The sequence below is a fragment of the Notolepis coatsorum genome (assembly GCF_963971535.1).
Source record: "Notolepis coatsorum genome assembly, chromosome: 2".
Taxonomy (NCBI): domain Eukaryota; kingdom Metazoa; phylum Chordata; class Actinopteri; order Aulopiformes; family Paralepididae; genus Notolepis; species Notolepis coatsorum.
This window is the reverse complement of record NC_140166.1, coordinates 223,807,819-223,933,416: the sequence shown is the minus strand read 5'-3', so window position 1 is coordinate 223,933,416 and position 125,598 is coordinate 223,807,819. Positions and strand designations below refer to the sequence as shown.

The 125,598-nt window shown below is 42.0% G+C and overlaps 6 protein-coding genes across 6 annotated transcripts; all 6 read right to left on the bottom strand.

Moving 5' to 3' along the window:
- Positions 1-8,495: 8,495 nt before the first annotated feature.
- Positions 8,496-60,651, bottom strand: LOC311223811 (uncharacterized protein; the record flags this gene model as incomplete). The annotated part of the gene is given in 6 exon segments (XM_084308577.1): positions 8,496-10,269; positions 38,803-38,822; positions 39,365-40,869; positions 40,872-41,042; positions 54,566-54,685; positions 59,032-60,651. Coding segments are annotated over 6 exon segments (5,151 nt in total). The 3' UTR covers positions 8,496-8,554.
- On the bottom strand, positions 12,743-23,320 carry LOC311224071 (cyclin-dependent kinase 2-interacting protein-like). The gene is made up of 5 exons (XM_084308885.1): positions 23,188-23,320; positions 19,202-19,385; positions 18,563-18,692; positions 15,188-15,317; positions 12,743-12,970 (listed from the first exon to the last, which is right to left on the bottom strand). Exons 1-5 carry the CDS (start codon positions 23,192-23,194, stop codon positions 12,768-12,770), a joined length of 654 nt encoding a protein of 217 aa, XP_084165011.1. The 5' UTR covers positions 23,195-23,320; the 3' UTR covers positions 12,743-12,767.
- LOC311224066 (tripartite motif-containing protein 16-like) lies at positions 26,690-28,778 on the bottom strand (the record flags this gene model as incomplete). Its single annotated transcript, XM_084308881.1, has 1 exon — positions 26,690-28,778. The coding sequence occupies one exon, from the start codon at positions 28,776-28,778 to the stop codon at positions 27,093-27,095; it is 1,686 nt and encodes a 561-aa protein (XP_084165007.1). The 3' UTR covers positions 26,690-27,092.
- Positions 60,652-75,175: 14,524 nt separating the features above from the next.
- LOC311223810 (uncharacterized protein) lies at positions 75,176-93,406 on the bottom strand (the record flags this gene model as incomplete). Its single annotated transcript, XM_084308576.1, has 3 exons — positions 75,176-76,878; positions 87,173-88,383; positions 92,946-93,406. The coding sequence occupies 3 exons, from the start codon at positions 93,404-93,406 to the stop codon at positions 75,176-75,178; spliced, it is 3,375 nt and encodes a 1,124-aa protein (XP_084164702.1).
- A 6,810-nt stretch (positions 93,407-100,216) lies between these two features.
- LOC311223809 (tripartite motif-containing protein 16-like) lies at positions 100,217-101,956 on the bottom strand (the record flags this gene model as incomplete). Its single annotated transcript, XM_084308575.1, has 1 exon — positions 100,217-101,956. The coding sequence occupies one exon, from the start codon at positions 101,954-101,956 to the stop codon at positions 100,217-100,219; it is 1,740 nt and encodes a 579-aa protein (XP_084164701.1).
- Positions 101,957-119,511: 17,555 nt separating this feature from the next.
- Positions 119,512-120,932, bottom strand: LOC311223808 (tripartite motif-containing protein 16-like; the record flags this gene model as incomplete). Its single annotated transcript, XM_084308574.1, has 2 exons — positions 119,512-119,611; positions 119,698-120,932. The coding sequence occupies 2 exons, from the start codon at positions 120,930-120,932 to the stop codon at positions 119,512-119,514; spliced, it is 1,335 nt and encodes a 444-aa protein (XP_084164700.1).
- Between the last annotated feature and the right edge of the window lie 4,666 nt (positions 120,933-125,598).

Here is a 125,598-nt window from a genome sequence, read left to right as displayed (position 1 = left end):
GTGTCCATGATAATCTGCCACCAGTTTATACTGTAAATCAGTGAGAGTTGCCAAGTGTTACAAAGGCCCGTCCAGATATCTTGTCATTGTATTGACTATAGAGCTAAAACCACTACACCTTGTATTCAAGATCCTTATATTTAATGGTTATCGTGATCGTGTGCAGTATCACAATTAATACAACAATAACACACCATTTGCCAGGCCAGTATACAGATTTCAGAACATACATTAAAAACTAAAAATCTATAGAAAATATATTACATTTACAAATCAATGAGCTTCTATAGACAGTAGAACAGATATGCAGCCAGTATGAGCTTCTAGATACAGTAGAAAATATATGCAGCCAGTATGAGCTTCTAGATACAGTAGAAAAGATATGCAGCCTGAGCCAGTATGAGATTGTTGTTAGCATTAGTGCAGAATTTGACTAGAACTGTCTCATAGGGACGAATGCTGGAATGGCATTTTGAATGGCAGGCATAGTTAGACATAAGAAAGCTCTCATCGACAGACAGATTGCTAGTTATTCATAATGGCATTGAAAGACTGTCCAAATTACCGTCTGTGTGTGAATGTGTGAGTGAATGGGTATAATGTGAGGAACAAATTGTAAAGCGCTTTGGATAAAAGTGCTAGTATATAAATGCAGCCATTTACCATTTACCATTTACATGCAGCTCTATGATGGGATCGCGAGGTTGAAGAGGTGGGTTAAAAATGTTAACCCTGGTGTGGTGACGGCCTTTCCAAAATCTGCAGTGAACCATAATGTAACATGTTTCTGTAAATGTTACTACAGGAAGTGATTAAGCAATAGAACACAAGAGTAAATAACATCACATCTAAAGTATTTCCATCATCTCAGCCGCGACTCTATTTACTACAACGCACAGCCTTTAGTGTTCTGTTGCTTTTATACAACAGATTTTATGCAATATCTGATTTCCCATTGTGAATAAAACACTTAGCTATAACGTTTTGATGAAGAGTTAATTCAGCGCAGTATACAATATACACTAAACTAATCCTAGCAGTGTTGCTATAGCAAATAACATACATGACATGTTATATCATTTCAATTTCAAAGTGCTATAATCAGCCTTTGTGTCTGTTTGAAGATTAGTTCTATAGATAATATACAAAATATTGTAATAACTGTAACAGTCTTATTTATTATGGATTATTAATTTCATATGTGGAACAAGATATGGTCCAAGGACAAAGCTGGAAGATTTTGCACAACCTTTGACCTTCATAACATGCTGTTATATTTCGTATGGCATCGCTCCCGCTCTGAGCCTTACGAGATACTCTATATCGCCTGTGATACCTAATGTATCTCCCACGAACAAAAACACATGCACCCCACCTGTATGGGGCCCCGCCCCTTATGGTGGCACCACCCATATAATCATGACTCTGGTCATGACACACCCTTCCTCTATTTTCGTCCCAGCGTACTGGATGCTATGCACCATGCGAGCTAGCGGAATGAAAAGATTAAGGAAGATTAATAATGTTGGAAGCTTACCGGAGGTTGCTGGCCCCTGGCATCTTCGACGCATGTTTTCGGCGACACGACGGGCCTGTGATGTTCCTCGTTTGATGACTGCACATCGAGGTTCAGCTGTACAAGGCTGGCTGTCGGGCCAGCTTGTACTCAGGTAGGCCCTGTGTCTTCAGGCATGGGTATTGGTGTTAGTAATGCTGGTTTGTGTTGTTAACACAACCTTGTTGTGTGTTGGCGCCAGGGGCAAGATGGTTTGGTGAACGTTCTCTGCAGGGAACGGTTTCCAAGCTGTCTTGGGCGTGCTGCTAAAACATCTAAAGCTATGCTAACATGCTATCGCTACTGCCGCATGCTATCACTACTGCTAATTGCTATGCTGTTTTAATGTCTCCGCCGTGAGATGTTGTCACTCTCCCGCCTCTTGCCCGGTTCATCAATGAAGGTCAGTCGGTAGCTGTTGTGGGGTTTTGAGTTCTATTTACCTTTTTCGGGTAAATGGGTTGACAACGGGGTAGGTCGTGGCTAGGTTCTAGCCAGGTATTACCTTGTGTTCCGGCGGGGTTTGTTGAACGGTGTTCCCATCTGGGTTGGCGTCGGGTAGTGGGGCTATGGGTCCAGCCGACATGGTAAACATGTTGCGTGTCTGTGCACAGGCAATTGTTGTCTTGGGTTCCACATTGCCTGGCGTTAGGCTGCAGTAGTGTAAGGGCAGGGCCGCTTGGGAGAAATGTGAGGCCCTGTGCGTTTTTAGACGCGAGGCCCCCCATCTCCTGGGGCGGCCCTGTGTAGGGGGCTATTGTTTCATTTTGTCACTCTGCTATGAGAAGGTCTGTCTTGCTACAGCTTTCTCTCCTCTCAAACCATTCATACTGACGGTCAATCGGTATACTGGGGGAGTAGTGCGGGGGGGGGCTTTGTTTACCTTTTTTGGTAAATGGGCTAAACTAGGGCTGGTGTTCTGTTGTGAATATTTTGAATGAAGACGGGTCTGGTCCGTCTCCCCTTAAACTTTGTGTGTATGGGTTTGCTCATTCTACAGTTTTTGTGGTTTAGCTCTTTTATTCATTTAACCTTTTCATGGTCCACACCACAGTGGAGGGTGCTGTTTGCAATCACCACTGGTGCTCCATGTTAACGTCAGTCCTTTGTTTTTGATATATTGAAACAATGCCCCGCCCGGCCGACACCATGGGTCGGCCTGGCGAGTGGCTGGTGGGCTGTTAAGGCTTGTACCGCCACGGTATGGAATTGGCAACGATTGGAACTGTGTTCGAATTGGTGTTTTTTCTATTACAGAAATGGTGTCTGGTGGAGGGGCCTTGAGGGCCGGCCGACGTCGACACATCGCGCACGGTGTTGGTAAACCACTCCGTCGAGGATGTTGACGTTATTAGCTTTGACCCAGCCGCAAGCTATAACCGCTCAGGGTTCCCCTCTCCGCAGGGGATTTTGGTCTTCTGCTGGAGCGCGGGCGGTATTGTCCTAGGCCCTACACCGCCTCACACCGCGCAGCCAGAAGAAGAGAGAGCACGGCCTCGTCAGCGGCGATGACGGGGCCCTCGACAGGCGGCCATGTTTCCCCCGCCAGTGGTGCCCTGGTTGGAGAATCGACAGGGTATCGCGAGGCCGACAGTCTTGGCGGCCGAGGGATCGGCCATTTTGGGTGATTTCGGTGTTGGTAAACCACTCCGTCGTCATTTTGCCGCGAGCAGCCCGCTCCCCGTTCAATCCTCTCTCTGGTATCCCCAGGAGCGGGGCTCTGAGCGTTCTCCTTTGGCTGCGGGCCGCGAACCTTCATTGAAGCGTATGCGGCCCCATTCTTCGCTTCTCATGGAGACAGGGGCTGACACCCAGTTGATGGCTGAGCCTGGGTCTGTCCGTGAGAATGTTGTGCTGTCAAGCGGCTCCCACACCTTGAACTGTGTTGGTTGAGCCTGGTGTTACGTCTGTCAACTTAAGTGTTGTCAGCAGGGGGGCTCGAAACCTTTTGAGGCACACAGTGCGGGCTTCCCCGGCCTCGCCTTCGCCAGGCCAGGTATCATGTTGGTGCTCCCACTCCTGGAATATTGGCAAGTGGTCGCAGCTCACATGGTTTGGGGTGGTAGTGATATCACTGCAGGGCTACGGTGTGTAGGAACCCATGGGGGCCTTACACCTTGCATGTCCGGCTGCAGAACAACTCCTTCAGCATGTTCTGGAGGGGTGTTCAGTGGGGGGGCTTTTTTGATCGGAAGCCCCCCGTATCAGACAGGCCCTTTTTCTGTCGGGGTTCCCCCTTGGGTGCGATTGCCTCGTGGGTGGTGTCAGGGTCAGGTGTTCCGACACGGAACGCGCTCCTCGCACGATTCCAGGGTTGTCTTCGCACAGCGGGGGGGACCGGGCCAACTATCTACAGTTCCTGGCGGACCTGCGCCACGTGACGGCGGGTGCGTTGGGGGTGTCGTCACATATGGCTACGGCAGTACCATATGTCGAGGTAGATGGAGAGAATGGGAGGCGGGGACTTGTGTTTACACAACCCCACCCGTTTTCAGGTTTGGTACAGACCCTGTTGTCGGGGTCTCCAGCAGGGACAGCTCTGGTCGACGGGATCCAATCTCTGTGGACGAAGCAAGCCATCGTCGTGGCGTTCTCCTCCCGGTGTTCTCTGCCCGAGAAGTCGGGAGGGAGGGGTGTAAGACCCAGGCTGGACCTGTCCCATGGGAAGGTTCAGCATTTTTTGGATCGTCTCCTACCTGTTGAACACTGTCAGGTGGGGGTCTGGTTCTCCTCCATAGACCTGTAGGATGCGTATGCGCATCCCCGATCTTCCATCCTAGGGCTTACCTACGCTTCCTTTGCAGGGTTAGCGTATGAGTACCAGAGGCTGCCGTTCGGTTTTCTCTGGCTCCCCGCATCTTCACCAAGTGCGTGGAGGCCGCACTGGGGCCTCTGCGTCATCCGGGGTTACGGAGTGTTCTGCCCTGATGACGTTCTGGTCCTTCGCGGTCAAGGTGGATCGTCAGGTCTCGTACCAGGCAGGTCTCTACCAGCCTGGGGTTGCTGTAGACTGGATGTAGAGTATTCCTCTTCCCAGTCAACGGTTGGAGGGCTATGGGCATCCATCTCGGAGCGTGTTGTCAACACGCTCGGGAGGTTCCGTCCTAGGACGGTTACGGCGCTGTCTCACGTCGCGTTTTCACCGACGCCTCCCTCGCTGGTGATGCGTCGGGCCAACGCAGTAGGGGGCAGCTGGCAAACCATGCTGCCCGGTCTGCGCTACGTTCAATGTGTTGGTGTTGAAAGCGGTCCTTCTGGTCCACAAATGGTGTTGATCAGGACGGACGATACGACGTCAGTGTCGTGTATCGACAGACAGGGAGGAGTACGCTCCCCCTGTCTGCACCAGGCGGCGGGCGGCTGGCTATGGGCGTCCTCCATCTGCGCGGCCTAAGGGCTCCCCACATCCCCGGCAGGGAGAATGTGGGTGCAGGTGTACTGTCGCGGGGCGGCCCTCATCCTGACGGGTGAGGATTGCGTCTGGACATGGCCAGGCAGGTCTGGGACCGATGCCGTGCCGCCAGGGATTCTTCCCCATACATCTGTTAGGTCAGTTGTTGGGACGGGTACGTTGGGGGCGCAGGTTCTTGATCCTGATGGTGTTACCATCTGGAATGCGCATGCTCCCTCCACTGTCGCGCTTACGCAGGCAGATGACGTATGTTCCAAGTGTGGTGTAAGGCGGGGGGCCGGGACTCAGTCTCCTGCCCCCTGGTTGCTGTCCTTAGTTACCTCCAGTCTCTCCTTGATAGACTGTCGGTTTCGACGGTGAGGGTATATGCAGCAGCTATATCCTCCTATCATGAGGGGTTTGAGGGGATGTCTTGTTCAGCCACCCTCTTGTGAAGCGTTTCCTGCTTGGCGCTCGACGCGTTAAGCCGGTGCGACGCTCCTTGGCTCCGACTTGGGATCTTCAATTGGTCCTCGGTCGGTTGTCCTTGGCCCCGTTTGAGCCGCTCGAGCGGGCGCCGTTGGGACAGCTGTCCTTCAGGACCGCGTTCCTTCTGGCTGTCACTTCCGCTAAAACGCGTAGGTGAGCTCTGTGCTCTCTCGGTACGTCCAGAGTGCCTGTCTTTTCGGACCGATTGCGGTGTCACTCTGCGACCTAATCCTGCTTTCGTGCCTGAGAATATCCGGAGTTCCTTCCGCTCCCGGGATATTGTGGTTCAGGCGTTTCGTCCTCCTCCTCACACTGGTGAGTTAGATGCGGGCCTTCACCTGTCATGTCCGGTCCGTGCTTGGGGATTTACCTCAGCCGTACTCAGGATTTCAGGGTTACCGACCAGCTTTTTGTCTGTTACGGTGGGGCTCGTGCTGGTAAGGCACTGTCGGAGCAGCGCCTGTCCCATTGGTTGTGCGAGGGTGTTACCCTCTGCTACACGCTGGCTGGGCAGGATCCCCCTGGGGGCGTCAGGGCGCACTCCACTCGTGGGGTGGCTGCCTCTGCCGCTCTCCTGGGTGGGGCCTCGGTGGAGGCCATCTGTGCTGCAGCTTCATGGTCCTCCCCGGGCTCCTTTGTAAGGTTTTTCCTCATGGACATGACCGGGGGTTCTGTCTCCCAGGCGGTTCTGGGGTCTGTGGCCTTTCCTGCTTCCCGTCCTTTGGTCGGGTAGCGGGAGTGTATGGGTATGGGCCGCAGTGTGTTGAGTCACACGTGGTTCCGCCTGTACGGTGTGTTCAAGGGGTTCTGGCTCCCTCTTGTTCGCATTCAGGTGGAGTTGACTGCGCCCCCCCTTCGTTAGGAAGGATGGGGTGACAGGGCTCCCCGCACCCCTTGATGTGGGCTTACGGGTCCTCAGGGGGTACATCTGTCGGGTCTCGCACCCGCTCTTCCCCATTATCTCGTAAGGCTCAGAGCGGGAGCGATGCCATACGAAATATAACGATAGGTTATGTAGATAACCTAGTTATATTAGTATTGGCTGAGCTCCCGCTCTGCGCGCCCTGAGTTCCCTCTTGAGGGATCTTTTCCTGGGACGGGTTTTTGGCGAGGAAGGGTGTGTCATGACCAGAGTCATGATTATATGGGTGGTGCCACCATAAGGGGCGGGGCCCCATACAGGTGGGGTGCATGTGTTTTTGTTCGTGGGAGATACATTAGGTATCACAGGCGATATAGAGTATCTCGTAAGGCTCAGAGCGGGAGCTCAGCCAATACTAATATAACTAGGTTATCTACATAACCTATCGTTATTTTGTCAGCAAAGATACGATATCTTCAGTGAACTGAAATAGAGTGCAGGTGTTGCATAACTTGTCTCTCATCATCACTGTACAAATGTTTATGTAAAGTCCTGTTGGATCAATAGATCTTTTGAATAAACTATGAACTTGTGAAAGTGTTGTTATTTTTATATATGTTTTTACACACTATACATTGCCCTTTATATTTTATGGGTAATTATTTTATACTAAATGTTTATATGAAGACAATTGTACAGTCACCTTATACAGTTATTATACAAAGGGAAAAGTGATCATATCCAAATGTGTGCATTTTTTAATTGGCTAGATTGAATTTGTTAAAGGTAATTGATCCAAACATACATGAATGTGTAGCTCCACCACCAGACATAAGAATGGAGCCCTGTTTTCATAGCCTGCTGACTGACACCAGACAACGCTGCTTGTATTTGTTCTGTGGCTGAAACACTTTGGGTATGTTGGCAATGTTTGCAAACATTGTAGTAAAACTGATCTATATTACATTTTACAATAGGTTCAGAAAGTTCCAAATATCTTATATTCCATGTACAGATCAAGGTAGACTTAGTATAGAGTACTGTATATATTGCACAGGATATACTTATATTTATAATTATAGTTACAGTATATATATTGTACCGGGAGTAGACATAACATAGTTAGTTATATTTGTACCAGGGGTAGACTTAGCATAGTTATTTGTATATTTATAACAGGTTGGGCTGTACATGTACACACATATTTGTATTATTGATACTGTAGAGTATAGACTTATGTTTCTATGAACTCTAACTCGTTTAATTTGAACAGTATTGAATTTCAATGGTAATGTTAGATTTAGACTGAAGTTCTCATGTAGCACATCATGGAAATAGTGAGTTCAAGTGAATTCCTTTGCGTTGTGTTCAAAGTTCTATATTGAGGTTCAGTCGGTGAAACGGCAAGTTTCAAGCAAATATCCACTCTGGTCCTTCTGGGTTTAGATATGTCCACGTTTATTTAGTAAGAATACAAGAACAAAAGACAAAATGCACAATATTCAATAAATGGTCATTCTTCCTAAACCAGCTCCTATCTAGGTCTGTCTCCCTCAAAGTCGGCCACCAGAAGAACATCTCTCTCTCTCTCTCCTTGAGCTCTTTTGATAACGCAGATGGGTCTGTTCTAAAACAAAATAGTTGCATTTACGACTGACCCATGCCCCACACATCCTGGCTGTGGGTTCAACAGAAGGCCTTGAAGATACAGTGTCCCGTATGAAGTGTCCCGGCTGCCCAGAGACAAGAGGTGAGGGAGAAGGTTATAGGCTGAATCAACCTCCTCCATGGAGGTCTGGCCCCCACATTGTTACCAACCCCCCCCCTTGGAACAGAGAGAGGAGAGACAGACCCAAATCCCACAGTAATTCAAAATGACCAAAGGTGATCAAACACAAATACAATGGTTGCATATTGTTGTCCAGCCTACCCGGAGTATGAAAATACAGATTTCGACTCCCCTGCATGCAAAGGGACAGAGGTATTGAAGATGGGAATCAAATATGTGAATATGCAAATATCCAATCAAACAAACTTTAGCCCGGTAGGCTAGAAACTAGAAACAAAGCAAAACATAGTGTGTGTGTGTCCCTCAGAACAACATAGTGCATGTCTGTGTGTGTGTCCCTCAGAACAGTGATAAGAGTGACTGTCAGTGAATGTAACGCCTAATTACCTCATCTTTCACAACTCAGCTTCTTCAAGATCAATTTAAATCCAAAACCCTGGGTAGAGGAGCTGTGAATGTCACTGATCTCTACTTCAGCTCACAGAACTCAGCCTCCGCAGAGTATGAGTGAAGCCAAAGTCCAGGATAGAGAGGCTGAGTGAATGTGGTGTTGACTCTGTGCAGGAGGGTCATGGTGTCAGAGACGCTGTAGAAGGACAGAGTCCCTGCCCTGTGATCCAGGTACACTCCTATTCTGGAGGACCGGGGGCCCGGTACTGTTATGCTCTCGTTATTGTGGAGGAAGCTGTAATTACTTGGTGTGCACTCTAAAGCCCAGGATTTGGAATTTAATCCAAATCCACTGTCCACCCCGGTGCCTGTTCTAGTAATGTCTTTGTAGGAGGCTGCTACAGAAACCCTTACACTCCACTCCACCTCCCAGTAACAGCGTCCAGTCAGACCTTCTCTACCCAGAACCTGAAACCTTTCAATAAATCGTTCTGGGTGATCAGGATATAACTGCTTAAACAGCATCCGTGTTGCTTTTCTGTTCCCCTCAGACAAAGACAGATATCTGTTTGTTGTGTTTGGGTCCAGTGTGATCTGAGAGGAATGTTGTAAGAAGTCAGCTCTGGTCTTGGGCTCTGGTGGCAGTAAAACATTAACTGCATTCACTGTTGTTGAGATTCTGGGCCACTGCTCTTTCAGAACGTCCTGTAGTTTGTCTCTCAGCTTAGACACAACCTCAGTCACGTCTGCAAAGTACAGGAGAGGAAGGACACTGATGCTGGGTAAGTCTGTAGACTCACTGGGACCGGAGAGGGAGGGGTAACTCTGTAGAAAGTGGATGTGGTCCTCTGTGTGTGAGAGCTGCTCCAGCTCAGTGTCTCTCCTCCTCAGGTCCGCTATCTCCTGCTCCAGTCTCTTCTGCACTTCTTCAGCCTGAGTCACTGTGGTCCTCTGTTGGGCTCTGATGACCTTCTTCAGCTCAGAGCATCTCGTCTCCAAGGAGCGTATCAGCTCAGTAAAGATTCTCTCACTGTCCCCCACTGCTTTATCAGCAGAGCGATTGAGAGAATCAACAGCCTGTTGGGCCTCTTTGAGTCGCTTCTCTCTCTCCCAGACTCTCTGGTGGATTTTCTGCTGACTCATGCCAAGCTCTTTCTGTCTCTCTGTCCTTTCTGCTGCAGCTGAGACTGTATCATGGCCTTTATGTTCATCCATGGAACACAAATAACAGATACACTGCTGATCAGTACGACAGAAAACATCCAGAATCCTGTCATGACGAGTGCAGGTGTTCTCCTGAAGCCGTGTGGAGGCTATGACCAGCTTATGCTTCTTAAAGGTATCAGACTGATAGTGAGGCTGGAGGTGAGTTTCACAGTAAGAAGCCAGACATACCAGGCAGGACTTGAGGGCTTTCTGCTTTCTCCCAGTGCAGACATCACAGGCCACGTCTCCAGGTCCAGCATAACAGTGATCAGGAGGAGCAGCTTGGAGTCCTGTCTTCATTAGTCGTTCCATCACTTCAGAAATTATATTGTTTTTCTTCAGAGTAGGCCTCGGAGTAATAGTCTCCCTGCACTGGGGACATGTGTAGATCCCCCTCTGATCATCGCGATCCCACCAGTCTTTAATACAGCCCATACAGTAGCTGTGTCCACAGGGAATAGTGACCGGATCCTTCATTAGATCCAGACAGATAGAACAAAAGAACTGGTCCCGGTACAGATCAACTCCTTGCTGCGCCATTTCAAGTTTTGTTTTCTCAGGAAGATCGTGTGGGTGGAAGGTGCTTCCTGGTTGTAGAGTAAACTCGGATTGTGTGTGACGCGTTTTGGTGGGAGGTGCTTCCTGGTTATAGTTGTCCAGGGGAGGAGTCACTTGTTATTCTGTATTTTGTTGTGACAAATAATAAACAAACTTGAACTTGAAAGAAAGTAGAGAACCCAGGGGAGGAAAGAAAGTACTTTTACTCTTGTATTTAAATACAGTTTTTAGGATACTTTACTTGAGTATTTCCAGTTTAGGGATCTCAGATTCAGATTACTTTATTCGCCATGTATGTAAACACAATGGAACGTGCTACGACAGTACAGTGCATACTCTTTTTTAACAAATAAGAATAATAATCACAACAATACATTTTACTATGTACACTTCAAAGGAAGTTTCCTAATTTATTTTCCTCAACCACATTTATGCAAACCCTGCCAGTTACTGTACTTTATTTTAATCCAAAATATGTGATCAGATGGAAAACATAACATTTAATGTTTAAGTCTGTCGATGTCAAAAGGAAGGAATCACAACCAGCATAACTGGATGTACAACCAGTTTGACGTCACACAGAGGTTGATGCATTGAGAATTTAGGAGCTCCCAAGCATTATAATCCTGTAGTACACCATACAGAATGTGTATTTACTTTAGTCACTTACATTCAATATTTACTTTTATGCTATTACTTTAGTAGAATTTTTAATAGAGTCCTTTTACAGGAAAGTTCCTTAGTAGTACTAGTGCGCAAGCCGTAAATCTACTTGCTGGTTTCTGACTTCAGGTCCTTGTTGAGTCCATCCTTTCGGGTCCATCCAGTCCGGTCGAAAATGTAACTGCCACAGAGAGAGAATCGTGGCTATATATAGAGACCCAAACGTTCTAGAATGTTCAGTTATGACATCATCCAGCTACATCACGAATGTTCCAGAACGTTCTATCATGATGTCACTCTAGGGTTCCAGAATGTTCTATGTTCTAGAAAGTACTAGGATGACATCGCCACAAACGTTCCAGAAGGTTCTATGTTCTAGAAAGATCTATTATGACATCACCACAACGCTCTAGAAGGTTCTAGGTTCCAGAAGGCCCTATTATGACAAATACGACGGTTCAATGACTTTATCTAAATCCAATCAATATTAAACCTTCACGTAATACAATAACCGAAATAAATATAGCTTATATATTATATAGACCACCGCAACACTTCCGGGATTCTGAAATCGGGGAGGAGATTGGGGGGGGGGTCAAATGAATGAATGTGGATGAGAGCCTTGACATTAAGTGATTGCAGCTACGGCTGTGGGGGTGCTGGAGACATGATCGAATAGACTTGTATGCGCCTGAGTCTCCTGAACACGGCGCGAGACATTCCTAATCGATCAGAACTAAACTGGCAGCGAAAAAGACCGTTTTTTAAGCATCGATTCCCCATGCACATGCGCAGATTGGCCACAGAGTGTGACGCAACGCACATCCACTGGAATGTTCCATTAGAGGGGCATTAGAGGGGGTGTTGTGTTGTAAGAATGATAAGATAGAATTAAATATACAGTAAAAGGAATACAGTACAAATATACAGAAGTCTACAGTAAGTGTAATATTGCACAGTGTTGTGCATGTATAATCAGTAGCTTAGGCTACATAGTAGGCTAATGACAGCCTATTCTAGTCTAGCAGGTGCTGGTATAGACTAGTAATGTTGAAAAAATTTCATATATGTCATATATTATACCTCTATACCAGCACCAGCACAATCAAGCATTTCGGCGAATGTTAAAATGCCATGTAATAAGGATCAGTAATGAAAGCAGTGTGTGGATGAGTGAAACGTGAAGTGTGGTGTAACCTGTTCCTGGTAGATGGAATAGCACACGAGTGAGTTAACCAGGGACACATATCTGCATGCAGGCAGCTCTCACTGCCCAGGTGAGTCCAATTGGGCTAACGAGCCTCCCACTCCACCGTGTTCCCTGAGAGTCAGCAGACTCACCCATTAACAGGCAGAGTGGGGGGTCGTCATCATATATATATCTATGGTCGTCACACCCTCCCCCTAAAGAAAGGGGTTCCACCCTATACCTAAACATGTTATTTACAAACTAAATCAATCCATTTAACAAAGTAGCAATAATATTTGTCCCCTAAATTTAAATACTAAAGATATATCATACTTTATGTATTCGATACTAAATATATATCATACTTTATATATTCAATACTAAACATATCATACTTTGATATATCTTTAGTATTGAATATATATACTTTATGTATTCAATACTAAATATATATCACTTTATATATTCAATACTAAATATATCATACTTTATATATTCAATACTAAATATATCATACTTTATATATTCAATACTAAATATATATCACTTTATATATTCAATACTAAATATATCATACTTTATATATTCAATACTAAATATATATCATACTTTATTTCGATTTTTCAAAAGTTAGTTTCCCCCCAAAAAGACGATCTGGTGCAGCTTTCTTTTGTCTTAAAGTGTCCTGTGTCCCGTCTCCAGCAGCAGCCCCTCCAGCAGCAGTCTGACGTCCTGGTCTATGTGGGGCTGGTACAGCCAGCAGGACAGGTACACCATGGAGAGGTCAGAGGAGCTGGTGTGGGCTAGTTCCTGGACAATTGTCTGTTTCAGCTTCAGTTCCTGCCTGTAGGTTTCATGCAGCTTACTGGACACCTCCGCTGCGAGGGGAACCAGAGGAGAGTCCCAGTCACAAGGTGAGACGCACACAAACCCTTTATCCACCACCCCAACAACAGCCTGTTCAAGATGCTGCGGTCAGGCAAGCGCCTACGTACACGCGCTACGAGAACAGAGATACTCCGGCTCAGCTTCTTCCCCCAGGCCATCAGAACACTGAACTCTCCACTTTAAATAATGGAAAAGTCACTTTAAATGAAGGAGATATTGTATAGTATAGTTTAGATACATTAAGTATAAAAATGAAGGAGTTAAAATTGTAAATTGTATAGTAGTGTACATAGGAACCAGTTTCTCAGGAACTTAGCATGTCTTTTTTTATCATGCACATCTTGTGTCTTACCTGGGCTATATATATATATATATGTATATATATATATATATATATTTTTTTTTTTAATGTCTATTTTATTATTGCACAATCGATGCAGGCATGACCACCCGCATTTCACTGTATGCCCTGGTATGTATTGATTATGATTATGATATGATTCTAGATGTTGTTTCATCAGCATTGGAATGTCTTTCACAACAATGAATTATCATGGATTCCTCCACGTCAACTTCCTAACTGAAGCCCTACGATGGTGGAACAAACTTCCCATCAGTCAGGACAGCTGACACCCATCGACTAATAACACACTCCTATCAATATCTGAATTTATAAAAAACATTTACAAAAGAAACGTTCTTACCGTCTTCTACTATTATGTACTATGCTTCTATGTCTATACTACTATGTACTATACCTATATTACTACGCTAATATGTCTATACTGCTATCTACTAGGCTACTATACCTATACTACTACCTACTATGCTAGTATGCCTATACTACTATGTACTATATACTATACCTATACTACTACCTACTATGCTAGTATGCCTATACTACTATGTACTATACCTATACTACTACCTACTATGCTAGTATGCCTATACTACTATGTACTATATACTATATACTATACCTATACTACTAGGCTAGTATGTCTATACTACTATGTACTATACCTATACTACTACCTACTATGCTAGTATGTCTATACTACTATGTACTATATACTATATACTATACTACTACGCTAGTATGTCTATACTACTATGTACTATATACTATACTACTACGCTAGTATGTCTATACTACTATGTACTATATACTATACTACTACGCTAGTATGTCTATACTACTATGTACTATATACTATATACTATACTACTACGCTAGTATGTCTATACTACTATGTACTATATACTATATACTATACTACTACGCTAGTATGTCTATACTACTATGCACTCAAGTTCAACACTGCTAGATGAACAACACCACTTACCCTGAGCTGCCAGAGTTGTGCCCTTCCTGCTGACTTGTTGTACACAATTTGTAAGTCGCTTTGGATGAAAGTGTCGGCTAAATGACTAGATGTAAATGAAGAGTGGCAATGTCACCATTTTACTGGCATTAGAGTGTCATTATGTATAAACTCACAGAGATAGGAATGATGATTTCAGTAAGTGCTAGGGCTGTACCGAATGTAATTTTTTAACATTCGAAGGTTCTATTGAAGTATTCAAACGAAGCTTTGAATGTCTGTCATATTTTATGACGTAATCCAATATTTTTTTCTTTTTCTATAAATATCCTCAAACTAAATCCTCAATTTGAATAAAGTGATTAATCTGATTAAATTAGTATTTTTTAATGAAATCAACTTTCTTTAATGAATATAACTCATCAGTTTCGTCAACATAAATAATCCAATAAGGGCACGGTTGGTAGGAAAGTGATGGTGACGTCTTGATGGAGCGCCGAGCGGATGCAGATAGGCTACATCATTTATGATAAATGTTTTATTTAAATTTTTATGACGAGTCATATACTATAATAGTATAATACTATAATATTAGTGTAGCCTAATCTTTATCTGCAACTGTGAAGAAAAACCCCATTGGTTTAAACAGAATGAATATAGACACATACAGAAAAAATATATAAAGAAAATATATAAAACAATTCTAACGTTGATTTAGAATTCGAATGTCAACATTATGAACGAAGCTTCGAACTATTCGGTACAGCCCTAAAAAGCGCTACATCTAAATAGTGGAGATTCCAAACGTATGGGATCAAGTCTGTTCTCCACAGCAGCACATTAATGTGTCGTCGTCGTCGGTCAGCGGGGGAGACGTCTCACCGAAGCGCGTCGTCGGCCAGGTGTGGAAGAGAGGCGTCCGTCTGCCCGCTGTCCCCACCTGGAACGCCTCCAGCTCCACGATACCCCTCTCTGACAACACCACCTTCTCCATCTTAGACACTAGACGAGACTGGGGGGAGGGGAGAGAGAGAGAGACTTACACTTCCTAAGTAACACAATGTGAAAATTACAGAAATATTAGGGAGGAGCTCTTTCCAATTTTTTTTATAATTTCCCCAGAATTCCAAAGTATGACAGAAGTGCAGAAATTGCCATTCCTCCTGGGGGAACAGAAAGAATGTGCAGTCAAAATATGTCAATTCATGTCACAAGAAAAGGGACAACCAGTAGGACACATATACTCAGGGCTCCAGGGTGCGCCCGTTTTGGTCGCATTTTGCAACCAAAACTCAGAGCTGTGCGACTGGATGTTTTCCCTTGTCGCACTGGTGCTCCCAGCTCCCAGCAGGTCTGTCTGTCTGTGTGTATGTGTGTGTGTTTAGCGTCTTTTTCCCCCGTGGCCGCGTTCTAAAAAAAAAAAAAAAATCTCTGCCTTTGATTGGCTATAACACATGCATTATGCAAAGACCAGCCCAGATCTGCCTCTGATCATCACCCTGCCATTATTATTCGCTGAATGACGGGATAAACAAAATAGCCATGTGAGCATTGAAACGATAAAAAAAGCACAGCGTCTCATACTGGTTTCATAATACAACGTTTCCGAATGGACGCACGTTTGGATTAAACAAAGTGTATGCAGTGATGCTTTCCCAGCGGAACACAAGCTGCTTAACGTTACACAGGTATGTTATACACGTTAATTAAGCTATGTAACGTTAGGGCGCAGCCCTTTAGCTTTAGCCAACGTTAAGATAGCAGGAGCCGTCGGCCAACAAAGCTGTTTCAACAAATGTATTCACAAAATGGATTATCATTCAAATGTTATTCAAGCCTCCTGTGACCAGTAAGTAGTTACTACTACTCAGTACTCAACCACAGAGATGTTCGCTATGTGCCTAAACTTTGCTAGTCAAGACTCTACAGTACGCTGGGTTGAGGCGCGGGTGGAAGTGGCCATTTTTCAAAATAAAATACCCGAAAGACTATTAGTATAGGGACGTGTAGTGGTTACTTCCTGGTCTATAGGGAGGTGTAGTGGTTACTTCCTGGTCTATAGGGAGGTGTAGTGGTTACTTCCTGGTCTATAGGGAGGTGTAGTGGTTACTTCCTGGTCTATAGGGAGGTGTAGTGGTTACTTCCTGGTCTATAGGGAGGTGTAGTGGTTACTTCCTGGTCTATAGGGAGGTGTAGTGGTTACTTCCTGGTCTATAGGGAGGTGTAGTGGTTACTTCCTGGTCTATAGGGAGGTGTAGTGGTTACATGATTGCTGTTTCCGGCCGGTCCACCATCTTGAAAACACAATGTATTTGCCCATTGCCCATTTCTAAATCGTCTCGTTTAAAACAAATAAAGCATCAACATTTGCATGGTGTACCTTTCTGTGCATATGCATCCAAAATCTATAGCTCAACATGAAAATATTCGCAATTAATTGTAAAAAAAAATAAGAAATCTCTGAATTTTATTTCAACCAAAAATGCTTAACAAATAATGTTAGTGATAGAAGGGAACTCATTTTGTGCTAAAATGGAAAGCTTTCCAAATGTTCATGAGGTAGAATTGTTACAATAGCCGATAATCCATTTTCCCAACGATAAATCCCTATACGGGTGGACCTCGCAGGCGGTGCAAAGTGACGTCAGACTACACCTCCCTATTTAGGAGCCAATTGTTTGCATGATTAAAAACGATGGTTCGAACATCCGTTCGAAAAACCCTGGCGAATGTTCGAATCCCAAAAACAGGCTTGGGACAGCTCTAATTGGAGCTGAGCTGAATGTGTTAAAATAGACATAAAAAGGTGCACCTAAATGAAAAAGTTAGGCGCATTGGTGCAACCAATGTAAAAAGTTAGTCTGGAGCCCTGTATACTGTATATACATGTACCATGTTTTACTCACCGCACCATCTTCCGTGAGTCTGCCTCAGGGCAGCTCTGGCTGCAATTGTAGCTTACCACCACCGGTATGACTGTGTATCAACGAATAATGGACTCTGTGAAGCGCTCTGGGTCAGTGAAGAGCGCTATATAAATCCAAGTCATTATTATTATTATTATTATTATTATTATTATTATTATTATTATTATTATTATTATTATTATTATTATTATTATTATTATTTTCTTTATTTACTTTAATTTCTTTGATCTTATATTGTTATGTTGTTTATGTCATAATTGTGCTTTGGCAACATTTGTGAAATTTCATGCCAATAAAGCCTTTTGAATTGTGAATTTAATTGAATTGAAAGAGACTGTCAAAGACTGTCTGACGGACTATTTGAGATTGTTTGAATTCAGATCACTCTCATTTACACACCTAAACAGGGTTATTAAAAAAAGATTTTTGGCATGGTTGTCTTTTAAATTAGAATTGTACACGGTCTTTCAATTGAAAGGGAAAGTCCACCCTAAAACAGAATGTATATTGTGATTCTAAAGATCTTCAGACGGTTAAGTCAATATCTATAAACGTGTGTCTCCCTGAGCTGGAAATCCGAGCATCAAAACATGAATCTGTGACGTCATCAAGTGGCGTTGGAAACTCTTTGTGGAGTTGGTCCGTCGACAGACAGTCTCGCCAGGCCTCTCTCCACACTACGTTAGCGCTGTGCCAGTCTCGCCAGGCCTCCCTCCACACTACGTTAGCGCTGTGCCAGTCTCGCCAGGCCTCCCTCCACACTACGTTAGCGCTGTGCCAGGGAGAAGGGTCTGGCTGAACCCATTATCGTTCCACTATAGGGGAAAAACGTTCTCGCTTGTTTCAGAAGAAGTCAAAAGGGGTGGGACTTACGCATAGGGGGCGGGGCAAACCTAGACCAATGGAAGCGGATCTCTCCGCTGAGTCCAATGTCCTCTCCTGTGATTCTCTAAGTCAAATGGTTAAAAATATACAAAAAGGAGTATTTTGCCGAGTCCAAAGACCCTTCTCGCAAGTCTCTATGGCAAACGACAAAAGTGTATGCGTCCCCAATGATACACAAACACATTTGTTTATTTATACATCCATGATAATAAAGCGGAAGAAGAAGAATAAATAATATAGATTACAATAGTCAGTGTGGTGTGACTGGCTCTGCCAGGTCACCCACAGTAATTATAACCGATAGGGCAGACAGACCCTCATCTGCACCTTTGTTTACACAGTTTCTTTTTCTCATTTTGTTATATATACAATTTGATTGCCTATATGTCTTTCTAATGAATTTCAACATGAGTGGGAAAAAGAGGCCGTGAGGAAATGGACCCACCATCTTGTCCACGACGTCCAGCAGCTTACAACATTCCTCCTCCAGCTCCCTGCTGTGTTCTCCTCCGAGCCGGTCGGCGCCGGGGGTAGAGGAGGCATGATCCTCCATCACCATCTCCTCCTTCTGGGAACTAGGGATGGCGGGACATTACGAGAGGCGACAATAAAGCTGACTTTGACTATAGTGGAGCTGGGTGATGTGAAAACAGCATGGTACACAGAAAACATAGTCTGGACAGAGGCATGGCTATGCAAGACTACAGACTTGAGTAACCTTGCACGGCAGCTGGCTCCGTGAGATCAGAGATCACTCAATAATCCATCTTGTCAGGCTTGTGCCCGAACCACTGTGGTTTGGACCAATCGGCGTCCTTTGGAGGAACTACAGGCAGCTGTGGGTGTGGTTTAGATCCAATTATCTGTCACGTCTTTTATTTTTTTGTCCAAAGAGTTTCCAAGGACGACTTCCCAGATGGTTCTGTGTAACGGACTGGTCGGGTCAGGTTACGGACTGGTCAGGTCAGGTTACAGACTGGTCAGGTTACAGACTGGTCAGGTCAGGTTACAGACTGGTCAGGTTACAGACTGGTCAGGTCACAGACTGAGCTCATGGTTGATCAAACACAGATTAGTTCCTCACGCTTTACTGAGTCCCAGGTTCACTATCCTGTTGGCGACACCAGAGCCCTCGTCGTTGAGCTTCTCCCACTTCAGGATGAGGTTGTGCCAGTCGGCCGCGTTGTCCTTGATCTTCCTGGCGCTTCCTGTCACGGCGGTGGACTTCCTGCCTCCTGGCGTCGTCACGGCACCGTCGCTGGGCTGGGCTGAGGGAGAGAGAGATGGAGGGAGGGAGAGCGAGGGAGGAGAGGGGGGGGTCATTAGCAATAGAAGGGAGATCATTTTCCATTAGGCACTGACTGTGGTGGGGGGATACAGAGAGAGGGAGAGAGAGAGAGGGAAGGGTTTGTTAGGATTGTATAAGAACTGACAGACAAAAACACAAAGGTTGGAATACTGTTAAGTCAGAGACCAAATATAAAAAATATATATTATTAAGACATGCAGTCCCAGGCTATTGATTGATTGAACATTTTATTAACAGATTGCAGAATGGGTACAGTACGGCTCAATACACACAATTGTTAAGGGGATGCAGACCAGAGAAAGACTTTCATCTCGTTTACATCAGTGGCGTTGTTAGCCCTGGGCTTCCGGGGCTTTAGCCCCGGATGTTTTTCTCCTAGCCCCGGAGCTTTAAAAAAAGAAATGTTTAAATTTTTTATTTTTTTTGTGGCAGCATCCTCATTGTCTGTGCTGAATGTTTGTTAGTGTTTGGTATTTTTTGTTGGTTTTTAGTACTTTTAAACATCCATTTTAGTAAGTAGTAGTTTTCATTTGATCCTATAATTTTTTCATTCACCGATTTGTGGACTTTTCTTTTTAGTGTCCTGAAAGGCGCCTTATAAATAAAATGCATTTATTATTATTATTATTATCATCCAGGATGGAAAAGAAACTTTGGATAGTAGGGACTGCATCTCTGCCTGTCCTGGCCAGGAAACACTTTGCAACTGTGATCTCCTCTGGCAGTAGTTGGATATTGTAATGGGTGGCGAGGGGTTGCAGCAATTCCACTGAGAGAAACTGGTCTGAGGCTGGATGACATGCCTGTATGCCTCTCATAAGTTGTTCTCCAACTCATGAGAACCTGCTCTCAAGCTCTTGCAGCATTCTGTCGAGGACTGGATAGAACAGTCTCTGTCTCAGCTGATCTCCTGAGCTGAGGCCTGAGCTTGTGCCACAAGATGACTCAACTACATACTCATCCATCCTTTTCTGCTTCCTCCTTTGGCTGGTAGTATGTTCCTCAATCCCAAGGCCATTACATAGGGCCTTTGTCCTGTCATACATGTCCACTGCCATCTCTGAAGTGTGATAACCTTTGAATGTGTCCTGCACTGTGCTTTTAAATAGTACAGATAGGTATTGAAGATGTGCACTTTAACGCAGCAGCACCTGGAGCCATCCATATCCATGTCCAGTGTCCACTGACAAAGACATGCTCATGATACTGTGATAAACTATAATAAGCTTTAATCGAACCCTATTTCCTCGGATAGTCCGGTTGGTTTGGGGTGGTGTGAAAGCTCATTCACTCTTGCAAGTGAACCCTGCTGCGGTTCATTTGAGATGTGAATGCAAAGCGGACCAAAAGCAGGAAAATACCCAAAAATCTAATCTTTTTTTTATGAGAAGACTGAAACATATGTATATAATGAAACACACAATACAGTTTTTTTTTTCCGATTGCTTAAGCACGATTTTGAGAACAGGGCCCAGTGTTTCAAAACACTACACACAATTAGCACAACCACACACAATTTGCTAAATTAAACACTCTTGTCAAAACTATACACTAATTTATAAAAACTACATTTTGTTACCATATGAAACACGTTTCATATGACTTAATTCTGTTTGAACCAGTTACACACTGCTGTGCTTAACCTAAAACACATTTAGCAATTCTACTTCTCATTGATTAGAGTATACTGTAAGTGAAGTACACAGAAAATGTGCCAATATACAATACATTCACCAAACACTACACAAGACCAATGATGTAGACTGATGAAAATATAATTTATTTATCTCCATATACCCAAATCAATGATGCAGACTGATGAAAAAAAAACATTTTCTCTCCATATACCCAAATCAATGATGCAGACTGATACAAATTAAAATGTTCTCTCCATATAACCAAATCAGTCAACATTTCAACATGGAGAATCACAACAAAACATGTCCCAGTTTTCATACTACTACAGTGTGCATAACACTGTAAGCTCAGCAAATATCAGACAAACATAAAATACTGTATCCAGTACAGGTTAAAATTACAGTAAAACAAAAACTTAAATAGAGTACAGAAAATACTAGACATTATCTCTTTGCCTGGATCTGGCAAGAAAATGTTTGTTGTGATTCTCCATGTTGACTGATTTGGGTATATGGAGAGAAAATGTATATTTTCATCAGTCTGCATCATTGGTTGTCTTGTGTAGTGTTTGGTGAATTGTATATTTTCACGTTCTCTGTGTACAGTACTTCACTCTCCTTCCATTTTGGGTGAAGACAGATGAACTCACCTGCTGCATTTTTATAGTGCTTAAACCTGATTGGTGTATCTACAATTAAGCAATGGTGTGTTTGTGCATCTGATGGCTGTGTTTAACCAATTGGCTCATATGTGTGGTAATTTGACATTCTGTGTCTAATGTAATGCAAGTGTGTTTAGTGTTTTGAAAATCACTGTGTATTGTTTTGCAAAAAGTGTGAGGCTGACATTGTGCTTATAGGGGTGCAAATCTGGGCCTATGTTTTGCTCCTTGAGTGTAAGGTTTTGATAATTGTGTAATACTTTTGATTTGAGTGTTTATGCAATCGAAGAAAACTGTAAAGACTAGAGACTGTTTATTTATTTTATACATAGGCTGTGCATATGTATTTATTTTGTTTGTTTATTTGCTTATGTGTATGATTCTTAACTGTGATTTTGTTATTGGTATATGTGTGTATGTATGTATGTATATATATATATATGTATGTATATTTGTACTCCTGTTGCTGTTGGGGCCTCTTGGACCAGATCAATGTTTTATCTGGCTAAAAAAAGGTTAAATATAGGGATGCACCGAATGGGAAATTCTTGGCCGAAACCGATACCAAAAATAGAAAACAGTTGGCCGAAAACCGAAAGGCCGAAAATGATAGAATAGAATTTTTTTTTACCAATGTTGTGGAACATTATGATTATGGAAAAATATATGATTATGGCTAAACTTAACTTAAATAATAAATAATCACTATTATGGGTCCATAAAACATTTATTCAGCACTTCTGAATGCATACAGACGTACATGTCGAAATACTTCCCAAAGGTCAGTGAATACCACGACCACAACACCAGAGGGAGTTCCACAAATCATGTGCAACCCAGATTCGGCACAAACACGGGACTAAACACATTTATGCCACATCAATGTGGAACGCCCTACCCACAACCGTAAAAAAATGCGAATCCCTACCCACATTCAAAACCGCTTAATTAAAGAGCACCTACGGGAGGCTGCAATTCGAAACTGGCCACCGTAAAGGTCCAACCCCCCCCCACCCCCTGTACAGCCTCCTCCCCATCATACAGTATGTATATTCTCTGTTAGGAATTAGGATCTATGGGTAACAACACTAGTACTCTATATTATTTGCATATCGTATATGTCACAAATGTAATGTAACAGTACTATATACCTGTATGCCATAAAAGTCATGTATGTCATGTATGTGTGTGTCATAAACTATGAATTGAAAATGGGGGACCCTGATGTAAACAAGACAAACGTCTTTCTCTGGTCTGCATCCCCTTAACAATTGTGTGTATTGAGCCGTACTGTATTGTACCCATTCTGCAATCTGTTAAATAAAGTTCATTCATTCACCCATTCTGCAATCTGTTAAATAAAGTTCATTCATTCACCCATTCTGCAATCTGTTAATAACATTTTCAATGAATCAATCCCATCATCACATCACTACCTCGTCATTACTGCGCCTTAACTTGCCTTCCATTTCTATAACAGATCCACGACCGGCTTCGTAGGGGCGTTCAAATTAAATTAATGTCATTCTATTCAAACTAAAAGTTATATTATTCAAACACGTTTCTCTCGTCCTAATGAACACTTCCGCGTTCTCCTTCTTCTGTGCCTTGATTTGATCGACTGTTGACGTCTGCATGCGCAATGCCGCCTACTAACGGCCATTATCGGAATCGCAACATCTTATCCTGAATGAAACGATTCTATGAACCACCAGGATGGATGGATAGATAGATAGAATAAAACTAGTATGAACGTACAGAATATATTCTGTTCATGTAAATGTAATCTTACAGATTAAGATTAAGATTGGGGGAGAAATTATAAAAAGAAAAAAAAATGTATTACATTTGTATTGTTTTTATTCTTGTTACTATTACAGACATGGATTGCCGTAGTAGCCTGTTGACCTCATGGGTTAACTATAAAAAAGAGAAGAAAATGTCAAAGACGTTGGTAACGTCCAGATCTCTTGTCATTGTATTGACTATAGAGCTTAAACCACTACACCTTGTATTCAAGATCCTTATATTTAATGGTTATCGTGATCGTGTGCAGTATCACAATTAATACAACAATAACACACCATTTGCCAGGCCAATATACAGATTACAGAACATACATTAAAAACTAAAAATCTATAGAAAATCTATTACATTTACAAACCAATGAGCTTCTATATAGACAGTAGAACAGATATGCAGCCAGTATGAGCTTCTAGATAAGACAGTAGAAAATATATGCAGCCAGTATGAGCTTCTAGATACAGTAGAAAAGATATGCAGCCAGTATGAGCTTCTAGATACAGTAGAAAAGATATGCAGCCAGTATGAGCTTCTAGATAAGACAGTAGAACAGATATGCAGCCAGTATGAGCTTCTAGATAAGACAGTAGAACAGATATGCAGCCAGTATGAGCTTCTAGATAAGACAGTAGAACAGATATGCAGCCAGTATGAGATTGTTGCATATACTCATGTTGGCATTAGTGCAGAATTTGACTAGAACCGTCTCATAGGGACGAATGCTGGAATGGCATTTTGAATGGCAGGCTATAGTTAGACATAAGAAAGCTCTCATCGACAGACAGATTGCTAGTTATTCATAATGGCATTGATGTCCAAATTACCTGAGTTCTGACAACGGTTTACCCCATTATGCGTCTGTCTTCTTTCCATTGACTCCATAGGTAATTCTACCCTTGCTCAGCAGACACACGACAGAGTAGAGCAGTCGTCTGGTAATCCAGAGGTTCACGGTTCGATTCCTGCTCCTCCCGGGCAACGTGTCGAAGTGTCCTTGAGCAAGACACTTAACCCCTAATTGCTCCCGATGAGCAGGTTGGCACCTTGCGTGGTCGCCTCCACCGTCGGTGTGTGAATGTGTGAGTGAATGGGTATAATGTGAGGAACAAATTGTAAAGCGCTTTGGATAAAAGTGCTAGTATATAAATGCAGCCATTTACCATTTACCATTTACATGCAGCTCTATGATGGGATCCCGAGGTTGAAGAGGTGGGTTAGAATGTTAACCCTGGTGACGGCCTTTCCAAATCTGCAGTGAACCATAATGTAACATGTTTCTGTAAATGGTACTACAGGAAGTGACTAAGCAATAGAACACAAGAGTAAATAACATCACATCTAAAGTATTTCCATCATCTCAGCCGCGACTCTATTTACTAGATTTACTACAACGCACAGCCTTTAGTGTTCTGTTGCTTTTATACAACAGATTTTATGCAATATCTGATTTCCCATTGTGAATAAAACACTTAGCTATAACGTTTTGATGAAGAGTTAATTCAGCTCAGTATACAATATACACTAAACTACTCCTAGCAGTGTTGCTATAGCAAACAACATACAGTGACATGTTATATCATTTCAATTTCAAAGTGCAGCCATAATCAGCCTTTGTGTCTGTTTGAATAATCTATAGATAATATACAAAATATTGTTTTGTTGTCCAACTGTAACAGTCCTATTTATTATGGATTATTAATTTCATATGTGGAACAAGATATGGTCCAAGGACAAAGCTGGAAGATTTTGCACAACCTTTGACCTTCACAACATGTTGTTATTTTGTCAGCAAAGATACAATATCTTCAGTGAACTGAAATAGAGTGCGGGTGTGTTGCATAACTCGTCTCTCATCACCACTGTACAAATGTTTATGTAAAGTCCTGTTGGACACTTAAATCAATATATATTTTGAATAAACTATGAACTTGTGAAAGTGTTGTTATTTTTATATATGTTTTTACACACTATACATTGCCCTTTATATTTTATGGGTAATTATTTTATACTAAATGTTTATATGAAGACAATTGTACAGTCACCTTATACAGTTATTATACAAAGGGAAAAGTGATCATATCCAAATGTGTGCATTTTTTAATTGGCTAGATTGAATATGTTAAAAGTAATTGATCCAAACATACATGAATGTGTAGCTCCACCACCAGACATAAGAATGGAGCCCTGTTTTCATAGCCTGCTGACTGACACTAGACAACGCTGCTTGTATTTGTTCTGTGGCTGAAACTCTTTGGGTATGTTGGCAATGTTTGCAAACATTGTAGTAAAACTGATCTATATTACATTTTACAATAGGTTCAGAAAGTTCCAAATAGCTTATATTCCATGTACAGATCAAGGTAGACTTAGTATGGAGTACTATATATACACAGGATATACTTATATTTATAATTATAGTTACAGTATATATATTGTACCGGGAGTAGACATAACATAGTTAGTTATTATTTGTACCAGGGGTAGACTTAGCATAGTTATTTGTATATTTATAACAGGTTGGGCTGTACATGTACACACATATTTGTATTATTGATACTGTAGAGTATAGACTTATGTTTCTATGAACTCTAACTCGTTTCATTTGAACAGTATTGAATTTCAATGGTAATGTTAGATTTCAACTGAATTTCTCATGTAGCACATCATGGAAATAGTGAGTTCAAGTGAATTCCTTCACGTTGTGTTCAAAGTTCTATATTGAGGTTCAGTCGGTGAAACGGCAAGTTTCAAGCAAATATCCACTCGGGTCCTTCTGGGTTTAGATATGTCCACGTTTATTTAGTAAGAATACAAGAACAAAAGACAAAATGCACAATATTCAATAAATGGTCATTCTTCCTAAACCAGCTCCTATCTAGGTCTGTCTCCCTCAAAGTCGGCCACCAGAAGAACATCTCTCTCTCTCTCCCTCTCTCGATAACGCAGATGGGTCTGTTCTAAAACAAAATCGTTGCATTTACGACTGACCCATGCCCCACACATCCTGGCTGTGGGTTCAACAGAAGGCCTTGAAGATAGAGTGTCCCGTATGAAGTGTCCCGGCTGCCCAGAGACAAGAGGTGAGGGAGAAGGTTATAGGCTGTATCAACCTCCCCATGGAGGTCCGGCCCCCACATTGTTACCAACCTCCCCCCCCCCCCTTGGAACAGAGAGAGAAGAGACAGACCCCAAATCCCACAGTATTTCAAAATGACCAAAGGTGATCAACCACAAATACAATGGTTGCATATTGTTGTCCTGTCCAACCTACCCAGAGTATGAAAATACAGATTTCGACTCCCCTGCATGCAAAGGGACAGAGGTATTGAAGATGGGAATCAAATATGTGAATATGTAAATATCCAATCAAACAAACTTTAGCCGGGTAGGCTAGAAACTAGAAACAAAGCTAAACATAGTGTGTGTGTCCGTCCCTCAGAACAGTGATAAGAGTGACTGTCAGTGAATGTAACGCCTAATTACCTCATCTTTCACAACTCAGCTTCTTCAAGATCAATTTAAATCCAAAACCCTGCGTAGAGGAGCTGTGAATGTCACTGATCTCTACTTCAGCTCACAGAACTCAGCCTTCGCAGGGTATGAGTGAAGCCAAAGTCCAGGATAGAGAGGCTGAGTGAATGTGGTGTTGACTCTGTGCAGGAGGGTCATGGTGTTAGAGACGCTGTAGAAGCACAGAGTCCCTGCCCTGTGATCCAGGTACACTCCTATTCTGAAGGACCGGGGGCCCCATATTCTTATTCTCTCGTTATCGTGGCAGAAGAAGTAATGACTTGGTGTGCACTCTAAAGCCCAGGATTTGGAATTGTATCCAAATCCACAGTTCTCCACCCCGGTGCCTGTTCTACTAATGTCTTTGTAGGAGGCTGCTACAGAAACCACTCCAGGTCCACTCCACTCCACCTCCCAGTAACAGCGTCCAGTCAGACCTTCTCTACCCAGAACCTGCCACCTTTCAATAAATCGTTCTGGGTGATTAGGATATGACTGCTCTTGATGCTGCATCAGTGTTGCTTTGTTGTTCCCCTCAGACAAAGACAGACGTGTGTGTGTTGTGTTTGGGTCCAGTGTGATCTGAGAGGAATATTGTAAGAAGTCAGCTCTGGTCTTGGGCTCTGGTGGTGGCAGTAAAACATTAACTGCATTCACTGTTGTTGAGATTCTGGGCCACTGCTCTTTCAGAACGTCCTCTAGTTTGTCTCTCAGCTCAGACACGACCTCAGTCACATCTGCAAAGTACAGGAGAGGAAGGACACTGATGCTGGGTGAGTCTGTAGACTCACTGGGACCGGAGAGGGGGGGGTAACTCTGTAGAAAGTGGATGTGGTCCTCTGTGTGTGAGAGCTGCTCCAGCTCAGTGTCTCTCCTCCTCAGGTCCGCTATCTCCTGCTCCAGTCTCTTCTGCACTTCTTCAGCCTGAGTCACTGTGGTCCTCTGTTGGGCTCTGATGACCTTCTTCAGCTCAGAGCGCCTCGTCTCCAAGGAGCGTATCAGCTCAGTAAAGATTCTCTCACCGTCCTCCACTGCTTTATCAGCAGAGTGATTGAGAGAATCAACAGCCTGTTGGGCCTCTTTGAGTCGCTTCTCTCTCTCCTGGACTCTCTGGTGGACTTTCTGCCGACTCATGCCAAGCTCTTTCTGTCTCCCTGTCCTTTCTGCTGCAGCTGAGACTGTATCATGGCCTTTATGTTCATCCATGGAACACAAATAACAGATACACTGCTGATCAGTATGACAGAAAACATCCAGAATCCTGTCATGACGAGAGCAGGTGTTCTCCTGAAGCCGTGTGGAGGCTATGACCAGCTTATGCTTCTTAAAGGTATCAGATTGATAGTGAGGCTGGAGGTGAGTTTCACAGTAAGAAGCCAGACATACCAGGCAGGACTTGAGGGCTTTCTGCTTTCTCCCAGTGCAGACATCACAGGCCACGTCTCCATGTCCAGCATAACAGTGATCAGGAGGAGCAGCTTGGAGTCCTGTCTTCATTAGTTGTTCCATCACTTCAGCCAGCATGTTGTTTTTCTTCAGAGCAAGCCTCGGAGTAATAGTCTCCCTGCACTGGGGACATGATGTGTAGATCCCCCTCTGATCATCTCGATCCCAGCAGTCTTTAATACAGCCCATACAGTAGCTGTGTCCACAGGGAATAGTTACCGGATCCTTCAGTAGATCCAGACAGATAGAACAGCAGAACTGGTCCCGGTATAGATCAACTCCTTGCTGCGCCATTTCAAGTTTTGTTTTCTCAGGAAGATCGTGTGGGTGGAAGGTGCTTCCTGGTTGTAGAGTAAACTCGGATTGTGTGTGACGCGATTTGGTGGGAGGTGCTTCCTGGTTATAGTTATCCAGGGGAGGAGTCACTTTAAAGAGACAGTGTCTATTTTACTGTGATTCATAGATAGATGTTTTTACATAGTTCAGACTTTCTCTCGCCATCAACTACCTCTAATGTGTTTACTTTGTCAAGGAAACCCCACTAAAACTCATAAGCACAAAGAGAGAAAGAGGTATACATACTCAATACAACACAATACAAAATCTCTTTCCATTTCTCTCTCTCTCTATCTCTCATACACACTCTCACACATCATTTACTGTCACTCTCTCCTCTCTTGCTTTCTTTTTCTCTCACACTTTCTCCTCTCTCTCTCACACACACACACACACACACACACACACACACACTTTCTCCCTCTCTCTCTCTCTCGCATTTACTCTCATTCTCTCCTCTCTTGCTTTCTCTTTCTCTCACACTCACTATTCTCTCTTGCTCTCTCTGTCTCTCGCTCTATCACTGATTTGATTTACTGATTTGTTTGGAGGCTGGTTTTCTACCAGTTTCCTTTATGTCTCAGAAAGAACCCGACTTCATTGCTGGGCATTGGTGTCAAAGTAAATCTGCAGTAGTTCTCATTTCATGAGCAAAGTTAATGTATATATATAATTATGAGACCCATGATTACAGTTGTTAAAAAGATATCTAGAGAATAACTTGATGTTACCAAATATGCACTAGTAGGTACAGTAACTGTATGTAGCACACTCTCAGGGGCTCATACCAGTGGCGGACTGGCCATCGGGACGTTCGGGACGAATCCCGATGGGCCGGAACCAAAGTGGGCTGGTCAAAAAAAAAATAAAAAAAAAATCTTTTTTTTTATACTTTTTTTTTAATTTTTTTTTAATTTTTTTTTTTTTTAACTTTTTTTTGGGGCCAGTGTGTGGGCCACTAATGTGGGCCGGTGTGTGGGCCAGTGTGTGGGCCAGTGTGTGGGCCACTAATGTGGGCCAGTGTGTGGGCCGGTGTGTGAGTCGGTGTGTGGGCCACTAATGTGGGCCAGTGTGTGGGCCGGTGTGTGGGCCAGTATGTGGGACGGTGTGTGGGCCGGTGTGTGGGCCAGTATGTGGGCCAGTCTGTGGGCCGGTGTGTGGGCCAGTGTGTGGGCCGGTGTGTGAGTCGGTGTGTGGGCCACTAATGTGGGCCAGTCTGTGGGCCGGTGTGTGGGCCAGTGTGTGGGCCAGTATGTGGGCCGGTGTGTGGGCCGGTGTGTGGGCCGGTGTGTGGGCCAGTGTGTGGGCCGGTGTGTGGGCCAGTGTGTGGGCCAGTGTGTGGGCCGGTGTAGTGTGTGGGCCGGTGTAGTGTGTGGGCCAGTGTGTGGGCCATATGTGGGCCGGTGTGTGGGCCATTATGTGGGCCGGTGTGTGGGCCAGTGTGTGGGCCGGCAATAAAACAATAAACAAGTTGCATAAACTAAATCAGATTAAAAATGATCACAGTTCTGGTTTGCCTTAAGATGCAGTTTAAGATGGGTCTTGAACATGGAGTATGTAGGGCACTCTCTAATCACAACTGGTAGGCTATTCCAGTAGTTACCACTTTTAACAGAGAACACAGTTTTTGCAATGGTAGTATACCGAAAAGGCACCTTACAGTCCCCTCAACTGATGGCCCTGGTGGTAATGCCAGTGTCTGCTTTCTGTTGGATGAACTCATTCAATGGGGGAGGGGCAAGTCTATGCAGAACCTTGTACATGAAGCAAGTATATTTGAAAACTTGGAAATTCTCGAAACTTAGCATGTTATGTTTTTCTAAAACATTACAGTGATGAAATGAAATTGGTTTCCTATCAAATACTTTTATGGCTTTTTTGTAGAGTAATTCTATTGGTGTAAGAGTAGTGACATATGAAAGAGACCAGTTGATAAAACAGTACTCGATGTGTGATCAACATTGAATGCAGAAACATCCTTGCAGCATTAACTGGCAGGCAGGGCCTGATCTGCCTGAAGTTTTCAATGTTAAACTTGACTGTGTTTGTCACTTTCTTCACATTACTTTTTGAAGGTCAATGTAGAGTCCAATGTGACCCCAAGATACTTGAATTAATGTACAATGTCCAGCTCCGCCTCTCCCAGAAACACATTAGAGTGAGTGACCTCTACTGGGGACTTTGTGAACATCATACACACTGTTTTCTTGGTGTTAAGTGAAAGACATGCTTTTGTTAGCCAGTCTTGAATGAGACATGAGACATCAGTGAATGAGATTCACGTTTCCTCCCAACCGCGAGTAGGCCTAGAAGCGCAGAAATGGAGAATGCAAAAAAAGAAAGGGTGGAGCTGAAAAAGCTAGAATTGCTAGTAAAAGACGCAGAACAATGTTCTAAAATTACAGACATGTTTAGTAGAGGAAGGGCTGGCGTTAGAGTAGCTGCTGCTGCTAATGATGATGAAGTTCAAGTGGAAGGAACCAACAGTAACATGACAGGTGCGTGCAGTAGCCTAGTGCATATTCTACTGTTGGTGTGTGCCGGTTCATGAGGGCTAGCTAGCCTATACTAGTTCTTGCAGTGATTTCAGTCATTCTATTACAAGACAATGTGCTTTCCGTATTCCTGATTCCTTACAGCACGTGGACGTAAATAGTCGTGACTCGTGACGTTTTTTCTCTGACTAAAAGTTTAGTTAGCAATGTTAGGACTAGTGCCCACCACAGCATCAGAAGCTAAAGTGCTAACCTAGAGAGCCAATCAGAACCTAGGACGTGCTGCAAATTAATTGGCTACTAATATTATAATAGTAAATACTCAAATAAAATACTATTATGTTCCCTTTCACATTTTCATGTTGATATAATATTGGTAATCTAATTGATTGAATTGATTAGTTGCCATTTTACATGCTTAAATAAGATGTACCTTAGAATTCCCAACAGTTAGCCATGTTCTCGATTAGTCTCATCTACATGTTTGTAGATAACCACAGCTAACTAGCTTAAGCTAACAACTAGGTCAACTACTACCCCGTAGTTAAACAAATGTGATTGCATATAACAGCTAACTGCTACAGCTAAGTTGGTAGTTAGCCTATTCCATTAATGTTGAATGTATTTATGAAGGTTGTTGATGGTGGTTGGCGCTGAATAGCAGACATGATTCCGTCAGTCTGCCACAGGGAAGCTGTGTTTGCTGATGCTGCTCTCGACCACCAGTAGCGTATGACTGTGTGAGTGTGAATGCTTGATGGTTTCTGTGAAGCGCTTTGTGGAACAATGCTGATATACAGTTAAGAATGAGTAATTCGCTTTTGGTTTTTAAGAAAATGGTTTGTAAAGCTATTTTTGAAAACTACAAGGGTGAATAATACTGTTTTTCTATATTATTACTATTTTCTTTTAGAATACTGTTTTGGAGTCTTAATTTTTTTTATTTTTGTTAAGAATATAGGACAGGCATAGGCTATATAAGCATTGCTTCAGTCTGTACCTTCTCAGTCACTGTAAAATCAAATATTGTTAAATGATGGTGTATATTGTATTGTGTGAGATGATGACTGAATAAACTACTACTACTACTACTACTACTACTACTACTACTACTACTACTACTACTACTACTACTACTACTACTACTACTACTACTACTACTACTTTGGGTGTTTTCAAAAGGCTGAAAAACGCTGTATGAATTCAAGCCATTATTATTGATTGCTGATGTTCTTCTTATGCAGTTGACTCTGAGGAAAGAGAGAGCGCCCAGTCCAGCACAGCTGACCCTGAGGGGAGAGAGAGTGCCCAGTCCAGCACAGCTGACCCTGAGGGGAGAGAGAGAGCCCAGTCCAGACAGACAGACAGACAGACACACAGAGAGAGAAAGAGAGAGAGAGACACAGAGAGAGAGACACAGAGAGAGACACACAGAGAGAGGGAGAGACACAGAGAGAGAGAGACACACACACACACACACACACACACACACACACACACACAGAGAGACACATACACAGAGAGAGAGAGAGAGAGAGAGAGAGAGAGAGAGAGAGAGAGAGAGAGAGAGAGAGAGAGAGAGAGAGAGAGAGAGAGAGAGAGAGAGAGAGAGAGAGAAAACAAGCTCTTGGAATGGGTGTCTGGGAGGAAGTGGGGGGTCTTTCGATGTTGATTAAACGGCAAGCAACTAATGTCATGAGTGCCAAATTAAAGGACAATAAATCCAATCTAACTGAAATTGTGTAGCACAGACCTTTTCTATGGATCAAAACCTCAATATTATTATGGTGTAGTTAATACTTCATGTATCCTTAATCCCTAGGCTAATGAGGCACTAAGATGTTAGTAAAAAAAAAAAACATATGCCAATGACAGGAAGTAACGGTATATGTATGTGTGTGTCTCTGTGTGTGTGTGTGTGTGTGCACTGTGCATGAGTGCACATCTAGGGGCGGTGTGTAGATTTGGTCTCCCTGATGTTGACTCCTTAGCCACAGCCTTGGGTTGTTTAATACTGGACAAGTGTTTCATAACGGCCGTTGTGTGGGCCGGTTTCGGGGCCGGTGCGTGGGCCGGTGTGTGGGCTGGTGCGTCTGAATGTCCCGGGCTGAATTTGTGTCCCAGTCCGCCACTGGCTCATACAGAAACAAACATTTCATTATAAAGTATTCTGTATTTTGTTGTGACAAATAATAAACAAACTTGAACTTGAAAGAAAGTAGAGAACCCAGGGGAGGAAAGAAAGTACTTTTACTCTTGTATTTAAATACAGTTTTTAGGATACTTTACTTGAGTATTTCCAGTTTAGGGATCTCAGATTCAGATTCAGATTACTTTATTCGCCATGTATGTAAACACAATGGAACGTGCTATGACAGTACAGTGCATACTCTTTTTTAACAAATAAGAATAATAATCACAACAATACATTTTACTATGTACACTTCAAAGGAAGTTTCCTAATTTATTTTCCTCTACCACATTTATACAAACCCTGCCAGTTACTGTACTTTATTTTAATCCAAAATATGTGATCAGATGGAAAACATAACATTTAATGTTTAAGTCTGTCGATGTCAAAAGGAAGGAATCACAACCAGCATAACTGGATGTACAACCAGTTTGACGTCACACAGAGGCTGATGCATTGAGAATTTAGGAGCTCCCAAGCATTATAATCCTGTAGTACACCATACAGAATGTGTATTTACTTTAGTCACTTACATTCAATATTTACTTTTATGCTATTACTTTAGTAGAATTTTTAATAGAGTCCTTTTACGTTTATCAGAGTACTATTCTATCAAATGGGGTAAAGTTGGTTTTGATATTGGATATTCACATAATCCATTTCTCTCTTCAGCACCTCTGTCCCTTTGCCTGTGGGGAAGTCCACATCTTTATTTTCATACTCAACAATCAACAACCTTTTTTCATATGTATTCACCTTTTTAATTACTATTGAAATTAAATAGCGTTAGAATCAAACAAGTTAGAGTTCCAAAAGAATGCTGCTTTTAGTCTAGATATATATTACCATTGAAATGAAATAGCGTTACATTTAAATGACTTAGTGTTTGAAATCCAATGCTGGTTTAAGTCTAGATATCCTCCCTCAAATAATTACTTTCTAAATTGATACCATTGAAATTCAATACCGTTACCTATGCTGTTTACTTACTGTTTACTACTTACTGTTTACTATTCCAATATCAATGCTGGTTTAAGTCTAGATATCATCCCTCCAATTATCAGCAATTACCTTGTCAAATATCTGTACCAAATCTTTAAGGAAGAATATGAAACGGTCATGAATTACCATTGAAATTCAATAGCGTTAAATGAAAATGACGAGTTCCAAAAACAATGCTGAAGTGTGCAGGTGGGAGGAGCTCCGAGAGTCTCAGTTCTGAGTCCATTTATGAACCACTTGAGAGAAAAGCTAGAGGTCACACAGGCTTTTAGACAGCTGCCTGGTGTTTATTCTTTTGCTGGTTTATTTCTTTTCTTCTTGATGTTTTTATTAAAAGAAGACTTGCAGAATCTATAATAAATGGTTTATAAAAAAAACATTTGAAACAATAACTTCTATGAGCAAGGCTCAATTATCATTTAATTGAGCTGTGATTAACACAACACAATTGTTCAGTGTCCCCGACGACATTACTGGTTGCCATATTCAAACTAATTTACTCTCAATAGCTGTCAAACTAAATTAATATTTGCAAAACTTTGCACACGTTTTTGGATGTGTGTGAGGTTATTTGTAAAAATAAATTGCACCTGTTTTTTGGTGAAGTGCCCCTTCAGGAGACTCAGGTCCTTCAACGTGTGCAATAGACTGCTGCAGTCATTCTATCAGTCTGTAGTGTCCAGCGCCCTCTTCTATGCTGTGGCATGCTGGGGAGGCTACATCAACTCAAGGGACACCAACAAGCTCAAGAAAGCTCCGTGGTGGCTGGTGGGAGTCGAGCTACCTAGACTAGAGGTGATGGCAGAGAGGGGGATGAGAAGGAAGCTGGCTGCCATCCTGGAGAACCCCTCCCACCCTCTCTACGACGAGCTAGTCAAGATGAGAAGCACGTTCAGCCACAGACTCATACCCCCCGACACTCAACTAACCGCCTCGGACAGTGCTTGTATACCAGCGGCCATCAGGCTCCACAACAGTGGGCAGCGACTGCTGCCAGACATTGACCTAGAACTAATAGGAACCCAAGGAGGACAATAACACTACCTTAGGCATACTGCACCTTATGAGGATACTGTGATACTGTGAATAATGTATATTTCAGTTAGTTAGATAGTCAATTATAACACTACCTTATGCATACTGCACCTTATGTGACACTGTGAATACTGTGAATATATATTTCAGTTAGTTAGATAGTAAATTATATTGACCTAATTGTTTACACTGCTTGTGTTGTTTTTACTACCTGTACCCCCCCCCCTCCCCCATGCTGCTATGATGCCTAAATTTCCCCAAGGGGATCAATAAAGGAATATCTTATCTTAACCTAATCAGATGGCAGCATTCCAGCTAATTTTGCAATGTAAAATACCTGCATCTTGTCATTGTGTCTTTACCAGCACAGCACCAGGTGTACTGGGACCACATTGGAAAGGTGCAAATGAAGGCAAGCTATGTCGAATGATTGTATGGTGAATAGCGCCATCTTGTGTCCATGATCATCTGCCACCAGTTTATACTGTAAATCAGTGAGAGTTGCCAAGTGTTACAAAGGCCTGTCCAGATATCTTGTCATTGTATTGACTATAGAGCTAAAACCACTACACCTTGTATTCAAGATCCTTATATTTAATAGTTATCGTGTGCAGTATCACAATTAACACGACACAACAATAACACACCATTTGCTAGGCCAATATACAGATTACAGAACATACATTAAAAACTAAAAATCTATAGAAAATCTATTACATTTACAAACCAATGAGCTTCTATAGACAGTAGAACAGATATGCAGCCAGTATGAGCTTCTAGATACAGTAGAAAAGATATGCAGCCAGTATGAGCTTCTAGATACAGTAGAAAAGATATGCAGCCAGTATGAGCTTCTATAGACAGTAGAAAAGATATGCAGCCAGTATGAGCTTCTAGATAAGACGGTAGAAAATATATGCAGCCAGTATGAGATTGTTGCATACTCATGTTAGCATTAGTGCAGAATTTTACTAGAACTGTCTCATAGGGACGAATGCTGGAATGGCATTTTGAATGGCGGCCTAGTTAGACATAAGAAAGCTCTCATCGACAGACAGATTGCTAGTTATTCATAATGGCATTGAAAGACTGTCCAAATTACCTGAGCTCTGACAACAGTTTACCCCATTATGCGTCTGTCTTCTTTCCATTGACTCCATAGGTAATTCTACCCTTGCTCAGCAGACACACGACAGAGTAGAGCAGTCGTCTGGTAATCCAGAGGTTCACGGTTCGATTCCCGCTCCTCCCGGGCAACGTGTCGAAGTGTCCTTGAGCAAGACACTTAACCCCTAATTGCTCCCGATGAGCAGGTTGGCACCTTGCATGGTCGCCTCCGCCGTCGGTGTGTGAATGTGTGAGTGAATGGGTAAATGTGAGGAACAAATTGTAAAGCGCTTTGGATAAAAGTGCTAGTATATAAATGCAGCCATTTACCATTTATTATTTACATGCAGCTCTATGATGGGATCCCGAGATTGAAGAGGTGGGTTAGAATGTTAACCCTGGTGACGGCCTTTCCAAATCTGCAGTGAACCATAATGTAACATGTTTCTGTAAATGTTACTACAGGGAGTGATTAAGCAATAGAACACAAGAGTAAATAACATCACATCTAAAGTATTTCCATCATCTCAGCCGCGACTCTATTTACTAGATTTACTACAACGCACAGCCTTTAGTGTTCTGTTGCTTTTATACAACAGATTTTATGCAATATCTTTTTTTCCCATTGTGAATAAAACACTTAGCTATAACGTTTTGATGAAGAGTTAATTCAGCGCAGTATACAATATACACTAAACTACTCCTAGCAGTGTTGCTATAGCAAACAACATACAGTGACATGTTATATCATTTCAATTTCAAAGTGCAGCCATAATCAGCCTTTGTGTCCGTTTGAAGATTAGTTCTATAGATAATATACAAAATATTGTTTTGTTGTCCAACTGTAACAGTCCTATTTATTATGGATTATTAATTTCATATGTGGAACAAGATATGGTCCAAGGACAAAGCTGGAAGATTTTGCACAACCTTTGACCTTCATAACATGCTGTTATTTTGTCAGCAAAGATACGATATCTCCAGTGAACTGAAATAGAGTGCAGGTGTGTTGCATAACTCGTCTCTCATCACCACTGTACAAATGTTTATGTAAAGTCCTGTTGGATCAATATATCTTTTGAATAAACTATGAACTTGTGAAAGTGTTGTTATTTTTATATATGTTTTTTACACACTATACATTGCCCTTTATATTTCATGGGTAATTATTTTATACTAAATGTTTATATGAAGACAATTGTACAGTCACCTTATACAGTTATTATACAAAGGGAAAAGTGATCATATCCAAATGTGTGCATTTTTTAATTGGCTAGATTGAATATGTTAAAGGTAATTGATCCAAACATACATGAATGTGTAGCTCCACCACCAGACATAAGAATGGAGCCCTGTTTTCATAGCCTGCTGACCGACACCAGACAACGCTGCTTGTATTTGTTCTGTGGCTGAAACACTTTGGGTATGTTGGCAATGTTTGCAAACATTGTAGTAAAACTGATCTATATTACATTTTACAATAGGTTCAGAAAGTTCCAAATCTCTTATATTCCATGTACAGATCAAGGTAGACTTAGTATGGAGTACTATATTGCACAGGATATACTTATATTTATAATTATAGTTACAGTATATATTGTACCGGGAGTAGACATAACATAGTTAGTTATATTTGTACCAGGGGTAGACTTAGCATAGTTATTTGTATATTTATAACAGGTTGGGCTGTACATGTACACACATATTTGTATTATTGATACTGTAGAGTATAGACTTATGTTTCTATGAACTCTAACTCGTTTCATTTGAACAGTATTGAATTTCAATGGTAATGTTAGATTTAGACTGAAGTTCTCATGTAGCACATCATGGAAATAGTGAGTTCAAGTGAATTCCTTTGCGTTGTGTTCAAAGTTCTATATTGAGGTTCAGTCTGTGAAACGGCAAGTTTCAAGCAAATATCCACACGGGTCCTTCTGGGTTTAGATATGTCCACGTTTATTTAGTAAGAATACAAGAACAAAAGACAAAATGCACAATATTCAATTAATGGTCATTCTTCCTAAGCCAGCTCCTCTCTAGGTCTGTCTCCCTCAAAGTCGGCCACCAGAAGAACATCTCTCTCTCTCTCCCTCTCTCGATAACGCAGATGGGTCTGTTCTAAAACAAAATCGTTGCATTTACGACTGACCCATGCCCCACACATCCTGGCTGTGGGTTCAACAGAAGGCCTTGAAAATAGAGTGTCCCGTATGAAGTGTCCCGGCTGCCCAGAGACAAGAGGTGAGGGAGAAGGTTATAGGCTGAATCAACCTCCTCCATGGAGGTCCGGCCCCCACATTGTTACCAACCCCCCCCTTGGAACAGAGAGAGGAGACTGACCCAAATCCCACAGTAATTCAAAATGACCAAAGGTGATCAAACACAAATACAACGGTTGCATATTGTTGTCCAGCCTACCCAGAGTATGGAAATAAAGATTTTGACTTCCCCACATGCAAAGGAACAGAGGTATTGAAGATGTGAATCAAATATGTGAATATGTAAATAATCCAATCAAACAAACTTTACCCCGGTAGGCTAGAAACTAGAAACAAAGCTAAACATAGTGTGTGTGTGTCCTTCAGAACAATGATAGAGTGACTGAGTGAATGTAACGCCTAATTACCTAATCTTTCACAACTCAGCTTCTTCAAGATCAATTTAAATCCAAAACCCTGCGTAGAGGAGCTGTGAATGTCACTGATCTCTACTTCAGCTCACAGAACTCAGCCTTCGCAGGGTATGAGTAAAACCTAAGTCCAGGATAGAGAGGCTGAGTGAATGTGGTGTTGACTCTGTGCAGGAGGGTCATGGTGTCAGAGACGCTGTAGAAGGACAGAGTACCTGCCCTGTGATCCAGGTACACTCCTATTCTGGAGGACCGTACTCTTGTACCCTGTACTCTTATTCTCTTGTTATCGTGTCTGAAGTGGTAATGACTTGGTGTGCACTCTAAAGCCCAGGATTTGGAATTTAATCCAAACACACTGTCCTCCCCGATGCCTGTTCTACTAATGTCTTTGTAGGAGGCTGCTACAGAAACCTCTCCAGTCCACTCCACCTCCCAGTAACAGCGTCCAGTCAGACCTTCTCTACCCAGAACCTGAGGCCACCATCCAATAAATCGTTCTGGGTGATCAGGATATGACTGCTCATGCTGCATACGTGTTGCTTTTCTGTTCCCCTCAGACAAAAACAGACGTGTGTATGTTGTGTTTGGGTTCAGTGTGATCGGAGAGGAATATTGTAAGAAGTCAGCTCTGGTCTTGGGCTCCGGTGGCAGTAAAACATTAACTGCATTCACTGTTGTTGAGATTCTGGGCCACTGCTCTTTCAGAACGTCCTGTAGTTTGTCTCTCAGCTTAGACACGACCTCAGTCACATCTGCAAAGTACAGGAGAGGAAGGACACTGATGCTGGGTAAGTCTGTAGACTCACTGGGACCGGAGAGGGGGGGGTAACTCTGTAGAAAGTGGATGTGGTCCTCTGTGTGTGAGAGCTGCTCCAGCTCAGTGTCTCTCCTCCTCAGGTCCGCTATCTCCTGCTCCAGTCTCTTCTGCACTTCTTCAGCCTGAGTCACTGTGGTCCTCTGTTGGGCTCTGATGACCTTCTTCAGCTCAGAGCGCCTCGTCTCCAAGGAGCGTATCAGCTCAGTAAAGATTCTCTCACCGTCCTCCACTGCTTTATCAGCAGAGCGATTGAGAGAATCAACAGCCTGTTGGGCCTCTTTGAGTCGCTTCTCTCTCTCCCAGACTCTCTGGTGGATTTTCTGCTGACTCATGCCAAGCTCTTTCTGTCTCTCCGTCCTTTCTGCTGCAGCTGAGACTGTATCATGGCCTTTATGTTCATCCATGGAACACAAATAACAGATACACTGCTGATCAGTACGACAGAAAACATCCAGAATCCTGTCATGACGAGTGCAGGTGTTCTCCTGAAGCCGTGTGGAGGCTATGACCAGCTTATGCTTCTTAAAGGTATCAGATTGATAGTGAGGCTGGAGGTGAGTTTCACAGTAAGAAGCCAGACATACCAGGCAGGACTTGAGGGCTTTCTGCTTTCTCCCAGTGCAGACATCACAGGCCACGTCTCCAGGTCCAGCATAACAGTGATCAGGAGGAGCAGCTTGGAGTCCTGTCTTCATTAGTTCTTCTATCACTTCAGCCAGCATGTTGTTTTTCTTCAGAGCAGGCCTCGGAGTAATAGTCTCCCTGCACAGTGGGGACATGATGTGTAGATCCCCCTCTGATCATCTCGATCCCAGCAGTCTTTAATACAGCCCATACAGTAGCTGTGTCCACAGGGAATAGTTACCGGATCCTTCAGTAGATCCAGACAGATAGAACAGCAGAACTGGTCCCGGTACAGATCAACTCCTTGCTGCGCCATTTCAAGTTTTGTTTTCTCAGGAAGAGTAAATTTTTTTTCTTTTTTTTTTTTCAAATAGTTTTTCTTTATTTTCCCTTTTCAACATGAAACAAGACAATACAATACAATAACAATACTAATAAACAAGACATCACAGGACAATAACAGTAATAATAATAATAATAATAATAATAACGACAATGACAAGACCATCAGTTAAATCAGAATAATGAAAAATAAAATAGTCATGTATAAAATAAATATATAAATTAATAAGAATATATATATATATATACATATACATACACACATACATATATATACATATATACATGCATATACCCACATGTATGTACCATAAGGCGAGATTACTTGAGCACCCGTCATCTCCAGTATCGACAACCAAGGTCCCTACCCCGTGAGGACCCCAAATCCGGCGCCCCAGCGAGCCAGAGCATCATGCCTCTTTAACACTCCGATTCACCAAGACCTCGAATCAGGGGCCCCCACCAGTCCGAGACCGCGTCTTGTTTTCTTTTCTCATATTTTTATATTCAGAGTTAATGATATTGTTTACACTGTTCATTTTTTCTCATACGTATTTTTAAATAAACAATAATAAATAATAACAACAATGACAACAACAACATCATTGTTATACAACAGACAGGCCTCTTACGCGTCTGTTGTACAACTTCTTCCACTAGGGAAACCCACCTCCAAAAAACACACAACCAGGGATAGACATCCCAAGACCCCCGGCCCCCACCCCTCCCCCAACCAAACAGCAAAACCACCAATCGACACGGCCAGCGACAGCATGCGGATATATTCACATACCGCCACTAGCCGTATCAATCAACAGCCCCTCTGCTCAATCGAGAAAACAGCGGAGACCAAAGGTCCCGGAACATCCACCCCCGGCCGCGCTCCTCCAAGGTCAATCTCTCCAATGGAAGAAGCTGGGATATCTGATCTTGAAACATCTCAAAAGTGGGCGAAGAGTCATTTTTCCAAAACAGGAGAATACATTTCTTGGCAAAGTATGTTATAACAATCAGCAGTCTATATTTTTTTGGATCCATCTGGATCTCTGGTAATTCATTAAGTAAATAGGCACATGGGGACAAGTCAAATTCCGTTTCTAATACAGATTTTGTAAATAAATGAATACAATTCCAGAATCGTTTTAGTTTATCACAGTGCCAAAACATGTGTAGAAATGTTCCTTCGTTAGTTTTACATCTAGGACAGTTTATTGAATTATCTCTAGACATTTTATGCATTTTTATTGGAGTTAAATACAATTTATGGATAAATTTAAAATTTGCTTCTTTGATTTTGTTACTTGTAAATGGAAAGTGTATTCTATCACAAATATTTAGCCATGTATTTTCTGCAAATTTCATGGTTAGGTCTGTCTCCCAGATCCTCAACAAAGGCAAAAAAGATGAGTGACATTCTTTGGAGAAGATGTCATAAAATTCACTAATTTTACCTTTAATTGTGGTCGATGACATTAGTATTTCTTCTATTTCATGTAATTCTAGTCTTAGTTTATTTTCTCTTCTCAGTATGTGTATAATGTTTCTCATTTGTAGATATTTAAAGAAATCAGTATTTGGGATGGCATATTCTGTTCTTAAATCCATAAATGATTTTAACTGCATATTTGTATGAAACAGGTCTTTGAATTGACTTATCCCCAACTGAGCCCATTTGAGTATATTAATTGATCTTAGATGTTTATCTAGATCAGGATTGTGATAGATAGGAGAGTATATGGAGGTACAATTGGTGATACCCAGTTTTTTTGAGCAGTCCTTCCAAGCACATAGTGTGTTAAAAACAGTGAAGCAATTACCTATGTTTCTTATCTTTTTAAATTGTTTTATAAATATGAGAGAGTCCAATGGTAACGGGTCAACAAATTTAGCTTCTAACTGAAACCACTGTGAGTCCCGTCTTCCCAACGACCATGACAGTACATTTCTTAATTGGGCTGACCAAAAATAATGTTGGAGGTTGGGGAGACCGAGACCTCCCATGGATTCTGGTTTCATAAGTGTCAATAACTTTATCCTAGGCATTTTGTTGCACCAAATAAATTTTGAGATGGGTCTATTCATAGATTTGAAAAATTCTGTTGATAAGTAACATGGTAACATTTGAAAAAGGAAATTTAGTCTTGGAAGGACGTTCATTCTTATTACATTTATTCTTCCCAGCAGAGATAATGGGAGCGTGGACCATTTACACAGATCAGTTTTTATCTTTTCTATAAGAGGACAATAGTTTTCCCTGTACAAGTTCTCTAGTTGTGGTGTAATGTTTATTCCCAAATATTTAAACCCTTCTGGAGACCAATTAAAAGGATATGTTTTATACATCGTTTCGGTTGGGGTCATATTCAGGAGACAAGCATTTGATTTATTAAAGTTTAACTTATATCCAGAGTATTTTCCGAATTGTTCTATTTCGTTATATAAGTGTGATAAGGACTGTTCTGGGTCTTTTATGTATAAAATAATGTCATCTGCGTATAAGGATATTTTATGTTCCTCCTTATTCATTTTCAGTCCTTTAATGTGAATATTGTCTCGTACACATGACGCCAGCAATTCAATCACCATCGCGAAGAGTGAACTCGACAGTGGGCATCCTTGTCTTGTCCCTCTCGTTAGTGTAAAAAAATCAGAGGAAGCTCCATTGGTTATGACAGCTGCTTTAGGATTTTTATAGATTGCTTTAATCCAAGCGATAAAGTTTGGTCCCATATTAAGCTTGTCAAGTATAGAAAAAAGAAAGTTCCATTCAACCCTATCGAAGGCCTTCTCTGCGTCCAGTGATAGGAGCAGAGAAGGGCTCCGACTGGTGTCCAAATGGTTTATTACATTTAAAAGTCTCCTTATATTGTCAGCAGAATATCTCCCTTTTATGAAACCTGATTGGTCTGGATTAATCAATTTAGGCAAAATATCTTCTAGTCTTTTTGCTAATAATTTGGTTATAATCTTGTAATCGTGATCTAAAAGACTAATAGGTCTATATGATGAACAATTTAAAGGATCTTTGCCACTTTTGTGCAATACTGTGATATGTGCTAGGTTCATTGATTGAGGGAGTATTCTATTGTGACAGAAATTATACATCATTGCCATAAAAATGGGATGAAGTTCAGTCCAAAATTCTTTATAAAATTCAGCAGAAAAACCATCTGGTCCTGGGCTTTTATTTATGGGCATTAACTTAATTGTGGCCAGAACCTCTTCTTTTGTAAATGATGAGTTAAGGTATTGCTGGTCTAATTCAGACAATTTTGACAATTTCTTATTTTGTAAGTACTGGTCCAGTTGTTCTTGTGAATGAGAACTTTGAGATTTGTAAAGTGTATTGTAGAATTCAAAGAAAGCTTGATTAATCTCTTTAGGTTGATATGTTATATTATCATTGAGATTAATTGCTTTAATAGTTCTTTCAGTTTGTTCTTTCTTTAATTGATGGGCCAGTAATTTACTTGGTTTATTGCCAAATTCGTAATGCTTTTGTCTAACGTAATTCATTTTTGTTGTAATTTCGTTTGAAATATTAAGGTTTAATTTGGCCCTGGCCACAATTAATTGTCTCCAATTGTCCTCTGTAGACGCTGTCTTATGAAGTGCTTCACATCTTATTACTTCTCTCTCAAGTTCTTGTGCTTGTGCTCTTTTTACTCGCTTTTTAAATGAACCATATGAAATTATTAGTCCTCTTAAAGTGGCTTTTGCAGCCTCCCAGATAATGTTAGGGTCAATGAGGGGGTCATTATTTTCCTTTATGTAGTTTGTAATCCATGTTCGCGTTTTTACTTTAAATTCTTCATCTTGGAGTAATGAATTATCAAATTTCCATTGTTTGGTGAACGAGTTGTTCCTATTAAACTGAATAGTCATGCATATTCTGGCATGATCTGATAAAATGATTGGGCTAATTTCACATTCCTTTATCATGTATATATATTTTGAGTAAATAAAGGCATAGTCTATTCTACTATATGAGTTATGTACATTTGAGAAGAAGCTGTAGTCTTTAATGCCTGGATGTAATTCACGCCAGACATCAATTAGGCCACTTTCTGCACATAACCCTTGAAGAACTTTTGAGGATTTGGAGCTATGGTTAGTTTGACTAGACTTATCCAATGCTGTCATTGTCAGATTAAAATCTCCCGCCATCACTCCAAAACCTTTACAGTTTTCATTGAACAGCAACACCATGTCAGACATAAATGTGGGTTCATCGGCATTGGGGGCATAAATGTTCAAAAAAGTAATGGATGTTCCCCAAATGCAGCCTGACACCAAGACAAACCGTCCGTTTGGGTCTGTAATTGTTTTTTCTACTGTAAATGGTATTGTTTTGTTAATCAAAATAGCCGTTCCCCTGCTATGACTTTTATATGATGAGAAATAGACCTGACCTACCCATTCTCTTTTTAACTTTGCATGTTCAGTGTCTGACAAATATGTTTCTTGTAAAAAAGCCACATCTACTTTGTTTTCTTTTAGAAGGGATAACATTTTTTTCCTTTTAATAGGATTTCCCAAGCCTTTAATGTTCCACGAATTTATAATTATATCTGACATGGTAGTTGGTACAATCTTTGAGGAGTATCTATGACTGTATACATTTGCCTCGAAAATATTGCCATTGCTTTTATTAATAAACATGACCAAAAAACAAAAACATAGAACACAAAACATACATAGAATACACATACATAGAATAAAAAACATACATAGAATAAAAAACATACATGAAATACATCAACCCACCCCAGCCATGGTTTTCTGAACCACGACATTTACCCCCTTACTCCTAGTAGGCCATAGAGAAACAATAATGGAAAAAACAAAATAACTGAAAAAGAATTAAATCTTTCTTATATTGGCCCCTGGAGCTCTTGTCTTCAGTGTAATAATTTCCTTTTATTTATTTGTATTTCTCTTTACACCCCCTCCCCTCTTCACTTCCCCTCATGTTGTTAAATATGAGTTGGTCACCTGATATTACTGAATGGTGAGGGGTGTTTCTTATTAGGCAGACTTTTTTTTTTTTTTTTTTTTTTTTTTTTTATTATACTGTTGAGAGTTCTCCTCTCCACATACTTTTTACCATTCAGTCATTGTGACCTTCTAATGTTTGAGAGAAAAATATCAGTGCAAAACAGATGCATGTTAAATTCGTGCCATTCCTTGTACCCCCCTCCCTTCCTTTAGTCATGGTATCGTCCGTATGACGTCACACGTTGTTGCAGGAAGTACCGCTGCCAGACAGTAAATATACACGTTGTGAGGAGAAAAGAAAGAACAGCCGATCGCGACTGTATTGGCAAATCAATACCCCTTCCTCTGGGGTTTCAAAGTCAAGTGATTTGTCTGTATTATAACAGTCATAATGAGGGGGTGCAAACAAACAAAAAAAACACGTAAATGTCATCTTCTTACCTCCACCATGGTTAACGGTTTACGAGGCAAACCTCAGTCCAGCTCGTCGGCGAATGATTCTGCCTCTTTTGGATCGTCAAACAGGACAATTTTGTTTTTATGGAGGATTCGAAGCCGGTGAGGGTATGCAAATCCTCGAAACATGCCCTTTTCGATGAATATCTTGGTCATCCGGTCGAATTCTCTGCGTCTTCGACGTACCTCTGTGGGCAGGTCCTGGCGAATGGTGAGTTTGGCTTCCCCCTCTGTGATTGTAGATTTCTTTGCTGCTTGTAGGATCAGCTCTTTGTCCCCGATTCGTAAAAAGCGGATTAGGACTGGTCTGGGATATTTCCCAGCGTGTGGTTGTGATTGTGGTCGCGCTGGGCGAAACACTTGTTCCAGGTCGAGTGTTTTTTCCAATGAAAGCTTGAGCCAGTTGGGTAGTTTTTGCTGAATGTACTCAGGTAGAGTTTGGTCACCCTCCGATTTCTCTGGAAGCCCCAGCAAAACCAGATTTTTCCTCCTCCCTCTGTTTTCCAACTCATCCGTTTTCATCTCCATTGTTCTCAATGTCTTTTCGGCTCGGTGTAACTCTCGCTGGGTTGTTTGCAGGTTGTCCTCTAGTGCAGAAATCCTCTCTTCCGCCTCATCCAGGCGCTGCTTGTGTTTGTCGACTGCTTTGTTTGTTTTAGTCAGTCCTTCTTTAATCGCCGATACTTGGTTTGTCACCTTTTCCAGACGAGTATCGATACCGTCTAATCGGCCCAATATTGCAATGCGTTGAGATTTTAACTCTGACATAATTTCGACCAGCGTGGGGTCATTGTCTGTTTCAATTGTTTGGTCGTCGACATCTTGTTTGTTTCGCTGGCCTTTCCTTGTTGTTGCCATCTTGCAAATCACCACGTTTTATCAAAAGCCTTTACTTAATTTAAGTTGAAACAAAATTATTGAAATTGTCCTTGAGTGGAGGTAAGAATTGCAAATTTAATCACTGAGACAGTGTAGAGCTCTTAGTTCAGGCAGCCATCTTGTTTCCCAGCAGCCTTTGCTCAGTAAATTCTGATCGTGTGGGTGGAAGGTGCTTCCTGGTTGTAGAGTAAACTCTGATCGTGTGTGACGCGTGTTTGGTGGGAGGTGCTTCCTGGTTATAGTTGTACAGGGGAGGAGTCACTTTAAAGAGACAGTGTCTATTTTACTGTGATTCATAGATAGATGTTTTTACATAGTTCAGACTTTCTCTCGCCATCAACTACCTCTAATGTGTTTGCTTTGTCAAGGAAACCCCACTAAAACTCATAAGCACAAAGAGAGAAAGAGGTATACATGTAACGGTTGTGACAACGTCACCTTAAACTTCGATGCCTCGAGTGGGAGTTGAACCCCGGTCTCCCGCACGGGGGCCGACATCACAAACCGCTGCGCCAAGAAAGGATATGATAATACAACACAATACAATATCTCTTTCTCCTATCTCTCTCTCACACACACACTTTCTCCCTCTCTCTCTCGCATTTACTCTCATTCTCTCCTTTCTTGCTTTCTCTCACACTCACTATTCTCTCTTGCTCTCTCTCTGTCTCTCGCTCTATCACTGATTTGATTTACTGATTTGCACATAGGGCTGACCCACCCCCCCTCCCCCACAACGGAGGGCCTCCAGACACATCTGAGGACAGCAACCAGCCCCCCCCCCCCACGTCGCGGGCTTTCACACCGACCAAAGACACCAGCAGAGGACAAAGGATCATCCCCACCCCCCCTCCAGACACATCTGAGGACAGCAACCAGCCCCCCCCCCCCCCCCCCCACATCGCGGGCTTTCACACCGACCATTGACACCAGCAGAGGACAAAGGATCATCCCCACCCCCCCTCCTAACATCAATGAACACAGGACCCCATCCCCCCCTCCCCACCTACCGCCACAATATCAACCACACACCACAGTGGAAAATCACTTCGAACTAGAAGACATTAATGAAATAACAAACTCAAATGGACTTCACATATTTCAGGCTCGAAAGTCATGGAAAAAATAGTATACGAACAGGTCGAAAAGTACCTTGCGGATAAAAATCTAATCTACGAATTCCAATCTGGCTTCAGAACATCCCACTCCACTGACACATGCCTTCTCTATTTGAACGACCACATCAAGCAAGAGGTGGACGCGGGCAAATACTGCGGCATGGTCATGCTAGACCTACAAAAGGCCTTCGACACTGTCAATCACACCATTCTGATTGACAAGCTAAAAGCAATTGGTTTTGATAGTTTATCAGTGAGCTGGATACAATCCTACCTGGAGGGGAGAGAACAGATGGTGGAGGTAAACGGTACCCTATCCCCCCCCTCACAGTGAACTGTGGTGTTCCACAAGGAAGCATACTAGGACCACTACTGTTCCTAATTTATGCAAATGACATGTCGTCAGCTTGTGACTGCAACTTGTTCCTGTTTGCGGACGACTCAGCCCTGCTGGTCTCTGACAAGAACAAGTTACAGGTTGAAAAAACCCTCAGCTCGGAACTAGGCAAAATCTGCATATGGCTCGCCGACAACAAACTATCATTACACATGGGCAAAACAGAGTCCATTCTCTTCGGTTCAAATAACAAACTCAGCAAGACCGACGGCTTCTCAGTTACAGTGGGTGACAATATTGTCACAAGGAAAGATGAAATTACCTACCTGGGTTCCATCCTAGAGGCTAATCTTTCCTGTGACAAAATGGCATCCAATGTAATAAAAAAAAGTCAATCAACAAACTCGATTCTTGTACCGGATCTCCTCCCTGGTAAACAAGAATACCCTGAAGACTCTGGCAGGAGCACTCATTCAAGGGTACTATGACTATGCTTGCACCTCATGGTACCAAAGCACCTCAAAGGCACTAAAAACCAAATTACAAACATCTCAAAACAAACTAGTCAGACTACTGCTTGACCTGACTCCTAGAACCCACGTACCTCACCCCTGCACACTTTGCCAACCTAGGATGGCTTAGAGTAGACGACAGAGTACAGCAACTTGCAATGGGCCTGGTCTACAAGATACACTACACGACCAAGGTACCCATGTACATGTCAAAATACTTCCCAAAGGTCAGTGAATACCACGATCACAACACCAGAGGGAGCTCCACAAATCATGTAAAACCCAGATTCGGCTCAAACAAGGGACTAAACACGTTTCGCAATTATGCCACAACAATGTGGAACGCCCTACCCAAAGCTGTAAAGGAATGTGAATCACTACCCACCTTCAAAAACACTCTCAAAGAACACCTACGGGAGACTGCAATTCAAAACTGGCCCCTACAAATGTCCTAACCCAGTTGTACAATAAAGACCAAGCATGGCTTTGTCAGTATTCCAATGTACAGCCCCACCCAACCCCACCCCACCTACCCAACCTCCTCCAATGTACAGTTTCTATGTCAAATGTATGTCAGTATTCCAATGTACAGTCCCCCCCCCCCTTACCCAACACCCCCCCCCCCCCCCCCACACCTCCAATATACAGCCCCACCCCACCTACCCAACCTCCCCCAATGCACAGTTTCTATGTCAAATGTATATACACTCTTTTTCTGGATTTTTTTAGTATCACAAACAGTACTGTATTTGAAAATCTGGTACGTCATAAATGTATAGATGTAGCAGTACTGTCTATCTGTATGTCGTGTGTGTCATATGATGAATTGAAAATGGGGGACCCTGATGGAAACAAGACGAAAGTCTTTCTCAGGTCTGCATCCTCTTAACAATTGTATGTATTGAGCTGTACTGTACTGTACCCATTCTGCAATCTGTTAATAAACTTTTCAATCAATCAATTCAATCAATTCAATTCAATCAATGGTTTCTTACCAGTTTCCTTTATGTCTCAGAAAGAACTCGACTTCATTGCTGGGCATTTGGTGTCAAAGTAAATCTGCAGTAGTTCTCATTTCATGAGCAAAGTTATGTATATATATATAATTATGAGACCCATGATTACAGTTGTTAAAAGGATATCTAGATTCTAGAGAATAACTTGATGTTACCAAATATGCATTAGTAAATAGGTACAGTAACTGTATGTAGCACACTCAGGGGCTCATACAGAAACAAGCATTTCATTATAAAGTGTTCTGTATTTTGTTGTGACAAATAATAAACAAACTTGAACTTGAAAGAAAGTAGAGAACCCAGGGGAGGAAAGAAAGTACTTTTACTCTTGTATTTAAATACAGTTTGTAGGATACTTTACTTGAGTATTTCCAGTTTAGGGATCTCAGATTCAGATTACTTTATTCACCATTTATGTAAACACAATGGAACGTGCTACGACAGTACAGTGCATAATCTTTTTTAACAAATAAGAATAATAATCACAACAATACATTTTACTATGTACACTTCAAAGGAAGTTTCCTAATTTATTTTCCTCGACCACATTTATACAAACCCTGCCAGTTACTGTACTTTCTTTTAATCCAAAATATGTGATCAGATGGAAAACATAAACATTTAATGTTTAAGTCTGTCGATGTCAAAAGGAAGGAATCACAACCAGCATATACAACCAGTTTGACGTCACACAGAGGTTGATGCATTGAGAATTTAGGAGCTCCCAAGCATTATAATCCTGTAGTACACCATACAGAATGTGTATTTACTTTAGTCACTTACATTCAATATTTACTTTTATGCTATTACTTTAGTAGAATTTTTAATAGAGTCCTTTTACGTTTATCAGAGTACTATTCTATCAAATGGGGTAAAGTTGGTTTGATATTGGACATTCACATAATCCATTTCTCTCTTCAGCACCTCTGTCCCTTTGCCTGTGGGGAAGTCCACATCTTTATTTTCATACTCAACAATCAACAACCTTTTTTCATATGTATTCACCTTTTTAATTACTATTGAAATTCAATAGCGTTAGAATCAAACAAGTTAGAGTTCCAAAAGAATGCTGCTTTTAGTCTAGATATATATTACCATTGAAATGAAATAGCGTTACATTTATTTTATTTATTTATTTTATTAACATTTATTAGGTTCGCTGAGAGGATGCTCTTTTTCAGGAACGCCCTGCTTCACATTCACACAGTTCCATTCACACCTGGGAGCTGCCCAATACAACCACAGTCTGACACCGTTGGCCACTGAGCAACTCCACTGGAGCAGTTGGGGGTTAAGTGCCTTGCTCAAGGACACTTCAGCGGTTGGTGTTAAGGGGATAGGAGAGTTATTTAAATGACTTAGTGTTTGAAATCCAATGCTGGTTTAAATCTAGATATCATCCCTCAAATAATTACTTTCTAAATTGATACCATTGAAATTCAATACCGTTACCTATGCTGTTTACTTACTGTTTACTACTTACTGTTTACTATTCCAATATCAATGCTGGTTTAAGTATAGATATCATCCCTCCAATCAGCAGCAATTAGCTTGTCAAATATCTGTTCCAAATCTTTAAGGAAGAATATGAAACGGTCATGAATTACCATTGAAATTCAATAGCGTTAAATGAAAATGACGAGTTCCAAAAACAATGCTGAAGTCTGCAGGTGGGAGGAGCTCCGAGAGTCTGCAGGTGGGAGGAGCTCCGAGAGTCTGCAGGTGGGAGGAGCTCCGAGAGTCTCAGTTCTGAGTCCATTTATGAACCACATGAGAGAAAAGCTAGAGGTCACACAGGCTTTTAGACAGCTGCCTGGTGTTTATTCTTTTGCTGGTTTCTTTCTTTTCTTCTTGATGTTTTTATTAAAAGAAGACTTGCAGAATCTATAATAAATGGTTTATAAAAAAAAACATTTGAAACAATAACTTCTATGAGCAAGGCTCAATTATTATTTAATTGAGCTGTGATTAACACAACACAATTATTCAGTGTCCCTGACGACATTACTGGTTGCCATATTCAAACTAATTTACTCTCAATAGCTGTCAAACTAAATTAATATTTGCAAAACTTTGCACAAGTTTTTGGATGTGTGTGAGGTTATTTGTAAAAATAAATTGCCCCTGTTTTTTGGTGAAGTGCCCCTTCAGGAGACTCGGGTCCTTCAACGTGTGCAATAGACTGCTGCAGTCATTCTATCAGTCTGTAGTGTCCAGCGTCCTCTTCTATGCTGTGGCATGCTGGGGAGGCTACATCAACTCAAGGGACACCAACAAGCTCAACAAGCTGGTGAGGAAGGCTAGCTCCGTGGTGGGAGTCGAGCTACCTAGACTAGAGGTGATGGCAGAGAGGGGGATGAGAAGGAAGCTGGCTGCCATCCTGGAGAACCCCTCCCACCCTCTCTACGACGAGCTAGTCAGATTCAGATTCAGATTACTTTATTCACCATATTGTACAGGTACAAATGGAACGTGATTTGACATTTCAATGCATGATTATTCACAAATAGGAACAACAAAATAATAATAATGATAAATAAATAAGTGCAAAACAGGACAGAACAGTGAGACAACAATAAGACAGTAAAGTGCAGTGGTAGTGGTAGGGGACATGGATACAGTGCAGCATAGTTCAAGTCCAGAAGTCCAGCCCTAGCAGCTCGCCATAGAGGGGGGGTGGAGCAGGGGGACACCTGACTCGTTAACCAGGCGAGCCGCTGAGGGGAAGAAACTCAGTCTGTGGCGGGACTTTAGTGTCTTGGGCAGCCGTAGCCGCCTGCCGTGGGGGAGCATGTTGAAGAGGTTGTGACCCGGGTGGGCGGGGTCTGCCATGATCTTCCTCGCCCTCCTCAAGGCCCTGGTGGAATGTAGGGACTCGAGGGAGGGAAGGGGGCAGCCGATCACCCTCTCCGCCGAGCGTATCACCCGCTGCAGCTTGGCCTTGTCCCTGACCGTGGCTGCAGGGAACCAGGTGATGATGGAGAGGGTGAGGATGGACTGGATGATGGCGGTGTAAAACTGGACCATCATGGTCCTCGGCAGCCTGAACTTCCTCAGCTGACGTAGGAAGTACATCCTCTTCCGGGCCTTTTTATTGAGAGCGATGGTGTTCAGCTCCCATTTTAGGTCCCGGGAGAGTGTCATGCCGAGGAAGCGGCAGGACTCCACAGAGGCCACCGGGGTGCCTCCCAGAATGATCGGGGTGGGGGGGGCTGCCTTCCGCCTGAAGTCCACTACCATCTCCACTGTTTTCTGGGCGTTGAGGTCCAGGTTGTTGCAGCTGCACCAGCTCAGCAGCCTCTCGATCTCCCTCCTGTAGGCGGACTCGTCCCCCCTGGATATGAGACCCACCAGGGTGGTGTCGTCCGCAAATTTCAGGAGTTTGACCGAGGGGTGCAGAGAGACGCAGCTGTTGGTGTACATAGAGAATAGTAGTGGGGACAGAACACAGCCCTGTGGGGAGCCAGTGCTGATGGACTTGGGATCGGAGATGTTGATTCCCAACTTCACCCGCTGAGTCCTGTTAGTCAGGAAGTCCGTGATCCACCTGCAGGTAGAGTCCGGCACCTGCAGCAGGGACATCTGGTGCTCCAGGATGTGCGGGAGTATGGTGTTGAAGGCCGAGCTGAAGTCCACTAACAGAATCCTGGCGTAGGTCCCTGCAGTGTCCAGGTGTTCCAGGACATAATGCAGAGCCATGTTCACAGCATCGTCCGTGGAACGGTTGGCTCTGTATGCAAACTGCAGGGGGTCCAGGAGAGGGTCTGTGGTGGACTTCAGGTGGGCCAGGACAAGGCGCTCAAAGACCTTCATGACCACAGACGTCAGGGCGACCGGTCTGTAGTCGTTAAGGCCTGTGACCTTGGCCTTCTTGGGGACGGGGATGATGGTCGAGGCCTTAAAACATGCTGGGACCCGACACAGCTCCAGTGAGGTGTTAAAAATGTTAGTGAACACTGGGGACAGCTGGTCGGCACAGTGCTTCAGGGTGGCGGGTGAGATAGAGTCAGGACCGGCTGCCTTCCGGGGGTTTTGGCTCTTAAACAGGCGGTTCACCTCTCTTTCTGTGACAGAGAGGGGGGGGGGGGGGGGAGGAGGAGGGGGGAGGGGTGGCGGGAGAGGGGAAGGGGAATGGGGGGTGGGTGGGGGGGGGGGGGTCGTGGTAGGGGAGACAGGGTTACCACTGGGGACCGGGGGGGTGATTGTGGTCTGGGGGTGTGAGGAAAGGGGGCCGGGGGTTCCCTGTCAAACCGGCAGTAAAACTCATTGAGCTCATTTGCCAGTAGAAGGTTGTCAGACGTCTGTGGGTCAAGATGAGTCAAGATGAGAAGCACGTTCAGCCACAGACTCATACCCCCCCGACACTCAACTAACCGCCTCGGACAGTGCTTGTATACCAGCGGCCATCAGGCTCCACAACAGTGGGCAGCGACTGCTGCCAGACATTGACCTAGAACTAATAGGAACCCAAGGAGGACAATAACACTACCTTAGGCATACTGCACCTTATATTATCTGGTATGTCATAAATGTATAGATGTAGCAGTACTGTCTATCTGTATGTCGTGTGTGTCATATGATGAATTGAAAATGGAGGACCCTGATGGAAACAAGACGAAAGTCTTTCTCAGGTCTGCATCCTCTTAACAATTGTATGTATTGAGCTGTACTGTACTGTACCCATTCTGCAATCTGTTAATAAACTTTTCAATCAATCAATCAATCAATCAATCATGTGGATACTGTGATACTGTGAATAATGTATATTTCCGTTAGTTAGATAGTAAATTATAACACTACCTTATGCATACTGCACCTTATGTGACACTGTGAATATATATTTCAGTTAGTTAGATAGTAAATTATATTGACCTATTTGTTTACACTGCTTGTGTTGTTTTTACTACCTGTACCCCCCCCCCCTCCCCCATGCTGCTATGATGCCTGAATTTCCCCAAGGGGATCAATAAAGAAATATCTTATCTTAACCTAATCAGATGGCAGCATTCCAGCTAATTTTGCAATGTAAAATATCTGCATCTTGTCATTGTGTCTTTACCAGCACAGCACCTGGTGTACTGGGACAACATTGGAAAGGTGCAAATGAAGGCAAGCTAGAGTCTAATGATTGTATGGTGAATAGCGCCATCTTGTGTCCATGATAATCTGCCACCAGTTTATACTGTAAATCAGTGAGAGTTGCCAAGTGTTACAATGGCCCGTCCAGATCTCTTGTCATTGTATTGACTATAGAGCTAAAACCACTACACCTTGTATTCAAGATCCTTATATTTAATGGTTATCGTGTGCAGTATCATAATTAATACAACAATAACACACCATTTGCCAGGCCAATATACAGATTACAGAACATACATTAAAAACTAAAAATCTATAGAAAATCTATTACATTTACAAACCAATGAGCTTCTATAGACAGTAGAACAGATATGCAGCCAGTATGAGCTTCTAGATACAGTAGAAAATATATGCAGCCAGTATGAGCTTCTAGATACAGTAGAAAATATATGCAGCCAGTATGAGATTGTTACATACTCATGTTAGCATTAGTGCAGAATTTGACTAGAACTGTCTCATAGGGACGAATGCTGGAATGGCATTTTGAATGGCAGGCATAGTTAGACATAAGAAAGCTCTCATCGACAGACAGATTGCTAGTTATTCATAATGGCATTGAAAGACTGTCCAAATTACCGTCGGTGTGTGAATGTGTGAGTGAATGGGTATAATGTGAGGAACAAATTGTAAAGCGCTTTGGATAAAAGTGCTAGTATATAAATGCAGCCATTTACCATTTACCATTTACATGCAGCTCTATGCTGGGATCGCGAGGTTGAAGAGGTGGGTTAAAATGTTAACCCTGGTGACGGCCTTTCCAAATCTGCAGTGAACCATAATGTAACATGTTTCTGTAAATGTTACTACAGGAAGTGATTAAGCAATAGAACACAAGAGTAAATAACATCACATCTAAAGTATTTCCATCATCTCAGCCGCGACTCTATTTACTAGATTTACTACAACGCACAGCCTTTAGTGTTCTGTTGCTTTTATACAACAGATTTTATGCAATATCTGATTTCCCATTGTGAATAAAACACTTAGCTATAACGTTTTGATGAAGAGTTAATTCAGCTCAGTATACAATATACACTAAACTACTCCTAGCAGTGTTGCTATAGCAACTAACATACAGTGACATGTTATATCATTTCAATTTCAAAGTGCAGCCATAATCAGCCTTTGTTCTATAGATAATATACAAAATATTGTTTTGTTGTCCAACTGTAACAGTCCTATTTATTATGGATTATTAATTTCATATGTGGAACAAGATATGGTCCAAGGACAAAGCTGGAAGATTTTGCACAACCTTTGACCTTCATAACTTGCTGTTATTTTGTCAGCAAAGATACGATATCTCCAGTGAACTGAAATAGAGTGCGGGTGTGTTGCATAACTTGTCTCTCATCATCACCACTGTACAAATGTTTATGTAAAGTCCTGTTGGATACTTAAATCAATATATATTTTGAATAAACTATGAACTTGTGAAAGTATGGTTATTTTTATATATGTTTTTACACACTATACATTGCCCTTTATATTTTATGGGTAATTATTTTATACTAAATGTTTATATGAAGACAATTGTACAGTCACCTTATACAGTTATTATACAAAGGGAAAAGTGATCATATCCAAATGTGTGCATTTTTTAATTGGCTAGATTGAATATGTTAAAGGTAATTGATCCAAACATACATGAATGTGTAGCTCCACCACCAGACATAAGAATGGAGCCCTGTTTTCATAGCCTGCTGACTGACACCAGACAACGCTGCTTGTATTTGTTCTGTGGCTGAAACACTTTGGGTATGTTGGCAATGTTTGCAAACATTGTAGTAAAACTGATCTATATTACATTTTAAAATAGGTTCAGAAAGTTCCAAATATCTTATATTCCATGTACAGATCAAGGTAGACTTAGTATGGAGCACTATATATTGCACAGGATATACTTATATTTATAATTATAGTTACAGTATATATATTGTACCGGGAGTAGACATAAGATAGAGTTAGCTATATGTGTACCAGGGGTAGACTTAGCATAGTTATTTGTATATTTATAACAGGTTGGGCTGTACATGTACACACATATTTGTATTATTGATACTGTAGAGTATAGACTTATGTTTCTTCTATGAACTCTAACTCGTTTCATTTGAACAGTATTGAATTTCAATGGTAATGTTAGATTTAGACTGAAGTTCTCATGTAGCACATCATGGAAATAGTGAGTTCAAGTGAATTCCTTCGCGTTGTGTTCAAAGTTCTATATTGAGGTTCAGTCTGTGAAACGGCAAGTTTCAAGCAAATATCCACACGGGTCCTTCTGGGTTTAGATGTCCACGTTTATTTAGTAAGAATACAAGAACAAAAGACAAAATGCACAATATTCAATGAATGGTCATTCTTCCTAAACCAGCTCCTATCTAGGTCTGTCTCCCTCAAAGTCGGCCACCAGAAGAACATCTCTCTCTCTCTCTCTTTTGATAACGCAGATGGGTCTGTTCTAAAACAAAATAGTTGCATTTACGACTGACCCATGCCCCACACATCCTGGCTGTGGGTTCAACAGAAGGCCTTGAAAATAGAGTGTCCCGTATGAAGTGTCCCGGCTGCCCAGAGAAGAGGTGAGGGAGAAGGTTATAGGCTGAATCAACCTCCTCCATGGAGGTCCGGCCACCACATTGTTACCAACCCCCCCGCCCCCCCTTGGAACAGAGAGAGGAGACTGACCCAAATCCCACAGTAATTCAAAATGACCAAAGGTGATCAAACACAAATACAACGGTTGCATATTGTTGTCCAGCCTACCCCGAGTATGGAAATAAAGATTTTGACTTCCCCACATGCAAAGGGACAGAGGTATTGAAGATGGGAATCAAATATGTGAATATGTAAATAATCCAATCAAACAAACTTTACCCCGGTAGGCTAGAAACTAGAAACAAAGCTAAACATAGTGTGTGTGTGTGTGTCCCTCAGAACAATGATAGAGTGACTGAGTGAATGTAACGCCTAATTACCTCATCTTTCACAACTCAGCTTCTTCAAGATCAATTTAAATCCAAAACCCTGGGTAGAGGAGCTGTGAATGTCACTGATCTCTACTTCAGCTCACAGAACTCAGCAGCCTCCCCAGAGTAACATATCCTAAGGCCTAACAAAAATAATAGTTGGTTTCAGGTTGGTTGTCAGTTTGGCCATGGGTAGGTAGGGAATTTATTTTATTTTATTTTTTTATTTTATTCTTTCCCACGGCGACTATGGATAGGGAATTTCTTTATTTAATTAAAATGTTCACAACAACATGGATGCATGTACTCTGCCAGCATGTTTAATATCCATAATACTAAATGTTTGACTAAGATTTCAATGAAACTTTATTCGAAAAAAAAAAAAAAAAAAAAAAATCGGATTTTTTTTTTTTTTTTTTTTTTTTTTTTTTTTTTTTAATATATAATTTTTTTTAAAAACTCATAAAATATATTGGGTCGCACCTAAATCGGCAGGGTCGGTCGGCAACCTGAAACCAACCATTATTTTTGTTAGGCCTAAGTCCAGGATAGAGAGGCTGAGTGAATGTGGTGTTGACTCTGTGCAGGAGGGTCATGGTGTCAGAGACGCTGTAGAAGCACAGAGTCCCTGCCCTGTGATCCAGGTACACTCCTATTCTGGAGGACCGGGGGCCCGGTACTGTTATGTTCTTGTTATTGTGTCTGAAGAAGTAATGACTTGGTGTGCACTCTAAAGTCCAGGATTTGGAATTGTATCCAAACACACAGTCCTCACAGGTGCCTGTTCTACTAATGTCTTTGGAGGAGGCTGCTACACAAACCACTCCACTCCACTCCACCTCCCAGTAACAGCGTCCAGTCAGACCTTCTCTACCCAGAACCTGCCACCATCCAATAAATCGTTCTGGGTGATTAGGATATGACTGCTCTTGCTGCATACATGTTGCTTTTCTGTTCTCCTCAGACAAAGACAGATATCTGTGTGTTGTGTTTGGGTCCAGTGTGATCTGAGAGGAATATTGTAAGAAGTCAGCTCTGGTTTTGGGCTCTGGTGGCAGTAAAACATTAACTGCATTCACTGTTGTTGAGATTCTGGGCCACTGCTCTTTCAGAACGTCCTGTAGTTTGTCTCTCAGCTCAGACACGACCTCAGTCACATCTGCAAAGTACAGGAGAGGAAGGACACTGATGCTGGGTAAGTCTGTAGACTCACTGGGACCGGAGAGGGAGGGGTAACTCTGTAGAAAGTGGATGTGGTCCTCTGTGTGTGAGAGCTGCTCCAGCTCAGTGTCTCTCCTCCTCAGGTCCGCTATCTCCTGCTCCAGTCTCTTCTGCACTTCTTCAGCCTGAGTCACTGTGGTCCTCTGTTGGGCTCTGATGACCTTCTTCAGCTCAGAGCGCCGCGTCTCCAAGGAGCGTATCAGCTCAGTGAACATTCTCTCACTGTCCCCCACTGCTTTATCAGCAGAGCGATTGAGAGAATCAACAGCCTGTTGGGCCTCTTTGAGTCGCTTCTCTCTCTCCTGGACTCTCTGGTGGATTTTCTGCTGACTCATGCCAAGCTCTTTCTGTCTCTCTGTCCTTTCTGCTGCAGCTGAGACTGTATCATGGCCTTTATGTTCATCCATGGAACACAAATAACAGATACACTGCTGATCAGTACGACAGAAAACATCCAGAATCCTGTCATGACGAGTGCAGGTGTTCTCCTGAAGCCGTGTGGAGGCTATGACCAGCTTATGCTTCTTAAAGGTATCAGATTGATAGTGAGGCTGGAGGTGAGTTTCACAGTAAGAAGCCAGACATACCAGGCAGGACTTGAGGGCTTTCTGCTTTCTCCCAGTGCAGAAATCACAGGCCACGTCTGCAGGTCCAGCATAACAGTGATCAGGAGGAGCAGCTTGGAGTCCTGTCTTCATTAGTTGTTCTATCACTTCAGCCAGCATATTGTTTTTCTTCAGAGAAGGCCTCGGAGTAATAGTCTCCCTGCACTGGGGACATGTGTAGATCCCCCTCTGATCATCTCGATCCCAGCAGTCTTTAATACAGCCCATACAGTAGCTGTGTCCACAGGGAATAGTGACCGGATCCTTCAGTAGATCCAGACAGATAGAACAGCAGAACTGGTCCCGGAATAGATCAACTCCTTGCTGCGCCATTTCAAGTTTTGTTTTCTCAGGAAGAGTGAAATCTGATCACGCGGGTGGCGTGCTTCACTGCTTCCTGGTTGTAGAGTAAACTCTGATTGTGTGTGACGCGTTTTGGTGGGAGGTGCTTCCTGGTTATAGTTGTACAGGGGAGGAGTCACTTTAAAGAGACAGTGTCTATTTTACTGTGATTCATACTCATAGATAGATGTTTGTACATAGTTCAGACTTTCTCTCGCCATCAACTACCTCTAATGTGTTTACTTTGTCAAGGAAACCCCACTAAAACTCATAAGCACAAAGAGAGAAAGAGGTATACATACTCAATACAACACAATACAAAATCTCTTTACATTTCTCTCTCTCTCTATCTCTCATACACACTCTCACACATCATTTACTGTCACTCTCTCCTCTCTTGCTTTCTTTTTCTCTCACACTTTCTCCTCTCTCTCTCTCTCACACATCATTTACTGTCACTCTCTCCTCTCTTGCTTTCTTTTTCTCTCACACTTTCTCCTCTCTCTCTCTCTCACACACACTCTCACACATCATTTACTGTCACTCTCTCTCTCTCTCTCTCTCTCTCTCTCTCTCTCTCTCTCTCTCTCTCTCTCTCTCTCTCTCTCTCTCTCTCTCTCTCTCTCTCTCTCTCTCTCTCTCTCTCTCTCTCTCTCTCTCTCTCTCTCTCTCTCTCGCATTTACTCTCATTCTCTCCTCTCTTGCTTTCTCTTTCTCTCACACTCACTATTCTCTCTTGCTCTCTCTCTCTCTGTCTCTCGCTCTTTCACTGATTTGATTTACTGATTTGTTTGGAGGCTGGTTTCTTACCAGTTTCCTTTATGTCTCAGAAAGAACCCGACTTCATTGCTGGGCATTGGTGTCAAAGTAAATCTGCAGTAGTTCTCATTTCATGAGCAAAGTTATGTATATATATAATTATGAGACCCATGATTACAGTTGTTAAAAAGATATCTAGAGAATAACTTGATGTTACCAAATATGCATTAGTAGGTACAGTAACTGTATGTAGCCCACTCTCAGGGGCTCATACAGAAACAAGCATTTCATTATAAAGTATTCTGTATTTTGTTGTGACAAATAATAAACAAACTTGAACTTGAAAGAAAGTAGAGAACCCAGGGGAGGAAAGAAAGTACTTTTACTCTTGTATTTAAATACAGTTTTTAGGATACTTTACTTGAGTATTTCCAGTTTAGGGATCTCAGATTCAGATTCAGATTACTTTATTCGCCATTTATGTAAACACAATGGAACGTGCTACGACAGTACAGTGCATAATCTTTTTTAACAAATAAGAATAATAATCACAACAATACATTTTACTATGTACACTTCAAAGGAAGTTTCCTAATTTATTTTCCTCAACCACATTTATACAAACCCTGACAGTTACTGTACTTTATTTTAATCCAAAATATGTGATCAGATGGAAAACATAACATTTAATGTTTAAGTCTGTCGATGTCAAAAGGAAGGAATCACAACCAGCATAACTGGATGAACAACCAGTTTGACGTCACAGAGGCTGATGCATTGAGCATTTAGGAGCTCCCAAGCATTATAATCCTGTAGTACACCATACAGAATGTGTATTTACTTTAGTCACTTACATTCAATATTTACTTTTATGCTATTACTTTAGTAGAATTTTTAATAGAGTCCTTTTACGTTTATCAGAGTACTATTCTATCAAATGGGGTAAAGTTGGTTTTGATATTGGATATTCACATAATCCATTTCTCTCTTCAGCACCTCTGTCCCTTTGCCTGTGGGGAAGTCCACATCTTTATTTTCATACTCAACAATCAACAACCTTTTTTCATATGTATTCACCGTTTTAATTACTATTGAAATTCAATAGCGTTAGAATCAAACAAGTTAGAGTTCCAAAATAATGCTGCTTTTAGTCTAGATATATATTACCATTGAAATGAAATAGTGTTACATTTAAATGACTTAGTGTTTGAAATCCAATGCTGGTTTAAATCTAGATATCATCCCTCAAATAATTACTTTCTAAATTGATACCATTGAAATTCAATACTGTTACCTATGCTGTTTACTTACTGTTTACTACTTACTGTTTACTATTCCAATATCAATGAATGAATGAATGAATGAAAACTTTATTTAACAGATTGCAGAATGGGTACAATACAGTACGGCTCAATACATACAATTGTTAAGGGGATGCAGACCTGAGAAAGACGTTTGTCTTGTTTCCATCAGGGTCCCCCATTTTCAATTCATATAGACATTTATGACATACACAACATACATGACATTTATGGCATAGGGACATATAGGTATTTAGTACTGATACATTTGTGACATAGGCGGTATTCAAATATACAGTACTGTTACCCCTAGATCCTGACAGAGTATATACATATGATGGGGAGGGGACTGTACATTAGGAGGGGGTGGAAGGGAAATATACATACGGCGGGGAGGGAATATATACATGCGGTGGGGAGGAGACTGTCTATTAGGAGGTGGTGGGGGTTTTGGGCATTTACGGTGGCCAGTTTCGAATTGCAGCCTCCCGTAGGTGCTCTTTAAGAGCGGTTTTGAATGTGGGCAGGGATTCACATTCCTTTACAGCTTTGGGTAGGGCGTTCCACATTGTTGTGGCATAATTGCGAAACGTGTTTAGTCCCTTGTTTGAGCCGAATCTGGGTTTCACATGATTTGTTGAGCTTCCTCTGGTGTAGTGGTTGTGGTATTCACTGACCTTTGGGAAGTATTTTGACATGTACATGGGCACCCCGGTCGTATAGTGTATCTTGTAGACCAGGCCCATTGCAAGTTGCTGTACTCTGTCATCTACTCTAAGCCATCCTAGGTTGGCAAAGTGGGCAGGGGTGAGGTGGGTTCTGGGGTTCAGGTCAAGCAGTAGTCTGACCAGTTTGTTTTGTGATGTTTGTAATTTTGTTTTAAGCGCCTTTGAGGTGCTTTGGTACCATGAGGTGCACGCATAGTCATAGTACCCTTGAATGAGTGCTCCTGCCAGAGTCTTCAGGGTATTCTTGTTTACCAGAGAGGAGATCCGGTACAAGAATCTAGTTCGTTGGTTGACTTTTTTTATTACATTGGATGCCATTTTGTCACAGGAAAGATTTGCCTCTAGGATGGAACCCAGGTAGGTAATTTCGTCTTTCCTTGTGACAATATTGTCACCCACTGTAACTGAGAATCCGTCGGTCTTGCTGAGTTTGTTATTTGAACCGAAGAGAATGGACTCTGTTTTGCCCATGTGTAATGATAGTTTGTTATCAGCGAGCCATATGCAGATTTTGCCTAGTTCCGTGCTGAGGGTTTTTTCAACCTGCAATTTGTTCTTGTCAGAGACCAGCAGGGCTGAGTCGTCCGCAAACAGGAACAAATTGCAGTCACAGGCTGACATGTCATTTGCATAAATTAGGAAGAGTAGCGGTCCTAGTATGCTTCCTTGTGGAACACCACAGCTCACTGTGAGGGGGGGGGGATAGAGTACCGTTTACCTCTACCATCTGTTCTCTCCCCTCTAGGTAGGACTGCATCCAGCTCACTGATAGGCTATCAAAACCAATTGCTTTTAGCTTGTCCATTAGAATGGAGTGATTGACAGTGTCGAAGGCCTTTTGTAGGTCCAGCATGACCATGCCGCAGTATTTGCCCGCGTCCACCTCTTGTTTGATGTGGTCGTTCAAATAGAGGAGGCATGTGTCAGTGGAGTGGGACGTTCTGAAGCCAGATTGGAATTCGTAGATTAGGTTTTTTTCCGCCAGGTACTTTTCGACCTGTTCGTAGACTATTTTCTCCATGACTTTCGAGATGGAGGTAAGAATAGAAACAGGCTGGTTTAAGTCTAGATATCATCCCTCCAATTAGCAGCAATTACTTTGTCAAATATCTGTTCCAAATCTTTAAGGAAGAATATGAAACGGTCATGAATTACCATTTGAAATTCAATAGCGTTAAATGAAAATGACGAGTTCCAAAAACAATGCTTAAGTCTGCAGGTGGGAGGAGCTCCGAGACTCAGTTCTGAGTCCATTTATGAACCACTTGAGAGAAAAGCTAGAGGTCACACAGGCTTTTAGACAGCTGCCTGGTGTTTATTCTTTTGCTGGTTTCTTTCTTTTCTTCTTTTTTTTTTTTTTTTTTTTTATATTTTTTTTATTATTGCAAAACAAAAATTATTAAAAGTCAGTACTCAACACACAATGCATAATGAAACTTTCAGTCAAGGTGGTTAAAATTACATGCAAGTACAGAAACAAGATAAAACAAAAATAGTCTATAATAACATTTTAACCGTATACAGTGTATATCCAGCGAAATTACAATTATATAAATGTTAGTATAGAACATACCCCTAATACCTATTTTCTAAAACCCTACACACATATGCTCCAGCTCGAACCCCCCCCCCTCCCGGACCCCCCCTTGGATAGTACCTCCATTATCCCTCACTCCTAACCAGACACTACCATTATAAGCTAGCTTTTATTCTCTCCACCACTTCTACCCACATTGACATTTTGGATTCATTGAGACCCAGAATTCTTGCTGTAGATATTTCTTGATATATCACATCGAGATATGTAAGAAACCAAACTTTCCGGCAAATTTTTTCCGGTTGAAACCAGCGTGATGCGATCAGCTTTTTAGCTACTGTGATACCCGATAAAACCAATCTCTTTAGCTGTGGATTCACTGCAAACTCAAAAACATCATTCAATAGTAATACCGAGGGGTGTACAGGTATATTCCAAGATACAAGTTTTGATAATTGTTGGGACACATCTTTCCAGAATGCCTTAACTGGTGGGCAGTCCCAATACATGTGCATAAATGTTCCTTCGTCCCCATTTGTACATTGGGAGCATTTGGAGTCTTGTTTAAGCCCCATTCTGCACAGTCTTATAGGAGTCAAGTATGTCCTGTGAATATAGTTCAGATTGATTTGTTGATGATCCGGGTTCCTTGATGTAAGTCGGACATTTGCCCAGGCTCCTTGCCAATCAAAGTCATTTTCCAGGTCTGGTATATCCCTCCTCCAGACAGTGTCTAGTTGAAGGGTTTCATACGAGGACGTTAGTAATTGATAATAAAAACCTGATACAAAACCTCCCAATGTTTCTCTTTCATAGAAAAATTTGTGGTATCTGTGGTGTTCAATTGGTATGAGTAATGGAACACCGTGAGACCTCAGACATAGTCGTAACTGTATGTAAAAAAGCCATGTGGACTCGGTGAGGTTAAACTTTGTGCATATTTCGCCATAACTACAGAAGCCCTGGTTATTAAAAATATCCCCTAATGAGTGTATGCCTTGCTCTTCCCATATAGGGAATCTTATAGGGCGTTTTCCCATTAAGAGTGCATTGTTATTGAATATGGGAGTGTGATTATGCCATTTTTGAGGGTTAGGATATTTTTTTTGTGTTTCCCGCCATGTTCTGATTGCATGGGTAATTATGGGGCCAAATTCCCGCTCACAATGCTTGATTGAAAGTTTAGTGTGTGCTAAGTCTTTCAGTCTCTGTGGGGCTACTATGTTTTCTTCCAATTCTCTCCAAGATACCAAAGCCTGGGGATCAAACCATATTTTCAATGGTCTTAATGTGAAAGCCTTAAAATATTGTAAAAAATCTGGAACTGCCATGCCACCGTCTGCTTTATTTCTCTGTGCGGTGGATCTTTTTATGCAAGGTGGTTTGTTATTCCAAATAAATTTGTATGTGGAGGATTGTAATCTTTTCCAGTAGCCCTCTGGAGGAGGTAACGGTAGCATTGAGCTGATGAAGTTGATTCTTGGTAATACATCCATCTTAACTATTGATACCCTTGCCTGTACTGAGTTTTTAAGTTTTGCCCACCTGTCCAGGTCGTCTTTGATTTTGTTCTGTATTTTTGTGTAATTGTGCTTCACCGTTTGTCTTATGGTGGGAAATATTTCCACACCCAAGCATCTAAAATGTTTAACCATGGGTATCGCACCTGGGAGGGTTGTGTCTTTTTTTGCACGGATGTTAAGAGGAAGGAAAGCCGACTTCGGCCAATTTATTTTAAATCCCGATAAATCACCAAAGTTCTCTATCAACTTGAGTAGATGTGGCAATGTGGTGTTGGGGTTTTGCATGAACAATATTACGTCGTCCGCATATAAACTAATTTTATGTTGTGTGCCCTTGATTACGATTGGTTCTATGTGTTGGGATTGTCTTATAAATTGTGCTAAAGGCTCTAATGATAGATCGAATAGTCCGGGACTAAGAGGGCAACCCTGTCTGGCTGAGCGTGATACCGGAAAGATTTCGGAGATGAATGTGCCTGTTGTAATCATGGCCGATGGGTCCTTGTATAGTACTTTAATCATATCAATGAATCCTTTTCCTAACCCCATCCTTTCTAATACTGCCCATAGAAACGACCATTCCAGCCTGTCAAATGCTTTCATAGCATCCAGGGATAGCATCGCCTTAGGTGTGGTGTCCTCTTTGTCTGCATCTAGTACGTGCAGTATTCGCCTTATGTTATCATTGATCAGGCGACCTCTTATGAAGCCAGTTTGGTCCGGATGAACTAAAGACGTCATATGCTTTTGCAATCTGATGGCTAATATCTTAGAGTACAGTTTGACATCGGTTCTGAGGAGGCTTAAAGGTCGGTAACTACCGCACTCAGTGGGGTCTTTGTCTTTTTTGAGAAGGACTGAAATGAGTGCGATATTGTGGTGTTTATGGAAGCTCCCCTCCTTGACTGAGTATAAGATCATATTTAGTAATAAGGGTCCAAATATGTCCCAGCAAGAAAGGTACATCTCTGATGGGATACCGTCTTTTCCCGGAGCCTTACCGTTTTTCATTCCGGATATGGCCTTCTTGAGTTCTTCTAATGTGATCGGTGCTTCTAACTGTTTAGCGTCGTCCTCCGAAAGTTTAGGGAGAGTAATTTGATTAAGATATGTGTCTAATTTGTTTTGATCAAAGGTCGTTTCTGAATTATACAAGTCGGAGTAGAATTCTTTGAATGTATCGTTTATTATTTTGGGGTCTGTTACAAGTACTTGTTGTTTTCTAATGGCAGTTATATCTGCAAATTTTGCATTAATTCTTAATCGCATGGCTAATAGGTGACTAGGTTTAGAACCTTGGAAATACTGCTGTTGTCTTGTGCTGCGTATTTGCATTTCCGATTTTTGTCTGTATATTGCTTTGATCTCTGTCTTTAGAATGTTAACTTGGTTTTCTAGTCTAGTAGAGTTGTTGTATTTTAAAGAATTAAAAAGCGTTGAGTAAAGCGTTTCCATTTCAGTCAGGTTTGTGCATTGATTTTTGCGCAATATGGAGGAAAATCTATCCGTGAAATCCTTGCTCATACCCTTTACCGACATCCATAATATTCTGGGGTCTTGCTCCGCGTTTGCATTATCCCGTAGGAATACTGTGAGAGCTTCTTTAATTTGTGTAATGAATTCCTTGTTGTTAAGCAGCATAGTATTAAAACGCCATCTTGGGGCCCGGGAAGATAGTGTACCAAATGTTGCTTTCAGGATTAAGTAACAGTGATCTGATAGCGCATTGGGTATCATTTCCACTTCATATTTATCAAATATTCTCGGGATGCAAAGACGTAATCAATTCTGGATAATGTGTTGTGTCTCGCCGAACGACAAGAGTACTTACGGGTCATGGGATTAAGTGAACGCCATAAATCAATTACCCCTGTAGTCTTTGACCAATCTTTTAATGCTTTAGATGAATTTTTTTGTTCGCTGGAAAAGGCAAGGTAAGATTTGTCCATCCTTGGATTCCAAATGGCATTAAAATCCGCACCTATTATATATGAGTACTCGGGATGGTTTAACATTTCTCCGGTTAGTGAAGTGAAGAAACCCACTTCGTACAAATTTGGGGCATATACCGCTGCCAACGCAATTTTCCTGTTATTATGTACAATCCTAGCTATAGTTATACGCCCCTCAGCATCCGACCATACCCCTTTCAATTCGATATTTAATTTACGTCTGACGACTATGGCTACACCTCTAGTTCTCGTACCAAAAGAAGAGTGACTAATATTATGGTATATGTTATCCGCTAACGTATTTATGTCTTCCTCTAAAATGTGCGTTTCGCTTAATAGAGCCACGTCCACATGTTCTTTTTTCATCAGTGTGAGCACGCTTTTGCGTTTGTGTTGTTTGTTTATCCCACCGGTGTTCCATACCATTATATTCAAACTAGCCATAATCTATGCATGTTTTTGTGTAGTTTTTGGTAATGCTTCTGGAGTGCGAAGCTACAATAGATGTACATCCAATTAATGAGGTCCCGTTGAGAGCCGAGCTTAAAAACATATATTATATACAAATAAAAATCCCCTATTTTCCCCTCGCCCAGAGAGTCGTACAGGCCTGTGTTCCAAAAACACATCTTCCGCGAATGACTCTCTCCCTTAGTCCACCGGATTGCCCAAACTGAGCATTGTAATCCTAATCTTTATGTTAATTACCATAGGATCTAACATTTTCATTCTAATGCAATAGAATGTCGCTTTTGGTCTTGCACCTTCCCTTACTGTAATGAAATATTGTGATAAATGAAAAAAAAAAAAAAAAAAAGAGAATAAACTTTCATCGACATATTCATTTGAACCCTCTACTAACATGTAGGAAAGTCAGGAAAAAGGAAAAGATTGTAGAGAAATATTGACACCTTAATGTGAAGAACAATGGAAAAGAACAATGTAAGTTAAAAGATAGAGATAAAAAATAGAATAATAAGAATAAAAAAAAAAGAAAAGAAAGATATAGATAAGGAATGAGAGATAGAATAATAATCAACGTGGAGAAGCCACTAGAACCGAATTAACTGATTAGATAAAATAGAAAAGCAGAGCCTTTTAGAGCATCAATGTGCCAGTCACTTCATCAGTGGAGTGATTACTTAAATTGTTAGAATAACCTTGTTGTGTTCATACGTTTAGGTGTGGTTGATTTTTAAAGTATTATTAAGGACTGATTGAACTTCATTCAATTGATTATCTGCTATGTATATACACACCGGATGTTTAATGTTAGAATTGTAGGCCTTCGTTGTCATGGTGCATTATATTCTAGAAGGTTGTAGAATATACTAGTGCCAATAGACTGTTGTTATGTTCCAGAATGATCTAAGAGACCCAGGGCATTCGAGCGATAAACCCAGAATATTCCAGATTGATCTTTTTGCCAATGATATGTATTTGTCTCCCCGGAGACCAGAGTCTGAAATTATAATGTATTACGGGTCGTATTATACACAGTACGCATTGGTATAGACGGCCTGCATATCGTCTGCTACCTTGATGAACACAATAAAGTCATTCTAATACTGATATACACTGAGAAAGCGGGAGATGAATCGGCTTATCTGTTTTCAGACATTGTCGTCCTGCCTTGGGGTATCTGCTCCATGTCGATTCCAATAATCCTCAGCATCTTTAGGTGTGTATAATCCAAACCTGCGGCCGTCACTGCCCACGATCGATAACAGCGCCGGGTATGCTAGCCTTGGCTTGTGACCAGATTTGAAAATGTTTTGCATCACCTCCTTGTATGGTAGACGTCGAGCGATGGCGTCTTTGCTTAGATCTTCGTAGATAAATATTGAATTATCGCCATATTTCAGATTCCCACGTTGGATGCGAGCAATTTTGATGATGTCATCTCTTATTGATGTCTTCCGCAGAGTAACAATGATGACTCTTGGCCCGTTGTTTCTTTGCCCCCGAGGACCGATTCTGTAAACTTGGTCCACTTTCGGCACTGTGTTTGGAGGGTTGTTACCCAAAATCGCTGATAGCACTGTTGGAAAGTTGGCGTCTTCGCAATTTACTGTTTCATCAAGCCCTACAATGCGGATGTTATTTCGCCTGTGGTAGCGTTGGGATTCGAGTAGCCTCTCCCTCGCTTCGTCTTTAACCTCTTGTATTTCCCTCCGGCATGCTTCTTTCACACTTTCTATCTCTTTTGCCATTTCTGTCATGCCACCTTCGTTCGCTTTGACTGCCCGTGTAATATCTGTCACCGTATTCTCCACTGACGTGATTCGCTCGGACTGTGCAGCGATCGCTTTCTTGACTTCTTCTAATTTATCATCGACGCGATCGAATTTAGCATCGACGTGTGCTTTGAGCTCCTCGATGTTTGTAATCTGTTCTTTCATCAGGTTAGTCTGTTCTTTCATCAGGTTAGTCAGTGTGTTGAAATCGGGTGGAGTGGTTGTACTGCTTGTTTCAGTTGGTGATATAGGTACAGTGACGGTGACGATGGATTTGTTTGCTATTATCTTATCCAGATCAGCTGCTCTATCTCTCACGGAGCTTGTTCCTGTCGCTCCTGTTATGTTGACATCTTTCTTTTCTTCTTGATGTTTTTATTAAAAGAAGACTTGCAGAATCTATAATAAATGGTTTATAAAAAAAACATTTGAAACAATAACTTCTATGAGCAAGGCTCAATTATCATTTAATTGAGCTGTGATTAACACAACACAATTATTCAGTGTCCCCGACGACATTACTGGTTGCCATATTCAAACTAATTTACTCTCAATAGCTGTCAAACTAAATTAATATTTGCAAAACTTTGCACACGTTTTTGGATGTGTGTGAGGTTATTTGTAAAAATAAATTGCACCTGTTTTTTGGTGAAGTGCCCCTTCAGGAGACTCGGGTCCTTCAACGTGAGCAATAGACTGCTGCAGTCATTCTATCAGTCTGTAGTGTCCAGCGTCCTCTTCTATGCTGTGGCATGCTGGGGAGGCTACATCAACTCAAGGGACACTAACAAGCTCAAGAAGGCTAGCTCCGTGGTGGGAGTCGAGCTACCTAGACTAGAGGTGATGGCAGAGAGGGGGATGAGAAGGAAGCTGGCTGCCATCCTGGAGAACCCCTCCCACCCTCTCTACGACGAGCTAGTCAAGATGAGAAGCACGTTCAGCCACAGACTCATACCCCCCCGACACTCAACTAACCGCCTCGGACAGTGCTTGTATACCAGCGGCCATCAGGCTCCACAACAGTGGGCAGCGACTAGCGGCCTCCAGGCTCCACAACAGTGGGCAGCGACTGCTGCCAGACATTGACCTAGAACTAATAGGAACCCAAGGAGGACAATAACACTACCTTAGGCATACTGCACCTTATGTGCATACTGTGATACTGTGTGAATAATGTATATTTCAGTTAGTTAGATAGTAAATTATAACACTACCTTATGCATACTGCACCTTATGTGACACTGTGAATACTGTGAATATATATTTCAGTTAGTTAGATAGTAAATTATATTGACCTATTTGTTTACACTGCTTGTGTTGTTTTTACTACCTGTACCCCCCCCCCCTCCCCCATGCTGCTATGATGCCTGAATTTCCCCAAGGGGATCAATAAAGGAATATCTTATCTTAACCTAATCAGATGGCAGCATTCCAGCTAATTTTGCAATGTAAAATACCTGCATCTTGTCATTGTGTCTTTACCAGCACAGCACCAGGTGTACTGGGACCACATTGGAAAGGTGCAAATGAAGGCAAGCTAGAGTCTAATGATTGTATGGTGAATAGCGCCATCTTGTGTCCATGATAATCTGCCACCAGTTTATACTGTAAATCAGTGAGAGTTGCCAAGTGTTACAAAGGCCCGTCCAGAGATCTTGTCATTGTATTGACTATAGAGCTAAAACCACTACACCTTGTATTCAAGATCCTTATATTTAATGGTTATCGTGATCGTGTGCAGTATCACAATTAATACAACAATAACACACCATTTGCCAGGCCAGTATACAGATTACAGAACATACATTAAAAACTAAAAATCTATAGAAAATCTATTACATTTACAAATCAATTAGCTTCTATAGACAGTAGAACAGATATGCAGCCAGTATGAGCTTCTAGATACAGTAGAAAATATATGCAGCCAGTATGAGCTTCTAGATACAGTAGAAAAGATATGCAGCCTGAGCCAGTATGAGATTGTTGTTAGCATTAGTGCAGAATTTGACTATAACTGTCTCATAGGGACGAATGCTGGAATGGCATTTTGAATGGCAGGCATAGTTAGACATAAGAAAGCTCTCATCGACAGACAGATTGCTAGTTATTCATAATGGCATTGAAAGACTGTCCAAATTACCGTCTGTGTGTGAATGTGTGAGTGAATGGGTATAATGTGAGGAACAAATTGTAAAGCGCTTTGGATAAAAGTGCTAGTATATAAATGCAGCCATTTACCATTTATTATTTACATGCAGCTCTATGATGGGATTGCGAGGTTGAAGAGGTGGGTTAAAAATGTTAACCCTGGTGTGGTGACGGCCTTTCCAAAATCTGCAGTGAACCATAATGTAACATGTTTCTGTAAATGTTACTACAGGAAGTGATTAAGCAATAGAACACAAGAGTAAATAACATCACATCTAAAGTATATCCATCATCTCAGCCGCGACTCTATTTACTACAACGCACAGCCTTTAGTGTTCTGTTGCTTTTATACAACAGATTTTATGCAATATCTGATTTCCCATTGTGAATAAAACACTTAGCTATAACGTTTTGATGAAGAGTTAATTCAGCGCAGTATACAATATACACTAAACTACTCCTAGCAGTGTTGCTATAGCAAATAACATACATGACATGTTATATCATTTCAATTTCAAAGTGCAGCCATAATCAGCCTGTGTCTGTTTGAAGATTAGTTCTATAGATAATATACAAAATATTGTAATAACTGTAACAGTCATATTTATTATGGATTATTAATTTCATATGTGGAACAAGATATGGTCCAAGGACAAAGCTGGAAGATTTTGCACAACCTTTGACCTTCACAACATGCTGTTATTTTGTCAGCAAAGATACGATATCTCCAGTGAACTGAAATAGAGTGCAGGTGTTGCATAACTTGTCTCTCATCATCACCACTGTACAAATGTTTATGTAAAGTCCTGTTGGATCAATATATCTTTTGAATAAACTATGAACTTGTGAAAGTGTTGTTATTTTTATATATGTTTTTACACACTATACATTGCCCTTTATATTTTATGGGTAATTATTTTATACTAAATGTTTATATGAAGACAATTGTACAGTCACCTTATACAGTTATTATACAAAGGGAAAAGTGATCATATCCAAATGTGTGCATTTTTTAATTGGCTAGATTGAATATGTTAAAGGTAATTGATCCAAACATACATGAATGTGTAGCTCCACCACCAGACATAAGAATGGAGCCCTGTTTTCATAGCCTGCTGACTGACACCAGACAACGCTGCTTGTATTTGTTCTGTGGCTGAAACTCTTTGGGTATGTTGGCAATGTTTGCAAACATTGTAGTAAAACTGATCTATATTACATTTTACAATAGGTTCAGAAAGTTCCAAATATCTTATATTCCATGTACAGATCAAGGTAGACTTAGTATGGAGTACTATATTGCACAGGATATACTTATATTTATAATTATAGTTACAGTATATATATTGTACCGGGAGTAGACATAAGATAGAGTTAGCTATATTTGTACCAGGGGTAGACTTAGCATAGTTATTTGTATATTTATAACAGGTTGGGCTGTACATGTACACACATATTTGTATTATTGATACTGTAGAGTATAGACTTATGTTTCTATGAACTCTAACTCGTTTCATTTGAACAGTATTGAATTTCAATGGTAATGTTAGATTTAGACTGAAGTTCTCATGTAGCACATCATGGAAATAGTGAGTTCAAGTGAATTCCTTCGCGTTGTGTTCAAAGTTCTATATTGAGGTTCAGTCGGTGAAACGGCAAGTTTCAAGCAAATATCCACTCGGGTCCTTCTGGGTTTAGATATGTCCACGTTTATTTAGTAAGAATACAAGAACAAAAGACAAAATGCACAATATTCAATAAATGGTCATTCTTCCTAAACCAGCTCCTCTCTAGGTCTGTCTCCCTCAAAGTCGGCCACCAGAAGAACATCTCTCTCTCTCTTTTGATAACGCAGATGAGTCTGTTCTAAAACTAAATAGTTGCATTTACGACTGACCCATGCCCCACACATCCTGGCTGTGGGTTCAACAGAAGGCCCCCCCCCCCCCCGGAACAGAGAGAGGAGAGACGGACCCAAATCCCACAGTAATTCAAAATGACCAAAGGTGATCATACAAATACAATGGTTGCATATTGTTGTCCAGCCTACCCAGAGTATGAAAATACAGATTTTGACTTCCCCACATGCAAAGGGACAGAGGTATTGAAGATGGGAATCAAATATGTGAATATCCAATCAAACAAACTTTACCTTGGTAGGTTAGAAACTAGAAACAAAGATAAACATAGTGTATGTGTGTCCTTCAGAACAATGATAGAGTGACTGAGTGAATGTAACGCCTAATTACCTCATCTTTCACAACTCAGCTTCTTCAAGATCAATTTAAATCCAAAACCCTGGGTCGAGGAGCTGTGAATGTCACTGATCTCTACTTCAGCTCACAGAACTCAGCCTCCGCAGAGATAAATACCCTAAGTCCAGGATAGAGAGGCTGAGTGAATGTGGTGTTGACTCTGTGCAGGAGGGTCATGGTGTCAGAGACGCTGTAGAAGGACAGAGTCCCTGCCCTGTGATCCAGGTACACTCCTATTCTGGAGGACCGGGGGCCCGGTACTGCTATGTTCTTGTTATTGTGTCTGAAGAGGTAATGACTTGGTCTGCAATCTAAAGCCCAGGATTTGGAATTTAATCCAAACGCACAGTTCTCCCTAGTGCCTGTTCTACTAATGTCTTTGTAGGAGGCTGCTACAGAAACCCCTTCACTCCACTCCACCTCCCAGTAACAGCGTCCAGTCAGACCTTCTCTACCCAGAACCTGCCACAATCCAATAAATCGTTCTGGGTGATTAGGATATGACTGCTCTTGATGCTGCATCCGTGTTGCTTTTCTGTTCCCCTCAGACAAAGACAGCTGTGTGTTTGTTGTGTTTGGGTTCAGTGTGATCTGAGAGGAATATTGTAAGAAGTCAGCTCTGGTCTTGGGCTCTGGTGGTGGCAGTAAAATATTAACTGCATTCACTGTTGTTGAGATTCTGGGCCACTGCTCTTTCAGAACGTCCTGTAGTTTGTCTCTCAGCTTAGACACAACCTCAGTCACGTCTGCAAAGTACAGGAGAGGAAGGACACTGATGCTGGGTAAGTCTGTAGACTCACTGGGACTGGAGAGGGGGGGGTAACTCTGTAGAAAGTGGATGTGGTCCTCTGTGTGTGAGAGCTGCTCCAGCTCAGTGTCTCTCCTCCTCAGGTCCGCTATCTCCTGCTCCAGTCTCTTCTGCAGTTCTTCAGCCTGAGTCACTGTGGTCCTCTGTTGGGCTCTGATGACCTTCTTCAGCTCAGAGCGCCTCGTCTCCAAGGAGCGTATCAGCTCAGTAAAGATTCTCTCACCGTCCTCCACTGCTTTATCAGCAGAGCGATCGAGAGAATCAACAGCCTGTTGGGCCTCTTTGAGTCGCTTCTCTCTCTCCTGGACTCTCTGGTGGACTTTCTGCTGACTCATGCCAAGCTCTTTCAGTCTCTCCGTCCTTTCTTCTGCAGCCGAGACTGTATCATGGCCTTTATGTTCATCCATGGAACACAAATAACAGATACACTGCTGATCAGTACGACAGAACATCTTCATAGCTTCATCATGACGAGAGCAGGTGTTCTCCTGAAGCCGTGTGGAGGCTTTGACCAGCTTGTGTTTCTTTAACGGAGCCACAGTATGATGAGGCTGGAGGTGAGTTTCACAGAAAGAGGTCAGACATACCAGGCAGGACTCGAGGGCTTTCCGCTTTCTCCCAGGGCAGAAATCACAGGCCACGTCTCCAGGTCCAGCATAACAGTGATCAGGAGGAGCAGCTTGGAGTCCTGTCTTCATTAGTTGTTCCATCACTTCAGAAATTATATTGTTTTTCTTCAGAGTAGGCCTCGGAGTAATAGTCTCCCTGCACTGGGGACATGTGTAGATCCCCCTCTGATCATCTCGATCCCAGCAGTCTTTAATACAGCCCATACAGTAGCTGTGTCCACAGGGAATAGTGACCGGATCCTTCAGTAGATCCAGACAGATAGAACAGCAGAACTGGTCCTGGTACAGATCAACTCCTTGCTGCGCCATTTCAAGTTTTGTTTTCTCAGGAAAAGTGAAATCTGATCACGCGGGTGGCGTGCTTCACTGCTTCCTGGTTGTAGAGTAAACTCTGATTGTGTGTGACGCGTGTTTGGTGGGAGGTGCTTCCTGGTTATAGTTGTACAGGGGAGGAGTCACTTTAAAGAGACAGTGTCTATTTTACTGTGATTCATAGATTGATTGATTGATTGAAAAGTTTATTAACAGATTGCAGAATGGGTACAGTACAGTACAGCTCAATACATACAATTGTTAAGAGGATGCAGACCTGAGAAAGACTTTCATCTTGTTTCCATCAGGGTCCTCCATTTTCAATTCATCATATGACACACACGACATACAGATAGACAGTACTGCTACATCTATACATTTATGACATACCAGATTTTCAAATACAGTACTGTTTGTGATACTAAAAAAATCCAGAAAAAGAGTGTATATACATTTGACATAGAAACTGTGCATTGGGGGAGGTTGGGTAGGTGGGGTGGGGCTGTACATTGGGGGGGGGGGGGGGGGGTTGGGTAGGGGGGGGACACACTGTACATTGGAATACTGACCTACATTCCTAGATGTTTTACATAGTTCAGACTTTCTCTCGCCATCAACTACCTCTAATGTGTTTACTTTGTCAAGGAAACCCCACTAAAACTCATAAGCACAAAGAGAGAAAGAGGTATACATACTCAATACAAAATCTCTTTTCATTTCTCTCTCTCTCTCGCTCTATCTCTCATACACACTCTCACACATCATTTACTGTCACTCTCCTCTCTTGCTTTCTTTTTCTCTCACACTTTCTCCCTCTCTCTCTCGCATTTACTCTCATTCTCTCCTCTCTTGCTTTCTCTTTCTCTCACACTCACTATTCTCTCTTGCTCTCTCTCTCTGTCTCTCGCTCTATCACTGATTTGATTTACTGATTTGTTTGGAGGCTGGTTTCTTACCAGTTTCCTTTATGTCTCAGAAAGAACCCGACTTCATTGCTGGGCATTGGTGTCAAAGTAAATCTGCAGTAGTTCTCATTTCATGAGCAAAGTTATGTATATATATAATTATGAGACCCATGATTATAGTTGTTAAAAGGATATCTAGAGAATAACTTGATGTTACCAAATATGCATTAGTAAATAGGTACAGTAACTGTATGTAGCACACTCTCAGGGGCTCATACAGAAACAAGCATTTCATTATAAAGTATTCTGTATTTTGTTGTGACAAATAATAAACAAACTTGAACTTGAAAGAAAGTAGAGAACCCAGGGGAGGAAAGAAAGTACTTTTACTCTTGTATTTAAATACAGTTTGTAGGATACTTTACTTGAGTATTTCCAGTTTAGGGATCTCAGATTCAGATTACTTTATTCACCATTTATGTAAACACAATGGAACGTGCTACGACAGTACAGTGCATAATCTTTTTTAACAAATAAGAATAATAATCACAACAATACATTTTACTATGTACACTTCAAAAGAAGTTTCCTAATTTATTTTCCTCTACCACATTAATTTTATACAAACCCTGCCAGTTACTGTACTTTCTTTTAATCCAAAATATGGGATCATATGGGAAACATAACATTTAATGTGTAAGTCTGTCGATGTCAAAAGGAAGGAATCACAACCAGCATAACTGGATGAACAACCAGTTTGACGTCACACAGAGGCTGATGCATTGAGAATTTAGGAGCTCCCAAGCATTATAATCCTGTAGTACACCATACAGAATGTGTATTTACTTTAGTCACTTACATTCAATATTTACTTTTATGCTATTACTTTAGTAGAATTTTTAATAGAGTCCTTTTACGTTTATCAGAGTACTATTCTATCAAATGGGGTAAAGCTGGTTTTGATATTGGATATTCACATAATCCATTTCGCTCTTCAGCACCTCTGTCCCTTTGCCTGTGGGGAAGTCCACATCTTTATTTTCATACTCAACAATCAACAACCTTTTTTCATATGTATTCACCTTTTTAATTACTATTGAAATTCAACAGCGTTAGAATCAAACAAGTTAGAGTTCCAAAAGAATGCTGCTTTTAGTCTAGATATATATTACCATTTAAATGAAATAGCGTTACATTTAAATTACTTAGTGTTTGAAATCCAATGCTGGTTTAAGTCTAGATATCCTCCCTCAAATAATTACTTTCTAAATTGATACCATTGAAATTCAATACCATTACCTATGCTGTTTACTTACTGTTTACTACTTACTGTTTACTATTCCAATATCAATGCTGGTTTAAGTCTAGATATCATCCCTCCAATTAGCAGCAATTAGCTTGTCAAATATCTGTTCCAAATCTTTAAGGAAGAATATGAAACGGTCATGAATTACCATTGAAATTCAATAGCGTTAAATGAAAATGACGAGTTCCAAGAACAATGCTGAAGTCTGCAGGTGGGAGGAGCTCCGAGAGTCTGCAGGTGGGAGGAGCTCCGAGAGTCTGCAGGTGGGAGGAGCTCCGATAGTCTGCAGGTGGGAGGAGCTCCGAGAGTCTGCAGGTTGGAGGAGCTCCGAGACTCTCAGTTCTGAGTCCATTTATGAACCACATGAGAGGTGGGAAATCTGCGTATGGCTCGCTGATAACAAACTATCATTACACATGGGCAAAACAGAGTCCATTCTCTTCGGTTCAAATAACAAACTCAGCAAGACCGACGGCTTCTCAGTTACAGTGGGTGACAATATTGTCACAAGGAAAGAAGATATTACCTACCTGGGCTCCATCCTAGAGGCAAATCTTTCCTGTGACAAAATGGCATCCAATGTAATAAAAAAAGTCAACCAACGAACTCGATTCTTGTACCGGATCTCCTCACTGGTAAACAAGAATACCCTGAAGACTCTGGCAGGAGCACTCATTCAAGGGTACTACGACTATGCTTGCACCTCATGGTACCAAAGCACCTCAAAGGCGCTAAAAACAAAATTACAAACATCTCAAAACAAACTGGTCAGACTACTGCTTGACCTTACTCCTAGAACCCACCTCACCCCTGCCCACTTTGACAACATAGGATGGCTTAGAGTAGACGACAGAGTACAGCAACTTGCAATGGGCCTGGTCTACAAGATACACTACACGACTAAGGTACCCATGTACATGTCAAAATACTTCCCAAAGGTCAGTGAATACCACGATCACAACACCAGAGGGAGCTCCACAAATCATGTTAAACCCAGATTCGGCTCAAACAAGGGACTAAACACGTTTCGCAATTATGCCACATCAATGTGGAACGCCCTACCCAAAGCTGTAAAGGAATGTGAATCACTACCCACTTTCAAAAACACTTTCAATAAACACCTAAGGGAGACTGCAATTCGAAACTGGCCCCTGTAAATGTCCGAACAACCCCCTCCAATGTACAGTAAATTACCAAGTATGGTCTTGTCAATATTCCAATGTACAGTTTTGTTTGTACAGTTGTACAGTGTCCCCCACCCACCCCTCCTTGCTTGTGTTGTTCTTACTACGCTGTACCCCCCCCCCCCTCCCCCATGCTGCTATGATGCCTGAATTTCCCCAAGGGGATCAATAAAGGAATATATTATCTTAACCTAATCAGATGGCAGCATTCCAGCTAATTTTGCAATGTAAAATACCTGCATCATGTCATTATGTCTTTACCAGCACAGCACCAGGTGTACTGGGACCACATTGGAAAGGTGCAAATGAAGGCAAGCTAGAGTCTAATGATTGTATGGTGAATAGCGCCATCTTGTGTCCATGATAATCTGCCACCAGTTTATACTGTAAATCAGTGAGAGTTGCCAAGTGTTACAAAGGCCCGTCCAGATATCTTGTCATTGTATTGACTATAGAGCTAAAACCACTACACCTTGTATTCAAGATCCTTATATTTAATAGTTATCGTGTGCAGTATCACAATTAACACGACACAACAATAACACACCATTTGCCAGGCCAATATACAGATTACAGAACATACATTAAAAACTAAAAATCTATAGAAAATCTATTACATTTACAAACCAATGAGCTTCTATAGACAGTAGAACAGATATGCAGCCAGTATGAGCTTCTAGATACAGTAGAAAAGATATGCAGCCAGTATGAGCTTCTAGATACAGTAGAAAACATATGCAGCCAGTATGAGCTTCTATAGACAGTAGAAAAGATATGCAGCCAGTATGAGCTTCTAGATACAGTAGAAAAGATATGCAGCCAGTATGAGCTTCTAGATACAGTAGAAAACATATGCAGCCAGTATGAGCTTCTAGATACAGTAGAAAAGATATGCAGCCAGTATGAGCTTCTAGATAGACAGTAGAAGAGATATGCAGCCAGTATGAGCTTCTAGATAAGACGGTAGAAAATATATGCAGCCAGTATGAGATTGTTGCATACTCATGTTAGCATTAGTGCAGAATTTGACTAGAACTGTCTCATAGGGACGAATGCTGGAATGGCATTTTGAATGGCGGGCTATAGTTAGACATAAATGAAAGCTCTCATCGACAGACAGATTGCTAGTTATTCATAATGGCATTGAAAGACTGTCCAAATTAGCTGAGTTCTGACAACGGTTTACCCCATTATGCGTCTGTCTTCTTTCCATTGACTCCATAGGTAATTCTACCCTTGCTCAGCAGACACACGACAGAGTAGAACAAATTGTAAAGCGCTTTGGATAAAAGTGCAAGTATATAAATGCAGCCATTTACCATTTACCATTTACATGCAGCTCTATGATGGGATCCCGAGGTTGAAGAGGTGGGTTGAATGATTGGCTCGCTGATAACAAACTATCATTACACATGGGCAAAACAGAGTCCATTCTCTTCGGTTCAAATAACAAACTCAGCAAGACCGACGGCTTCTCAGTTACAGTGGGTGACAATATTGTCACAAGGAAAGATGAAATTACCTACCTGGGTTCCATCCTAGAGGCTAATCTCTCCTGTGACAAAATGGCATCCAATGTAATAAAAAAAGTCAACCAACGAACTCGATTCTTGTACCGGATCTCCTCTCTGGTAAACAAGAATACCCTGAAGACTCTGGCAGGAGCACTCATTCAGGGGTACTACGACTATGCTTGCACCTCATGGTACCAAAGCACCTCAAAGGCGCTAAAAACAAAATTACAAACATCTCAAAACAAACTGGTCAGACTACTGCTTGACCTTACTCCTAGAACCCACCTCACCCCTGCCCACTTTGACAACCTAGGATGGCTTAGAGTAGATGACAGAGTACAGCAACTTGCAATGGGCCTGGTCTACAAGATACACTACACGACCAAGGTACCCATGTACATGGCAAAATACTTCCCAAAGGTCAGTGAATACCACGATCACAACACCAGAGGGAGCTCCACAAATCATGTTAAACCCAGATTCGGCTCAAATAAGGGACTAAACACGTTTCGCAATTATGCCACATCAATGTGGAACGCCCTACCCAAAGCTGTAAAGGAATGTGGATCACTACCCACTTTCAAAACCTCTCTCAAGAGACACCTACGGGAGACTGCAATTCAACACTGGCCCCTGTAAATATCCTAACCCAACCCCCTCCAATGTACAGTAATTTACCTAGTATGGTTTTGTCAATAGTCCAATGTACAATTTTGTTTGTTTGTACAGAGTCTCCCCCCCCTCAATGTACAGTTTTGCTTGTCTATACAGTGTGCCCCCCCCCCCCCAACCACCTCCAATGTAAATTACCCAGTATGGTTGTCAATATCCCAGTGTACCCAACCCCCCCCACCCAACCTCCTCCAATGTACAGTTTCTACGTCAAATGTATATACTCCCTTTTCTTGACTCCTTCTGCATCACAAACAGTACTGTATTTGCAAATCTGGTATGTCATAAATGTATAGATGTAGCAGTACTGACTATCTGTATGTCATGTATGTCATATATGTCCTGATGAATTGAAAATGGGGGACCCTGGTGGAAACAAGACGAAAGTCTTTCTCTGGTCTGCATCCCCTTAACAATTGTGTGTATTGAGCTGTACTGTATTGTACCCATTCTGCAATCTGTTAATAAAGTTTTCAATCAATCAATCAATCAATCAATCAATCAATCAATCAATCAATCAATCAATCAATCAATGAATGAATGAATGAAAACTTTATTTAACAGATTGCAGAATGGGTACAATACAGTACGGCTCAAATACATACAATTGTTAAGGGGATGCAGACCTGAGAAAGACGTTTGTCTTGTTTCCATCAGGGTCCCCCATTTTCAATTCATATAGACATTTATGACATACACAACATACATGACATTTATTGCATAGGGACATATAGGTATTTAGTACTGATACATTTGTGACATAACGGTATTCAAATATACAGTACTGTTAGTGTTACCCCTAGATCCTGACAGAGTATATACATATGATGGGGAGGGGACTGTACATTAGGAGGGGGTGGGTGGGTGGGAGGGAAATATACATACGGCGGGGAGGGAATATATACATGCGGTGGTGAGGAGACTGTCTATTAGGAGGTGGTGGGGGTTTTGGGCATTTACGGTGGCCAGTTTCGAATTGCAGCCTCCCGTAGGTGCTCTTTAAGAGCGGTTTTGAATGTGGGCAGGGATTCACATTCCTTTACAGCTTTGGGTAGGGCGTTCCACATTGTTGTGGCATAATTGCGAAACGTGTTTAGTCCCTTGTTTGAGCCGAATCTGGGTTTAACATGATTTGTTGAGCTTCCTCTGGTGTAGTGGTTGTGGTATTCACTGACCTTTGGGAAGTATTTTGACATGTACATGGGCACCCCGGTCGTATAGTGTATCTTGTAGACCAGGCCCATTGCAAGTTGCTGTACTCTGTCGTCTACTCTAAGCCATCCTAGGTTGGCAAAGTGGGCAGGGGTGAGGTGGGTTCTGGGGTTCAGGTCAAGTAGTAGTCTGACCAGTTTGTTTTGTGATGTTTGTAATTTTGTTTTAAGCGCCTTTGAGGTGCTTTGGTACCATGAGGTGCACGCATAGTCATAGTACCCTTGAATGAGTGCTCCTGCCAGAGTCTTCAGGGTATTCTTGTTTACCAGAGAGGAGATCCGGTACAAGAATCTAGTTCGTTGGTTGACTTTTTTTATTACATTGGATGCCATTTTGTCACAGGAAAGATTTGCCTCTAGGATGGAACCCAGGTAGGTAATTTCGTCTTTCCTTGTGACAATATTGTCACCCACTGTAACTGAGAATCCGTCGGTCTTGCTGAGTTTGTTATTTGAACCGAAGAGAATGGACTCTGTTTTGCCCATGTGTAATGATAGTTTGTTATCAGCGAGCCATATGCAGATTTTGCCTAGTTCCGTGCTGAGGGTTTTTTCAACCTGTAACTTGTTCTTGTCAGAGATCAGCAGGGCTGAGTCGTCCGCAAACAGGAACAAGTTGCAGTCACAGGCTGACGACATGTCATTTAGACAGGTTAGAATGTTAACCCTGGTGACGGCCTTTCCAAATCTGCAGTGAACCATAATGTAACATGTTTCTGTAAATGTTACTACAGGAAGTGATTAAGCAATAGAACACAAGAGTAAATAACATCACATCTAAAGTATTTCCATCATCTCAGCCGCGACTCTATTTACTAGATTTACTACAACGCACAGCCTTTAGTGTTCTGTTGCTTTTATACAACAGATTTTATGCAGTATCTGATTTCACATTGTGAATAAAACACTTAGCTATAACATTTTGATGAAGAGTTAATTCAGCTCAGTATACAATATACACTAAACTACTCCTAGCAGTGTTGTTATATCATTTCAATTTCAAAGTGCAGCCATAATCAGCCTTTGTGTCCGTTTGAAGATTAGTTCTATAGATAATATACAAAATATTGTTTTGTTGTCCATCTGTAACAGTCCTATTTATTATGAATTATTAATTTTATATGTGGAACAAGATATGGTCCAAGGACATATGAAGACATGTACAGTCACCTTATACAGTTATTATACAAAGGGAAAAGTGATCATATCCAAATGTGTGCATTTTTTAATTGGCTAGATTGAATATGTTAAAGGTAATTGATCCAAACATACATGAATGTGTAGCTCCACCACCAGACATAAGAATGGAGCCCTGTTTTCATAGCCTGCTGACTGACACCAGACAACGCTGCTTGTATTTGTTCTGTGGCTGAAACACTTTGGGTATGTTGGCAATGTTTGCAAACATTGTAGTAAAACTGATCTATATTACATTTTACAATAGGTTCAGAAAGTTCCAAATATCTTATATTCCATGTACAGATCAAGGTAGACTTAGTATGGAGTACTGTATATATTGCACAGGATATACTTATATTTTATAATTATAGTTACAGTATATATATTGTACCGGGAGTAGACATAACATAGTTAGTTATATTTGTACCAGGGGTAGACTTAGCATAGTTATTTGTATATTTATAAACAGGTTGGGCTGTACATGTACACACATATTTGTATTATTGATACTGTAGAGCAGGGGTCGGCAACCTGCGGCCTCGAGGCCGCATGCGGCTCTTTAGCCAATCAGCTGTGGCTCCCTGGCCCAAAAAAAAAAAAAAAAATGTCATTATTATTATGGAGATCGATGTCATACTGTGACACTGAAATGAAAAAATATTTCATCAACTAAGATATTTAGTCAACAAAAGGCTTACCTGTATGCCTGATATGTGGTGCGAAATTTACGAACAATGAAAAATGTACTTTTTATTTTATAGATTTTCCACAAATAAGGGAAGGACTCTAATAGAGCTGCATAGTTCAGGGTTTTATTTCAAAGTAGGTCTACAGATGCCAGTGTTTTTTCTCCTTTTCTGTGTTTTATTTCAAAGTAGGTCTACACATGGTATTCTTTTTTCAAAGTGGACTACTTTCTATTTTATAAATGTTCCACAAATAAGGGAAGGACTCAAATATACCTGAATAGTTCAGGGTTTTATTTCAAAGTCGGTCTACAGACACCAGTGTTTTGTCTCCTCTTCTGTGTTTTATTAAAAAATAGGTCTACACAGCCAGTATTTTTTCTCCTCTTCATAAGAGTGAGGTTTTCCTTTGTTATAACAGGTAAAACTAAAAACAGTAATTAAAAAGTCAATTTTTTTCTTTTTGTTGCTTTATAATCCCATTAATGCAACAAACTGTGTGCTATAAGTGTATAAAGTATAATAAATCGCAAATTACTTTGGGTATGCAATTGTCAGGCGTTTTATGCTAAATGTGGGGTATGCTTGGGGATATATAAAACGTTATACACTGTGTTATCTTCATTTTAAGGGTAAATAGGTTGTGCGGCGCCGGCTCCCTGAGCATTTTATTTTGTGGGACGGGGGAAAAGTGGCTCTTTTGATAGTAAAGGTTGCTGACCCCTGCTGTAGAGTATAGACTTATGTTTCTTCTATGAACTCTAACTCGTTTCATTTGAACAGTATTGAATTTCAATGGTAATGTTAGATTTAGACTGAAGTTCTATATTGAGGTTCAGTCGGTGAAACGGCAAGTTTCAAGCAAATATCCACACGGGTCCTTCTGGGTTTAGATGTCCACGTTTATTTAGTAAGAACAAAAGAACAAAAGACAAAATGCACAATATTCAATAAATGGTAATTCTTCCTAAACCAGCTCCTATCTAGGTCTGTCTCCCTCAAAGTCGGCCACCAGAAGAACATCTCTCTCTCTCAGCTCTTTTGATAACGCAGATGGGTCTGTTTTGAAACAAAATAGTTGCATTTACGACTGACCCATGCCCCACACATCCTGGCTGTGGGTTCAACAGAAGGCCTTGAAGATAGAGTGTCCCGTATGAAGTGTCCCGGCTGCCCAGAGATAAGAGGTGAAGGAGAAGGTTATAGGCAGAATCAACCTCCCCATGGAGGTCTGGCCACCACATTGTTACCAACCCCCCCTGGAACAGAGAGAGGAGAGACGGACCCAAATCCCACAGTAATTCAAAATGACCAAAGGTGATCAAACACAAATACAACAGTTGCATATTGTTGTCCAACCTACCCAGAGTATGAAAATACAGATTTCGACTCCCCTGCATGCAAAGGGGCAGAGGTACTGAAGATGGGAATCAAATATGTGAATATGTAAATATCCAATCAAACAAACTTTAGCCGGGTAGGCTAGAAACTAGAAACAAAGCTAAACATAGTGTGTGTGTCCCTCAGAACAGTGATAAGAGTGACTGTCAGTGAATGTAACGCCTAATTACCTCATCTTTCACAACTCAGCTTCTTCAAGATCAATTTAAATCCAAAACCCTGCGTAGAGGAGCTGTGAATGTCACTGATCTCTACTTCAGCTCACAGAACTCAGCCTTCGCAGGGTATGAGTGAAGCCAAAGTCCAGGATAGAGAGGCTGAGTGAATGTGGTGTTGACTCTGTGCAGGAGGGTCATGGTGTTAGAGACGCTGTAGAAGCACAGAGTCCCTGCCCTGTGATCCAGGTACACTCCTATTCTGGAGGACCGGGGGCCCCATATTCTTATTCTCTCGTTATCGTGGCAGAAGAAGTAATGACTTGGTGTGCACTCTAAAGCCCAGGATTTGGAATTGTATCCAAATCCACAGTTCTCCACCCCGGTGCCTGTTCTACTAATGTCTTTGTAGGAGGCTGCTACAGAAACCACTCCAGGTCCACTCCACTCCACCTCCCAGTAACAGCGTCCAGTCAGACCTTCTCTACCCAGAACCTGCCACCTTTCAATAAATCGTTCTGGGTGATTAGGATATGACTGCTCTTGATGCTGCATCAGTGTTGCTTTTCTGTTCCCCTCAGACAAAGACAGACGTGTGTGTGTTGTGTTTGGGTCCAGTGTGATCTGAGAGGAATATTGTAAGAAGTCAGCTCTGGTCTTGGGCTCTGGTGGTGGCAGTAAAACATTAACTGCATTCACTGTTGTTGAGATTCTGGGCCACTGCTCTTTCAGAACGTCCTCTAGTTTCACTCTCAGCTCAGACACGACCTCAGTCACATATGCAAAGTACAGGAGAGGAAGGACACTGATGCTGGGTAAGTCTGTAGACTCACTGGGACCGGAGAGGGAGGGGTAACTCTGTAGAAAGTGGATGTGGTCCTCTGTGTGTGAGAGCTGCTCCAGCTCAGTGGCTCTCCTCCTCAGGTCCGCTATCTCCTGCTCCAGTCTCTTCTGCACTTCTTCAGCCTGAGTCACTGTGGTCCTCTGTTGGGCTCTGATGACCTTCTTCAGCTCAGAGCGCCTCGTCTCCAAGGAGCGTATCAGCTCAGTAAAGATTCTCTCACCGTCCTCCACTGCTTTATCAGCAGAGCGATTGAGAGAATCAACAGCCTGTTGGGCCTCTTTGAGTCGCTTCTGTCTCTCCTGGACTCTCTGGTGGACTTTCTGCTGACTCATGCCAAGCTCTTTCTGTCTCTCCGTCCTTTCTGCTGCAGCTGAGACTGTATCATGGCCTTTATGTTCATCCATGGAACACAAATAACAGATACACTGCTGATCAGTACGACAGAAAACATCCAGAATCCTGTCGTGACGAGTGCAGGTTGTGGTGGATTTTTGATGTCTCCAGGGATGGTTAAATGAAATACAGAGACAAGAGATTGGCCTTAAATCAGAGTGCAAACCACCAGGTTCTCCACGGACATCCAGCAGCCTAAAACAGTGTCACACTGCGAATTAGATATTCTGAAATAATAAAACAGGAGCAGAAAGAGACAGCCGGTTAAATGAATACAATACAGGTTTATTGGAAAAGAAAATAATACAGTACGCCCATACGGACGGACTTTCAGTCTGTCAGAGTGCATATTCACAGGTCTGTCAGAGTGAAAGTGAAGACAAAGCAATATTGTAATGGCTTAACACAGTGAGATAGAGACGCCTCTGTCTCTGATTGGGTTGGCTTTATATGGTCATTTGGGGAGTCGGATGGGATGGGCCCTTGCGGAGGGCTTGCTGCGGCCTTGGATGCAAGCGTTATCTGGCCTGCTCTGAATACAATGAATGGATAGTGTTTTAACAGTTTTTGAGAGAAGGATAACATGACTTCACGATCAACCCTGTGGGAGGAGGGAAGGAGGAGGAGGAGGTGAAGGAGGAGGTGGGAGATGAGGAGGGAAGGAGGAGGAGGAGGTGGAGGAGGGAAGGTGGAGGAGGAGGGGATGTGAAATTACCCTTCACATTCCCCACTTTGTGCCATTTTTGGCACATCCTGGTAATTTCAACCATCAATATCACTAAACCACAGTCTCAAGACACCATACAGAACATCAAATCAATCAACATTAATACATCATAATGTCATACTTGGCTAAGTAGGACGATAATTCCAAGCAGGTAATTGCAAAATGTTGCATCCTTAGGTACAATAATTTTTTTTTTTAAAACATAATAAGGTAGAACAATAACTCTTGAGAAAGAAAGAAGAGGGGGAAAAAAGTTCAGGTGCAAATTGAAAAGGGGAGGAGTCCCAGGCCGGGGACAGATTGGTCGCTGGCGCCTTATAAAGCGCTTCTCAGTGACCCGAAGCGCCGACAGCAGTTAATAGGAAACAAAGAACAAATAAAATAAAATGGCAGTCTTAATATAAGTAGTATTTTCAAACTCTGAATATGTACCCATATCTAAATCAGAAATTTGACTTTTTAATATGCACACTGGCTTCCCTTGTTGTCATTCTCAGTAGCAGTCACAGTGGACTACAGTAGCAGTCAGGTGTCTTCCCCACTCCTTCACACACAGAACGATATATCTGTTGCAAGGAGGCTGGATGCCGTTGAGTACAGTAGCAGTCAGGTGTCTTCCCACTCCTTCACACACAGAACGATATATCTGTTGTAAGGAGGCTGGATGCCGTTGAGTACAGTAGCAGTCAGGTGTCTTCCCACTCCTTCACACACAGAACGATATATCTGTTGTAAGGAGGCTGGATGCCGTTGAGTACAGTAGCAGTCATCTCCCCATAGTTGAATACAGCAACACACCAGGTGCAGGGAGTAGGGAGTAGGGAGGTAGGATATTCATAGCGGTCGTTGTTTGTACAGGCCGGGCCGTCGTTGGCGTGGTGGGGTAGGTCCTACTTATGCAAAAGGGCTTGTATTGCCGACTGGGGTGCGTGGTAGGGGTTCCTGTGGATCCCAGCAGCGGTGCGTTCTTATCTTCGTGGCAGGGCGGGGCTATCGCACAGGGAGCTTAGCTGGAGTTCCTGTCCCAGTTGCCCTCCCAGGGCCTCCACTGATCCCTGGGCCCCGCTTCCGTAGCACCGGCCCTGCTGTGGTGTTGCCATATCATGCGAGATGTTGAGCAGGCGGTTCCTGTTGGACTTGGGACTGAACCTGATTAGGTTGTCGTCGTCCTCCGCGGGTTCATATGGGTATGGTGGCTGGTGTGCCGGTGGAGATGGGGCCCCTAGGTGGTGTGGTTGCCCAGGGACAGCGTGGCCCTGCAGTGGGAAGTACGGCCCTGGTGCATATTCGTTATCTTCTTTCTCCTGCGCTGAGAGAAACGCACCATCCTCCCCCTCACATTCCATAGATCTGAGTTCCACAGCATTGATTAATACTGCATCTGGGATGTCATGCGTCGCGTTAATGAGATTGCGCCGGCCAAAGGAAAAGAAATCAAACAAAAAAAAACAACAACAATTTCAAACATGGTCAGTGTGTTACATGTCTGGATATCCCTCATAGTTGTACTGGCTGGAAACAAAGGGGAAAAAAACTGTTTACAGTTAGCTGTCGCCCAAGTTGAAACATGTGGAAATAGTGACCACCAGGGGTTACAAGTTGTAACATGCAATCAAATATCAAAAGGAATGAAAGGAATGACAAATCCAACTTTAGGACACTGGTATTACAAACGCTGTGATGGCGGAAAGACAAGTGCCTCAATAAGCTGTATGAGACAGTGTCTATGGAATTTAGAACATTTGAATAGCACTTATATTCAAAAGTGCTTGGAATAGAGGCCAAAAAATAAATAAAAAAATGCCTAACTGCTGTGCAGTGGCAGAGCAGGTATAACATTGGAAAAGCATGATAGAGATAAACACAGATAGTGACCAAAGCCTTGAACTTATCGCATTGTCACATACATAATCAATAACACAGATAGTGACCAAAACCCACATCAAAGTTGAGCTTCTCGCAGTGTCACGTATGTAGCTTAACACAGATAGTGACCAAAGCCCACATCAAAGTTGAGCTTCTCGCAGTGTCACGTATGTAGCTTATCTTATCTTAACACAGATAGTGACCAAAGCCCACATCAAAGTTGAGCTTCTCGCAGTGTCACGTATGTAGCTTATCTTATCTTAACACAGATAGTGACCAAAGCCCACATCAAAGTTGAGCTTCTCGCAGTGTCACGTATGTAGCTTAACACAGATAGTGACCAAAGCCCACATCAAAGTTGAGCTTCTCGCAGTGTCACGTATGTAGCTTAACACAGATAGTGACCAAAGCCCACATCAAAGTTGAGCTTCTCGCAGTGTCACGTATGTAGCTTAACACAGATAGTGACCAAAGCCCACATCAAAGTTGAGCTTCTCGCAGTGTCACGTATGTAGCTTAACACAGATAGTGACCAAAGCCCACATCAAAGTTGAGCTTCTCGCAGTGTCACGTATGTAGCTTATCTTATCTTAACACAGATAGTGACCAAAGCCCACATCAAAGTTGAGCTTCTCGCAGTGTCACGTATGTAATCAATAACACAGATAGTGACCAAAGCCTAACCAGGGTTGACTTCTCGCATTGTCACATACATAATCTTATCTTAACACAGATAGTGACCAAAGCCCACATCAAAGTTGAGCTTCTCGCAGTGTCACGTATGTAGCTTATCTTATCTTAACACAGATAGTGACCAAAGCCCACATCAAAGTTGAGCTTCTCGCAGTGTCACGTATGTAATCAATAACACAGATAGTGACCAAAGCCTAACCAGGGTTGACTTCTCGCATTGTCACATACATAATCTTATCTTAACACAGATAGTGACCAAAGCCCACATCAAAGTTGAGCTTCTCGCAGTGTCACGTATGTAGCTTATCTTATCTTAACACAGATAGTGACCAAAGCCCACATCAAAGTTGAGCTTCTCGCAGTGTCACGTATGTAGCTTATCTTATCTTAACACAGATAGTGACCAAAGCCCACATCAAAGTTGAGCTTCTCGCAGTGTCACGTATGTAGCAGATAGTGACCAAAGCCCACATCAAAGTTGAGCTTCTCGCAGTGTCACGTACATAACAATAACACAGATAGATTACAATATTCAGACGGCCCCCCCACTCCTGCTTACCTAACTCGCCGCAACGCTGCATGTAATGCCCATGGAATGCCGTCCCGACCAGCCGATGCAGACAGACAATTCCTCACTGTCCCAGACGTGGCTGTGTTGTAGAGCGATGAAGAGCCCGTCTGCACCGGCAGGATCGGTTGGCATCCCCGCTTCAGACACCAAGAATGTGGTGGATTTTTGATGTCTCCAGGGATGGTTAAATGAAATACAGAGACAAGAGATTGGCCTTAAATCAGAGTGCAAACCACCAGGTTCTCCACGGACATCCAGCAGCCTAAAACAGTGTCACACTGCGAATTAGATATTCTGAAATAATAAAACAGGAGCAGAAAGAGACAGCCGGTTAAATGAATACAATACAGGTTTATTGGAAAAGAAAATAATACAGTACGCCCATACGGACGGACTTTCAGTCTGTCAGAGTGCATATTCACAGGTCTGTCAGAGTGAAAGTGAAGACAAAGCAATATTGTAATGGCTTAACACAGTGAGATAGAGACGCCTCTGTCTCTGATTGGGTTGGCTTTATATGGTCATTTGGGGAGTCGGATGGGATGGGCCCTTGCGGAGGGCTTTCTGCGGCCTTGGATGCAAGCGTTATCTGGCCTGCTCTGAATACAATGAATGGATAGTGTTTTAACAGTTTTTGAGAGAAGGATAACATGACTTCACGATCAACCCTGTGGGAGGAGGGAAGGAGGAGGAGGAGGTGAAGGAGGAGGTGGGAGATGAGGAGGGAAGGAGGAGGAGGAGGTGGAGGAGGGAAGGTGGAGGAGGAGGGGATGTGAAATTACCCTTCACAAGGTGTTCTCCTGAAGCCGTGTGGAGGCTATGACCAGCTTATGCTTCTTAAAGGTATCAGATTGATAGTGAGGCTGGAGGTGAGTTTCACAGTAAGAAGCCAGACATACCAGGCAGGACTTGAGGGCTTTCTGCTTTCTCCCAGTGCAGACATCACAGGCCACGTCTCCAGGTCCAGCATAACAGTGATCAGGAGGAGCAGCTTGGAGTCCTGTCTTCATTAGTTGTTCCATCACTTCAGCCAGCATGTTGTTTTTCTTCAGAGCAAGCCTCGGAGTAATAGTCTCCCTGCACTGGGGACATGTGTAGATCCCCCTCTGATCATCTCGATCCCAGCAGTCTTTAATACAGCCCATACAGTAGCTGTGTCCACAGGGAATAGTTACCGGATCCTTCAGTAGATCCAGACAGATAGAACAGCAGAACTGGTCCCGGTATAGATCAACTCCTTGCTGCGCCATTTCAAGTTTTGTTTTCTCAGGAAGATCGTGTGGGTGGAAGGTGCTTCCTGGTTGTAGAGTAAACTCGGATTGTGTGTGACGCGTTTGGTGGGAGGTGCTTCCTGGTTATAGTTGTCCAGGGGAGGAGTCACTTTAAAGAGACAGTGTCTATTTTACTGTGATTCATAGATAGATGTTTTTACATAGTTCAGACTTTCTCTCGCCATCAACTACCTCTAATGTGTTTACTTTGTCAAGGAAACCCCACTAAAACTCATAAGCACAAAGAGAGAAAGAGGTATACATACTCAATACAATTGATTGATTGATTGATTGATTGATTGAAAAGTTTATTAACAGATTGCAGAATGGGTACAGTATAGTACAGCTCAATACATACAATTGTTAAGAGGATGCAGACCTGAGAAAGACTTTCGTCTTGTTTCCATCAGGGTCCTCCATTTTCAATTCATCATATGACACACACGACATACAGATAGACAGTACTGCTACATTTATGACATTTATGACATACCAGATTTTCAAATACAGTACTGTTTGTGATACTAAAAAAATCCAGAAAAAGAGTGTATATACATTTGACATAGAAACTGTGCATTGGGGGAGGTTGGGTAGGTGGGGTGGCCGGTGGGGCTGTACATTGGAGGTGGGGGGGGGGGGGGGGGGGGGGTTGGGTAGGGGGGGGGGGACACTGTACATTGGAATACTGACCTACATTTGACATATAAACTGTACATTGGAGGAGGTTGGGTAGGTGGGGTGGGGTTGGGTGGGGCTGTACATTGGAGGTGGGGGGGGGGGGTACAATACAAAATCTCTTTCCATTTCTCTCTCTCTCTATCTCTCATACACACTCTCACACATCATTTAATGTCTTACTGTCACTCTCTCATCTCTTGCTTTCTTTTTCTCTCACACTTTCTCCTCTCTCTCTCTCTCACACACACACACACACACACACACACAAAAGAAAGTACTTTTACTCTTGTATTTAAATACAGTTTTTACGATACTTTACTTGAGTATTTCCAGTTTAGGGATCTCATATCAGATTACTCTATTCGCCATTTATGTAAACACAATGGAACGTGCTACGACAGTACAGTGCATAATCTTTTTTAACAAATAAGAATAATAATCACAACAATACATTTTACTATGTACACTTCAAAGGAAGTTTCCTAATTAATTTTCCTCAACCACATTTATACAAACCCTGCCAGTTACTGTACTTTCTTTTAATCCAAAATATGTGATCAGATGGAAAACATAACATTTAATGTTTAAGTCTGTCGATGTCAAAAGGAAGGAATCACAACCAGCATAACTGGATGTACAACCAGTTTGACGTCACACAGAGGTTGATGCATTGATAATTTAGGAGCTCCCAAGCATTATAATCCTGTAGTACACCATACAGAATGTGTATTTACTTTAGTCACTTACATTCAATATTTACTTTTATGCTATTACTTTAATAGAATTTTTAATAGAGTCCTTTTACGTTTATCAGAGTACTATTCTATCAAATGTGGTAAAGTTGGTTTTGATATTGGATATTCACATAAATCCATTTCTCTCTTCAGCACCTCTGTCCCTTTGCCTGTGGGGAAGTCCACATATTTATTTTCATAATCAACAATCAACAACCTTTTTTCATATGTATTCACCTTTTTAATTACTATTGAAATTCAATAGCGTTAGAATCAAACAAGTTAGAGTTCCAAAAGAATGCTGCTTTTAGTCTAGATATATTACCATTGAAATGAAATAGCGTTACATTTAAATGACTTAGTGTTTGAAATCCAATGCTGGTTTAAATCTAGATATCCTCCCTAAAATAATTACTTTCTAAATTGATACCATTGAAATTCAATACTGTTACCTATGGCTGTTTACTTACTGTTTACTACTTACTGTTTACTATTCCAATATCAATGCTGGTTTAAGTATAGATATCATCCCTCCAATTAGCAGCAATTAGCTTGTCAAATATCTGTTCCAAATCTTTAAGGAAGAATATGAAACGGTCATGAATTACCATTGAAATTCAATAGCGTTAAATGAAAATGACGAGTTCCAAAAACAATGCTGGACTATGGGGGTACATTTCTATCAAAAATTCTACTTTACGATTGTGGATTCTACTTTTGCGTTTGTTTATTTTTGATAGAAATCTACCCCCATAGTAGTCTGCAGGTGGGAGGAGCTCCGAGAGTCTCAGTTCTGAGTCCTGAACCACATGAGAGAAAAGCTAGAGGTCACACAGGCTTTTAGACAGCTGCCTGGTGTTTATTCTTTTGCTAGTTTCTTTCTTTTCTTCTTGATGTTTTTATTAAAAGAAGACTTGCAGAATCTATAATAAATGGTTTATAAAAAAAAAATTTGAAACAATAACTTCTATGAGCAAGGCTCAATTATCATTTAATTGAGCTGTGATTAACACAACACAAGGATTCAGTGTCCCCGACGACATTACTGGTTGCCATATTCAAACTAATTTACTCTCAATAGCTGTCAAACTAAATTAATATTTGCAAAACTGTTTGTTTTTGGATGTGTGTGAGATTATTTGTAAAATAAATTGCCACTGTTGTTTTGGTGAAGTGCCCCTTTAACCTAATCAGATAGCAGCATTCCAGCTCATTTTGCAATGTAAAAACCATACCTGCATCATGTCATTGTGTCTTTACCACCACAGCGCCAGGTGTACTGGGACAACATTGGAAAGGTGCAAATGAAGGCAAGCCAAAGGTCAGTGAATACCACGATCACAACACCAGAGGGAGCTCCACAAATCATGTTAAACCCAGATTCGGCTCAAACAAGGGACTAAACACGTTTCGCAATTATGCCACATCAATGTGGAACGCCCTACCCACAGCTGTAAAGGAATGTGAATCACTACCCACTTTCAAAACCACTCTCAAAAAACACCTACGGGAGACTGCAATTCGAAACTGGCTCCTACAAATGTCCTAACCCAGTTGCACAGTAAATGACCAAGTATGGCTTTGTCAGTATTCCAATGTACAGTGTACAGTGTCGTCGTCCCCCCCTACCCGACCCCCCCCCCACCTCCAATGTACAGCCCCCACCCACCCACCCAACCCCACCCCACCCACCCAACCTCCTCCAATGTACAGTTTCTACGTCAAATGTATATACACTCTTTTTCTTGACTCTTTTTGTATCACAAACAGTACTGTATTTGCAAATCTGATATGTCATAAATGTATAGATGTAGCAGTACTGTCTATCTGTATGTCATGTATGTCATATATGTTATGATGAATTGAAAATGGGGGACCCTGATGTAAACAAGACTGGTCTGCATCCCCTTAACAATTGTATGTATTGAGCTGTACTGTACTGTACCCATTCTGCAATCTGTTAATAAACTTTTCAATCAATCAATCAATCAAGCTATGTCGAATGATTGTATGGTGAATAGCGCCATCTTGTGTCCATGATAATCTGCCACCAGTTTATACTGTAAATCAGTGAGAGTTGCCCAGTGTTACAATGGCCCGTCCAGATCTCTTGTCATTGTATTGACTATAGAGCTTAAACCACTACACCTTGTATTCAAGATCCTTATATTTAATGGTTATCGTGATCGTGTGCAGTATCACAATTAATACAACAATAACACACCATTTGCCAGGCCAATATACAGATTACAGAACATACATTAAAAACTAAAAATCTATAGAAAATCTATTACATTTACAAACCAATGAGCTTCTATAGACAGTAGAACAGATATGCAGCCAGTATGAGCTTCTAGATACAGTAGAAAATATATGCAGCCAGTATGAGCTTCTAGACAGTAGAAAATATATGCAGCCAGTATGAGCTTCTAGATACAGTAGAAAAGATATGCAGCCAGTATGAACTTCTAGATAAGACAGCAGAAAATATATGCAGCCAGTATGAGATTGTTGCATATACTCATGTTAGCATTAGTGCAGAATTTGACTAGAACTGTCTCATAGGGACGAATGCTGGAATGGCATTTTGAATGGCAGGCATAGTTAGACATAAGAAAGCTCTCATCGACAGACAGATTGCTAGTTATTCATAATGGCTGTCCAAATTACCTGAGTTCTACGGTTTACCCCATTATGCGTCTGTCTTCTTTCCATTGACTCCATAGGTAATTCTACCCTTGCTCAGCAGACACACGACAGAGTAGAGCAGTCGTCTGGTAATCCAGAGGTTCACGGTTCGATTCCTGCTCCTCCCGGGCAACGTGTCGAAGTGTCCTTGAGCAAGATACTTAACCCCTAATTGCTCCCGATGAGCAGGTTGGCATTCATTCGGTGTGTGAATGTGTGAGTGAATGGGTATAATGTGAGGAACAAATTGTAAAGCGCTTTGGATAAAAGTGCTAGTATATAAATGCAGCCATTTACCATTTATTATTTACATGCAGCTCTATGATGGGATCCCGAGGTTGAAGAGGTGGGTTAAAATGTTAACCCTGGTGACGGCCTTTCCAAATCTGCAGTGAACCATAATGTAACATGTTTCTGTAAATGTTACTACAGGGAGTGATTAAGCAATAGAACACAAGAGTAAATAACATCACATCTAAAGTATTTCCATCATCTCAGCCGCGACTCTATTTACTAGATTTACTACAACGCACAGCCTTTAGTGTTCTGTTGCTTTTATACAACAGATTTTATGCAATATCTTTTTTTCCCATTGTGAATAAAACACTTAGCTATAACGTTTTGATGAAGAGTTAATTCAGCGCAGTATACAATATACACTAAACTACTCCTAGCAGTGTTGCTATAGCAAACAACATACAGTGACATGTTATATCATTTCAATTTCAAAGTGCTATAATCAGCCTTTGTGTCCGTTTGAAGATTAGTTATAGATAATATACAATATATTGTTTTGTTGTCCAACTGTAACAGTCCTATTTATTATGGATTATTAATTTCATATGTGGAACAAGATATGGTCCAAGGACAAAGCTGGAAGATTTTGCACAACCTTTGACCTTCATAACGTGCTGTTATTTTGTCAGCAAAGATATGATATCTCCAGTGAACTGAAATAGAGTGCAGGTGTGTTGCATAACTTGTCTCTCATCATCACTGTACAAATGTTTATGTAAAGTCCTGTTGGACACTTAAATCAATAGATCTTTTGAATAAACTATGAACTTGTGTGAAAGTGTTGTTATTTTTATATATGTTTTTACACACTATACATTGCCCTTCATATTTTATAGGTAATTATTTTATACTAAATGTTTATATGAAGACAATTGTACAGTCACCTTATACAGTTATTATACAAAGGGAAAAGTGATCATATCCAAATGTGTGCATTTTTTAATTGGCTAGATTGAATATGTTAAAGGTAATTGATCCAAACATACATGAATGTGTAGCTCCACCACCAGACATAAGAATGGAGCCCTGTTTTCATAGCCTGCTGACTGACACCAGACAACGCTGCTTGTATTTGTTCTGTGGCTGAAACACTTTGGGTATGTTGGCAATGTTTGCAAACATTGTAGTAAAACTGATCTATATTACATTTTACAATAGGTTCAGAAAGTTCCAAATAGCTTATATTCCATGTACAGATCAAGGTAGACTTAGTATGGAGTACTATATATACACAGGATATACTTATATTTATAATTATAGTTACAGTATATATATTGTACCGGGAGTAGACATAAGATAGAGTTAGCTATATTTGTACCAGGGGTAGACTTAGCATAGTTATTTGTATATTTATAACAGGTTGGGCTGTACATGTACACACATATTTGTATTATTGATACTGTAGAGTATAGATTTATGTTTCTATGAACTCTTAACTAGTTTCATTTGAACAGTATTGAATTTCAATGGTAATGTTAGATTTAGACTGAATTTCTCGTGTAGCACATCATGGAAATAGTGAGTTCAAGTGAATTCCTTTGCGTTGTGTTCAAAGTTCTATATTGAGGTTCAGTCAGTGAAACGGCAAGTTTCAAGCAAATATCCACTCGGGTCCTTCTGGGTTTAGATATGTCCACGTTTATTTAGTAAGAATACAAGAACAAAAGACAAAATGCACAATATTCAATAAATGGTCATTCTTCCTAAACCAGCTCCTCTCTAGGTCTGTCTCCCTCAAAGTCGGCCACCAGCAGAACAACTCTCTCTCAGCTCTTTTGATAATGCAGATGGGTCTGTTTTGAAACAAAATAGTTGCATTTACGACTGACCCATGCCCCACACATCCTGGCTGTGGGTTCAACAGAAGGCCTTGAAGATAGAGTGTCCCGTATGAAGTGTCCCGGCTGCCCAGAGATAAGAGGTGAGGGAGAAGGTTATAGGCTGAATCAACCTCCCCCATGGAGGTCTGGCCCCCACATTGTTACCAACCCCCCCTGGAACAGAGAGAGGAGAGACGGACCCAAATCCCACAGTAATTCAAAATGACCAAAGGTGATCAAATACAAATACAACGGTTGCATATTGTTGTCCAGCCTACCCTGAGTATGAAAATAAAGATTTTGACTTCCCCACATGCAAAGGAACAGAGGTATTGAAGATGGGAATCAAATATGTGAATATGCAAATATCCAATCAAACAAACTTTACCCCGGTAGGCTAGAAACTAGAAACAAAGATAAACATAGTGTGTGTGTGTGTGTGTCCTTCAGAACAATGATAGAGTGACTGAGTGAATGTAACGCCTAATTACCTCATCTTTCACAACTCAGCTTCTTCAAGATCAATTTAAATCCAAAACCCTGGGTAGAGGAGCTGTGAATGTCACTGATCTCTACTTCAGCTCACAGAACTCAGCCTCCCCAGGGTATGAGGGAAGCCAAAGTCCAGGATAGAGAGGCTGAGTGAATGTGGTGTTGACTCTGTGCAGGAGGGTCATGGTGTCAGAGACGCTGTAGAAGCACAGAGTACCTGCCCTGTGATCCAGGTACACTCCTATTCTGGAGGACCGGGGGCCCGGTACTGTTATGTACTTGTTATTGTGTCTGAAGAAGTAATGACTTGGTGTGCACTCTAAATCCCAGGATTTGGAATTTAATCCAAACGCACAGTCCTCCTGAGTGCCTGTTCTACTAATGTCTTTGTAGGAGGCTGCTACAGAAACCCCTCCACTCCACTCCACCTCCCAGTAACAGCGTCCAGTCAGACCTTCTCTACCCAGAACCTGAGACCACCATCCAATAAATCGTTCTGGGTGATTAGGATATGACTGCTCTTGCTGCATCCGTGTTGCTTTTCTGTTCCCCTCAGACAAAGACAGACGTGTGTGTGTTGTGTTTGGGTTCAGTGTGATCTGAGAGGAATATTGTAAGAAGTCAGCTCTGGTCTTGGGCTCTGGTGGTGGCAGTAAAACATTAACTGCATTCACTGTTGTTGAGATTCTGGGCGAGGTCTTGGGCTCTGGTGGTGGCAGTAAAACATTAACTGCATTCACTGTTGTTGAGATTCTGGGCCACTGCTCTTTCAGAACGTCCTGTAGTTTGTCTCTCAGCTTAGACACGACCTTAGTCACTTCTGCAAAGTACAGGAGAGGAAGGACACTGATGCTGGGTGAGTCTGTAGACTCACTGGGACTGGAGAGAGGGGGGTAACTCTGTAGAAAGTGGATGTGGTCCTCTGTGTGTGAGAGCTGCTCCAGCTCAGTGTCTCTCCTCCTCAGGTCCGCTATCTCCTGCTCCAGTCTCTTCTGCACTTCTTCAGCCTGAGTCACTGTGGTCCTCTGTTGGGCTCTGATGACCTTCTTCAGCTCAGAGCGCCTCGTCTCCAAGGAGCGTATCAGCTCAGTAAAGATTCTCTCACCGTCCTCCACTGCTTTATCAGCAGAGCGATTGAGAGAATCAACAGCCTGTTGGGCCTCTTTGAGTCGCTTCTCTCTCTCCTGGACTCTCTGGTGGATTTTCTGCTGACTCATGCCAAGCTCTTTCTGTCTCTCTGTCCTTTCTGCTGCAGCTGAGACTGTATCATGGCCTTTATGTTCATCCATGGAACACAAATAACAGATACACTGCTGATCAGTACGACAGAAAACATCCAGAATCCTGTCGTGACGAGTGCAGGTGTTCTCCTGAAGCCGTGTGGAGGCTTTGACCAGCTTGTGTTTCTTTAACGGAGCCACAGTATGATGAGGCTGGAGGTGAGTTTCACAGTAAGAAGCCAGACATACCAGGCAGGACTTGAGGGCTTTCTGCTTTCTCCCAGTGCAGAAATCACAGGCCACGTCTCCAGGTCCAGCATAACAGTGATCAGGAGGAGCAGCTTGGAGTCCTGTCTTCATTAGTTGTTCCATCACTTCAGAAATTATATTGTTTTTCTTCAGAGTAGGCCTCGGAGTAATAGTCTCCCTGCACTGGGGACATGTGTAGATCCCCCTCTGATCATCGCGATCCCAGCAGTCTTTAATACAGCCCATACAGTAGCTGTGTCCACAGGGAATAGTGACCGGATCCTTCAGTAGATCCAGACAGATAGAACAGCAGAACTGGTCCTGGTACAGATCAACTCCTTGCTGCGCCATTTCAAGTTTTGTTTTCTCAGGAAGAGTGAAATCTGATCACGCGGGTGGCGTGCTTCACTGCTTCCTGGTTGTAGAGTAAACTCTGATTGTGTGTGACGCGTTTTGGTGGGAGGTGCTTCCTGGTTATAGTTGTACAGGGGAGGAGTCACATTAAAGAGACAGTGTCTATTTTACTGTGATTCATAGATGTTTTTACATAGTTCAGACTTTCTCTCGCCATCAACTACCTCTAATGTGTTTGCTTTGTCAAGGAAACCCCACTAAAACTCATAAGCACAAAGAGAGAAAGAGGTATACATACTGTCGTATATTTCTAAATGAAAACATGAATAAAGCAAACTATAAATGTACCAAAATATTGAGTTATAAGAAAGAGCCGGAAAAACACCATGTTGGTAGAAAGAGGGTAGAGCCAAGTCGACTCTCCCATCACCCCAACAGATGGCTGACCTTAAGATAATTACTGGGCCCTCCAGGCTATATTAAGATAAGGCAGGAAGGACTCTAGCTAAAAGAGGAACAAAAGCTTACTCAAGAATGACCCATTTGCCCCCACCGGTCGAACCTATTTGGTAATAACAGACAGAAGGAAGGAACTAAAACAAACTGAAAATAACAGTGAGATCAAAAGGTCATATTTACCCTAAGTAAGGGATTTCAGGTTACGACATGGCAGATGGTTAGGGGACAGAGTAAAAGGAGTGGTAAAAAGAGCCTCTCAGATAGACGAGTCAGCAGCACTCAAGTAAGGCCAAATGTTCAAAATGCATCCAGGATATAGAGAAAACTAATAAGGTTACATGTAGGCATAAACTTTTAGAAACTATTAGAATAACTTAGTCACAATAAAGAAAAGAAACTCTTAAAGCTAGAAGGTAAAACTATACCGTATTGGTCAAATGTTCATCAGGAAAATAAGGTGTTCTATTAAAGAACGGATATATAGGGTTTGTTATCTGGGCACTGTCTGGAAAAGTAGTCTGGTTCTTATCTAGACTATGTAAACCTTTTAGTCACAAGTATGATGTTGTATTACTCAGTGAAAACTACCCTCTCATTAAGTAATGATTAAAGTGTCAGCAGATTCAAACTGTGAAAACCGTTGTCAGAAGACCCAGGAAATTGTGTAACATGTGTTCACAGGACACCCTCAGACAAGTTCTGCTGGAATGTGACAGGAATAGGCAGGGTCTCCCCCCCCTCTCTCTCTCTCTGTCTCCCCCTCTCTCTCTCCCCGCTAATAAAAAGGGCGAATGGCGACTCATGAGACAGACGACTCACACCAGAAGGAACCTGGAGAGACTCGCCACACACACCCGGTGACACTCAGAGGAGACGGAGAAGGATCCCTGCAGAGCCAAGCCGTGACACAGAGGGACGGAGACCCGATGACAGACGAAATCGCTTCGCATGAGGAGAAGCGCTGACACACCAGAAAGGACCTGAAGACCCAGAGACATGGGGACAGACGATGACAGAGATCGCATCGCAACTTGAGCGCTGAACCTCCACCGACGGAGAGAGGATCACCAACCAGAGCTTGAGAGCCGAGCCGGAGACTCAGAGCCACTGACACCCAATGACAGAAGATCGCTTCGCAGCAGGAGATCCTGCCACGGAGAGAGATGAAATCAAGCGCTCCTTGCTTGAGCGCTGAGACTGAGGAGACCAGGTTGTCTTGACAACCAGACCAGCGAACCACAAGAGAGGACTCGGTGTTGGCCAGGGACCACTTAAGACAGCGAACAGCACCGAGAGACGACAACAGCCAAATGAAAGAGACGATGTACTGTTTTAATTCCTAAAGCTGTTTTATTAATAAACACCGCCGCCCGTTGATTTTGACCATATCGTCAGTCTCCTCTTACTTGAAACCAAACATCTGAAAATACCTAAAACCATGCAGAGGAAAGGGTGAAATAGAACACTATACGATCAATGAACTTAGATAAGAGATACATGAATTAAGAAGATACACTTCAATTGGTGCCATGACCCGTCCTGCATTTCGACCTGAAACCGGTTGAAAAACGACAGCAGCCACTTCTCAAGGACACGGAGAGGTTCTCTCCCCCTCATCGATGCTCTCTACGACTGAGGACTGAGGATCGTCACCGTTGCGACCGAGGCCAGTGGGAATAGGTAAGTAGTACTGATGTGTTTAAAATTGGTAAATGGTCGAAGCAGGCTCGCATTTTGGGGTTGCTATTGCATTAGGTAGAAATGAGTTGTAAATGGACCAGGATAATGTTGGTGTTGGAGGGGTACCGGGGTCCAGGTTTCACAACCTGGCTCTGGTCTCAGCCACACACCGGCGCTGCACTTAGAGATGTTCAGTTAGGATGCCTGTAATTGGTACAAGGCCAAGTGAGGAGAGGAAATAGATGTCTGTATTTAGTTATATCAGTTTAGGGGATAGGCTTGGGATTAGGTAAATTATTTGAGGGTACCGGCGTAGGAGCAGTAGAACGGAGATTAGTCACAGATAGCGGGAAGTGGGACTGTGCGTGACGTAGTGGTTCATAAGAAGGGTAAAGAGGAGTAGTCAGATCTTAAAGAGTAGTAAAGAGGATAACCGTGGTGAAGTTCAGGGATAGCCTGGTTCCACGAAGAGAAAAGAGAACAGAAAACGGAGTGTAGAGTAGTATAGGATAACCGTGGTGAAGTTCAGGGATAGCCTGGTTCCGCGAAGAGAAATAGAGAACAGGGAGGTAATTGGTTGCTTTTTTTCCGCGCCATCATTCGCGGACTTCACTCTTAGAATCGGCACGTATAACAGACGAGTTTAGAAAGACGTTTTCATACAGATCTGTTGTAGTGTGACCCGACGGAATCTGCTTAAAAAATTCGCCTTTGGTACGGATTTTTGAGAAGGTATTTGGTCGATTTGGGGGTGAGACAGGTAAAAGCTCCCCAAACGGCGCTGAATATGAAGATTGAGAGGCTGAGAAGAGGAATGATGGGGGGGGGGGAAAGTAACCTTTGGAGATAATGCACTTGTGGGAGAAATGCGTGGGGTAACTGCACAGGGGATTAGAACAATAGGAAGAATATTGTGTGAAATGAAGCAAGGAAATGCGTTTGGAAGGAATGTGTGCATAAATGAATGGTGTGCTTATGAATGAGACATTAATTTGTTAAGTATATGTGTTTGAATGGATGGATGTTAGGAGCTCTGAGTAAATGTCAAGGTATTTTTTGTATTATTATGAACCAGCTGGTGGCCAAGGCTGCAACGGAGAAACCACACCCCTGTCCTGCCAGCATTAGCTGGCGCGACGGGACTAGCGTGTGGACGCTGTGTTGCGTTGTCGAGTGAATTGAATGAATGTCATGTGTGATGGAACCTAGGAGGTGTGTAGTGTGCGTTGAAATTTTTCAAATCGGGGCTGTAGAAGTTTAAAAGTAATGTAGTAAAGATCAAAGGAAACGGGGATTTTAGAGCTGGTGACGTCATAGGGAGCGTCGGAGCTTGGGGTGCGTTAGATTTGGAATAACGGGGCTAGATCGGGAGCGTTAGATTTAAGATACGGAGCCGGCCGGGGCCAAGCGGGCGAGCATGCTAGAATGAGGATAATAATATAGGTTCTGTAAACGGGGGCTTAATAGGATTAAAGTTATGTTACGGGGTGTAGCTGGGGTTGTGTAAACGTCGCGATGTGTTGTGCCGCTCGAGTCAACAGGACTGGGCCGTTTAGGAGAAGTGGTGTTGGATGCTAAGCTAAGCTGGTGCTAGCGGCACTGAGCTAACGAAGCTAAGATGCTAAGCTACCTGTGCTAACAAAATGGCGTGATTGAACTCTCGGGGAATCTCGCGTGTTGCTACTCTTTGCTGGTGCGGGATCTTAGAGGGGCGGTGGACAGGGGCTTCCGGTATAGAGGGTTCTGGGAATTGTAGTTTTGTGGTTGAGGTGGAACGTCGAGTTCCCGTCTTGGGGTGGTTTACGTAATGACGCACTTGCGGGGGGGCGTGGCGCCTCCTACGGGAAGTGGTGAGTGCTGTGGTGCGTTGGTGATGATGAGCGTACGTTCCAGTGGAGGGCGCTGTTGCCTCTTTTATAGTTTCACCTTTACAGGTGGGACGGGGTGCAGTAAACAATAGAGATCAGTTGTGGTTATTATAAGCGTTTGAAGCGCGGCAATCTGTGGGGATTTGTAAATTCTTTATATTAGGTTTTTTCTGTTGTTGATGATGGGTGTGTTTACTGGTTTGATTATAGGTCTGTATTTGTTATGGGCCAGGGGTAATGGCGCTGGTGGGATAGTATGGGATAGATGTGTGAGTTTGTTTGTGACTTTGGTTGCATGAAACCCCCCCCCCCCCCCCCCCTTTTTCCTCTGTCTCTTCCTCCCTCGTTCACACTCCTTCCCTCCCTCCCTCCCTCCCTCCCTCTCTCCCTCCTTCCCTCCCCCCCCCCCCCCCCCCCCCCCGCCCCCCTCCGCTCCATCCCTGTCTCCCGGCTTAACTTTGTGAGGGGACAGGTGCACAAAGGGAGTTTTGTTTAGGATAGATTGCCTGGTTGATTGATTGATTGAACATTTTTATTAACAGATTGTAGAATGGGTACAGTACAGTACGGCTCAATACACACGATTGTTAAGGGTATGCAGACCGGGGAAAGACTTTCGTCTTGTTTACATCAGGGTCCCCCATTTTCAAATTCATCATGGGCGTGGAGTATTGGTTATATTAATATAGTGTTACTTGCTAAAATAGGATTACATAAGGATAGATAGAATATTCATGATCATTTTTTTGGTCTGATTAAAGTTAGGGTTGATTTAGACGGATTTGGTAGTAGTTAATGTTGCATTGTGTGCCCCCCCCCCCCCCCCCCCTTTCCTCCCCTGTATCCCTGTATCCCTCCTTCCTTTTTCTTTTCCCTTCGCCCCCCCTCTGTCTATCCTTGTGCTTCGCCATCCCTAGGTTTGTGGCATGTTGGGGGCATTTGGTTGTAGGTTTATTTGAACTACGTTGTTATTATGTGTGTGAAGTAGGTACCGGATGGGCGCTGGCCTGTCTAGGTGCAGGTGGTGGTAGGATAATTTGTAATATTCTTGGTGTGATAAAGCTTGGGGTGTTTCCGTTCAGGTTCGGAACTGAAGGGAGGACGCTTTGGGCTGTGAGTTGACGGTTCTTTGTGTATTCAGAGAACTGGGTGAATATTGCGGTGGCATAGTGCGGGTGTCCATGAAATTATTAACGTGGCCAGCTGTACTATGTGTCGGTCAGGGTTTTAGTGATCTAAGTTGCTAAAAGTTTATTGTTTTCCCTGATTAGGTGGTTGGTAGCAGTAGCAACACTGATTAATTTTTATTAAAGTGTTGTGGGGGGTAATGGTTGTGTGTAAGCGGAATGAAATGGATGTAGTATGAGAAGTGAAGCAAAAGCGAATAATACATTTAGTCGATACGCTAATCGGGCATTTAAAAGTAAGAAATAAGGTTAGGATGAACAGATTCATCAAGCAAAGAGAGATTAGAATCAGATGAAGGACCAGGTTTACAAAGGATTATTAGACAAATGGATAGGAAGGGGATTAATGATTATATTTCCCAGGAAATCAGGTGGAGAGCACACAGGGGATTGGAAAACTCCAGTGTTCCTGTTGAAGGAACGGACAAAAAACAAGATAAGCTGTATCGTTATTTTTTCAAACAAATCACACTGTGTCTCTTTAAAATATTAGTATAGTGTTGCCCGACATTTCCAATGCATAACGAAGAGTGGAAATAATAAGGGAAATGCCACTGTATTAAGTCTGGATTTCTGCTTTCTTTCTATACAGATGCTCGGCCGGACAGGTGCTCTAAACGACTTCCACAACCATCTAGGGAAAACGGCTTTAATGCGCCTTGGTATAAGTATGAATGATAAGCCAGTTATCAATCCTTGTCTGCACAGTAAAAATTTGACAGTGTGAGTGTTTTAACTCAAGTAAGTAGAAAATAGTGTAAGACGGAGAAATTTGTTTTTTCAAACGGTGATTACAAGAGAGTGTTGAAAGTGGAATGAATGACAGTAGCATAGGAAGTTCACCTTAGAGGGACATTTGATAGGAACAACTGAAGCGTTAGATGCAATAACAATAGAATAACAACAACGACAATATGGAAGAGGGCCTTAGTGATCGGGCCATTGGGGGGAGTAGGCCGAGGGCCTCTGCAGACATTTCCCAGATAGACTATACCAGTGATGATCTGATTGATTTGAATATGGACTTCTCTCATGTGACCAGTACGACAGAAGGACTTGGAATGATGACTTTGATTCCAACACAGGGGAGTGAACCAGTGACAACGGTGTTACTCCAACCAGAACCGATTCAAGCTGGAGTGTCCATTGCAGGCGACTGCGGTTTAACCAAGGGGCAGAAAAAGAGACTGAGGTTACAGCCGTCCCACGAAGTCCACTCTGGCCGGAGGGCTGGAACTGAGACCGACAGCAGGTATGGAATACACAAACAGTTTCTACAGCCCACCCAGGGACGGCAAGCCGCCCGTGCTGAGATGGGGGAAGAGGCAGCATACTATAGACAACAGAGAGCGTTTGTGACAGCGTTCGAACAACACGAGGCAGTTCATCGAGATCTGATGAAGATACAGCTGGAGATCGGTCAAGCCGCACACGAGACTCAGAGACTGGGACGAGAACTGGCGAGAAAGACTGTGCTACTAGAAGCGACAGCTGTTGAGATCATGCTTCGGGCGTCTGACCTAGGCCGCTGTGATCAAAGAATGCCCTGTGCTCTGTTGCCCGGACAGGGAACTGGGCCGCAACAGGGTGAACAGAACCGCAGGAGGGGTGAGTTTCCAGGCCCCTCCCAACAAGAGAAGGCCCGAGGAGAGGCAGCGGAAAAGGACAGGTATGCCCCTCTCTCCTCCAGGCAACAGGACATGCGACCAGAGGACAGGAGAGGGGTGGACCTGGCGAGGACTGTGGGGGGCCAGCCGAGAGACTGTGGGAGTCGTGGTGAACTGGAACCCCTGGGATGGCCGGCGTCGGCTGTGTGCTGGGGTTGTGGGGAGGTTGGCCATTTCGCTCGGTCATGTTACAAAGGGTGGAGGCCTCAGCGAACGTCCAGAAAGATGTGGAGAGTTGGGACATTGTCAGAGGGGGTGTCTGCATAGGTCATAGGTTAATTAAGAGCAAAGCGGAAATGCACAAGCGGAGCTAATAGTGCTCGGGAAAATAGAGTTATTAATAAGTTAAAATGGGAAGAAGGACTGATTGGAACAAAAAATAGAATAAAAAATATATATAGGAGCGTTGATACATTAGATTATGAGTGGAAGCGACTAAAATGGATGTGCAACTAACAGGGAGAGATGAAATGACTGATAGATGCATGAGCCAATCGTACTAACAGTAGATTAATAGACAAATCATGGGTTTTCCTTTTTGCTACAGTGTGTCTGATCAACTCTTGCTGTGGCAGTGAGGAAAACGTAAGGGAGAATGGTAAGGTGGACGATTTTTAGTATCTCCCACCTGTGCAGCCTGGCCCGGCTGCACAGATTGGAGAGAGAGAGAAAGATGGTCACCGCAATGGCTCTTGTGGTCATGTGAACTCTGAACCAGACGGTGTCAGAGAAGGGTTAAACAGTTGGGTTTTAGACAGGAACAATGGAACATATAATATTAGACAGAGTTAGAAACAAAGGACTATTTATAGTAGTGATTACAATACTTGATCAAAGGGTGGTCAAGGTTGAATTAAGGAATTAAAAAAAAAAAAAAAAAAAAAAAAAAAAGGACAACAACAATATTATTATTTCATTACTTATTTTATTTCTTTTTGGATTTCTAATTTTGCTGTCTTAGTTTTGCGGGGGTATTTATGCCTCTGGATGATAGTTTAATTCTGTTGGATGGGTGTGTAGCATGTAGGCACTCACAGTTTTTTTTGTTTATTTTTAATTTTCTTTGTTTTTGGTTGACTATATTTTTTTAGGAACTGGCTGGCTGAGGGGAGTTCTCTCGCCGGTCAGGGATGGCGGGTGGTGGTGACACAGCGGGACTGGTAGGAGGTCTGATATAATGAGCTGGAAACTGGAAAGGGACGGGAGCTGGTTCGTGGTTTGTTTTCCGCTCATTGAGACTCCAGATGTAGAATCTGGAGGGTTGTGTCACTTTTTGGGTTATGATAAGGGTTGGGGGAACATATTTCTCTGTCTATAAGAAAGCTCTGTAGGTTGTTGGTCGCAATTTGGCCAGTTAGTGTTCATGTAGGGTGCAGACATGTGAATTTGATGATTGACTTATGGAAGACTCTGCACCGGCTTGTTGAAAGCTGGCGGAGTGTGTGTGATGTGTGTTTAAAGGGACTGTGGTTTGTTGACCATGCACATAGGATCTGTTGGTGATTGGCCTCGTCTAGAGCTGACTGTCCGGACCGAGGAGCTGTCGGGAGACGAGGTATTTGGAAGTGAAATAATGGTTATTCCACTGTCAAGGGTGGAGGTAGTTGTGTTGATCTTGAGATATTGAATCTAGTAAAACAGTACAGCACAAAAAGAAATGAGACAAAGATGATTTGATTGAATGCTAACGTAAGAAGCTGTGAAATACATAGATAATGAATTGGAGAAAAATGTATTGTCAAAATGCAGAACAGTAAAGATGTATCTGTGAAAATAAATGTTTCCAATCTATTGTGTGTTTGTAAATAATAATCCAAAATGCAAAAAGGACAGAGGGAAAATCGATTCCTTCTGTGGAAAATCGGAGCAGTACCAGAGACCTGCATACAACGGAGAAGGGGCGGTGATTAGCACAAGATACAACAAGAAGAAAACGGTCAAAAACGAGTTAGCAGTAAAGGCCTCAGGAGGTTTAAACAGGGATAACTGAGGCCTCAGTGGTCTTTTTAAGGAGTACAAATGATTTATGTTGCTTGTTTGAATTTCCCTCAAATGTTTAGAGAGTTAATCTTTTAGTGGTGTGATGTATTAATCTTTTCTTGCAGAGTCCATTACACAAAATAGACATTTAAGCTAAGTACATGGATAAATATAGTCTTAAACGAAAAGAAGCTGAGAATGGTACGATCATCTCTTTGCATAGAGAGACGGACCTAGACTGGATGTCATAATAATAACTGATAATGTATATAAACTGTGAAAGGAGGGAAAGGTAGGTGAAATGATGATTTTGTAACTGTACAGATGGAAAGGGGTTTTGTAGTTTGATTTGGGTCAATTTTGGATTTTTTTGAAATTTTGAAAAATATTAGCAAAAATTATGAGAATGATTTTAAACATGTTTAATTTAGAATATTAATGTTGTATAGGAGGTTATTAAACCCCCTAAGGGTGGATTGTCGTATATTTCTAAATGAAAACATGAATAAAGCAAACTATAAATGTACCAAAATATTGAGTTATAAGAAAGAGCCGGAAAAACACCATGTTGGTAGAAAGAGGGTAGAGCCAAGTCGACTCTCCCATCACCCCAACAGATGGCTGACCTTAAGATAATTACTGGGCCCTCCAGGCTATATTAAGATAAGGCAGGAAGGACTCTAGCTAAAAGAGGAACAAAAGCTTACTCAAGAATGACCCATTTGCCCCCACCGGTCGAACCTATTTGGTAATAACAGACAGAAGGAAGGAACTAAAACAAACTGAAAATAACAGTGAGATCAAAAGGTCATATTTACCCTAAGTAAGGGATTTCAGGTTACGACATGGCAGATGGTTAGGGGACAGAGTAAAAGGAGTGGTAAAAAGAGCCTCTCAGATAGACGAGTCAGCAGCACTCAAGTAAGGCCAAATGTTCAAAATGCATCCAGGATATAGAGAAAACTAATAAGGTTACATGTAGGCATAAACTTTTAGAAACTATTAGAATAACTTAGTCACAATAAAGAAAAGAAACTCTTAAAGCTAGAAGGTAAAACTATACCGTATTGGTCAAATGTTCATCAGGAAAATAAGGTGTTCTATTAAAGAACGGATATATAGGGTTTGTTATCTGGGCACTGTCTGGAAAAGTAGTCTGGTTCTTATCTAGACTATGTAAACCTTTTAGTCACAAGTATGATGTTGTATTACTCAGTGAAAACTACCCTCTCATTAAGTAATGATTAAAGTGTCAGCAGATTCAAACTGTGAAAACCGTTGTCAGAAGACCCAGGAAATTGTGTAACATGTGTTCACAGGACACCCTCAGACAAGTTCTGCTGGAATGTGACAGGAATAGGCAGGGTCTCCCCCCCCTCTCTCTCTCTCTGTCTCCCCCTCTCTCTCTCCCCGCTAATAAAAAGGGCGAATGGCGACTCATGAGACAGACGACTCACACCAGAAGGAACCTGGAGAGACTCGCCACACACACCCGGTGACACTCAGAGGAGACGGAGAAGGATCCCTGCAGAGCCAAGCCGTGACACAGAGGGACGGAGACCCGATGACAGACGAAATCGCTTCGCATGAGGAGAAGCGCTGACACACCAGAAAGGACCTGAAGACCCAGAGACATGGGGACAGACGATGACAGAGATCGCATCGCAACTTGAGCGCTGAACCTCCACCGACGGAGAGAGGATCACCAACCAGAGCTTGAGAGCCGAGCCGGAGACTCAGAGCCACTGACACCCAATGACAGAAGATCGCTTCGCAGCAGGAGATCCTGCCACGGAGAGAGATGAAATCAAGCGCTCCTTGCTTGAGCGCTGAGACTGAGGAGACCAGGTTGTCTTGACAACCAGACCAGCGAACCACAAGAGAGGACTCGGTGTTGGCCAGGGACCACTTAAGACAGCGAACAGCACCGAGAGACGACAACAGCCAAATGAAAGAGACGATGTACTGTTTTAATTCCTAAAGCTGTTTTATTAATAAACACCGCCGCCCGTTGATTTTGACCATATCGTCAGTCTCCTCTTACTTGAAACCAAACATCTGAAAATACCTAAAACCATGCAGAGGAAAGGGTGAAATAGAACACTATACGATCAATGAACTTAGATAAGAGATACATGAATTAAGAAGATACACTTCAATACTCAATACAACACAATACAAAATCTCTTTCCATTTCTCTCTCTCTCTATCTCTCATACACACTCTCACACATCATTTACTGTCACTCTCTCCTCTCTTGCTTTCTTTCTCTCTCACACTTTCTCCCCTCTCTCTCTCTCTCACACACTTTCTCCCTCTCTCTCGCATTTACTCTCATTCTCTCCTCTCTTGCTTTCTCTTTCTCTCACACTCACTATTCTCTCTTGCTCTCTCTCTCTGTCTCTCGCTCTTTCACTGATTTGATTTACTGATTTGTTTGGAGGCTGGTTTCTTACCAGTTTCCTTTATGTCTCAGAAAGAACCCGACCTCATTGCTGGGCATTGGTGTCAAAGTAAATCTGCATTCTGCAGTAGTTCTCATTTCATGAGCAAAGTTATGTATATATATAATTATGAGACCCATGATTACAGTTGTTAAAAGGATATCTAGAGAATAACTTGATGTTACCAAATATGCATTAGTAGGTACAGTAACTGTATGTAGCACACTCTCAGGGGCTCATATACGTCATATACGATGAATTGAAAATGGGGGACCCTGATGTAAACAAGACGAAAGTCTTTCTCTGTTCTGCATCCCCTTAACAATTGTATATATTGAGCTGTACTGTACTGTACCCATTCTGCAATCTGTTAATAAAGTTTTCAATCAATTCAATCAATCAAACTCATACAGAAACAAGCATTTCATTATAAAGTATTCTGTATTTTGTTGTGACAAATAATAAACAAACTTGAACTTGAAAGAAAGTAGAGAACCCAGGGGAGGAAAGAAAGTACTTTTACTCTTGTATTTAAATACAGTTTTTAGGATACTTTACTTGAGTATTTCCAGTTTAGGGATCTCAGATTCAGATTCAGATTACTTTATTCGCCATTTATGTAAACACAATGGAACGTGCTACGACAGTACAGTGCATAATCTTTTTTAACAAATAAGAATAATAATCACAACAATACATTTTACTATGTACACTTCAAAGGAAGTTTCCTAATTTATTTTCCTCTACCACATTTATACAAACCCTGCCAGTTACTGTACTTTCTTTTAATCCAAAATATGTGATCAGATGGAAAACATAACATTTAATGTTTAAGTCTGTCGATGTCAAAAGGAAGGAATCACAACCAGCATAACTGGATGAACAACCAGTTTGACGTCACACAGAGGTTGATGCATTGAGAATTTAGGAGCTCCCAAGCATTATAATCCTGTAGTACACCATACAGAATGTGTATTTACTTTAGTCACTTACATTCAATATTTACTTTTATGCTATTACTTTAGTAGAATTTTTAATAGAGTCCTTTTACGTTTATCAGAGTACTATTCTATCAAATGGGGTAAAGTTAGTTTGATATTGGATATTCACATACTCCATTTCTCTCTTCAGCACCTCTGTCCCTTTGCCTGTGGGGAAGTCCACATCTTTATTTTCATAATCAACAATCAACAACCTTTTTTCATATGTATTCACCTTTTTAATTACTATTGAAATTCAATAGCGTTAGAATCAAACAAGTTAGAGTTCCAAAAGAATGCTGCTTTTAGTCTAGATATATATTACCATTGAAATGAAATAGTGTTACATTTAAATGACTTAGTGTTTGAAATCCAATGCTGGTTTAAATCTAGATATCATCCCTCAAATAATTACTTTCTAAATTGATACCATTGAAATTCAATACCGTTACCTATGCTGTTTACTTACTGTTTACTACTTACTGTTTACTATTCCAATATCAATGCTGGTTTAAGTATAGATATCATCCCTCCAATTAGCAGCAATTAGCTTGTCAAATATCTGTTCCAAATCTTTAAGGAAGAATATGAAACGGTCATGAATTACCATTGAAATTCAATAGCGTTAAATGAAAATGACGAGTTCCAAAAACAATGCTGAAGTCTGCAGGTGGGAGGAGCTCCGAGACTCTCAGTTCTGAGTCCTGAACCACATGAGAGAAAAGCTAGAGGTCACACAGGCTTTTAGACAGCTGCCTGGTGTTTATTCTTTTGCTAGTTTCTTTCTTTTCTTCTTGATGTTTTTATTAAAAGAAGACTTGCAGAATCTATAATAAATGGTTTATAGAAAAAAAAATTGAAACAATAACTTCTATGAGCAAGGCTCAATTATCATTTAATTGAGCTGTGATTAACACAACACAAGGATTCAGTGTCCCCGACGACATTACTGGTTGCCATATTCAAACTAATTTACTCTCAATAGCTGTCAAACTAAATTAATATTTGCAAAACTGTTTGTTTTTGGATGTGTGTGAGATTATTTGTAAAATAAATGTCCACTGTTGTTTTGGTGAAGTGCCCCTTTAACCTAATCAGATAGCAGCATTCCAGCTCATTTTGCAATGTAAAAACCATACCTGCATCATGTCATTGTGTCTTTACCACCACAGCACCAGGTGTACTGGGACCACATTGGAAAGGTGCCTGCAAATGAAGGCAAGCCAAAGGTCAGTGAATACCACGATCACAACACCAGAGGGAGCTCCACAAATCATGTTAAACCCAGATTCGGCTCAAACAAGGGACTAAACACGTTTCGCAATTATGCCACATCAATGTGGAACGCCCTACCCACAGCTGTAAAGGAATGTGAATCACTACCCACTTTCAAAAACACTCTCAAAAAACACCTACGGGAGACTGCAATTCGAAACTGGCTCCTACAAATGTCCTAACCCAGTTGCACAGTAAATGACCAAGTATGGCTTTGTCAGTATTCCAATGTACAGTGTACAGTGTCGTCGTCCCCCCCTACCCGACCCCCCCCCCCCACCTCCAATGTACAGCCCCCACCCACCCACCCAACCCCACCCCACCCACCCAACCTCCTCCAATGTACAGTTTCTACGTCAAATGTATATACACTCTTTTTCTTGACTCTTTTTGTATCACAAACAGTACTGTATTTGCAAATCTGATATGTCATAAATGTATAGATGTAGCAGTACTGTCTATCTGTATGTCATGTATGTCATATATGTTATGATGAATTGAAAATGGGGGACCCTGATGTAAACAAGACTGGTCTGCATCCCCTTAACAATTGTATGTATTGAGCTGTACTGTACTGTACCCATTCTGCAATCTGTTAATAAACTTTTCAATCAATCAATCAATCAAGCTATGTCGAATGATTGTATGGTGAATAGCGCCATCTTGTGTCCATGATAATCTGCCACCAGTTTATACTGTAAATCAGTGAGAGTTGCCCAGTGTTACAATGGCCCGTCCAGATCTCTTGTCATTGTATTGACTATAGAGCTTAAACCACTACACCTTGTATTCAAGATCCTTATATTTAATGGTTATCGTGATCGTGTGCAGTATCACAATTAATACAACAATAACACACCATTTGCCAGGCCAATATACAGATTACAGAACATACATTAAAAACTAAAAATCTATAGAAAATCTATTACATTTACAAACCAATGAGCTTCTATAGACAGTAGAACAGATATGCAGCCAGTATGAGCTTCTAGATACAGTAGAAAATATATGCAGCCAGTATGAGCTTCTAGACAGTAGAAAATATATGCAGCCAGTATGAGCTTCTAGATACAGTAGAAAAGATATGCAGCCAGTATGAACTTCTAGATAAGACAGCAGAAAATATATGCAGCCAGTATGAGATTGTTGCATATACTCATGTTAGCATTAGTGCAGAATTTGACTAGAACTGTCTCATAGGGACGAATGCTGGAATGGCATTTTGAATGGCAGGCATAGTTAGACATAAGAAAGCTCTCATCGACAGACAGATTGCTAGTTATTCATAATGGCTGTCCAAATTACCTGAGTTCTACGGTTTACCCCATTATGCGTCTGTCTTCTTTCCATTGACTCCATAGGTAATTCTACCCTTGCTCAGCAGACACACGACAGAGTAGAGCAGTCGTCTGGTAATCCAGAGGTTCACGGTTCGATTCCTGCTCCTCCCGGGCAACGTGTCGAAGTGTCCTTGAGCAAGATACTTAACCCCTAATTGCTCCCGATGAGCAGGTTGGCATTCATTCGGTGTGTGAATGTGTGAGTGAATGGGTATAATGTGAGGAACAAATTGTAAAGCGCTTTGGATAAAAGTGCTAGTATATAAATGCAGCCATTTACCATTTATTATTTACATGCAGCTCTATGATGGGATCCCGAGGTTGAAGAGGTGGGTTAGAATGTTAACCCTGGTGACGGCCTTTCCAAATCTGCAGTGAACCATAATGTAACATGTTTCTGTAAATGTTACTACAGGGAGTGATTAAGCAATAGAACACAAGAGTAAATAACATCACATCTAAAGTATTTCCATCATCTCAGCCGCGACTCTATTTACTAGATTTACTACAACGCACAGCCTTTAGTGTTCTGTTGCTTTTATACAACAGATTTTATGCAATATCTTTTTTTCCCATTGTGAATAAAACACTTAGCTATAACGTTTTGATGAAGAGTTAATTCAGCGCAGTATACAATATACACTAAACTACTCCTAGCAGTGTTGCTATAGCAAACAACATACAGTGACATGTTATATCATTTCAATTTCAAAGTGCTATAATCAGCCTTTGTGTCCGTTTGAAGATTAGTTCTATAGATAATATACAATATATTGTTTTGTTGTCCAACTGTAACAGTCCTATTTATTATGGATTATTAATTTCATATGTGGAACAAGATATGGTCCAAGGACAAAGCTGGAAGATTTTGCACAACCTTTGACCTTCATAACGTGCTGTTATTTTGTCAGCAAAGATATGATATCTCCAGTGAACTGAAATAGAGTGCAGGTGTTGCATAACTCGTCTCTCATCATCACTGTACAAATGTTTATGTAAAGTCCTGTTGGACACTTAAATCAATAGATCTTTTGAATAAACTATGAACTTGTGTGAAAGTGTTGTTATTTTTATATATGTTTTTACACACTATACATTGCCCTTCATATTTTATAGGTAATTATTTTATACTAAATGTTTATATGAAGACAATTGTACAGTCACCTTATACAGTTATTATACAAAGGGAAAAGTGATCATATCCAAATGTGTGCATTTTTTAATTGGCTAGATTGAATATGTTAAAGGTAATTGATCCAAACATACATGAATGTGTAGCTCCACCACCAGACATAAGAATGGAGCCCTGTTTTCATAGCCTGCTGACTGACACCAGACAACGCTGCTTGTATTTGTTCTGTGGCTGAAACACTTTGGGTATGTTGGCAATGTTTGCAAACATTGTAGTAAAACTGATCTATATTACATTTTACAATAGGTTCAGAAAGTTCCAAATAGCTTATATTCCATGTACAGATCAAGGTAGACTTAGTATGGAGTACTATATATACACAGGATATACTTATATTTATAATTATAGTTACAGTATATATATTGTACCGGGAGTAGACATAAGATAGAGTTAGCTATATTTGTACCAGGGGTAGACTTAGCATAGTTATTTGTATATTTATAACAGGTTGGGCTGTACATGTACACACATATTTGTATTATTGATACTGTAGAGTATAGATTTATGTTTCTATGAACTCTTAACTAGTTTCATTTGAACAGTATTGAATTTCAATGGTAATGTTAGATTTAGACTGAATTTCTCGTGTAGCACATCATGGAAATAATGAGTTCAAGTGAATTCCTTTGCGTTGTGTTCAAAGTTCTATATTGAGGTTCAGTCAGTGAAACGGCAAGTTTCAAGCAAATATCCACTCGGGTCCTTCTGGGTTTAGATATGTCCACGTTTATTTAGTAAGAATACAAGAACAAAAGACAAAATGCACAATATTCAATAAATGGTCATTCTTCCTAAACCAGCTCCTCTCTAGGTCTGTCTCCCTCAAAGTCGGCCACCAGCAGAACAACTCTCTCTCAGCTCTTTTGATAATGCAGATGGGTCTGTTTTGAAACAAAATAGTTGCATTTACGACTGACCCATGCCCCACACATCCTGGCTGTGGGTTCAACAGAAGGCCTTGAAGATAGAGTGTCCCGTATGAAGTGTCCCGGCTGCCCAGAGATAAGAGGTGAGGGAGAAGGTTATAGGCTGAATCAACCTCCCCCATGGAGGTCTGGCCCCCACATTGTTACCAACCCCCCCTGGAACAGAGAGAGGAGAGACGGACCCAAATCCCACAGTAATTCAAAATGACCAAAGGTGATCAAATACAAATACAACGGTTGCATATTGTTGTCCAGCCTACCCTGAGTATGAAAATAAAGATTTTGACTTCCCCACATGCAAAGGAACAGAGGTATTGAAGATGGGAATCAAATATGTGAATATGCAAATATCCAATCAAACAAACTTTACCCCGGTAGGCTAGAAACTAGAAACAAAGATAAACATAGTGTGTGTGTGTGTGTGTCCTTCAGAACAATGATAGAGTGACTGAGTGAATGTAACGCCTAATTACCTCATCTTTCACAACTCAGCTTCTTCAAGATCAATTTAAATCCAAAACCCTGGGTAGAGGAGCTGTGAATGTCACTGATCTCTACTTCAGCTCACAGAACTCACAGTCCTCCTCAGTGCCTGTTCTACTAATGTCTTTGTAGGAGGCTGCTAAAGAAACCCCTCCACTCCACTCCACCTCCCAGTAATGTAGCGTCCAGTCAGACCTTCTATACCCAGAACCTGAGGCCACCATCCAATAAATCGTTCTGGGTGATTAGGATATGACTGCTCTTGCTGCATCAGTGTTGCTTTTCTGTTCCCCTCAGACAAAGACAGATATCTGTGTGTTGTGTTTGGGTCCAGTGTGATCTGAGAAGAATGTTGTAAGAAGTCAGCTCTGGTCTTGGGCTCTGGTGGCAGTAAAATATTAACTGCATTCATTGTTGTTGAGATTCTGGGCCACTGCTCTTTCAGAACGTCCTGTAGTTTGTCTCTCAGCTTAGACACGACCTCAGTCACGTCTGCAAAGTACAGGAGAGCAAGGACACTGATGCTGGGTAAGTCTGTAGACTCACTGGGACCGGAGAGGGGGGGGTAACTCTGTAGAAAGTGGATGTGGTCCTCTGTGTGTGAGAGCTGCTCCAGCTCAGTGTCTCTCCTCCTCAGGTCCGCTATCTCCTGCTCCAGTCTCTTCTGCAGTTCTTCAGCCTGAGTCACTATGGTCCTCTGTCGGGCTCTGATGACCTTCTTCAGCTCAGAGCGCCTCGTCTCCAAGCAGCGTATCAGCTCAGTAAAGATTCTCTCACTGTCCTCCACTGCTTTATCAGCAGAGCGATTGAGAGAATCAACAGCCTGTTGGGCCTCTTTGAGTCGCTTCTCTCTCTCCTGGACTCTCTGGTGGATTTTCTGCTGACTCATGCCAAGCTCTTTCTGTCTCGCTGTCCTTTCTGCTGCAGCTGAGACTGTATCATGGCCTTTATGTTCATCCATGGAACACAAATAACAGATACACTGCTGATCAGTACGACAGAAAACATCCAGAATCCTGTCATGACGAGTGCAGGTGTTCTCCTGAAGCCGTGTGGAGGCTATGACCAGCTTATGCTTCTTAAAGGTATCAGATTGATAGTGAGGCTGGAGGTGAGTTTCACAGTAAGAAGCCAGACATACCAGGCAGGACTTGAGGGCTTTCTGCTTTCTCCCAGTGCAGAAATCACAGGCCACGTCTCCAGGTCCGGCATAACAGTGATCAGGAGGAGCAGCTTGGAGTCCTGTCTTCATTAGTTGTTCCATCACTTCAGAAATTATATTGTTTTTCTTCAGAACAGGCCTCGGAGTAATAGTCTCCCTGCACTGGGGACATGTGTAGATCCCCCTCTGATCATCGTGATCCCACCAGTCTTTAATACAGCCCATACAGTAGCTGTGTCCACAGGGAATAGTTACCGGATCCTTCAGTACATCCTGACAGATAGCACAGCAGAACTGGTCCCGGTACAGATCAACTCCTTGCTGCGCCATTTTATTCTACAAAGAGACTGTTTCAAGAGGCACAATGAGATCTTCTTCTTCTTCTTCTTCTTTTGAATTTCCGGCAGAGTAGACGCATCGTGGCGTATTACTGCCCTCCACACTTCTTTTGATGATCTCTTCTTCTTCTTCTTCTTCTTCTTCTTCTTTCTTGGCGTATTTCTTCCCTCCTCATTTCTTATACTACACTAGTGGTGTTCCATCTTTAGGCCTCTTCAACTCACACTTTCTCCTTCTTCTCTGCTCCTCTTGCCTGACCAATACTAATACATACCCTAACGCTATATCCTCTGGTACAACTCTGAAGCATGCAGAAATGTCAGCACTGCCTCTGTGATCAACTGGTGGTTCTCATTATCCATGCCAAAGAATGATTTAAGAGAGAAGGAAGACACTCCCAGCTCTTCCAGACTTTTATAAAAGATTTCCCTCTCTTTCCTATACCTTTCACATTTTAGGAAGACATGCCCGACAGTTTCAGTCTCTCCACATTCACACACCCCATCTGGATGTTTGCCCACAATGCACAAGCTACTGTTCAACCCACAGTGCCCCAGCCTCAGTCTACACATCTTCACCCTATCACTCCTTGACCCATATCCCTCCACCTTGATCTTGACCCGAGGCTGCAGAGAGAAATAGTGCCTTCCCTTGGTCCCCCTTTCCCACTCATCCTGCCACTCAGCCTCAACTCCTTTCTTTATCTTATCTCTGAGTTCTACTCTTCCCATTGAAATGCCTATCTCTTCCTCCCTTCCCAGGCTCTGTTTGGCAAGGGAGTCAGCCATCTCATTCCCCGCAATCCCAGCGTGCCCCGGGACCCAACAAAACTCCACTGACCAGCCTGCCTTCGCAATCCTATATAAAACCAACATTATTTCCTGAATGAGATCAGGGCGAGCTTTAGACCCACCTGCACTCAGAGCCATCAGTGCAGCAGCCGAGTCAGAGCATATAATCACCTGGCTTGGTCCCACTTCCTCCACCCACCACAATGCCCAGAGGATGGCAAGCAACTCTGTCACAAATACTGAGCTGCCATCGGATATTCTTTGTCCCTTACCGATCCCTAACCGAGGCACCCACCACCCAAATCCTGCCCTCCCACTTTCAGGATCCACAGAGCCATCAGTGTACACCTCCAGAGCCCCTGATTCCAGAAGGAACCTCTCTATTTCCTCCACAATCTCGCCCTTATCCTCCTCCTTCAAGAACCTAAGTTCAATGACTCGATCAGGCACTAGCCAAAATGGCACTGATAGCCACCGAGTGTGCTCCGCCACTCCCCCCTGATGCAATCTCAACTTCCTGGCCCACTGATCAATACTGGCCAAAAAAAATTTATACTTATCCCCATCTCCTGAAAGTAAACACCTAGCTGGGAAGGACAGACTTGTCCCACTCAATTTTGCCCAGTACTGTAGCCCTAACTTTACTCTCCTCAGGTTTAGGGGCAACTCCCCCATTTCCACCAATAGTGCTGAGGCAGGGGTGGTCTTAAAAGCTCCACAGCAGATTCTCAGAGCCTTGCACTGAAGCACATCCAGCTTTCGCAAATTAGACTTGGCCGCAGAGCCGTACACATAACAACCATAATCAATTGTTGACCTGATCATCGCCTGGTATATCATGCACGTGGTCTCTCTATCCGCTCCCCACCCACTCCCAGCCAAACTTCTCAGCACATTCACTATTCTTTCACACTTTGCCAGGATTTTCTCTATATGAACAGCCCAATTCAATCTTTCGTCAAACCAAACTCCCAAAAATTTAAACACCTTTACTCTCTCTAAGGGAGATCCATACATAACCAGCCTTCCCCTAGGCACCCTCTTTCTAAAACCAAAAATCATATAATTAGACTTAGAGGCGGATATTTTAAAACCCCACTTGTCTCCCCATTCCTCTACATCCCCCAGAGCTCTTTGTACCTGCTTTAAACAATACTCAACATTCTTCCCTCTTTTCCATATGGCCCCATCGTCCGCAAATAAAGACAACCCATATCCTTTTCCAATTTGCCCAAAAATGTCATTAATCATCACATCGAAGAGGACCGGACTAATCACGCTTCCTTGCGGGGTGCCATTTTCTATTTTTACAGTTTTTGAGGTTTGCCCCCCCACACGTACTTGGATCGTCCTGTCTAATAGAAAATCCTTTATCCAATTAAACAATCTCCCTCTAACTCCTAGGTCATACAATTTCAAAAGCAGCCCCTCTTTCCACAAAGAGTCATACGCCTTCTCAATATCCAAAAATACACTTATCACTACTTCCTTATTGTCAAAAGCCTGTCTAATGTCCTGGTCTAGAACAGCTACTGATTCCATTGTAGACCTGCTTTTTTTTAAACCCATTCTGATACCCAACATAAAGATCCTTACTTTCTAAAAAGTAAACTAATCTATTAGTAATCATCCTTTCCATAATTTTACACAATACAGACGTCAAGGCTATGGGTCGGTAAGATCCTGGATCAGCCGCTACTTTACCTGGCTTCAAAATAGGAATGATGACGGCATGCTTCCACTCCTTTGGCAAGCAGCCTTCTAGCCACACATTATTAAACAAACCCAGTATTTCAATCATTACAAATTCGTCCAAATTCTTAAATAATTCATAGGATAATCCATCTCTGCCAGGCGTCGTATTTGCACCAGCCTGGATAGCATCCCCTAACTCTTTCATTGTAAAGTACAAATTAATCGGATTATTATTTTCTGAGCTTCTTCTCAACTTCCACTCATTCTGCGATAGCAGTTCAGACCTCTTTCTCCCTCTCTCCTCCCCCAGACTCCCAGAGTTATGCACTGCCTGAAATGCCTCCACCAGCATGTCTGCCTTCTCTTTATTGGTTACTGCTTCTACCCCCCCCTTCTGAATCACTGGAATCGAGCTTTTTTTATATATTCCAGCCATTCTGTGTACGACTGCCCACATCTGCCTCACAGAAGTCTCAGGGCCTAGTGTTTCACAGAACTTCCTCCAACTACTCTTTTTAGCATCTTTAATAACTCTTCGTGCTACTCCCCTTAACCTCTTATATTCTACTGACTGGCACAACCCTGGAAACCGTCTGCTTTATTCCTATTCCTTACAGCTACGTCACATTCTTTATTCCACCAGGGAACCATCCTTCTAGCTCTGGGTTCCTCCTTCATAGGGATTGTGCCCTGCGCTGCCCTATGTATCATCTCACTAAGAGAAGCATTCCACTCGAATTGTTGAATATACTGGACACAAATGTTCTAGAATGTCCTATTATGACATCATACTGTGACATCACAAATGTTCTAGAATGTTCTAATATGACATCATACTGTGACATCACAAATGTTCTAGAGTGTTCTATTATGACATCGACATCACAAATGTTCTAGAATGTCCTATTATGACATCATACTGTGACATCACAAATGTTCTAGAATGTTCTAATATGACATCATACTGTGACATCACAAATGTTCTAGAGTGTTCTATTATGACATCGACATCACAAATGTTCTAGAATGTACTATTATGACATCATACTGTGACATCACACATGTTCTAGAATGTACTATTATGACATCATACTGTGACATCACAACGGAAAAAAAATTAAATAAAAAAAATAGACAATTAGACAAATAGACAAGAAATAGACAATTCCTAATAACAACTCCTTGCTGCGCCATTTCAAGTTTTGTTTTCTCAGGAAGAGTGAAATCTGATCACGCGGGTGGCGTGCTTCACTGCTTCCTGGTTGTAGAGTAAACTCTGATTGTGTGTGACGCGTGTTTGGTGGGAGGTGCTTCCTGGTTATAGTTATACAGGGGAGGAGTCACTTTAAAGAGACAGTGTCTATTTTACTGTGATTCATAGATTGATTGATTGATTGATTGAAAAGTTTATTAACAGATTGCAGAATGGGTACAGTATAGTACAGCTCAATACATACAATTGTTAAGAGGATGCAGACCTGAGAAAGACTTTCGTCTTGTTTCCATCAGGGTCCTCCATTTTCAATGCATCATATGACACACACGACATACAGATAGACAGTACTGCTACATCTATACATTTATGACATACCAGATTTTCAAATACAGTACTGTTTGTGATACTAAAAAAATCCAGAAAAAGAGTGTATATACATTTGACATAGAAACTGTGCATTGGGGGAGGTTGGGTAGGTGGGGTGGGGCTGTACATTGGAGGCGGGGGGGGGGTTGGGTAGGGGACACACACACTGTACATTGGAATACTGACCTACATTCCTAGATGTTTTACATAGTTCAGACTTTCTCTCGCCATCAACTACCTCTAATGTGTTTACTTTGTCAAGGAAAACCCACTAAAACTCATAAGCACAAAGAGAGAAAGAGGTATACATACTCAATACAAAATCTCTTTTCATTTCTCTCTCTCTCTCGCTCTATCTCTCATACACACTCTCACACATCATTTACTGTCACTCTCTCCTCTCTTGCTTTCTTTTTCTCTCACACTTTCTCCTCTCTCTCTCACACACACACACACACACACGTTCTCCCTCTCTCTCTCGCATTTACTCTCATTCTCTCCTCTCTTGCTTTCTCTTTCTCTCACACTCACTATTCTCTCTTGCTCTCTCTCTCTGTCTCTCGCTCTATCACTGATTTGATTTACTGAT

What these genes read in the sequence shown, in the direction of transcription:
- LOC311224071 (XM_084308885.1), bottom strand. An exon ending in TGGACGTCGTGGACAAGATG is followed by an intron (nt 15,318 to 18,562) that starts GTGGGTCCATTT and finishes CCCTCCCCCCAG; the next exon opens with TCTCGTCTAGTGTCTAAGAT. An exon ending in CTGGCCGACGACGCGCTTCG is followed by an intron (nt 12,971 to 15,187) that starts GTGAGACGTCTC and finishes TTCCCCTCGCAG; the next exon opens with CGGAGGTGTCCAGTAAGCTG.